The 144,179-nt window shown below is 38.0% G+C and overlaps 12 protein-coding genes across 12 annotated transcripts; all 12 read left to right on the forward strand.

Annotated features, from left to right (window-relative positions):
* Window positions 1–1,774: 1,774 nt before the first annotated feature.
* On the forward strand, window positions 1,775–2,642 carry LOC306984542 (hydroxycarboxylic acid receptor 2-like; the record flags this gene model as incomplete). Its single annotated transcript, XM_079586016.1, has 2 exons — window positions 1,775–2,443; window positions 2,547–2,642. The coding sequence occupies 2 exons, from the start codon at window positions 1,775–1,777 to the stop codon at window positions 2,640–2,642; spliced, it is 765 nt and encodes a 254-aa protein (XP_079442142.1).
* Window positions 2,643–3,830: 1,188 nt separating this feature from the next.
* On the forward strand, window positions 3,831–5,387 carry LOC306984647 (chemokine XC receptor 1-like). Its single transcript, XM_079586149.1, has 2 exons — window positions 3,831–3,850; window positions 4,296–5,387. The coding sequence occupies exon 2, from the start codon at window positions 4,329–4,331 to the stop codon at window positions 5,154–5,156; it is 828 nt and encodes a 275-aa protein (XP_079442275.1). The 5' UTR covers window positions 3,831–3,850; window positions 4,296–4,328; the 3' UTR covers window positions 5,157–5,387.
* An 11,315-nt stretch (window positions 5,388–16,702) lies between these two features.
* LOC306984543 (C-C chemokine receptor type 8-like) lies at window positions 16,703–17,545 on the forward strand (the record flags this gene model as incomplete). Its single annotated transcript, XM_079586017.1, has 1 exon — window positions 16,703–17,545. One exon carries the CDS (start codon window positions 16,703–16,705, stop codon window positions 17,543–17,545), a length of 843 nt encoding a protein of 280 aa, XP_079442143.1.
* A 3,548-nt stretch (window positions 17,546–21,093) lies between these two features.
* On the forward strand, window positions 21,094–21,936 carry LOC306984544 (chemokine XC receptor 1-like; the record flags this gene model as incomplete). The annotated part of the gene is made up of 1 exon (XM_079586018.1): window positions 21,094–21,936. One exon carries the CDS (start codon window positions 21,094–21,096, stop codon window positions 21,934–21,936), a length of 843 nt encoding a protein of 280 aa, XP_079442144.1.
* A 2,672-nt stretch (window positions 21,937–24,608) lies between these two features.
* On the forward strand, window positions 24,609–25,451 carry LOC306984545 (uracil nucleotide/cysteinyl leukotriene receptor-like; the record flags this gene model as incomplete). Its single annotated transcript, XM_079586019.1, has 1 exon — window positions 24,609–25,451. One exon carries the CDS (start codon window positions 24,609–24,611, stop codon window positions 25,449–25,451), a length of 843 nt encoding a protein of 280 aa, XP_079442145.1.
* A 3,148-nt stretch (window positions 25,452–28,599) lies between these two features.
* Window positions 28,600–35,822, forward strand: LOC306984546 (uncharacterized protein; the record flags this gene model as incomplete). Its single annotated transcript, XM_079586020.1, has 3 exons — window positions 28,600–29,234; window positions 33,891–34,193; window positions 35,786–35,822. 3 exons carry the CDS (start codon window positions 28,600–28,602, stop codon window positions 35,820–35,822), a joined length of 975 nt encoding a protein of 324 aa, XP_079442146.1.
* Window positions 35,823–38,130: 2,308 nt separating this feature from the next.
* LOC306984547 (hydroxycarboxylic acid receptor 2-like) lies at window positions 38,131–38,994 on the forward strand (the record flags this gene model as incomplete). Its single annotated transcript, XM_079586021.1, has 1 exon — window positions 38,131–38,994. The coding sequence occupies one exon, from the start codon at window positions 38,131–38,133 to the stop codon at window positions 38,992–38,994; it is 864 nt and encodes a 287-aa protein (XP_079442147.1).
* A 1,211-nt stretch (window positions 38,995–40,205) lies between these two features.
* LOC306984548 (uncharacterized protein) lies at window positions 40,206–41,054 on the forward strand (the record flags this gene model as incomplete). The annotated part of the gene is made up of 1 exon (XM_079586022.1): window positions 40,206–41,054. The coding sequence occupies one exon, from the start codon at window positions 40,206–40,208 to the stop codon at window positions 41,052–41,054; it is 849 nt and encodes a 282-aa protein (XP_079442148.1).
* Window positions 41,055–45,784: 4,730 nt separating this feature from the next.
* Window positions 45,785–88,575, forward strand: LOC306984549 (chemokine XC receptor 1-like; the record flags this gene model as incomplete). The annotated part of the gene is made up of 2 exons (XM_079586023.1): window positions 45,785–46,453; window positions 88,420–88,575. The coding sequence occupies 2 exons, from the start codon at window positions 45,785–45,787 to the stop codon at window positions 88,573–88,575; spliced, it is 825 nt and encodes a 274-aa protein (XP_079442149.1).
* A 2,269-nt stretch (window positions 88,576–90,844) lies between these two features.
* On the forward strand, window positions 90,845–91,682 carry LOC306984550 (chemokine XC receptor 1-like; the record flags this gene model as incomplete). The annotated part of the gene is made up of 2 exons (XM_079586024.1): window positions 90,845–91,572; window positions 91,670–91,682. The coding sequence occupies 2 exons, from the start codon at window positions 90,845–90,847 to the stop codon at window positions 91,680–91,682; spliced, it is 741 nt and encodes a 246-aa protein (XP_079442150.1).
* Window positions 91,683–92,414: 732 nt separating this feature from the next.
* On the forward strand, window positions 92,415–93,257 carry LOC306984551 (chemokine XC receptor 1-like; the record flags this gene model as incomplete). The annotated part of the gene is made up of 1 exon (XM_079586025.1): window positions 92,415–93,257. The coding sequence occupies one exon, from the start codon at window positions 92,415–92,417 to the stop codon at window positions 93,255–93,257; it is 843 nt and encodes a 280-aa protein (XP_079442151.1).
* A 1,880-nt stretch (window positions 93,258–95,137) lies between these two features.
* LOC306984552 (uncharacterized protein) lies at window positions 95,138–95,992 on the forward strand (the record flags this gene model as incomplete). Its single annotated transcript, XM_079586026.1, has 1 exon — window positions 95,138–95,992. The coding sequence occupies one exon, from the start codon at window positions 95,138–95,140 to the stop codon at window positions 95,990–95,992; it is 855 nt and encodes a 284-aa protein (XP_079442152.1).
* Between the last annotated feature and the right edge of the window lie 48,187 nt (window positions 95,993–144,179).

A 144,179-nucleotide genomic window follows, 5' to 3' on the forward strand; every position in this document is an offset into this window, starting at 1 on the left:
CACAGTTGATTTCTCGCATCAAATGTTCTCAAAAGTGAATTTAGTGATGAAATAGTGAACGAAATTGTAGAAAAACGACTTTCTACTGTATTGACCATGCCTCTCTTTCCTCGAATGACGAAATGAATGCTGGGATATTTCTGCCGTCAAGTTCACACAAGTTACCAACCGATGCATCCTTGGTAAAATGGGCGTGTTAAGAACACTTTCGGGATTTTTAACCGTTCTTGCCCAAATGCAAACTTGTGTATTGGGACAGTAGGCTATTGGGCCACAAAAGATGATGTTTCACAAGAACACAAGTACAGACAAGAACACAGACTGAGAAAGGCCCAGTAGTTTGTTTTTCGTTCTTAATCAGTGTTTTGAACAATCAGTTGAGTGAATGATTCACTCATAAATAGTTACTTGTCGCCACCTACTGGCTCAACGATATCATTTGAGCAGGGTGATCAGTGCCCACTTATAATACACAGATTGACAGCCTGTCTGGAGCCTCATTTTAAAGTTCACAGTCAATTCATAACCGTTGAATAAAATGTGGCTTCTTGGTGCACAATTTCAAAGTGTCACGTTTTGTGAAATTAAAACATATAGTCTTATATATAAGACTACAAATTAAAAGCAGTGCCAATATCACTATATGCTACTAGGCCTCTAAAAGGTTGCTGTCTTCTCCCTAAAAGTTTTATTTGTGTGCATCATACCAGATAGATTAACCTTTTAATTATATTTATTTATACATAGGCCAACATATAAAAATCCCAAACATTTAAACAAACATGTTCCAATATACATATTCCATCTTTCCTTTGGGTTATAAATGGACCTCTCTAAACATTTGCATATGTTGACACATGACATGTACCAGTTGAAGTCATACACATATTATAAGCTATTCTTTTGACAGCTGTGAAGTCAGAAGTACAGAGAGACTGGACATTCACTCTTCAGGTGATAAACTCATCTTTTAAATTACTGTAGATACATTTTCTTTTATATGCTGAACCATTTGTCACTGTGGTTATGAGTCATATTAAAGGGTTTATGGTCATGCTAGATGGCTTAGTTGCCAACTCAAAATAACATAATAAACATGATTAATTATTATAAAACTTTTCAGTTTAACCTTTTTTAACCTTTAACCAGTTTTTAACCTTATTCTATACGCTTTAAACCCTATACTGTCCTGCATACTGTATACATAAGTCCTGCATATATTGTGTATTCTGTGTATTCTGCTGCTGATACTTTATCTATATTTGACTTTTTTCCCCTCAATGGCGTGGGAGAATTCAATTTCAATCAATTTCAAATGAGCTGACTTATGCATAATGCACTCAAAAATTTGTAGGCTACAATAAAGGTCTACATAACGAAGTGACAATTTCCTCATTCGACGACCATCAAGGATCAGAAGGAAACGGCAAATGATAAAATGGCCAAAATACTTGCAACAACATTTTTACATATTTCCAGGCATACGGTGGTGGGCCTGTTGTCCAGAACCATGAATTACCCAAAAGTTATAGGATTATTTATTTATTATTTAATTAGTTATAGGATAATGATTATTTGTAGAGCAACCTTATGATTTGAAATTATTTTTTCTTCTGAACGAAGAATCACATATTACATAATTTAGTGTACTTTCTTATCATGCTAATGTTGAATTGCAGTCTAAATAAAACGGTACATTTATACTTCTCTCCTCTATTAACACTATCAGATGTGTTTTGTAGGCTCCTGTGCTGCTCAGACAAACAAGACGGAAATGAACTCCACCACAAGAGCTTCCACCAACTCTACAATGGGATCTGGAACAGAAGCAATCTGGGAAGCGGACCAAATAGAAATTTGGATTTTCTCCATCAGTCTATTGTTTGGTCCTCCTACACACTCCTATATTCTATGGCTCATCATCACAGGATCGGGACGTGGAGTTTCATCAGAGTTCTTCAACCTCAATCTCTCTTGTTGTGAGATTTGTATCAGTGTGGATTTTCTTTTCTATATATTGTCAAAATATATTTCAATTCTCTTGCCATTAGCACTTTTATTACAAGGAGTTGGGATGACTGGTCGTCCTCTGTTTCAGAGTCTGATGTGTGTTGAGCGTTACCTGGCAGTGGTTCATCCTGTAACCTTTCTGAAGTACAAACCTCTCAGATATAGACTGATCTGCTGCACTGCGGCCTGGATCATCACTCTTGGCTCTTGTTTGGTCTGCCTGATAATATATTTGTTATTTACCTTTACTGTACATACATGGTTCTTCTCGATGCAGTTCCTCCTCTTCCTCTCCATCCAGTTGTTTTGTCTTGTGGCTGTTCTCAGAGCTCTGAAGCAGTCAGGACCAGGAGAGAGAGGGAGAGAGAGGGAGGAGGAAAACCACATGAAGAAAAGAGCATTTCATCTCATTCTAATAACTACTGTGACCATGGTTATCACATATTTGCCAATTACTTTCTATGGATTCATAACCATTCTGACACAGAATTACAGTGTGTCACTTTGGTCTCCTTCTATGCTTTGTTATATTCTAGGTAGTTTTGTTCAGCCTCTTCATTATCTGCACCAGGCTGGAAAAATCTCCTGTCTTTGTTCTCCATAAAACCTGTAGAACATGTAACTACACCTAGTTTGTTTTTGTTGATAACTTTTATTTATGAATGGGATCATTGTCTTTCTTTCAGCTGAATTGTCTATGTCCTCTAAATCACTTGTTATTATGGTTTTTACACTGCTGAATCACACACTCACAGTGTGTGCAAATGTCAAACACTTGCAGATCCAGGCATTGTTCCTTAAAAGTGCTCAATATATAATCCTGATATCTTTTAAATGCAACTTTATTTCCCAAAGGATGGTAAAAAGCTGTGCACCCTGACTTCTAAAATATGAATAGCAGGCAGCCGATGAGATTTCAACTTTAATTTCAGGGAGTTTTGAAAGTTTTGGGTTTAATATAGATCAGAAATTGATTGTGTGCATGAAGAAATATTTTTTTTAAGTTTAAATTTAAGTTTTTTCTGTGTTTATCTGATATAGTTATTATAAATGGCTGTTTGCATGTTTTCCAATAAATCTTAATTGATGATTCAGTGTAATTTTCTCTTCCATTCATTCTAAATATATAATAAAGTTTGCATACCATGGTGTTCAGTGATTGGGAGCTGCATAATTTGGTCTTTACTGATTTTGTGGACCATTTCTCTTTTTTTTTTTGCTGTTTTAAAAAACAGCCATACATGAGCAAGAGTATATGAGATCATGTCTCTGATGAATCACAGCCGTGCTGATCTATTCAGCAGCATCACAAATGCAATTGTCATATTGCTTTAATACAACAGTTCAGTGAACAAGACCCAACAACTTTTTTGGGAATAAAATTGAAGTATCAGATAATACTATTTTTACTGAACAGGGACCCGGAGACAGAAGAGCAGGTGAAAGAGTTTATTAGCAGCAGTGGGTCGACAAACAGGTAAATGGTAAACACAAGGTAGAGGAAAGCACAGGACACAGACGCTAGAGAGGATCACGGGAGAGCACACGGGAGGAATGGGTCCAAACATTACACACACACAAAACGAGACTGGACGATGAGGGAACACAAGGTGAGTGGTTTTATGGTGAAGTTAATGAGGGAGATCGCTGACAGGTGCAAGTGTGGGCCAAGGAGTCTTTTTGATCTTTTCACTTTTAATATTTGCATATCTGATGTTTTATGTGACGTGTAGCAGATGAAGTCATGCACATATATTCTTGTGACAGCTGTGAAGTCAGTCTATAAAACACAGCACAGAGATTTATACACATCCAGAGAGACTGGACATTCACTCTTCAGGTGATTAACTTCTCTTTTAAATTGAATTATTGTTCTGTTTACTGCTGAATGATATGACAATGTTGCTATCAGTCAAAATAAAAGGGTTATGGGAATGTTAGATGGATCACTTGAGTAAAACAGAACTGATCTCTATTTGTTTCATGAAAGTAAATTAGCAATTTACTTGACATTAGGGTACACTCTTAAAAATAAAGGTTCTTTATTGGCATCTGTGATTTCTTCAGATTTTTAGTGTTCTTCAAAAAGGGTTCACTGAAGAAAGAGTTTTTTTGAGAAAATGGTTCTTCAATGGAATCTCTGTTTATTTTTAAGAGTGCATTATGTAGACTTATTGTAATGTATTAAATGATCAGTAATTTTTTAAAATATTATTTCTTTATCTTACTTATATTGAACTGCCGTCTGAGTACCCTAATACGTTTATAATTCTCTCTTTTTATAGCAATACTATTTATGTTTTGTGAAACTTGAGGAAATGAACTCCACCACACCAGGAGCTTCCACCAACTCCACAACCCCTTCCATATCGCTAGTGGGGTATCTGGAAATATATGTGTTCAGCATCACTTTTCTGTTTGGTCTTCCTACACACTCCTATGTTATATGGCTCATCATCACAGGAGCAGGAAGTGGAGTCGCATCAGAGTTCTTCATCCTCAATCTCTCTGTTTGTGAGATTGGAAACTGTCTGGATATGTTGTTTTTTGTACTGCTTAATTGGATTTCAGTTCTTGCGCCATTAGCACTGTTTTTGCAAGCACTTTCCATCGCTGGTCGTCCTCTGTTTCAGTGTCTGATGTGTGTCGAGCGTTACCTGGCAGTGGTTCATCCTGTAACCTTTCTGAAGTTCAAACCTCTCAGATATAGAGTGATCTGCTGCACTGCGGCCTGGATAATTATTCTCGGATCCTGTTGCTGCATGATCACATTACTGTTACATTATATTAATGCAGAAATATGGTTCTTCTTGTCGACGTTCCTCCTCTTCCTCCCCATCCAGTTGTTTTGTCTTGTGGCTGTTCTCAGAGCTCTGAAGCAGTCAGGACCAGGAGAGAGAGGGAGAGAGAGAGAGGAGGAAAACCACATGAAGAGACGGGCTTTTTATATAATTCTAATAACTACTGTGAACACAGTTTTCGCATATGTGCCAATTATTATCGCAGGAGTATTTATAATTCTGATAAACCAGTATAATTTGACATTTTGGGGACCTGGTTTGGTTTGTTATGTTCTAGCTAGTTTTGTTCAGCCTGTTCTTTATCTTCACCGCACTGGGAAACTCTCCTTCCTCTGTCCCTCATAAACTGACAAAAATAACTACACATTGTTTTACTTTTTACATTTTGTTTAGAAGTGGATGGGCCATTTTTATTTATTATCATCTGGAGTGTCTCTTTCATCTTGGTGTTGCTCTGGTCTTTAAAGTAAGTTATAATTTCCCTGTTTATTTACACATCTAGCTTATTCTGAGTGTGTTAATTAAATATGGTTGTATGATATAAGTGTGTTTATCCAATAAAACATTTAAACAGTGATCCAGTGTCTCCTTTTTCCATACCCCCCCCCCCCCATATTTATTATTTATTTATCTACAGTATCTCTGTCTCATTGTTTCTTGCTCTCTTAAATACGTAGTCTAAAAATTAATAAGTTGCACCTGCATGTGCTGTCTAGTATAAATGTACAAAGATTGAATATTCAGTCGGCAAAAAAAATATATCCGGGTGATTAATTTGAATATTCTACTGTCTTGAATAGGATCAATTATAACAACATTATTTGGCACAGAATACTTTATTCTGACTGGTCAATCACAAGCTTCCAGATTAACATTTTGCATATAAAAGTGAATTTCTGATAATAAATTTACTCAGATGCTCTGTTTAAAAAAGTTTTTTACTTGAAATATTTGCATGGTTTATGTGGCATGCAACAGATGAAGTCATGCATTGATATAATTGTGACGACTGTGAAGTCAGTCTATAAACACAGAACATATATTTACATCCGAGAGGGGACATTCGATTTTCAGGTGACAAACATTTTTTTTAAAATATCCTTAGTGTTAGAAAATGTCACAGTGTTTATCTGAAAAAGTCCAAAGCGAGTTCTGAGGAAAGTTTACAAGATTTAACTTTTTTTTTTCTTTTTTTTTCTTGAACAGAAGTAACAATTTAATAAGCAAAATATTATATAAATGTTATTTTGGGTATGAATAAAGAACGAATGAACTTTTTTAAAATATCAGATAAAGAGTATATGTTTTTTATGATCTTTTTAAACCTTCGTTTTACTTTAATATTTGCATATCTGATGTTTTATGTGACGTGTAGCAGATGAAGTCATATGCACATATATTCTTGTGACAGCTGTGAAGTCAGTCTATAAAACACAGCACAGAGATTTATACACATCCAGAGAGACTGGACATTCACTCTTCAGGTGATAAACTTCTCTTTTAAATTGAATTATTTTTTCTTTTTACTGCTGAATGATATATGACAATTTTGCTGTGGTTATCAGTCATAGTAAAGGGGTTATGGGAATGTTAGATGGATCACTTGAGTAAAACAGAACTGATCTCATCAAAGTGAATTAGCAATTTATTTGACATTACACTCTTAAAAATAAAGGTTGTTATTGGCATCTGTGATTTCATGAAGAATCTTTAACATGGAACCTTCCAAGTGCACAAAAGGTTCTTGAGATTTTTTAACGTTTTATTTTAGGAACTTTTCACTAAGAGTTTTTTTGGAGAACTAGAATGGTTATTCTATGGAATCGCTGTTTATTTTTTAAGAGTGCATTATGTAGACGTACTGCGATGTATTAAATTATCTGTATAAAAAATTACCAATTTTTTAACTGTAAACTGTGTTGAATTGCTGGTGTGGACTGAACATGTGGCTTCAGTCTATTTTTTTTTAAATACATTTTTTATTATCTTGCTTACGTTGAACTGTTGTCTGAGTAACCCCATACGTTTATAATTCTCTCTTCTTATAGCAATACTATTTATTTTTTGTGAAATGAGGAGGAAATGAACTCCACAAACACCAGAAGCTTCCACCAACTCCACAACCCCTTCCATATTGCTAGTGGGGAATCTTGAAATGTGTGTGTTTAGCATCAATTTTCTGTTTGGTCTTCCTACACACTCCTATATAGTTTGGCTCATCATCACAGGAGCAGGAAGTGGAGTCGCATCAGAGTTCTTCATCCTCAATCTCTCTGTTTGTGAGCTTGGCAACTGTCTGGATTTGTTGTTTTTCTACTGCTTAATTGGATTTCAGTTCTTGCGCAATTAGCACTGTTTTTGCAAGGACTTTCATCGCTGGTCGTCCTCTGTTCCAGTGTCTGATCTGTGTTGAGCGTTACCTGGCAGTGGTTCATCCTGTAACCTTTCTGAAGTACAAACCTCTCAGATATAGAGTGATCTGCTGCACTGCGGCCTGGATATTTATTATTGTATCCTGTTTGTGCAGCACGATCACATTAATGTTAAAAATAAATAATGCACATACATGGTTCTTCTCACTGCAGTTCCTCCTCTTCCTCTCCATCCAGTTGTTTTGTCTTGTGGCTGTTCTCAGAGCTCTGAAGCGGTCAGGACCAGGAGAGAGAGGGAGAGAGAGAGAGGAGGAAAACCACGTGAAGAGAAGAGCGTTTCATCTCATTCTAATAACTACTGTGAACATGGTTTTCGCATATGTGCCAATTATTATCGCAGGAGTATTTATAATTCTGCTAAACAAGTATAATTTGACATTTTGGGGACCTGGTTTGGTTTGTTTCGTTCTAGCTAGTTTTGTTCAGCCTGTTCTTTATCTTTACCGCACTGGGAAACTCTCCTTCCTCTGTTCCTCATAAACGGACAAAAAATGACTTCACTTTCTTTTGCTTTTTAAACAATTTTATTAGAGGATGGGCTATTTTTGTATTATCAGCTGAATTGTCTCTTTCCTCTTGGTGTTTGCTCTGGTCTTTAAATAAAGTTATATTTAAATTTATTTTTTAGTTTGATTGTCAGTTCATGTTAGAATAAAAATATTTTATTTCCCTGTATTACACATACTAGATCTGTGAGTTAATTAAATATGGTTGTTTGATATCAGTGTGTTTGTTTATCCAATAAAACATTTAATCAGTCACTTTCGCATCCCTCCCCCCATATTTATTATTTATGTTCTCTCTCTCTCTCTCTCTCTCTCTCTCTCTCTCTCTCTCTCTCTCTCTCTCTCTCTCTCTCTCTCTCTCTCTCTCTCTCTCTCTCTCTCTCTCTCTCTCTCTCTCTCTCTCTCTCTCTCTCTCTCTCTCTCTCTCTCTCTCTCTCTCTCTCTCTCTCTCTCCCTCTCTCTCTCTCTCTCTCTCTCTCTATTCTATCTTGCTCTCTTAAATACTCAGTCTAAAACGAATGAGTTGCACCTGTGCTGTCAAGTTTAGATGTACAAAGATTGAAAATTCAGTCATTCAATAGTATTCGGGTGATTTCTACTTTCTTGTATAGAAGCAATAACAATATTTTGCGGCACACTGCTGTAATACTTTATTCTGACTGGTCAATCACAAGCTTCCCGATGAACATTTTCCATATTAAAGTGAATTTATGTTAATATGTTTTTTTTTAAAGTTTGAAATATTTGCATGTTGTATGCTGCATGCAACAGATGAAGTCACGCATTGACATCCTTGTGACGACTGTGAAGTCAGTCTACACACACAGAACATATATTTACATCCGAGAGGGGACATTCACTTTTCAGGTGACAAACCAATTTTGTTTTTGTTTTTATCCTTAATACGGTATTGGAAAATGTCACAGTATTTATATGAAAAAGTCCAAAGTGAGTTCTGAGGAAAGTTTACTATTGAATATAATGAAATTGAGCTATTTTTGTTTAATTGAACAGAAGTAACAATTGAATAAGCAAAATATGATATAATTGTTATTTTGGGTATATGAATGAATGAATAGAGATATATATGCTCTGGTTTGTTGGGATTTTAACAGTTTCTGTTATGGAGGTATTTAGAAGCATTCATGTTGCTATAAGTAAAAAAAAAAGTAATTCAGATTGTTTAATCCTAAGAGTTATTTTTGTGAAAATGCCAACACAATGACCAAGTGCAACATTTTATGTGTGTATAGCACAAACACATAATAAAAAACACATTACAGCCAATTACAAATGTTTTCATGAAAGTGTAATGTATTCATTGTAATATACCGCTAAATATAAAGCAAATGCATTGTAAAGCCAGGGTTCTTTATTAGTCTGTACTTGTTTTATGTCTACTCGACGATTACTAGATCTTCCTCCATCTCCATTATACACACGTTTGCCATTAATGGAACTGACCCGAGATCAGTTAAATCATATAACACACTAGTTCATGGATTCACTTTATCAGCGGCGAACCAATGCCATTTTGAAATAGAATGACAAAATGAAGATTTGCTTGCTGATATCAATTATACAGAATGTAATATAAATGCAGGCTATACTGTATTTATGTACACCTCTCTCTTTCCATAGATAAGTCTTACATTATTATATTTTGTGCTCTGTAGAGAAGAAAAACACAGAGAAGATGAACACCTGTGTGAACTTCACCACAACTGAAATATCTACAAACTCCACAACTCAATTCTTTAGGCCACTGCAGATTTTAGAAATGTGTCTGCACAGCATCAGTTTCCTGGTTGGTCTTCCTACTCACTCCTATGTTATATGGCTCATCGTCACAGGAACAGGAAGTGGAGTTGCGTCAGAGTTCTTCATCCTCAATTTCTCTGTTTCTGAGATTGGGAACTGTCTGAATGGTTTGATCAGTCTACTGGCATTTTGGTATTCAGACTTTTCAACATTAAAACAGTTTTTAACAGGACTAACTATCACCGGTCATCCTCTGTTTCAGTTTCTGATCTGTGTCGAGCGTTACCTGGCAGTGGTTCATCCTGTAACCTTTCTGAAGTACAAACCTCTCAGATATAGAGTGATCTGCTGCACTGCGGCCTGGATAATTATTCTTGGATCCTGCTTGTTTTGCATGTTTACCATAGATTCACACCAGTTTGTATATATGTGGTTCTTCATGCTGCAGTTTCTACTCTTCCTCTCCATCCAGTTGTTTTGTCTTGTGGTTGTTCTCAGAGCTCTGAAGCAGTCAGGACCAGGAGAGAGAGGGAGAGAGAGAAAGGAGGAAAACCACATGAAGAGAAGAGTGATTTATCTCATTTTAATAACAACTGCGACCATGGTTATCACATATCTGCCGCTTACTCTCACAACGTTGTTTACCATTCTGACAAAACTGATCATTCAGGAAGTTTGGTCTCCGGGTGTGACTTGTTACGTTCTGGCTGGTTTTGTTCAGCCTGTTCTTTATCTGCACCGGACTGGAAAACTCTCTTGCCTCTTTTCTCCATAAAACCAACAACAAATCTAGGGATTGGTTTGTACTCAAATATACTTATATCAAACTTGATACCTTTCAAACACAACTTCACTTCTCAGAGGACTGAAAAAAACATGACTTCTAGAAAACGCCTTACAGAAGTTCTGTGATATTTGAACTTATTTAAGGTCGTTCAGATAGTCATAGCATGAGTGCATGAAACCTCATATCCTATTAACAAAATGAGTGGTTGCTATTAGTTTGTTTTTCCAATAAATCACTTCATCAATTGCCAAGCCTACATTTTCCATCTCATTATTTATAAAGATTGTTTGGGAAGCCTGAAAACTCACCATTGTATTTTGTATCATATGAAAATTATATTTTGAAGTTCAGGGTCACTCGATAAATGTGTAAAAAATGGCTTCAATTTTGTTAATTTTTTTACTCTATTTGCGTATATGATGTTTAATGTGATGCGTAGCAGATGCAGTCATGCACATATATTCTTTTGGCAACTGTGAACTTAAAACACAGCACAGAGGTTTATACACATCCAGAGAGACTGGACATTCATCTTCAGGTGATACACTTCTCTTTTTGATTCTTCTTGTTTATACCATTAATAATATTCAACAGTGCCACTGTGTTTATCAGATAATGTCCAAATATTTGGGATGGAGTTAACACTTTATCCACTGAGTAAAATGGGACTGAGCTTTGTTTCATTGAAGAGAACTAACAGTTTAAATGAATTAATTCATGATTAAATTCATTCACTCATTAAATTCATATGATAAAAAACGAGATTTTGCAGGTGATTGTAGCTTGCGAATATTACTTTGTTAAACAATCTATTTTTCATCATTTAATGATGTTGCTCTATTCAGATTTAAACTGGGAACATTTACCGACTGAAATGTATAATCTGGATCTATTGAAATGTTTTAGTTTTTTTTACAGATCTGGTTCAATAACACGTATTTCTTTGTGTAGATAACAAAATAAGTTTTTATGAACCATTTAAAGCAAAAGACAAACCTAGAGATGAATAACTCAGTGAACATCACCACACCCGAAGCATCCACAAACTCCACAACTCAATCCATTGGGCTACTGACAAGTCTGGACATCTCTGTGTACAGCATCAATTTCCTGCTTGGTCTTCCTACACACACCTATATTATATGGCTCATCATCACAGGAGCTGGAAGTGGAGTTGCATCAGAGTTCTTCATCCTCAATTTCTCCATTTGTGAGATTGGAAACTGTTTGAATTGTTTGTTCCTTGTACTTTCAGTTTGGTTTTCAAGTCTCTTGATACTAAACGTGTTCATAACAGGACTAGCTGTCACTGGTCGTCCTCTGTTTCAGTGTCTGATGTGTGTTGAGCGTTACCTGGCAGTGGTTCATCCTGTAACCTTTCTGAAGTTCAAACCTCTCAGATATAGAGTGATCTGCTGCACTGCGGCCTGGATAATCACTATAGGTTCTTGTTTGTGCTCCATGTTCATTTTCGCTTCACTCAACATTAATGCACAATCATGGTTCATCTCACTGCAGTTCCTCCTCTTCCTCCCCATCCAGTTGTTCTGCTGTGTGGCTGTTCTCAGAGCTCTGAAGCAGTCAGGACCAGGAGAGAGAGGAAGAGAGAGAAAGGAGGAAAACTGCATGAAGAGACGAGCGTTTTATCTCATTCTAATAACAACAGTGAACATGGCCATCATATATGTGCCGATTACTTTTTCAGGATTATTTACCAATCTGACAAAACGCTATATTCAGGTAGTTTGGACACCTTCAGTGATTTGTTTTGGCCTGGCTGGTTTTGTGCAGCCTGTTCTTTATTTGCAACGTACGGGAAAACTGTCCTGCCTCTGTTTGCCATAATATTTGCAACTGTGACATTTTAGATCAGATTATGATGGTGACCTTTACTTATCTGTAATGTTTATTGCTTTGTGAAAATTCTAAATAACACTAATTTCTCTAAATTAAGATCTTTGACACCTCAATCATCATTACTCTGGCAGATTAAAGCAGCCCAATGTCACTTCCAAATTCTGGTTGTGACCCATTGTGGTATCTGTCAGGAGCTATAACGCCAAGCACACAATACAGCAGTAGCGAACTTCAACTATCTCCTCTTCCGTTCTCACACCTTATGTCATTACACAACAGTTCAGGCTTCCTTTTCAAAAGAATAGTCTACTACAACACAATTTAACTTATGAACACAACATCGAACCCCTTTCACACAGAGCATTGATCCTAGAAAATTGCATAGAATTGCTAGAGTGCCACCTGTGTGAACGCAAACACGTCCTGGGATTGATCCTTTTTACAATCCTTTTTACTAGATTTAATATAGCAACATTTTGTCATAGATGTAACACGCAAGTTGCATTGTGATTCCTCTATAAATGCACTTCAAGAGTCTGTGTAAATGTGTCTTTAACGCCGCTTCTGTGTATTTGAGATGTAAAGTGGTAAAGTGTTCACTGTTTATTACAAACTGATTTACTGATGTACTCTTTGTAGATTGTTTATCCAATTAAACACATCATGGCCCAGTGTCACCTTTTCCCTATATGGTTGCCACAGAGATTATAGCAATAAACTTGACTTCCTGTCGACACAAATTTCTAGAGTATTTTATTCCCTTTCTATTTTTCAAATGCTCAGGTAATTCATTTTCGCATTAAAAGCTCCGTCTAAATGTACTGTACCTTGTTGTAATGTTTATATGACCTTTGTTGTGTGAAGTGGCACAAAACATGTTCTATGACTGTCATTCAGTTTTTATTTTGAGAGATGCAGCACGACAAACTGACTTTTAGTTGTGCTTTATTCTATTTATTTATACAAAGGTTTAGTTAATTCTACTTGTCCGATATAGTCGATATAAATGGTTGCTACCAGTCTGTCATTTATTTTCCACTTAGAATGTTGTATTAAACTTGACATCCTATTATTACACAGATGATTGAAGAGTTTTTTTCTCTCTCCCTTTTAAATGCTTGGTATAAAAATTTGCATATTTTGTGTTGATGGAGTGGCAGGTGTGCTGGCAGTTTCAGAAATATAGGCTATAGAAAAGTTCTTCAACCAAGCTGTCAGCAAATGATTTAAACTCAATTTGTTATTTTGCATAATTTGGGCTTTAACTAATGCTCAAGTAGTTACTTTGCGTAATTTGGGCTAATGATTTGCACTAAAAAGCCATTGGGGGATTCTTATTTGAAATCATGGATAAACAACAATGAACAAAGGTAAACAAAGGCCTACCTGATCACCACTAACAATGCATGATCAGACTGTTATTTGAGTATGCCAAGCAATCACCCACCAAAACTTCATGTCTTCAGCAAAGTATGTTTTATTTAACATTTGCTTATCTCAGCAAGTCTATCATTATGAACAAAAAAGCAAAGAACCTATGTGCAAAAAATAATAATAATAATAAAATAAAATAACAACAACATATTTACATGAATAAAAATAAGTAAGTGTACGGAGTATGAGAAATTCCGTCTAGTGCAGCCAAACATGTGGTATTTACAATCGATTTTTATGATCACTATGGTTATCGCTCGTCCGCTCCTACAGGCACGATTGAGGTAGCTACCAGCTCCTCATAGGACCCCGGCGTCACTCAGGAGTCGTAGCACACACACAGAGAGAGAGAGAGTGTAAACGTCGGTGGCATTGTGTGTTTATTGACAACAGAACAGCATGTAGTGAGAACGTGGGTACAAAGTAATGGTGACCGGTGTAGATTATTATTGTGTCAGCCTGCGTCTGCCCCGACCCGATTCTGAAGCGCAGCGGCGGGCTGTGACACTACTTTGGCTAATGTACATAGCGAAAACACGGGTTAATCCTCAGTTTTACCGATTTTTGTCGCCTTTCGTAGGGATAGTGAGGGCGGGTGACGGATCGGGTCACTATGAATCTGGGGGGGGAGTCATGTCCCCCCTTCCCTATAGTGCCATCTGCGCGCCTGATGGGGACATGAATTTACAATGGTAATGAATGGAGCTAAGACCATGGATATGCCAATTAATGCCAGGAAAGATGATAACATTCCCTCTCCTTTTTGTCCTGTAATTTCAGGACATGTAATCAGCAAAGTCTCCACCTTCCAATATCCAAGATTTGCATATCTGGTGTTTCATGTGACATGTAGCAGATGAAGACGTGTGCATATATAGTATATTCTTATATTGTGCAGCTGTGTGCACAGAGATTTATACACATCCAGAGAAACTGGACATTCACTCTTCAGGTGATAAACTCCTATTTTTGAATCAGCTCTTGTTTAGCCGTTTTAGCTCCAGTTATTTGAGTTTAAATTGGAATCGTTCTCCGTTAAAATTCTCCTGTTTGGTCTTCCTACACACTCATATTTTATTTGGCTCATCATCACAAGAACAGGAAGTGGAGTTGCATCAGAGTTCTTCATCCTCAATCTTGGTATGTCTGAATAGTTTGGTCTTTATTCCGTTAATGTGGTTTACAAGTCTCTCAAGATTTGAAATGTTCTTAGTAGGACTCTCCTCCACTGGTCATCCCAGACATCCAAGGGTGATATAGCAGGCCTGGTGGAGGTGGAGACGGGGGCTTGGCAGAACGGGCCGACACTCGAGAGAGTGAGGACCACAGTGGAACCGGTGGAAAGGAGAATCCCGGTGAAGCTGGAGGGGTGGAGGGTTGAGGTTTAGCTGGAGGCCCGGAAGTCCGCACCAAAACCGGACTGACAGGTTGAGGTGGAGAACAGGTGTAGCCGGCGGATCCACATCACAGAGCTGGCGATGATAAATGGCGAATGCAGAGTTGAGGAGCCATGAGAGACCAGTGGAGCATGTTTGTCTGGGGAATGATGGTGGAGACAATAGGGTGGGCAGGATATTGGGTGGGATCGGGTCATCCATGATAGAGAGTGTAGTTGGCTGGAGAGAGACGAGCTTTGTGGTGAAATTGATGAAGAAGCGCTCCTCAACTGGCTCATCTGAGAACTGTCTCACCGGATTCCTCGCTGGATCTGGTGATAGGCTCCAGGGTCGGGACAGTTGCGGCGACATACTATGGTTTTGGGGTGGACTCTGGGGCTGGCTCCAACTTCGGGCATGGAGTGGGCTCAAGCTCGTAGCCCGAGGAGAGCTACACTACACTACACTAGAAGAACACTGCTACACTAACCACTCTTCCCTTTCTCTCTGCTCCTCCAGGCATGATCCTGTTTAGTTTGTTCCTTTGTAGTTTTACTTAGTTTCCACTCAGTCATGTTCACACACACACAGATTCACGCATCCCTGCACTTTACATACAGCTTACATTATGACATTCTCACACCTCATTCCTTTTTCTTTGTTTAAAGTTAATAGTTTTTGGTTTACAATAAATAACTTTTTTGATTGGCCTATGCCTGTGTTGTTCCTGTCCCCTCATTTTTGCCACAGGCTATGAGCCGGCCTGTGACAGTATTATAAATGGCAGATTCTACGCTTACGAGAATACTTAATTAGTTGGTAGAAGTAATTCTACATCATTGAGCACAAATAATTTAGAAAGAACAAAGTGATTTTTGTTGTTGTTGCTAAGAACCAACTTAAAAAATTACACAGTCTAGCTTTAAATATTTGAGTAGGCCATAATGTATAAATTACCATCATCTAACAATGCTGAGAAAATACGTCAAAATTGCGAGATGGGCCTAAATGAATGAATGAATGAATACATAAATAAATACACACCCATCTTCAGTTTTCCCATGTGCTAAGCTCTTCACAGTCTGAAAGAAATGATGGATACTTGCTGTTGTCATCTTAACTGCAGATAAACAATATTTATTTCAATGTGGTGTATAAATTGTGCCTTGGTGAACAATTGGGTGAACACACCCAATAAGTTATATATTCTAACCTTTAATTTGTGTACTTTAAATATTTGCATATCTGGTGTTTTATGTGGCATATTGTTATTACAACTGTGAAGTCAGTTTATAAAACAGCAGACATAAATATACGAGCGATCAGAATTCCCGAGAGACCAGAAATTCACTCATCAGGTGATAAACTTCTCTTTTTGATTAGATTGTTTGCTTTTACAGTAAAACAGTTAACAAGAAGCATTGTCACTGCATGTTGATTTGGTTTTTAGGAAATTTTTAACAAGTAAATATAACCTGGGCTCTTTTTATTTTATTGAAAATAAGAAATTATTTCAGTAGAAATGCAATAAAGTAGAGATTTTAACAGATAACATAGGCTGATGAAGATATGAAATAATGTATAGAACCATATTTTAAAGTCCTTTAATGTTGGTTTGCTCTGGTTATTTCACTTTTAATTTAGTATGTATATCTGCATGTACACTTCTCTCTTCCTATTGCTCAATGCAGCTACATGATGTATTGTGAGCCGCGAGGAGAAGACAAACACAGAGGCGATGAATAACTCTACAGTGAACTTCACCACACCTGAAATATCTGCAAACACAACAACTCGTTCCACTGAGCTTGTGGATATTTTGAACATGTGTGTGCATAGTATCAGTTTCCTGGTTGGTCTTCCTACAAACTCCTATGTTATATGGCTCATCATAACAGGAGCTGGAAGTGGAGTCGCATCAGAGTTCTTCATCCTCAATCTCTCAATTTCTGAGGCTGGTTTCTACGTGCATAGTTTGACCTATGTACTGGGAGAGTGGTTTTCATTTATAATGCAGTTTAAACTATTTTTATCAGGACTAATCACTACTGGCCGTCCTCTGTTCCAGTGTCTGATCTGTGTTGAGCGTTACCTGGCAGTGGTTCATCCTGTAACCTTTCTGAAGTACAAACCTCTCAGATATAGAGTGATCTGCTGCACTGCGGCCTGGATACTTGTTCTTGGCTCCTGTTTGTGCTGCATGTATACTATAGTCCCACACTACAATGTACATATATGGTGGTTCCTACTGCAGTTCCTCGTCTTCTGCTTGATCCAGTTGTTTTGTCTTGTGGCTGTTCTCAGAGCTCTGAAGCAGTCAGGACCAGGAGAGAGAGGGAGAGAGAGAAAGGAGGAAAACCACATGAAGAGAAGAGCGTTTCATCTCATTCTAATAACTACTGTGACCATGGTTGTCACATATGTCCCATTTAGTATTGCAGGAGTTTTTTCCATTGCCAAAGAAAAGCTTAATTCTGCATATTGGGTCCCTGGTTTGATATGTTATGTACTGTCTGGTTTTGTTCAGCCTGTTCTTTATCTTCACCGCACTGGAAAACTCTCCTGCCCCTGTCTCTTATAAGACCTGCTATTTTAATATATTATAATACTAAGTTACTCAACTATGACCTAGAACTTTTATGATTGCTTAGGAAAATTGTAAATCACCTTTGTGTCCTTGTTGCTGAGACTTTCCCGTCTGAATTAAGCAGGGTTTTTGTCATTCAATTTTGTTTCCTATGTATTTACAGTTTTAGGACTCTCTGTCATTGATTGTTTATTCAGGGACTTATAGCTGTATTGTTGGTTGTTCTATTCAGATTTATTCTGTTTATTCTGCATGTGTTTAATTGTTTTACCAATAAAAAAATAAGAAAATAAATCAATGGCCCAGTGTCACCTTTTCCATAATGAGGATTGTCACAGAGATTACATCAAACTTATCGTCCTGCCATGACACCGATGTCAGGACTCTGGTTTGATCTTCAGCCTTTCTGCTGTTTGTCTTGTGTCTTGATTGTCAGTTCACCTCACTCTACCATCACAGCTGAATCCCATTCTAATTAGTGCTCTCACTCTCATTACTCACACACCTGTTTCCCATTTCTGCACTGATTTTCTCCACTACTTATGCTTCTCTCTTTCTTTGGTTCTCTGTCAGTGTGTCTTGGTTTCCGTCCGTTTCACCACTGTCCCCTTGCCTGAAAGTCTTGTTTTGGTTGCTGCTAAACCTTGTCTGATTATTTTCACCCTGTTTTGTTGTTTATTTGCCTAGTTCCTGTTCCCTGTCTTGACTCAGCTTGCTCTCCTGGTTTTTGACCCCCTGCCTGTCCTGGACTATTGCCTTGGATTTTCCTTAAAGTTTGGTTCGCTACTGTCTTTGACCCCAGCCTGTCCATTGGATTTCGACTCTGCCTCGCCCTCTTACTTGGTGGCTCGGCTACCAATTATTTTGTATTTTTTTGTACTTCAATCTTTTGGACAATAAATTCCATTCTCAATTGATCTGCTCTTGGGTCCCTGTTGTCTCTGCACCTCCCTAACAACCGATTGTATTGTTTTTCTTTGTCACAGTTTTTAAATGCTCACACCTGCTTGCCAGTGTCATGTGTATAAAGATTTAATCTTTGACTCTTCACTGATTTGATCTGTGCACAGCATCTTCAAAGATGGTTAATGAAGTTACACAATTTTCTGCATGGATGTAAATAATGTTTTGCACATTGTCAAGTTAACATTCTATGTAAAGCGCACTACAACTTTTTATTTTACTTTAAATATTTGCATATTCAAATGTATGCATGGCGAACAACATGGCGAGTACAAAAAATGATGGGTTAAAAACCCAAGTTGGGTTAAAAATGGACAAGCCCAGTGAATGGGTTGTTTTAACTCAGCGGTTGGGTTAAATGTTTGGCCAAGGTACTGGGCAGTTTTATTTAACCCAAATATATATATTTTTTAAATTACTACATGGCTGGCTTAAAATTAACATAAAATAGGTTGTAAATAAAAAATTAGACACATAATAATTAGAGGCAACAATAATAATCAAAAGATGAACATTTATCAATAAGTCATTTAATAAATGCTTATGGTTCATAAACCATAATCATAAATGTTAATTTTCAACATACTTCGGGTTCATTTTAAGCATGAAATACAGTCATCATTAAACAATAGCTGAGTTAAATAATACTACCCAGCAGGTTGGGCAAACATTTAACCCAACCGCTGATTTAAAACAACCCATTTGCTGAGTATGTCCATTTTCAACCAAACTTGGGTTGTTTTTAACCCTGCATTTTTTAGAGTGCTCAGATTACATTCATACTTCAACACATTCATACTATATAGAACATATTTTTTCAGCGGTTGTGAAGTAATTACTTGTTCAAAATAAGTACAAGAAAATATGCGATTTCAGACACAGCCTCTGTTTTCTTAACAAGTGTAAAGGGATCCACTGGAGGGAAGTGTAGATGAGAACCCAAGGGCAGTTTATTAATAAACATAACAAGATCAAACATGAAACAAAAACATGGCATGAAAAAATCAAGACATGAACGTAGACTTACTAACAGTGAACTGAAACAATACTTGACAAAGACACATGGCAAACATGAGGGCTTAAATACACAGACTAATGACAAGGGACACATTTGAACAATGATCAGACAATTAACCAATGACAAGACACATGGCAGGATCACTTGACAAACAGGGAATCACATGACAAGACAGAAACATGACAATGACATGACCAAAACAAGACCAAATCGTGACAACAAGCTTGTTCACACAGATTGCCTTATGTTCCTTAAAGTCGACATGAAATCAAAATTGACCCTATTTTTCTTTGTTAGCACATATTACTAGTCTTGTGGTGAACAATTAATCCGTGCAAGTTAATACAAATAAAAAAAAAATAGTTTGCCGTGGTAATCTTTAATCAAAGTCTGAAAAATGACTTCCGGTCTGGAATGGTCTTTTCTGATGACGTCGGTTTGACGGCTTGGGTTGAAAACGCTTAACCACTCCCCTCAAACCGTTACTCTGCTACGAGCGAGAGACGGAGAGGAGGAGCGCTAAAGTAAAACCCTCTGTTCAATATTCCGTTTCACTTGGAAATACGTCACACTGGAGAAAAGTTGTTTGCAAAGTATGTTTTACTTTAAGTTGTAAGTTGTCAATACCAAGACATACAAAAGAGTGTTGGGACAACAAATGTGTATTTATCAAACTGTAAATACTGTTAAATACTTTGTGTATCTAAAATTGAGCAGAAATAATAAAAAATTAAATAAAACCAAATACATCAACTTAACTAAGCTAATAGACATCATCACTGTAATACAGTTATACCTTTTAAAGTAACATGCAGCATATTGTCAATGATTCATGCTTCTCCTGGACTGAGAGACCCATGAAGCACATCCTATTTTATTAGGATCGGAGCTCTGCAGAAAAGTTGATCTCAAGGGCCAGAGTTGAGAACCAACCAAGGGACTATTATTTTATGGTTGTTTATAAATTGTGCCAAGGTGAACAATTTAAAACACAATGAGTAAATAATTTGTAATTAAATATTTGCATATCTGATGTTTTTTTTGTGACGTGTAGCAGATGAAGCATGCAAATATATGCTAGTAACAGCTGTGAAGTCAGTCTATAAAACACAGCACAGAGATTTATACACATCCAGAGAGACTGAACATTCACACAGGTGATTAACTCCTCTATTTGATTTAAATGATTGTTTTTCAGTTAATACGAAGAAGCATTGCCACTGTGTTGATTTGTTTTGTTAGGAAATTAGATTGAAGTAAACACAAACAGATCTTTTTATTTCATTGAAAAGAAGAAAGTTCAGTTTAAATACAATAGAAACAAACATTTTGCCTTTTAATGTAGGCTGATGAACATATGAAATCACCTTAAATACTGATAAAAACATATTTTGAAGTCATTTAATATAGTTTTTTTCTGGATATTTCTTTTAGTTTCATTTATTTAAATTTAGTGTATATTAATTACCCGGCTCATGTACACTTCTTTTTTTTCCATGGATTACAGCACATACTGTACTAATGTTTCGTGAGCTGAAAGGAGAAGACAAACACAGAGGAGATGAACAACAATACAATGAACTTCACCACACTTGAAATATCTACAAACACCTCAACTCGTTCCTTTGGGCTTGTGGAAATTCTGCAATTCTGTCTTTACAGCACCAGTTTCCTAGTTGGTCTTCCTACACACTCCTATATTATATGGCTCATCATCACAGGAGCTGGAAGTGGAGTCGCATCAGAGTTCTTCATCCTCAATCTCTCTTTTTCTGAGGCTGGTTTCTGTGTGAATTGTTTGAACTTTGTACTGTCAGAGTGGCTTTCATTTATTAAAAAGTTTAAACTATTTTTAGTAGGACTAATCACTACTGGCCGTCCTCTGTTCCAGTGTCTGATGTGTGTTGAGCGTTACCTGGCAGTGGTTCATCCTGTAACCTTTCTGAAGTACAAACCTCTCAGATATAGAGTGATCTGCTGCGCTGCGGCCTGGATACTTGTTCTTGGCTCCTGTTTGCGCTCCACGTTTGCTACAGACCCAGACAACACTGTAGGTATGTGGTTCATGTCGGTGCAGTTCCTCGTCTTCTTCTTCATCCAGTTGTTTTGTCTTGTGGCTGTTCTCAGAGCTCTGAAGCAGTCAGGACCAGGAGAGAGAGGGAGAGAGAGAGAGGAGGAAAACCACATGAAGAGAAGAGCGTTTCATCTCATTCTAATAACTACTGTGAACATGATTATCACATATGTCCCTGATAGTATTGCAGGGTTTTTTACCATTGCCAGAAAAAAGCTTAATCCTGCATGTTGGCTCCCTGGTTTGATATGTTATATACTGGCAGGTTTTGTTCAGCCTGTTCTTTATCTTCACCGCACTGGAAAACTCTCCTGCCCCTGTCTCTTATAAGACTTTTAATGTAATATATTATGGAATTAAGTTACTCAACTATATTTTACATAAAACTTTTATAATTGCTATTTTAATCACTTTTGTGTCCTTGCAGTTGATTTTCCCGCCTGAATAAAGGTTTTATTATGGTTTATATTATGTAACAGAGGTTCTAATAAAATGCCACATCAGAACCCCCATGAACTGTCATCATTCTTTCATATGCACTACATGATTTCACTGTGGAAATGCAACTTTTTATGGCATATATAATAACTTTATTTTTTAATAACTTTATTTTTATATAGCGCCTTTAAAGCAGCTTCTCAAGGCGCTTTACATAATAGAACAAACAAATAACAATAAAGATAAAGTAGAATAAAAAAGTCAAGTAAAAGCTCATCTAAAATATATACTACTTCAGATGTGGCTTTTTGTCATTCACTGTTCATCCAGTGACTTATGGCTGTATTTTTGATTGTTCTAGCATGTTTATTCTGCTTGTGTTTTAGAGATGTATGAGTGGTTACATTCGTTTTTCATAATGAGGATTACATCAAACTTGACATCCTGGCATAACACAGATTTATATTGTTTGTTTTTCTTTGTCATAGTCTGTGCTCACTAATACCAGGTGTTGAATGATTGTCACCTGCTGGCCAGTGTCTTATTGTAAAAAAAACTAAGGGCTGGTTTCAGTGACAGGGCTTTAATTAAGATTAGGCCATCTTCAATTAGGACATTTAAAGTGCCCCTATCATGCTATTTTAAAGATTCATAATGTTATGGTTAGGGTTAGATTAACTAACAAAGTTTAAAGGGATACTTCACCTCTATAAAGATGAATGTGTATTTAAAATGGGTCATTTATGTAGTAGAAATGTGAAATTATTTTAGAATTTGGAGCCTTCTAGACTGAGAAAAGCCAGAAAATGTATTTGTGGCTCATGTGGATGAAAGACAGCAACGGATGAGTCTCCGTGGCGAGGCTGCCCGGGATTTCGAACATTTCCAAAATGTTCGGGATTTGGCTTTTGCGTTCTACAGTTGCCATTCATTATGTTTACTGTAGCGAGCAGGACGAGACTGACGGCCGCGGGAGAACGGCGCAAGGCCGGTGGCGTGATTACTGATGAGCGGCACCTGTGAGACGGAGCGGGAATTTTCTTAGCAATGTTAAAATGCACATTAACCCATCACTTGTTTAGCGTTCATGTAAACACTGCATTCAGATTCACCAATCGGAATTAAATTCAGTTAGATTGAAACAAAAGGTGTGCATGTAAACAATGAATGGCGACCGCAGAAAGCAAAAGCCGAATCCCAGACATTTTGGACGATCTCGGCGGCCGGACATGTCCGGGAAAAAGAGGATGGTAACCCCTACTACTCAGCTTTCTCCACAGAACAAGAGTCTGTTAGCTTAGCTTCCAAAAAAATATGGCTGACACTATTTGTACATTCTGTGAGTGAGATCCCACCCTCTATGGGCAGGTTGAAAACATGAGGATCTAGCGCCTTCTACTGGTTGTAGTTTTTAGCCTCTGGCCAAAAAATCCTCAGATGACGCAAAATTACGATTTTTGCGTCATCGGAGGATTTATTACAGACAAAAAATACATAAATCTGTTGTCTCACGGGGATATGAGGGAGGAAAGCACGGTAATTTGAAAATACTACAGGTTTTCTACTGATACAAAGCTTAAAGCTAAATCCTGAAGTATCCCTTTAATAGCAAGTTTACTAAAACACAGGCGGACAAGCATTAGCAAACACCATGTGATCATGGTAACTAAAAGAGTGGCAGGAAAACAAACATAGGAATGCATGAACTGAAGATATACAAACAAACATCTATAGAACACTTCATCAACAGTGTCTCTTTTTCCATAAAGAGAGTTTCTACAGAGACTTTTGCATTAATCTTGACATCCTGAACTTTCACTTTTCACAAAAAGTTTTACTCTACACTTTACAGTAAAAATCATTGTACAGCTATACACTTTTCATATTTTACTGTTTTACCTGCCAGTGCCTGTCACTTCAGATGTTAATCAGATTATTTGCACATCTATCTGGTGTTTATGTGACGTAAAGCAGAAGTCATGTATTCTTGTGACAGCTGTAAAGTCAGTCTATAAAACAGCACAGCGATTTATACACATCCAGAGAGACTGAACATTCACTCTTCAGGTGATACACTCCAATTATGTATTCAATGACTTGTTTTTACCTTTGATATCAACAGTGCTACTGTGCTTATATGATAATGACCAAGATTTTTTGACAAGTTTCATGCTTTTGAGTAAATGAGACTGAGCTATTTGGGTCATTAAACCAAATTACCAATTTAAATTTAACTCATCAGAAAATTAGATTTTACATATGAATTGCAGACTGATTTATAGATGAAAATCTATTTAAATCTTATGTCTCCTTGATTCACTAATATAATGTGAATATAGAACCATAATTTGAAGTAATTTGTGTTCTTGTTTTTTGGATTTAATGCTGTAAAATATTGGATTATATATAGGCCTAATGAATTTATTCAAATTGTGCATATTCTGAACTTGGTTGTCTCAGTTTGAATGGGCTGGTTTATATACACTTCTTTCTGCCCAAAGATCACAGTTGCACTATTATACATGTTTTCTGAGCTGCTGAACTGAGAAGAAAACCAAGAGGAAATGAATAACCCTACAGTGACCTTCACCACAACAGAAACATCTACAAACTCCACAACTCAGTCCACTGGGCTAATGGACAGTCTGAACATTTGTGCGTTCAGCATCGGTTTCCTGCTTGGTCTTCCTACAAACGTCTATATTATATGGCTCATCATCACGGGAACAGGTAGTGGAGTTGCATCAGAGTTCTTCAACCTCAACCTCTCTGTTTGTGAGCTTGGCAACTCTCTGAATTGTTTGGTTTATACACTGTTGATTGGTTTTTCAATTACCTCAAAATTACCACTGTTTTCTGTAGGACTAGTTTTCACCGGTCGTCCTCTGTTCCAGTGTCTGATGTGTGTTGAGCGTTATCTGGCAGTGGTTCATCCTGTAACCTTTCTGAAGTACAAACCTCTCAGATATAGAGTGATCTGCTGCACTGCGGCCTGGATCATCACTTTTGGCTCCTGTTTCTCTTGCCTATTTATTGACTTTTTTAAAAACGGTGAAATACACACAGAGTTTTTATCACTGCAGTTCCTCTTCTTCTTCTGCATCCAGTTGTTTTGTCTTGTGGCTGTTCTCAGAGCTCTGAAGCAGTCAGGACCAGGAGAGAGAGGGAGAGAGAGAGAAGAAAACCACTTAAAGAGAAAAGCGTTTCTAATAATTTTAATAACTACTGTAAGCATGGCAATCATATATGTCCCATTTACAATCACAGGATTATTTACCATTCTAACAAACCAGTTTGTTCATTCACTTTGGGTCACTGGTTTGATCTGTTACATACTGGCTGGTTGTGTTCAGCCTGTTCTTTATCTGCATCGGACTGGAAAAATATCCTGCCTTTGTGCCCCATAAGACCTGCAATGGTGATATTTCAAATAAATTAAATGATTTTTACCATCCTCATATAATTATGAAATGTAATAATGATTCACAATGAATCAAATAATATTAAACAAAAGTGCTAAATAATTCTTTTTCTGAAATATTGCTTTTTCATGGTAATATGCTACTTCAGATGTGGTGTTCCGGCGCAAACGTTCCCTGACCCTAAAACCTAGTCTAAAGACAATGCTTGCTTGGCCATTATGTAGCGTGTGAACAACGCACACACACTTTGATTCTCTAATCTAAACGGACGCAGCAGTTTTCGTTTTTGCAAATCATACATAATTAAAAGGAAAAATATTAACACATGAGGAAAATCATTGTTGTTGAAGATGTAAAAAAATAGGCATAAATCTAGCTTACACATTTACCCTAATTATTATACGCCTGTTTAACCAAAGCTTATTTGGGTGGGTTTCTTCCATCCCCATACAATGTCACTTCTCTCTGTGTTTTACGGCCCTGACGAGAACGTCAGTCTCCTCGGCTGTGAACCGCTCCTGGCGTGCACCTGGCAAACCCGCCGTTATAATAGCAATCCGCGTTGGAACAAGCGTGCCTGCTCTTAAAGGGAATGTGAGAGGACACTCTGATTGGTTTATTTCACGTTACGCCCAAACCACACCTACGAATAATGAAGCTACTTCAGACCAACCCCTTTCAGATTTGCGCCAGGCGCAAGAGTCATTTATCCCACCGGGAAAATAGCAACAGCGCCCAGGATCCACCCACAAAGTTACTTGCGTTTGGCGTTTGATACTTGTGTTCTCTGAGGAGTCAGGAAGCTTAAGGTGTATCCTTCCTTTGCATCCTAAGGGGGTGGAGCTAAGATGGGAGGAAAGGAAACGAGGATGCACAAATAAGAAATGAGAAGCACCAGTTGAGTAGACTTGCTCCCTCAGTCAAAATTGAGGGGTTGTGGTTCGGTCCAAATAAACTTCCCTCGTCCACTTGACGAAGTTTAACGCACTTCTGGCGGTGGGGATTCACGAGTGTATGTGAAGTTAAACGTAGCCTGGGGGGAGAGCTGCAACAATGTCAAATACGTGAATTTTTTTGTGTGTCTTTTACATTCAAGCATGAAAACCTATTCTATTCTATCCTATTTATTTTTTATTTTGTTTGCCATGGGTAAATGAGTTTTCCTGTTCGGCGAGCTCTGTAGTCCCATTTAGTCACTTGTTAGCAACCGCCATTTTCAAGACAAGTAAAATCTTTAAAATGAATCACAAGGGGGTATTACTAATGTATTTTATGTTGTAGAATAAAACATCAAGCTTGTGTTAACCACAGACCTTATATGTAGGGGTTTTAACCAAAAATCCATTAAAAAAAAATCTATTGACTTCAGGAGTGCTAAAATGCTAAAATGCTAACTTGCTTTGGCTTATAAAAACACTGCACTACTCTTCATGCGTCTACTACTTTAATCCACATTGTAATGCACAATTACAACAAAATGAGATATATCTGCCTCTTTTCATTTTCCTGTAAAAAAATATTATATTCAGGCAACACATGCATATATCTACTCTGATTAAAGAGTGTCTGTGTGCATACCTTTTTTTTTTTTTCGCAGCGAAGCCATAAAACCATTTTTGGTTACCCAAAGAACCTTTCAATACAGAACCATTTTTATTTGTGTGAAGAACTGTAAAACATATCTAAAGATTATTTTTCCACTATATAAAGAATATTTTGTCTAATGAAAAGGTTCCATGGATGTTAAAGGTTCTTGGTGAACCATCAATTGCAATAAAGAACCTTTATGTTGCTGATTGTGCTGCCTTTTCAGTGTAAACTGGGCTCAGAACATGTTAGTGTGACTCTCTATCATTTACTTATTATTTAGAGAGATCTATCACCACATATAGTTGTACACTTGTTTGTTATAGTTATTTACACAATTTTATTCTGTTATGCGTTATTCAGATATGGTTGGCATGATGATTGCATCAAACTTGTCATTTTACCATAACGCATGATATACAGTGGGTTTTTTCTTTGTCAGTTTTTAAATGCTCAGTCTAACCATTTGAATATCAGGTGTTGAATGAGAGGCACCTGCATGCTGACCAGTGTCAAATACTGAATCTTTGAATCTTCACTGATTGTATCTGTGCAAATTATACTAGAAAGATGGTTACTGAAGGTAGACAATTTTCTGCATGAATGTAAATAATATTTCACAATATTTCACACTTTTTCCTCGTTGACATATTTCAAGTGCACTATGTCTTTTCTTTAAATGTTTAGTTTGTCATTTTGAACCACGTTTTTTATATGTTTGCTTATCAAAATTTGTGTTTTGATGGGATGCGAAGTGGATGAAGCCATGCTAATTAATCATTGTGACAACTTTTGATTTACAATTGTATTTATACTTAAATAACATCATTAGTCATTCTGCTGTTAGCATTAAACTTAAGGTCAGTCAGTTGTGGCTTTGTGAATAATGTTTAAGTAAAGTCCAAATAACCAGTCTGATAATTAAAACCAAGATGCAGTGAACGTAATGCTAAACTGCTAAATAAAACCATGATATGATGTTATCATTGACAATATATTCTTTGCCTCAGACACTTTAGTCTATACATTTTAATTTTAATTGACAATTTTTTTTTAAATAAACATTTTCCATATGTCTCTATTTCCTGTCAGAAAATACCCAAATCAATTTTGTGTTGCCATATCTGATGTTTTATGTGACGTGTAGCAGATGAAAACATATATTCTTATGACAGCTGTGAAGTCAATCTATAAAACACAGACCAGAGATTTATACACATCCAGAAAGACTGGACATTCACTCTTCAGGTGATGCACTTCTTAAATTTTTGATTAAATTTATTTTCTTTTTAATATTACATGTTAGATTTTGCACAATATTGTAGTCATTTAAGTCATTTAATAATGAAGTGCTCTGGTTATTTGAATGTAAACAGGGAATTTTACAAACTGAATTGTTCAAACTGGATGCATTAAAATATTTAAATCTTATATTGAGTTCATTCATTCATTCAGCCTGAATTCCCTGGTTCATTTAAGCTTCTCTTTTCCAGTATATCATAGTTGCAGTTTATATTGTCAGCAGCTGAAGACAAGCACAGAGGAGATGAACAACTTTACAGGGAACTTCACCACACCTGAAGCATCTACAAACTCCACAACTGATTCTTTTTGGTTACTTGAAAGTCTGGAAATGTTTATGTGCAGCATCAATCTCCTGTTTGGTTCTCCTGTTCACTCCTATGTTATATGGCTCATTGTCACAGGAACAGGAAGTGGAGTTGCATCAGAGTTCTTCATCCTCAATCTCTCTGTGTGTGAGATTGGTAACTGTCTGAATTGTTTGTTTAATATAATGTCAGTTTTCTTTCAGAGAATCTCAAAATTACCAATCTTTTTACTCGGACTATTCTACACTGGTCGTCCTCTGTTCCAGTGTCTGATGTGTGTCGAGCGTTACCTGGCAGTGGTTCATCCTGTAACCTTTCTGAAGTACAAACCTCTCAGATATAGAGTGATCTGCTGCGCTGCGGCCTGGATACTTGTTCTTGGATCCTGTTTCTGTTGCTTATTTATTGTCTACGCAAAACATGTACAAATACATTCACAGTTGTTCTCACTGCAGTTCCTACTGGCCCTCTCCATCCAGTTGTTTTGTCTTGTGGCTGTTCTCAGAGCTCTGAAGCGGTCAGGACCAGGAGAGAGAGGGAGAGAGGAGGAAAACCCCATGAAAAGAAGAGCGTTTCAAATTATTCTAATTACTACCGTGAGCATGACTATCATATATGTCCCATTTGCTGCAACAGGATTATTTACCATTCTAACAAACCAGTATATTCATAAACTTTGGATCACTGGTCTGATTTGTTATGTGCTGGCTGGTTTTGTTCAGCCTGTTCTTTATCTGCACCGCACTGCGAAATGTTCCTGCTTCAATGCAACATAAAATTATAATATTTTAATAAATGTTTTAATTATTACCCAATTGGGTAACACTTTATTTTACGGTGTCCGTGATACAGAGAAATTACTTAATTAAATAGTGGACGTTGTAATAACATGTAACAAAATGTAATTAACATGTAACTAAGTTATGGAACAGCTTGTACTTACAGATTGTAATTATGCACATGTAATAAGCAGCTACTGTCACACATATGTAAACCGTAAAATAAAGTGTTACCTCTAATGGTTATTTTATAACTTTATTTGGTGTTTTTTGTTATGTTATATTTTGTTTATCTGATAGTCAGTGATTTCATTAAAAAGTTGTGGGCGACAACATGCATCTGCATAAACACTTATTACGAATAACTTGGGTGTCTTATCTGCAAATAATATGCTGATTTTATTACATGTAACCAGTTATATTAATGACATGTGTCATCATATTTATTTAACAAATCTAAGTTGTTGTCATTATTCTGTTGCTTATCCAAATACATAAAAAACATTATAACTGATCCAGTGTCTCATTTTTATGCTATAACAGTTAAATCATAATGTGATTTCGATTTATAGAGAATATTTTGTTTTTTACATATAGCCTATATACACAATCACACATATAACCAGCACCTATCTTAAGCCTGATAAATTATGCATATGCACAGTAATATGTGCACACAGGCAGAAGATATCCATTTATTGAAACTCCATATCAACAATAGGCTAATAGGTCTATTCAATTTGATATGCCTATTAGATCAGACTCAACATATTTTGGTGGTACATTACTCACAGAATAAATCGGACATACCGGTAAATGCAAAAAAAAAAAAAAAAAAAAAAAAAAAAACGGTGTATCAGGATACACAAAATTAAATAGTTTTTTTTTCCTCCAAAACTTTGTAATTGTCTGGTCTATTTGCATATCAAGTGTTCTCTTCTCCTTTTTCGATAGATCTTTCTGATTTATATAGAAATGTGCCTTGGTGAAAAATATTTTTTTATTTGAACAATAGTTTTAATTTGAAATATTTGCATGTCTGGTTTTTTTATGTGACGTTTTGCAGATGAAATCATGGACATCTTTCTTTTCTTGTGACAGCTGTAAAGTCAACACAGCACAGAGATTTATACTCACTTAAAAATGTTGGGTTAAAAATAACCCAACGGATAACCCAACTATGGGTTAGTAGTATAACACATTCCCAACTGTGGGTTATTTTAACCCATTGCATTGGGTTAAACTCCAGTTGAGTTAAAAATAACCCAGCAGTTGAGTTATTGTCACGGGTATGGCGCGGATGAAGACAAAGGCAAAGGCACAAAGCTCCAATTCAAACTTTTACTATAATAAAGCTTACACAAAACGGAAACACTCACGATACACTGTAACATAATCAAACATTGACCGACCACTGAAGGGTGAAAGACAGGAACTTAAATACACAGATGACAACGAGTGACGACAGGTGAAGACAATGAAGGGTGATTAACTGATTAACTAGACAGGTGACGAAAATGAACTAATGAAAATGACGACAGAGATGATGAAAACACTGAAGATGGAAAACAAACTAAAAGTCCATGATAAACAACAGAAAACACATTAACAATGTGACAGAACCCCCCCCTCCCCCCAGGCGCGTCCTCGCGCCGTAAAACATCCGAAGGGGTGGGAGGGTGGGCGCCCTGGAGGCTGATGAACAGGTGGCCGATCTGGAGCAGGAAGCCTCCAGGGCGGAGCAGGACGTGCAGGTGGCCAGGGCGGAGCAGGATGAGGGCGTGGCCATGGCGGAGCAGACGGACCCTCAGGCGTCCCTGGCGGTGAGGACCCTTCGGGCGGCCATGGCGGTGAGGACCCTTCGGGCGGCCATGGCGGTGAGGACCCTTCGGGCGGCCATGGCGGTGAGGACCCTTCGGGCGGCCATGGCGGTGAGGACCCTTCGGGCGGCCATGGCGGTGAGGACCCTTCGGGCGGCCATGGCGGTGAGGACCCTTCGGGCGGCCATGGCGGTGAGGACCCTTCGGGCGGCCATGGCGGTGAGGACCCTTCGGGCGGCCATGGCGGTGAGGACCCTTCGGGCGGCCATGGCGGTGAGGACCCTTCGGGCGGCCATGGCGACCGTGTCGGCAGGGCCTCCACGATCCCCTCAGAGGACTTATTGCCCCCCCCCCAAAATTTTCTTGGGGAGGTCAGCACTGGACTGGACCAGCGGCGAAGAGGGCTCTGAGCTGACCGGGGCCAGCGGCGAAGGCGGTCCTGGGCTGGACGGGACCAGCGGCGAAGGCACTGGGCTGGACGGGACCGGCGGCGAAGGCTCTGGGCTGGACGGGACCAGCGGCGAAGGCTCTGGGCTGGACGGGACCAGCGGCGAAGGCTCTGGGCTGGACGGGACCAGCGGCGAAGGCTCTGGGCTGGACGGGACCAGCGGTGCAGGAAGCTCTGGGCTGGACGGGACCAGCGGTGCAGGAAGCTCTGGGCTGGACGGGACCAGCGGTGCAGGAAGCTCTGGGCTGGACGGGACCAGCGGTGCAGGAAGCTCTGGGCTGGACGGGACCAGCGGTGCAGGAAGCTCTGGGCTGGACGGGACCAGCGGTGCAGGAAGCTCTGGGCTGGACGGGACCAGCGGTGCAGGAAGCTCTGGGCTGGACGGGACCAGCGGTGCAGGAAGCTCTGGGCTGGACGGAACCAGCGGTGCAGGAAGCTCTGGGCTGGACGGGACCAGCGGTGCAGGAAGCTCTGGGCTGGTCGGGACCAGCGGTGCAGGAAGCTCTGGGCTGGACGGGACCAGCGGTGCAGGAAGCTCTGGGCTGGACGGGACCAGCGGTGCAGGAAGCTCTGGGCTGGACGGGACCAGCGGTGCAGGAAGCTCTGGGCTGGACGGGACCAGCGGTGCAGGAAGCTCTGGGCTGGACGGGACCAGCGGTGCAGGAAGCTCTGGGCTGGACGGGACCAGCGGTGCAGGAAGCTCTGGGCTGGACGGGACCAGCGGTGCAGGAAGCTCTGGGCTGGACGGGACCAGCGGTGCAGGAAGCTCTGGATCGGCTGGTGTTACCGTGAGGGAGGAACCACAAACCCAAAGAGCTCTGTCCATAAACTCAATAAAAGGTCTATCTAAGTCCCTGAGCAGCAATATCTGGGCTAGTGGATCATCAAGTCCTCTCCAGAACCGTTGCTTCAAAAACTCCTCCTCCCAGTAAACATCCTGCTGAAGATGTAGGTAAACTTCCACAAACTCCTCCAATGAACTCCCATTCTGATTGAACAGAAATGCCTCCATAGCGTTTTTGGTCGGTCAATCTGTCACGGGTATGGCGCGGATGAAGACAAAGGCAAAGGCACAAAGCTCCAATTCAAACTTTTACTATAATAAAGCTTACACAAAACGGAAACACTCACGATACACTGTAACATAATCAAACATTGACCGACCACTGAAGGGTGAAAGACAGGAACTTAAATACACAGATGACAACGAGTGACGACAGGTGAAGACAATGAAGGGTGATTAACTGATTAACTAGACAGGTGACGAAAATGAACTAATGAAAATGACGACAGAGATGATGAAAACACTGAAGATGGAAAACAAACTAAAAGTCCATGATAAACAACAGAAAACACATTAACAATGTGACAGTTATATGTTTATTTTTTATTTATGACCTTATTTTAATAAATCAAATATACATTGTTTTCAAATACAGATAGTTTATTTGTATAAAACAATACATATGTTTCAACAAATATATTTTTACATTACAAACTATATATTGGGGAGTCTAGCATTTAATGTAAATATACATAATTGTACATAAAACACACATAATTCAAAACCTATGCAAATATGTACAAACAGTACACATTCAAAACCTACACAAAAATGTACAATGAGTAAAAAAATTCAAAATTAACACAGTTTAAAACCTATATAAATATGGACAAAATACATAAATTAATAACGTACACATCCAGAGAGACTGAACATTCACTCTTCAGGTTATAACTTGTGATATACTGTATATATATATATATATATATATATATATATATATATATATATATACAGTCATGGCCAACATTTTTGGCACCCCTGACATTTTTCCAGAAAATGAAGTATTTCTCACAGAAAAGTATTGAAATTACACATGTTTTGCTATGCACATGTTTATTTCCTTTGTGTGTATTGGAATAACACAAAAAAAAACAGGAAAAAAGCAAATTTGACATAATTTCACACAAAACTCAAAAAAATGGGCCGGCCAAACTTATTGGCACCCTTTCACAATTGTGGATAAATAAGTTTGTTTCAAGCATGTGATGCTCCTTTAAACTCACCTGGGGCAAGTAACAGGTGTGGGCAATCTAAAAATCACACCTGAAAGCAGATAAAAAGGAGAGAAGTTGACTCAGTCTTTGCATTGTGTTTCTGTGTGTGCCACACTAAGCATGGAGAACAGAAAGAGGAAAAGAGAACTGTCTGAGGACTTGAGAACCAAAATTGTGGAAAAATATCAACAATCTCAAGGTTACAAGTCCATCTCCAGAGATCTAGATGTTCCTTTGTCCACAGTGCGCAACATGATCAAGAAGTTTGCAACCCATGGCATTGTAGCTAATCTCCCTGGACGTGGACGGAAGAGAAAAATTTATGAAAGGTTGCAACGCAGGATAGTCCGGATGGTGGATAAGCAGCCCCAAACAAGTCCCAAAGAAATTCAAGCTGTCCTGCAGGCTCAGGGTGCATCAGTGTCAGCGCGAACTATACGTCGACATTTGAATGAAATGAAACGCTATGGTAGGAGACCCAGGAGGACCCCACTGCTGACACAGAGACATAAAAAAGCAAGACTACAGTTTCCCAAAATGTACACGAGTAAGCCAAATTCCTTCTGGGAGAACGTCTTATGGACAGATGAGACCAAGATAGAGCTTTTTGGTAAAGCACATCGTTCTACTGTTTACTGAAAATGTAATGAAGCCTTCAAAGAAAAGAACACAGTACCTACAGTCAAATATGGTGGAGGTTCAAAGATGTTTTGGGGTTGTTTTGCTGCCTCTGGCACTGGGTGCCTTGACTGTGTGCAAGGCATCATGAAATCTGAGGATTACCAAAGGATTTTGGGTCGCAATGTAGGGCCCAGTGTCAGAAAGCTGGGTTTGCGTCCGAGATCATGGGTCTTCCAGCAGGACAATGACCCCAAACATACTTCAAAAAGCACCCAGAAATGGATGGCAACAAAGCGCTGGAGAGTTCTGAAGTGGCCAGCAATGAGTCCAGATCTTAATCCCATTGAACACCTGTGGAGAGATCTTAAAATTGCTGTTGGGAAAAGGCACCCATCCAATATGAGAGACCTGGAGCAGTTTGCAAAAGAAGAGTGGTCCAAAATTCCGGGTGAGAGGTGTAAGAAGCTTATTGATGGTTATAGGAAGCGACTGATTTCAGTTATTTTTTCCAAAGGGTGTGCAACCAAATATTAAGTTAAGGGTGCCAATAATTTTGTCCGGCCCATTTTTTGAGTTTTGTGTGAAATTATGTGAAATTTGCTTTTTTCCTGTTTTTTTTTGTTGTGTTATTCCAATACACACAAAGAAAATAAACATGTGCATAGCAAAACGTATGTAATTTCAATACTTTTCTGTGAGAAATACTTCATTTTCTGGAAAAATGTCAGGGGTGCCAACAATTTTGGCCATGACTGTATATATATATATACATAATCAAAATATTGGAGTGTTCTGAAGGAAAGGTTCAAGACATTAAAGGGTTCACTTCTTATATAGAACATTTTAGGGGTTCCTCATGGGATCATTTTATGAAATTAGTTTAATTTAGTGTTAATAATTTTTATTATTTTAATACATTTGATTAATTAAACGGCTTGTAAACATACTTTATCACAATAAATAAATCACACATGTAGGTATTATATAATTTAAGACATTTATCCTTTTATGAAAACTTTTTAAATTGAGTCAACATAACCAATCAAATCTTTAAAATTTAATTTTTGTTGTCATGGTTGGCTTTGCTTCACTCAATTTGAATTCTGCGTAAGATTTTTTATAATGATAAAACAGCAGATAAAACAGGTCAAGAGAAACCTGAGGATTGTTTTCTTTATAAATTGTAAAAATACATGAATTGTCTTTTAGTCAATCTTGAGAATTTTGTGTGAACCTGAGAGGATATCAAGTTGAGCAGTTTTATTTTGCATTCATTGCCAGCAGCCTACGTCATGATTCCCCTTATGTTTCAGTACTCTTACTTTAATGTTCTTTTGATTTGTTTGGCTGTGCCTGTGTTCTCATCTTGTGGTTTGTTCCTGGCTGTGTCCAGAATCACCCCCTATATCCTCAAACATGGCGCTATTTGAGGGGACAGCCGTTTGTAGTGGTGTCCGAAACAGTGGACGTTATTTAGTGCACTCATTCAATCCCACATTACACCGCAATAACGAGTGTACAACCGATGTATGCTTAACGGCTGTCCGAATTCGCTCACTCGTTTTAATTCTGGGGGCGCTTTTGGATTCAGCCCCTGTCTCCATAGTTTCCCTTGTTAGTTTCCATGACAACTAATCACTTTCACCTTTTCCTCCTTAGCCATTATGCGCCAATATTTTTCTGTACTCCAAAGCATTAATTGACTTTTCACAGCAGAAAAAAATATACTCCCATATTCTGCCAAAAACTTAATTCTGTCTTTGAAGTTTTTCTGAGACAGCAATTTAAGTAGAGTATTTGCTAATTTCTAGACAAATAATTTGTGGTTAAGACAATTAAAAGCTTAGTGTTTAACCTTTTTTTGTATAATGTATAATGTGTATAATGCATTGATTTATTAATTTAACCCTAAATATATATATTTTTTAATGATCCCCACGAGGTCCAATAATAAATAACTTAATAATTATGTCATGAAACTTCAACAATTTCAAATGACTCATTTCTCATTTAAATGAATCATCATCTGAATATCCAATTAATTAATCTAACATGAACATACCTTTCTTTTTTCAGTATTATTTATATGCTTTATGAGATGCTGGGCTGAGACGACAACTAAAGAGAAGATGAATAACTCTACAGTGAACTTTACCTCGCCTGAAGCTTCAACAAACTCCACAACTAATTTGATTGGGTTACTGGACAGTCTAGACATATGTTTGTACAGCATTAATTTCATTTTGTATCTTATTTTATTTTCATCTGACTTGACTGACATCGAGTAATTAAATTTAAATTATGCACCAAGACACATTTTTTTTCACAATATGAATCCACTGATCCTTAACTTTAAAACTGAGGCTAACACATTTGTTCATGCAGTAAATCTTCAATCTAGTAGAATAATCTTATTTTTTTTTATTTTTTATTTTTTTATTTTTTTTGAACAGTGTATATTCAGTCGTTTTCCTTTTACATTTGAAACTGGCCAGCAGGTGCCACTCATTAAACACCTGACATGCAAATTTTTTAGACAAGAGCATATTGTTTGTTTGTTTCTGTGAAAAAAATAAAATAATCACATCTGTGTTATGAATGTCAAGCGTATAATGCAATAATCTTTGTGGGCAATCCTCAATATACAAAAGGTGTATTTACTTTACATTTTCCAAAGATAAATAAAATGAATCATAAATCAAATGTCACAATCATAGGATTTAAGGAAAGCCAAGGCATGAGAGTATTCCAGCCCGTTGCAGATACAGAACAGGCTGAACAAAACCAGCCAGCACATTGGTTTTGCACAGTGTGTGGACCACGGACGCTGCCTGTCATTGACTAACATAGGCATCACTTCCGTGGGCCCATCACGGAATTTTTGCCGATTCTGTGAAACTGCCACAGATTTTGAATTAAGGGGCTTTGTGCTCATTTCACGGAATTCTGTGAGACCAGGTTGAAATATTTAGATAGATGGTTGATAAATGGTTACTAGTCTTCTATTTATCCAATAAAACTTCACCAGTGACCCAGTGATTTCCATACTGAAGATTGCAAAATAGTAATAATTGCTTTACACTTGACATCCTGTCATAACACATGTTTTATTTATTTGTCATAAACATTAAAAGTTCAGTCTATTTGCATATGTTGAGTTTTAGCAGATGAAATCAAGGTCATATATTATTCTTGTCTCTAAAACACAGCACAGAAATGTATACACTTCCAGAGAAACTGGACATTCACTCTTCAGGTGATACAACTTTTTGATTCAGTTGTTTTAACCTCAATAATATCAACCAACAATGTTTTTGGATGTGTTTAATATTTGAGCTATTGAGTAAAATGGGACTAAGATATGTTATACTAATTTATACTTTATACCATGATTATACTGAGTTATAACTCAAATGAAACGATTAAAGGAAATATATGAAAGTAAATTGACATGCTTATAAATTTAGGCTAAGCATGAATACTGAATATACAACTATATTGTGAAGTCATTTAATAATGGTGTGGTCTTTACGGGTTATAAATAGGAATTTTGTATTACAACGTAAGTGTATTGTGTATACTGAAAGTATGTATTTTTAATGTTATGTTTACCTTATGGAGTCTAATACTTACCTGAATTAACTGGTTTCATTTACAGGTCTCCACATAAAAAAAACACAGTTGCTATATTATATTTGGTGTGTGAGCTGCTGAAATAAGAAGATGAACACAGAGGCGATGAATAACTCTACAGTGAACTTCACCACACCTGAAATATCTACAAACTCCACTCAGTCCCTTGGGCTAATGGACTTGGTGGTAGCCTGTGTACACAGCATTAATTTCCTGTTTGGTCTTCCTACACACTCCTATGTTATATGGCTCATCATCACAGGAACAGGAAGTGGAGTCGCATCAGAGTTCTTCATCCTCAATCTCTCTATGTGTGAGATTGGTACCTGTCTGAATTGTTTCGTCTCTACACTGACTATTTTCTTTTCAAGTCTCTCACTTTTAATGGTGTTTCTACAAGGACTAATTCTCACTGGTCGTCCTCTGTTTCAGAGTCTGATCTGTGTTGAGCGTTACCTGGCAGTGGTTCATCCTCTAACCTTTCTGAAGTACAAACCTCTCAGATATAGAGTGATCTGCTGCACTGTTGTCTGGATCATTAATCTTGGCTCTTGTTTCTATAGTTTATTTATTGCAATCTCACAAAACATTCATGTACACATATGGTTATTCTCGCTGCAGTTCCTCCTCTCCTTCTCCGTCCAGTTGTTTTGTCTTGTGGCTGTTCTCAGAGCTCTGAAGCAGTCAGGACCAGGAGAGAGAGGGAGAGCGAGAGAGGAGGAAAACCACATGAAGAGAAGAGCGTTTAATCTCATTCTAATAACTACTGTGACCATGGCTTTTATATACGTCCCATTTGCTATCACAGGATTCTATATTGTTCGTACACAACAGAATAATCCTGAATATTGGCTCCCTGGTTTTGTATGTTATGTGCTGGCTGGTTTCGTTCAGCCTGTTCTTTATCTTCACCGCACTGGAAAACTGTCTCTGCTCATCATAAGACTTGCAATTGTATTTTTTCACTAAATCCAGTTTACTTTCTAAACGCTGTATTAGAAAACTTTAATTTAAAAATGTATTAAGTGTCTGTTTAATACAACATTTTGTCATTTTGGATCTTAGTATTTTTTAGTTGGTAATGTTCTTTTGATAATTTATTTGCAACAATTTTGTAATGTTTTTTTTCTTCTATTAAACTTCATCAGTGATTTAGTGTCTCATTTTTTCATATTGAGGGTTGCCAGAGATTGTAGTAAAGTGTTTGAGTCCTTTTTTTTTTAAAACACTCAACAATTAAAAAAAAATCTCTATCTAAACCACTGCATCCACATGATATTTTTTTGGACTGACCACTGAAAGGTCCAATGAAAGAGTTAATATTTGTTAAAAATAAAAAAATAAAAACCTTTTGTCAATGTATTCACTGACACACTAAACATTTACATAGCAAACATGTACTGTATATACAGCTAAATGTTCCATTTAAGTCTTTGGAGTTATGAAGATAGTTTTGGCAGATTGATTGTTTTGGGCTGTCAAAATAAAATGTTCTAACAACACTTTTTTCAGCCTCAAAATTAAAGTTGAGAGTCAGATGATAAATCTCATGGTCGCCTATGATGTTGACACGCTAGAAAGGCATTATTATCTGAGATATTACACTTTTTCTTATGCCTTCATATAAATCTATGAACTTTGAAAAAAAATATATTTACATGTTCAATAGTGCTGTGTCTTAAAAATAAACCAGTTGCCCAAACCAATAATTGCTGTATACTTGACAGCACACTTTTATTTTTTAATATAAAAGTTCAGTCTAAAAATTTGCATATCTTGTGTTTTACGTGACGTGTAGCAGATGAAATTCTTCTTGTCCAAAACACAGCACAGAAATCTATAAACATCCAGATAGACTGGACATTCTCTCTTCAGGTGATTAAAAACTTTTGATTCATTGTTTTAACATAGCTAGAATTGGTAAAATTGGACTGAGCTATTTTCTGAACAGAAGTAGGCTAAATAATTTTAAATGTACATATTAAAGAAAATGACATGTTTGAGTTTAAATTATGAATATTGCATTACTTAATCGTATTATGTTAGAAACTGGATGAATGTATTTAAATGTTATGTTTACCTTATTGACTTGGTTCATTATATTTCTCCTTAAAAAAGATAAGTAATATTATACAGTTTAGTTTGTGAGCTGCTGAACTGAGAAGACAAATACAGAGGAGATGAATAACCTTACAGTGGCCTTCACCACACCTGAAACATTAACAAACTCCACAACTAAGTCTATTGGGCCAATGGACTTTGTGGAAATCTGTATACTCAGCATGAATTTCCTGTTTGGTGCTCCTACAAACATCTACGTTATATGGCTCATCGTCACAGGAACAGGAGTTGCATCAGAGTTCTTCAACCTCAACCTCTCCACCTGTGAGATTGGTACCTGTCTGAATGGTTTGCTCACTATACTGCCAAAGTACTTTTCAAGTCTCTCATTGTTACCGATATTTCTACAAGGACTTATTCTCACTGGTCGTCCTCTGTTTCAGTGTCTGATGTGTGTTGAGCGTTACCTGGCAGTGGTTCATCCTGTAACCTTTCTGAAGTACAAACCTCTCAGATATAGAGTGATCTGCTGCACTGTTGTCTGGATCATTAATCTTTGCTCCTGTTTCTATGGTTTATTTATTGTAATCTCTCAAAACATGCATGTACACATATGGTTCTACTTAACAGAGCTCTTCCTCTTCTTCTCCGTCCAGTTGTTTTGTCTTGTGGCTGTTCTCAGAGCTCTGAAGCGGTCAGGACCAGGAGAGAGAGGGAGAGAGAGAGAGGAGGAAAACCACATTAAGAGAAGAGCATTTAATCTCATTTCAATAACTACTGTGAGCATGGCTTTTATGTATGTGCCATTTGCTATCACGGGATTATGTATCATTCTAACACAACAGAATAATCCTGATTATTGGATCCCTGGACTGATTTGTTATCTGCTGGCTGGTTTCGTTCAGCCTGTTCTTTATCTTCACCGCACTGGAAAACTGCCTCTGTTCCTCATAAGACTGCAATTGTGATATTTCACTGTTGCTTACTTTAGCTACTTTCTATACATTATATGATAACTTTAATACTTAAATCATGATGATTAATTTAATTTAATACTAAATTCTGTTATTTCATATATTTTGTAAAAACTTTTTTTTCTTTCGTTCGGAGTAAAATCAACATAGGGTCCTTTGCACCATGACCTCGAGCCAAACACCCCATCCAGGAGCCTTTTTTCCCCTGGTCGAACATTATTAAAGGTGAACTATGCAGTTTTTTTACCTTAACCGAACAGCTTCGGAATCATTGGAATGGTTATATTACTTTTTCGGGTTGAATGGTGGTCGTTTAGCACCCCCCTACACTCTAAAAAATGCTGGGTTGTTTTATCCAAATTTGGGTCAAATATGGACGAATCCAACCGTCGGGTTAACATTTTGAATTAAAAAATGTAGGGGGGTGCGAGACGACCACCATTCAACCCGAAAAAAGTAATATAACCATTCCAATGACTCCAAAGCTGTTCTGACCCTATGTTGAATTAACATTTTAAATAAAAAAAATGTAACCAAACTGCTGGGTTTGTCCATATTTGACCCAAATTTGGGTTAAAACAACCCAGCATTTTTTAGAGTGTATCGTCTGTGAGCGGAGAAAACACACTTGCAACTTTGAGCCGGCGAGCCGCCGGACGCGGCGTCAGGAAGTATCGCGTGATATCAGGTCTCGCGATGTAAAGAATTGCTTTACGGCAAAAAGAAATCTGCTAAAATTCTATCATTATTGCGCTCCCTCACGCTGTTCGAACCCAAATGAAGAAGACGTTTTAAAGAATGTCCCGTCTGCTTTGATGTCGTTGATCTACTAGCCTCTGGTATCTGAGAGTCGCCAACAAGTTTTCAGACAGTGTTGTCAAATATCTATTCCAAAGCTGTAGGGGGAGCTCTATAGAGAAACCGGCGAGCAAAAAGCGAGAATACAGCGAAGAAATTCCCGAACCTGCATAGCCCTGCTTTAAAGTTAGAGCTTATTTAGAGATATCAGCCGAATGGCTTAGTGCAGGCGCTAACTGATCCAAAAGTTGTATCTCGTAAATTATCCCACTAATAATGCCCGGAATGGTACCAAACTTCTACAGTAGTACAAATAGGTTCTGTACTCATAAAACGAGGCATTGGAAAGTTTGTAAGTACATCAGGAGTTTATTTAAATAACACTTACCTGATGGTCAATGCTGCTAACCTGACGATGACGTCACTGCAGTGATTTGGGAAAAAGCACTTACAATATTTTTTTAGGGAGGGAGGGAACTTCCATATTCTCTGGAAGTTCCCTCCCTCCTCATTCTTCGTTGTGCAATTAGAGAATTGAGATTTCCTTCAAGGTGGCTAACTAGGATCAGTAGGCTATTGCGAAGCACCCCCAACTTTTTCTACCTTATTAGAAATAAGATTGTTGTTGTCATCCTTAGTACTAGTAAGATAAGTGTCAGTTAGTTCAATGTTGAATAATTCGAGTCAGTTCAAACCTGTTCAGTTTAGTCAAATAGGTTTTTTTTTTAACCTTATATTTGTTTACTTTATATATTTGCATATATATAGTCATATATTCTTGTAACTGCTGTGAAGTCAGTCTACAAAACACAGCACATATATCTATACACATCCAGAGAGACTGGGCATTCACTCTTCAGGTGATAAGCATTTAACTCAGATTTTCTATATGAATGTGAAGGTTGTTGTTTTAATAGAATCTCAATATTTGTTTGTGTTGTATTTACTTGGACAGACATTGAAAACCTGCTTTCAAAATGTACTTTCGGTGACGTGTTTTTATTTTGATTGACTTCTAGTCTATATTACGTGAAGTTTTTTAGTTCTAAAATGTATAAGATTCAGTTGCTTTTTATGTTGAATTTGTCGTAAGCAGTCTTGACAGTTGTGCTTGAAAGAACTGTGGCCCATGTTATCTACTCTGTTCATTTAAAATGGGTCAGCAGCTAAAGAGCATTTTAATGCTTTGTGATCTTCAGCATTTTATGCAAGCCATTAAGAATTTCAGTTGTGACTACTTTTTACACTTTAATGCAGGGGAGCTGTAACGGGGGACACACGGGTCCAGCAAAATCAGTGACATTTTCCCGGATGATTTTGTCATTTAAAGGGATAGTTCACTTTAAAATGAACTCACCCTCAAGTTGTTTCAAACCTGTATGAATTTCTTTCTTCTGCTGAACACAAAGGAAGATATGATGTCAGCAACCAAACAGTTAACTGGTCCCATTGACTTCCATAGTAGGGAAATAATAATACTATGGAAGTCAATGGGACCAGTTAACTGGTTGGTTACCGACATTCTTCAAAATATATTCCTTTGTGTTCAGCAGAAACACAAGAAAGAAACTCATACAGGTTTGAAACAACTTGAGGGTGAGTATATGATGACATCATTTTCATTTTAAAGTGTACTATCCCTTTAAATCAGGTACGCAAAAATAAAAACTGCTCTTAGACTAGATGACAAACAGTCATCAGGGACGGATTATGACGTGGTCGTGCCCTGGGCATAGAACCCCTAATTATAATTTATTGGTATAAATGCTTAAACTTTCACACGCTAACATCATGGCGTCACCAGCTTTAATGAGAGTAGGATACACCATGTTTAGTGTGGGGCGGAGTTCAACTTTTTTTTAGACAATATAGACGTTGACTGAAACACATTTTGAGAATTTGACTTAAAATTATGATTAAATGAATGAAAACTTCACGTTTTTTGAGCAGTTCTGGACCGAACAGGTGAAATTGAAGCCTATTAAGTTGCATTGATCAGAAATAACTATTTTCATTTTGGCATCATGGAGATAGAGACATAAGGCCTGGAGTTTTTCCTCTTGTGTAAAATGTAAAAAAACATCTTTAAACTGCTTTTGGTTACTGTTTGGTTGAGACAAATTCTCAATGGAAGATCACACAAAAAGTCCAGTAGGTCTAATTTTCAAAACTGTCTCCCAGATCATGGCCCTGCATCCCCATATAATAAATAACACATATTCTCCTCAACTGGTTGGCCCTGAACCAAATGGTTCATTTTTTTATTTTTATTTTTTAACCCTTATTTAACCAGGGAAATCCTTTGAGAACAAGTCTCTTTTGCAAAGGAGCCCTGGCCAAGAAAGACGCAATAAAAGTTCCACATAAAATACAAAATATAACAAATACAATGAACATACAAGATATAATACATTAATAGTACACTGAATCAACCAAAAAAAAAAAAAAAAAAGACATCCCATTGTCACCATAGACTTATCCTAATTTGGGAAGTAGGGACAGGTGCCCATTGTGCCAGCTTCCCGGTACTTTACTAGCCTCTTAAATTGACCAAAGGAGACCAAGTTATCAAGTTTTAATTCATTCTGTAACAGGTTCCACGCTGATGGGGCAGAAATTCTAAATGCTTGCTTCCCTAACTCTGTGCGAGCCCTAGGCACAACCAGGTGGAGATTATCATTAGACCGCAGAGAGCGAGTGCTGGCCTTGAAGGACATGAGCCTACATAAATAAGGGGGCAATGTCCCAATGATGGATTTATATATAAACAATCGCCACCGGGTTAGCCTGCGCTGAACAAAGGAGGGCCACTGGACTAGATTGTACAGAGTGCAACAATGTGTAAAGGGTTTGCACCCTGTAATAAATCTCAGTGCACCATGATAAGCTGAATCCAGTTAGTGCAAATATTTGTTAGGGGCGTGCATATATAAAAAAATCACCATAGTCCATAAGAGACAGGAAAGTAGCCTCGACCAAGTTCTTCCTTGTTGCAAAAGAAAAGCAGGCCCTATTCCTAAAATAGAACCCTAGCTTTAACCTAAGTTTCCGGGCTAAATTTAGGATATGAGCCTTAAAAGTCAAATGGTCGTCGAGTAAAATTCCTAAGTACTTATACTCAGCCACACGCTCTATTAGATTTCCCTGCAGGGTAACAATGTTTGGAGAGATAGTTGTGGAGTTCCTGTTATTTGAGAACAGGACCATCTTAGTTTTATTTGCATTCAACACAAACTTCAAGTCAGATAGCCAAGATTGTACAGTGTCAAAGGCATCCTGCAGGTACTGAAAGGTCTGGTGAAGGGTTTCTCCACAAGTATAAATGATTGTGTCATCAGCATAAAAATGAAACGGAGCATTATGGACATGTGAACCGAGGTCATTTACATAAATGGTAAATAAAAGTGCCCAGCACTGATCCCTGAGGAACCCCTGATACAACTTGTAAAAAACCTGAAGAGATACCGTCAAAGGTGACACATTGAGTCCTATCTGAGAGATAATTTTCAAACCAACCCACTGCCTTCTCAGAAAGACCAATGTTGAGCAGTCTCTGTTTTAAAATACAATGGTTCACCGTATCAAAAGCTTTGGAAAGATCGATGAAAAGAGCTGCACACATCTTTTTGCTGTCCAGTGCCTCAATGATGTCATTCACAACCTTCAGTGAAGCAGAGATGGTACCATGTTCCTTTCGGAAACCCGACTGAAACTCTGAGATAATATTATTAACACTCAAATATTCTTTCAATTGTTCACTTACTAGTCATTCTAAGACCTTTGACAGCACAGACAAGTTGGAGATAGGCCTATAGTTGTTGTCATTTTACATGACACCCCCTTTCTTTTTGTCCCTATAGATCTTGATCTAGAAATTAAACCTTTTTTTGGTGATCTTCTGCGCAGAGAAGACAGACAGAGAGAAAATGAATAACTTCACGGTGATCTTCACATCTACTGTTTCTACAAACTCCATCCTCCAGCCCAGTGGGCTACTGGCCAGTGTGAGGCAAGTTCTACACGGCATCAATTTCCTGTTTGGTCTTCCTACACACTCATATGTTATATGGCTCATCATCACAGGAACAGGAAGTGGAGTCGCATCAGGATTCTTCAACCTCAATCTCTCTGTTTGCGAGATTGTTAGCTGTCTGAACTCTTTGTTCTCTGTACTTACTTACTTTCCTTGGCTTTCAAGTCTAAAAAACGTAACATTTTTTTTAATGGGGTTCGCCATCACTGGTCGTCCTCTGTTTCAGAGTCTGATGTGTGTTGAGCGTTACCTGGCAGTGGTTCATCCTGTAACCTTTCTGAAGTTCAAACCTCTCAGATATAGAGTGATCTGCTGCACTGTTGTCTGGATCATCACTCTTGGCTCCTGTTTGTGCTGCATGCTTACTTTACTCTTCTTTCACTTGTCTATTCATTTATGCATTAACTCGTTTGAGTTCCTCCTCTTCTTCTCCATCCAGTTGTTTTGTCTTGTGGCTGTTCTCAGAGCTCTGAAGCAGTCCGGACCAGGAGAGAGAGGGAGAGAGAGAGAGGAGGAAAACCCCATGAAGAGAAGAGCATTACATTTCATTCTAATAACTACCGTGAGCATGACTATTATATATATGCCATTTACTCTCTCAGGATTTTTGTACGTGCTGACACTACATGTCGAAGGACTTTTATCTTTCGGAATTATTTGTTTTATTCTGGGTGGTTTTGTGCAGCCTGTTCTTTATCTGAACCGGGCTGGAAAACTCTCCTGTCTCTGTTCCCCATAAAACCTGCAATTGTGATACATTACAAATGTATTTTTCTATTTGATCATTTTTATTAATGGATGGGCATTTGTAAGTTGCCATTTCTTTTAATCTCAAACTAAACATCTTATTTCTTTATATTAGTGTTTATGCCAGAACATGTTATGCAATGCGCTATGTATTTTGAGAGATTCAAAATATAGTTTTCCATTTTTTTTTTTACGGTCAGACTAAATTGGAAGAGTTTAAATACATTTTCATTGAACAAAGAACAATAAAGGAATGATATATATATAAGCTTTTTTTTTTTACATGGCAAACATTTACATATAGCAACATATTCCACCTGCAAGTTTTTGGATTTATAAAGATAGATTATGTTTTATCTTGTCAAAATAAAATATTGTAACAACAAATTTTTCAGCCTCAATTTTGAAGTTGAGAGTCAGATGTCATAAATATGCTGGAAATGTATTATTATCTGAGATATTTAAATTTTTCTTATGCATTCATATAAATCTATGAACTTGGGGTTGAAAACATATATTTGCTTACTGCTTTGTCTTATAAAAATAAAAACAGTTGTCATGTTTACCATGGTTATATAGTTTTAAATGATGACATGTTTGCACCAGTTGGGCCCATTTTCATTATCACAGGTCCTGTTTATTCGTGAACAACTGCTGTATCAAGATAAGTGAGCCAAAATAAATTAAAATGCAATGGCATATTGTGGTCAAACGTTTTTTTTTTCCGTTTTTTTTCTTGATTTTATTATATTTATTATATCACATAAATATCAATATGGTCATTTTTTCAATATTGAAAATAAAGTACAGGTTTCTTATATTTATTTTAATAATCTATTGTACATTTTTCTGTTTGTGTTTACACGGTTAACATTATCTGTCATTTGGAACCACTTTTTACTTTCATACCATTTATTTGCATACCATATGTTTTTTTTGTGACATGTGTGGACTGTGGAGTCATGTATATATTACCTTGTGGCAACTGTGAAGTCAGTCTCCAAAACACAGCAGAGATATTTATACACATCCAGAGAGACTGAACATTCACTCTTCAGGTGATAATGTTTTGATTGAACTATTGCTAGTTGTGTAACCTATTTTTGCTATTCTGTTCTGTTAAAGGGACATCAGCTAAATAGGCTTTTGATAAAATCAGATGCTTTGCAAATCTTAGCTTTTGTATGTAGACTATGAAGATACATATATTTTTAGCTGTAAACTCTGCATGCAAATTTAGGTTCATGTATATGTTAATACTTCTTGTTTTCCATAGAACATATATTTTCTGTGAGATTTAGTTGAGAGAAATAAGGATGAGATGAATAACTGCACATCGAACTTCACCACACCTGAAGCATCTACATTCTCCACAATTCAGTCCATTGAGCTAATAACAATTCTGGATATTTCTCTGCACTGCTTCAATTTCATGTTTGGTCTTCCTATACACTCCTATGTTATATGGCTCATCATCACAGGAACAGGAAGTGAAGTTGCATCAGAGTTCTTCATCCTCAATCTCTCTGTTTGTGAGATTCCCAACTGTCTGAACATTTTGGTCCATGTACTTGATCGTTGGTTTTCAAGTTTCAAGACATTGAAATATTTTACATTAGGACTATTCGTCACTGGTCGTCCTCTGTTTCAGTGTCTGATGTGTGTTGAGCGTTACCTGGCAGTGGTTCATCCTGTAACCTTTCTGAAGTACAAACCTCTCAGATATAAAGTGATCTGCTGCACTGTGATCTGGATAATCACTCTTGGATCCTGTTTGTGCTGCATGTTTATGGTCTCAAATAATTTGTATATTTTTGTATGCTTCTATTCGATTCAGTTCCTCCTCTTCCTCTCCACCAGTTGTTCTGCTGTGTGGCTGTTCTCAGAGCTCTGAAGCGGTCAGGACCAGGAGAGAGAGGGAGAGAGAGAGAGGAGGAAAACCACATGAAGAGAAGAGCGTATCATCTCATTCTAATAACTGTGAGCATGATTATAATCTATATGCCATTTGCTATCTCAGGATTCTCTTTCATTCTGACTAATCAGTACATCCAGGAACCTTTTACTATTGGTTTTTTTTTCTTTCTATTTGCTGGTTTTATTCAGCCTTTTCTTTATCTGAACCGGGTTGGAAAACTCTCCTGTAAACATTTAATTGTTTAGTTTTTAGTATTTAAACATGTTATTTGATGAAGCTTCACATGTGGCTTCTGTAATGTCTTGTAAAATGGTTCAGAACATGTCAGCGTGACTCTCTGTCATTCACTGTTTATTTAGAGAAATACAGCCACAAACTTGATTGTGTGTCCTGATTGTTCTTCAAGTTTATTCTGAATGTGATAATCAAATCTGGTCATTATAAGTGTTTGCTGTAGATTGTTTATCCAATAAAACTCTTCTCCAATGACACAGTGTCACTTTTCCTATTGAGGGTTTCCACTGTTCCACTGTTCCAATTGTTGCAATCCTAGAGATTTCAGGATTCAGAGAAGGGAGGACCCAGGTGCAGAATGAGCGGGGAGTGATATTTATTTAGAATAAATTCTAGAAAAAAAAGTAACAGAAACTTTCAAACAAAAATAAATAAAACAAGATTACATCCTTGCAGAAAAAAATTATTAAAAAGAAAAGATTACTTAGCAAAAAAACATAAAAAACATAAAGAGAACCAAAACACAAGGCTTGAGAGATCAGAATACAAATAAATAAAGACTAGAACTAGACTAACTAGTGATGGCAATTTCAAAACACTGCTTCACTACTTATTCCTTTTTTTCAAACCTTTTCAGGTAACAGGTAAGTATAACTCATTCAAAACAGAATTCATACATAATTCAAATCACAGCATTTAAATGTATGTCCACAATACATTTGACCATTTCTCTTCGATATTACACTTTTAAGCAACTTCAATAAACATCTATACAACTTTACATGTGTCTTGTCTTGTACCATCACATTGTGTTTTCACTCAACACTTTCAAGTTTCACTTTATCTATTTTATATATATTGAAGTTCTAAACAAAGAGAAATCAGAATAACTTCTATGAAACAATAGAAAAACTTTGATGGAATGACCAATTAATAATGATTCACGGTCTCCATTGATGTAGATGTTTTTTTTTAACACTTACTAGTGTATATTTTTAGAGAAAACAATTTTCAATTTCACTTTTCCACATAAACAAAATGGTGTGAGTAAACACAATATAACCCATTATACAGCTCAACCTGGAAAATCAAGATTACACAGGAAATATAGTTGTTGTATAATTGTTTCAAATCTCTTAACTTGCACATCACATTTTCTACAAGCATCATGAATTTGGACTGTTTACTCAGCTGGAGATTGCATCGACCACAATCAGTTCAACTGAACAAACAGAGTCTAAGCATTAATGAATGTCTCAAGTATCACAAATGATTGATATTGATCCATACAAAACATTTTACATACCTGTATAAAATGATGAGAAAACACAGATTAGTGTCTGCAGCGTTCTGGCGCTGCAGTCTTAATGCTGCAGTTTTTCTATTTGCCCTTTGACCAGAACGTCATTCCTCATCACTCTGCAATGCGCCACCTCCAGGCCTCTTTCAGAATACACCTAAATCCATGTAACATTAAAATAACTTTTTAGACTCTTTTAAATACTTGAACAGAAGAAAGAGAGAAAGAAAATCTATAATTTTGGGGTACCTATTATTACTCAATACCTTTATCTTTCACTGTAATATTTTTTTAGTCCGTCACATAGAGAGCCTAAGTCCCTCCCCTTCCGGTCGACCACCATGGGACCTTATTTCGGAAAAATATTGTATGGTAGTCAATGGCGAGAGACAACAAATATTTTGATCTCGTTTGAATTGTGCCCTGAATTACACATATGATGTTTGTCAATTTAAAAGATACATTTTAAAGTCAAGAAAGTCGCAGTTTGATGTAAAACGGTTGAGGTATAAGACTATGAAAATACGTAATTACAAAGACTACAAACCCAGAAGGCGCACATGCGACGTCATACCTTTTCTCTCAATGAATGAAGCTAACTTTACTGAAGCTAACGTCTGTCATTTTTTCTATAGTCTTACATTATAATCGTAACGTTACGCCGTCATGCCTGACTCGTGTTTTGAGCCAGAATACACACATACGAGCAACGGATCTTGTGACGTAGGCTACATAGTGCGAGACGAGAGATGTAGTTCATCGAGCGATTTTCACATACAACTAAACGTTACTCTTCTGTTTTATGACAAACTGCGACTTTCTTGACTTTCATATTTACCTTTTAAATTGACAAACATCATATGTGTAGTTCAGGGGACAGTTCAGACGGAATAAAAAGATAAGTTATCTCTCCCCATTGACTTCCATACATATTTTTTCCGAAATAAGGTCCCATGAGCCGGAAGCGGAGGGGCGGGACTTAGGCTCTCTATATCAAACTGCCAGAGTCACGTAACTTCAGTAAATGAGGCTTTACGTCATAACTGTTTTGAAAAATTTCAATGGTTCACCGCTTGGGATGATCTATGTCAACCCATGAATCATGAGGAGTCACTGTGAACCAATTAACAAGTGTCTGTTGGTTTTACCTGATCTCTGATCAGTTTCATACATTTGTAGACATTTTAATTAGACATTAGTAGGCTATAATTAAAATTAATAATGGTAGTTAGTCCATACTTGCCAACCTTGAGACCTCAGAATTAGGGAGATATTCCGCGGGCGGGGGGGGATTGAGCAATGTTAGTTGGCGGGGGGGGGGGGGGGGGGGGGGGGGGGTGTAAGCAATGTTAGTTGCTTACATTAACTAAATGAGCCTACAATAGCAGACATAAGCCCTTGAAATAAAAAAATGGCCATGTTTTATAAAAAGGTTGACAAAACTAAATAAAAACATAGAAATTGTGTAAGATAACGTTAATTTAGTTGTAGATTACATTCTCATATCCATTTTTTTTTTTTTTTTTTTTTATGTCACAAGGAATAATCTGTTTTACTGCTTTGCACGATTCTTTTGTAGTGTGGTTTTGGTGTAGCCTACTAAAGTGTACTAAAATAAACATTCACGAGTGTACCTGACTTCTTCTCACCGCTGATTCCTGATGGTTTAGAGGACAATTACACCGAGTCGCACCCTGTCTTTTTAAAGAATAGTAGCCTACACCGGCGAGCGCGAAGTATAAATGCCTCGTGGGGAGGCGCGCGCGCAGTCAGCAGAGGCGCGCGCAGCGGAGGCTACGCAAACCCATAGACGGCTCTGACCATAGACATGACAGCGCATAGACTTCATACTGTCTATGTTCTTTTTCCGTTCTGATTGCCGCGCTTGACTTCTAGGTGTGTAACCTTTATTATTGTTCGGTCTGAAACGGCGCCCAGTGACGGATGGTGTAGCAATATTGTTGTCCTGGTGGAAATCGGGAGAAATTCGGGAGAAAGGTCGGTCCGGGAGATTTTCGGGAGGGGCTTTGAAATTCGGGAGTCTCCCGGAAAAATCGGGAGGGTTGGCATGTATGAGTTAGTCTCTTATTGGACTTTTAGCTGAGCTAGCCTATTCATAGAACAAACAAAACAAACCCTGACAATTGATAAAATAACATATAGACTCTTGATAATCTTATTAGATGATTAGATAATTGCATTTGAAAGATTTTACTTAAAACAAAATTGCAATATATTTGTAAAAGGTGTTTTCATGCATGTTTGCCCTGGGTTTATTTGCATTTACTACTATTCTGACCACTCGGGGTCACCGTGAAGACAGGTGTCTGTTTGTTTCGAAGCCTCGACACAATGCTGCACATTTGCTTCAACTGTTTCAAGAAGCCTCGATCTACCCACCACTACTAAAATCACAGGAACAAAGAAAAACTAAAATTTAACAAAAATAAAAGAATCAAACAAGGAAACCTAAATCTAGCACAGACAAACAAGGTCTGTGAAAACCATAGACATCTTATAGATAGACGCCCTATCGACCGCTACTGCCTACTAGCGCGGTCGAGCCGTGGGGCCGCCATCTTAAACCGGTCACCCGCTCCACTCAGTGTAATCTGTATGGCAGGTGCAATGAGCTGTCAGCGCATTTAATTAATCATATCTCACTGAATACCCAACTGATTTTCACGCGGGGTTTTTTTTCTGCAAATGTCATTCATGTAGCTATGATACAGGACACATGGTTCGGCATATTTTAATATTCATAGTAGGCTATAAATTCAATTAAAAATTTAGCTTTTCTAATGCTAGTGTAGTGTGTGTGTGTGTGTGTGTGTGTGTGTGTGTGTGTGTGTCTATATATTTCTCTTTTCAAACCTTACATTTGTTTGCAGAATATATTTGCATATCTGATGTTGTATATGTGACGTGCAGCAGATTAAGTTATGTATATTCTTGTAACAGCTGTGAAGTCAGTCTATAAAACACATCACAGAGATTTACACATCCAGAGAGACTGGACATTCACTCTTCAGGTGACAAACTATTCAACTTTACATTTTCTGTATGAACTTAGGTTAGAGTAAACACTTGATTGTTATTTATAAGATCATTTTAAAATGGTAAAACAACCAATATATTGACACCTTTTTCTGAGACTAACTCTTTGCTAAAATTCAGCAGCACATAAACTTAATTCAACTCATTTTGAGTATTCTATGTGAACCTGAGACTATGTGCCTGAGGCAGAGATGATGCTGAGAAATGCAGTCTTGAAAGGTGTATTTGAAAGAACGTATTCATTTATAAATTAATGAATTTTGTTTTTATATTACTATTCATAACAAATAAGACTTCATGATTGAAAATATTCATTAAAATATAAAAATTGTAGGGCCCGAGCACCGATGGTGTGAGGACCCTATATTGGAATTGCTCTGTTTATTATTAAAAACTCAATTCTTAATGAAACTTGTGAATGTAAGGAAAATGCAACCAACCTTTTGTCTTAAAGCATATTAAAAACACAGCATAAACTTGATTTCCACCACAGGGGGTCTTTAACATTTTTGTGAGCTTTTGGACTGAGAGATAAACAAGATGATGATTAATTCTACAGTGAACTTCACATCTGAAGCATCAACAAAATTTAGTCTGGAAAATTGTGTGTACTTCATCAATGTCTTGTTTGGTCTTCCTACACACTCGTATGTTATATGGCTCATCATCACAGGAACAGGAAGTGGACTTGCATCAGAGTTCTTCATCCTCAATCTCTCTGTTTGTGAAATTGGCACCTGTCTGAACTCTTTGTTGGCTGTAATTTCTTTGTTTACCGAGCTTTCACATCCCACAATAGTAGGACGTTTTTTATTAGGACTATTCATCACTGGTCGTCCTCTGTTACAGTGTCTGATCTGTGTTGAGCGTTACCTGGCAGTGGTTTATCCTGTAACCTTTCTGAAGTACAAACCTCTCAGATATAGAGTGATCTGCTGCACTGCGGCCTGGATAATTATTCTTGGATCCTGTTTGGGCTGCATGTTTACAACAACAACCCAAGCTAATAATATTTACATATACTTCTACTCGATTCAGTTCCTCCTCTTCCTCTCCATCCAGTTGTTTTTCCTTGTGGCTGTTCTCAGAGCTCTGAAGCAGTCAGGACCAGGAGAAAGAGGGAGAGAGAGAGGGGAGGAAAACCCCATGAAGAGAAGAGCGTTTCATCTCATTCTAATAACTACTGTTACCATGTCCACTATATATATTCCATTCATTTTCGCAGGATTCATTTTGATTCTGACACAACTGTTAATTGTGCATCTTTTTTCTTTTGGTTTGTTATGTTTTTTTCTGGCAGGTTTTGTTCAGCCTGTTCTTTATCTGCACCGCACTGGAAAACTCTCCTGCCTTTTCCATAAAACATTTGGTTAATTTATTTGGTAACACTTAACTTGAAGGGGTGTGCATAAGACTGACATGACACCTTCATAATCATAACATAACACATGCATGCATGTTTAAGACAACGGCCATTAAGTGTCATTTGCTCAATTATGACATTTATAAATCAAATATTACATTGTTTGAGATGTCTTTGTTATGACAACTTGACATAAACCATATTTTCTTTTTTGAATAGCTTCATTTGGACATTACACTCTAATAAATGCTGGGTTGTTTCAACCCAAATTTTGGGTCAAATATGGACAAACCCGGCCATTGGGTTACATTTTTTTTTATTAAATTTTTAACCCAACGTTTGGGTTTGTCCATATTTGACCCACAATTGGGTTGTAACAACCCAGCATTTTTTAGAGTGTACTGTTGTTGTTGTTGTTGTTGTTTTACTTACAATACTGTAATTTACTGTATAATTTCAAATTAATTTTCAGAAACATGCTAATGTGAACCCATGTCATTTAATGGTTTATTTAATTCTTGACTGTCTCATTCTACATTCAGAATAACTCTACTTTTGTGTTTATTCGATAAAGTTTATATAAATGTTTACCAATTCAAGGATTGTCACAGATTATTTCATTTGACCTGAAATCCTAGCCCATCTTTCATTTTACAAATGTTAGATATATAAATTTGCATAGCACGTGTTGCACCTGCAGGCCAGTTTTTTGATTTTGATTTATGAAGGCTGTTTAAGAAGACTGATGTGAGCCTTAGGGCCCTATTTTAAAGAGCATGGTCTAAAGCAGTGGTTCTCAAACCTGTCCTGGAGGATCACCAACACTGCACGTTTTCTTTGTCTCCCTAATCAAACACACCTGATTCAGCTCATCAGCTCATTAACCCATGTGATAATGAGCTGATGAGCTGAATCAGGTTTGTTTGATTAGGGAGACAAAGAAAACGTGCAGTGTTGGGGGTCCGTCAGGAGCACACTGAAAAATAAATCCGTAAAATTTACGGTAAAATACCGGCAGCTGTGGTTACGGTAGCAACATTTTAGGTTTTACGGACTTAATTTTAAATTTACAGTAATAAACCATATTCCATTATCTGATATAATGTTAATTTACCGACCTATTGAAGTATTAATATCTGTTTTGTACCATACACTGACAACCAACAATCACAGCAGTGATGAGAGTCATATGGTCAATCAAAGCTCATCACAAACAGCTCTTCTACAAGAAAGTTACAGTAATGACATACAGAGCTTTAGCATTAACCCCCCCATATAGTCCAGGCGTTTTAGGAAAAAAGGGATTGCAACAGAATCAAACTCAACTGATTTTGTATCCTCCATATGCCCTGAGTAAGGAAAAAAAAGCCCCAAAGAATCCCATTAGTCAAGTCAAGTCACCTTTATTTATATAGCGCTTTTTACAATACAGATTGTATCAAAGCAGCTTCACAGTGATAACATGATACAAAAAACAATTTCATCATCGTCCACCTTTAAGGCAGATCTATAATATTGTTGAATATTAAATGTCCCCAACTAAGCAAGCCAGAAGGTAAGGCAAAGTTTTCAAAGCCCCATTAGGGGAAAGTTTTGAAAAAGACCCAAAAATATCCTATTCATACGCCTGTTCATTATTTTTCTCACATGAATAGGGTAATTGATGACTTATATCAAGACAAACAAAAAATGTTTTGCAAGTTTTTGAATTTTTTTTATTGTTTGTTAACATGGACAAAATCTAATTACAGATGTGCTAATTTGCATAAATACCACAACAGATCTAAACATTGGGTACAGCGTTTTTAAAACATTCAGAGATTCAGTCAGTCATTAATTCAAGGTCTACTCAACTGTCAACTCTCAACTGTCACTAAGCTGTCCCTCAGGTAAGAAAAATTTCCTTTTGTTTTTCCTACATGGATTATACATTAATAAAACATACCTGGTGATCAACTACAATGTATTGCATAAATTAACTTATCACATAAGTTGACTTCATAAATTGATTTTGATTTTCCTAAAATATTTTTAGGCACCATTATGGCGATTAGTAATCCCTTTGGTTGGGCACTTGGAACTTTATTTACTTTATTGTAGTTCTCTTCCAATTGATGCAGACAGTGATGCTACAAGACATCAGTTGTTTGGTGTCAAAAGAAGATAAGTAATACACATATATTATATATAACTAATATATTTGTGTATAAATGTATGATGTAACTATATCTCATGTCAATTAATTATCTTTTATTATTTAGTTGGTAACACTTAGGCCTATGTCCTAAAGACCTTGTGAAACTGTTCATTTGGTTTATATAATCCCTCTATATTTGTGATAATCTTGTAATTGATCATACTTGAGTCACACCAGACTTCAATATTCAGCAATGCAAAACACAACCATGGTAACAATTAAATTAAATTTACTGTAAGATAAATTATCAAGTACTCTCTACAGTTACTTTTTAGTTACTAGAACTCTTGTGTTAGTGAACTATACTAACTAAGCATGTGTCAGTACCACATACTATTCCTATTTCACTTTACTTGTTTTATTTTTAAGGCAATCGGTTTACTGATAATATGAACTCTAATGAGAAGTTACAGTAACACAACTAATGATTTTGATATTATAAACAGTATTTGCCTCTCGGCTCACGCCCATTTCACACTGCACGCGTTGCAGAGAAGCGTGTTTTTTTTCGGCGCCCATGTTAACAGATTAGATCATTCAAAGCGAGTAACAGATTTTTTTTGTTTTGTTAGTTTTTTGGCAGAGTATCGGAAGCACAAGCTGAACAGGCACATTACTATTCCAGATAGGGGGCGGGGGGCAGCAGTTCATTTGCATTTTAAGATACATGCGTGGAAACAGCATGTTTTTGCTTCTACTCAAAAATAGTATTTTGAGATGTGACTTCACACATACATTCTGGGTACACCTGAGACTTATATTACATATTGTAAAAAGGGCCATAATAGGGCCCCTGTAAGATTTGCCTATCTAATGTTTGGTGATTTGTTGCCTGGCTATGGAGTCACATATATATTCTTATGACAGCTGTGAAGTCAGTCTACAAAACACAGCACAGAGATTTATACACATCCAGAGAGACTGAACATTCATTCTTCAGGTGATGAACTTTGGATTAATTTTCTTGTTTTCAGCTAAATAATATACAACATTTTTGTAAGACGGTTTAATTATTAACTGGACTGGTACCTAAAATATTTAAAAAAGAATGTGAAAGAGTTATTTTCATGCAAACGGGCTATGTAAGGATTTAAAATAATAGCCATTTCATGTTCTGAAGTCAATTAATATTGAATTGAATTTCTCTTATGTTATGTGGGTGTATCAAAGTGATCTGCCTTAAAGGGCACCTATTATGACATTTAAAATCTTGCTAATGTTGTTTTGGGAGTCCCCAACAACAGTTTTACATGCATGCAATGACAAAAAACACTTTTGTTGTCGTATAATATGCATTTATTTTTACTTGATTTGCTCACCGACTCCCAAATGATTCGTTCAACGACTCATTTTTCCAAACCCCTCCTTTGCGCGACACTAATCTGCGCTGATTGGTCAGATGACCCAGCAGTGTTTACAGAGATAATACTTATTGTTTAACACGGAGTACAATGATGCTTTTATCAAATAAATTGTGTTATAATAATGATTATAGTCCACTGCTTTGTAGTTTGTAGTAAAAAACTAAAAATAAGATAAAGAATTTAATGTTATGTTAGCGAGCATAGCCCAGAGTTCATATTGTAAAAGCACAATCAGTCTTTGTTTGCATTAGCCCGATGCATAAACATAACGAAAAAAAAAAAAAAATGCAGTTACGTACTACGAGGTATTACTCTATTCTTTAAGACAACTCCGAAAACAACGACAAACACTTCACATATCTCAATACAATTGTCATTGAAGACCTAGAAGCTAAACGGTGCTTACACAACAAACAAAATAATTATTAAGCATGCTACATAAAACATAAAAGCAACAATTATTAATAACACTTACAGGTTGTGATATACGGAGGAGGAAGCTGATGCAAATACACCTGGAACTGAACCTTCCTTCAACATCAGCCGGCTCGCGAATCCAAGTTTGATTGCATTTAAGTTGGTAAAGCAATCGTCTTCAAAATGGCGCGAACAAGCACTCTTAGAAGAAAAGGTTCTATAGGCGCTATGTATTTGGAACCCCTAAAAGGTTCTACACTCTTAGAAAAAAAGGGTTCATTGGGATTCTATATAGAACCATAGGGTTCTTTACTCAACTCCAAAGAACCTTTTATGCTAAAAAGGTTCTATAATGACAAGAAAGAACCCTTTTGGTTCTTAAAAACCCTTAAAAAGGGTTCTGTATATAGAACCTTTTAGGGGTTCCAAATACGAAGCGCCTATATAACCTTTTAAGGTTCTATATAGAACCTTTTCTTCTAAGAGTGAAGCACAAGGCTCGGACTATACTTCTGTGGTATAGTTGTATATATGAATTGTAGCCACTTAGTCTTCAAATGCTCCTCCTTGGGCAGATGAAAAAAGTTGGCTTTTGAGTCGCACTTCAGAACACAGCGTCTCGTCGCCATAATGTTTTCAAGTTTGCCTTGGAGCGCAATAAGTGGGCGTATCGTATTCAAATAACTTGACAAGTTGACGTCATCTAGTCAGAGAAAAAGCTTCGGTCTTCTAACGATTCATAAAAATGACTCCGAGTCGACTCTTACTTTTGAAAGACAATAACTTTATATACGGTGCACTTTCATATTTCAAACTTTGCAGGATGTTTTTGTTCACTTAGATCTATGTTACACACTACATGAAAGGTACATTTCAAAATTCCATAATAGGTGCCCTTTAAAATGACCTGGCAGTAAATGTTAGACATTTAATGTTGAAATATGAATTGTAATTGTGTGGAATTACACACTGTTGAAAACCTTCTATTTGTATTGTTGAACACAACATTGTCTTGTTTTATACAGTCTGAATTACATTTTTCTCTTTTTCTATTGATCACAGCTGCTATATTTAGTTATATTTTTCTTGAGTTTTTGAGCTTAAAAGAACAGAAGAGATGAATAATTCTACAGTGAACTTCACCGCACATGAAACATCTACAAACTCCACAATCCAGTCCATTGATTTTGTGGGAAGTCTGATCGTTTGTATGGACAGCATAAATGTCCTGGTTGGACTTACACACACCTATGTTACATGGCTCATCATCACAGGATCAAGAGTTGCATCAGGATTATTTAACCTCAATCTCTCTGTTTGTGAGATTGGTAACTGTCTGATCTCTTTGATCAGTATATTTAATTATTGTACTGGGTTTTCACATCTAACAACATTAGTATATTTTTTGGTAGGACTAAGCATCACTGGTCGTCCTCTGTTTCAGTGTCTGATGTGTGTTGAGCGTTACCTGGCAGTGGTTCATCCTGTAACCTTTCTGAAGTACAAACCTCTCAGATATAGAGTGATCTGCTGCACTGCGGTCTGGATCATTATTCTTGGCTCCTGTTTGTGCTGCATGTATATTATGAGCTTGTTTTATATTTATACATGGTTCTTCTCACTGCAGTTCCTCCTCTTTCTCTCCATCCAGTTGTTTTGTCTTGTGGCTGTTCTCAGAGCTCTGAAGCAGTCAGGACCAGGAGAGAGAGGGAGAGAGAGAGAGGAGGAAAACCACATGAAAAGAAGAGCATTTTATCTCATACTAATAACTACTGTAGGCATGATTATTTTCTATGTGCCATTTACAATCTCAGGATTTTATTTCATTCTAACACATAAGTATATTATTGAACTTTTTAGTTTTAGTTTTATTTGTAATGTACTGGTTGGTTTTGTTCAGCCTGTTCTTTATCTGCACCGTATTGGAAAACTCTCTTTTCTCTCCATAAAACATTTTCAAATACATTTGACTGGAAAATGTGTAAGATACATTCATACATTTTTAAATAACTCGTCCTGTTCTTCCATGACCTCAACACATGTTAATGCACATGTCTTTTAGTATCAGAGAGATTCCCCATTAACTCTATATTGTTTTACATTTAGTTGTTTTAGCATAGTAGCCTATCTAGTATAGTCATTTTTCCAATAAACTACATTGATAAAGCAGCATTGCCCATCTTGCATTTAACTAAAAAATGTGTTGCAGTTGTTAAATGTGTTGCAGTTGTTAAATGTGTTGCAGTTGTTAAATGTGTTGCATCTGTTCAGGTCAGTTTTAGATTTATGAATACTGTTTGAGAAGACTGATTATGTGTTTAGTAAAATAAGATTATCAATGTTTGTTTGTGAGTGTGTGTGCGCGCGCGCACGTGTGTGTGTGTGTGTGTGTGTGTGTGTGTTAGCCTTTGTATTGATATCAAATGTCAGTTGATGAATGTTATTAAAATGTTGCTTGTCGATCTTGATGAAAATAAGCCAGTCATGTCTGATGGAATTACAAAACAAAACATGAAAACATGGTTATAGATTACAATTTCTTCAAATAAATGTATAATTCATTATAATCAAGTAATTATCCTTGTAAAAGTGATCATTTACTTCATGAATGTAAATAAAGTATATTTTCAACATGTACTCAGATAAGTTGTTTTGTTTTTTGTTTACTTTTAATGTTTGCATATCTGTTGTCTGTGACGTGGAGCAGAAGAAGTCATGCACACATATTCCTGTGGCAGCTGTGAAGTCAGTCTCCAAAACACAGCACAGATATTTATACACATCCAGAGAGACTGGACATTCACTCTTCAGGTGATACACTTTTTATTCATTTTGTTATTTTCAATTCAATAAGTCAACATTTTGCTGCAATTATAATATATTGTATAAGGATTATGTACACATAATATGGTTAAGATATTAAAAACAGGGCTGAGACTTGTCTTATGAGATAGATTTGAAAATAGATGTGTGAGCCATTATATGACTTATAGAACTGATCGGATTGCTCATGTAAACATAGGCTATGAAAGAACAAATACTTTCCTTGTTCAAGTGATGTAATATTGGATTTTGTTATGCTTATGTTAGTCGTAATGTATAGTGCTGAATGACCCACAGTGGTGACCTGCATTACCCAAATGCCAAATGTTAAAATTCAGGAATGTTTCGGTAACACTTTACAATAAGGGTGCACTAATAAGCATTAATTCATGCTTAACTAATGCACAGATAATACTGAATTAATGTATTACTAATGATTATCTAAGCTATTCATTAATGATTGCCAAATTAGCAACTAATGAAGAGTCTGTCTGGTTAATATATTAGTTCATATGAATTGTTATTAATTAAACATGTAGGCTAATTGTGGATTAATTCCATAATCACTTGTTTTATTAACTAATAGTGTTCATCAATTTGTTAATTACCACAATGAGCCTAATATGCATTAATACATTATTAATTACAGCATTAGTAGTGTGTCAATTACTACAATTACTAGATGATGAGTTAATAATGATGTGCCTCAACAAGTAAAGTCACAACATAATGATTGTTAGCTAATGATTAATTAATCGTTAATGACCATCACTAGAGTTTATAAAAGCTGTTTATTAAACACTGGTTTTCAAAAACATTGTAGTAATTGACACACTACTAATGCTGTAATTAATATGTAATAATGCATATTAGTTTTCCTGTATTATCTTGAAGTTGAAATATAGCCTAAGGCTTTGGCTCATTGTGGTAATTAACAAATTAATTAACACTATTAGTTAATAAAATAAGGTATTATAGAATTAATACACACTTACATATTTAATTAATAACAATTAATATATTAACTAATATATTAACCAGACAGACTCTTCATTAGTTGCTAATGAGGAAATCATTAAAGGACAAGTTCGGTATTTTACACTTAAAGCCCTGTTTACAGACCGTATCTGATGAAATAGAACGGTTAAGATTAAAATTTGGACACATGCTCCTGTCCCGAGAATTTTAGGTTTATTTTGCTCCCCCCCCCCACCCCCACCCCCACAATGGTTGTCTATGTGCACTGGAAGATTCCTTCCTAAAAACACATTAAACTTTCGTTTACAAAGACGTGAAACTCACCGAGTGGTCAGGGGTGTTCACTGATACGGTCCCAAAAAAACTCGCTGAAAAAGATGCATTCCAACAGGTTTTATCGTAGTTTTTGTCCAACTCCATTGACTTGTATTGAATGTGCTGTTTGAGGTACGGTATTACTCCGCCGCTTCTTCTTCTGCTTCTTCTGTGTATTCAATGAAATGCCAGCGGTTTGCTTGCAATTGGCAAAGATGCATTATCGCCACCAACTGGGCTGGATTGTCTATTATTCAAGCTCTCAATGGAAGAATCACGGGTGTGACGCGTCTGGCAAAATAGGTCCACAAAAGCGAAATAAACCTAAAATTCTCGGGACAGCAGCATGTGTCAAAATTTTAATCTTAACCGTTCTATTTCATCAGATACGATCTGTAAACAGGGCTTTTAGTGTAAAATACCAAACTTGTCCTTTAATGAATAGCTTAGATAATCATTAGTAATACATTAATTCAGTATTATCTGTGCATTAGTTAAGCATGAATTAATGCTTATTAGTGCACCCTTATTGTAAAGTGTTACCAATGTTTCTTTAGAATTACAGTACGTTGAATTACACACTATTTGGAAACCTTTACATTTCAGTTAACTCTCGAGTAGTCTGAAATACATGTATCCTTCTCTGTTCCTGTATGCCACAGTTGCAATATCATTTCAAAATAATAAGTGACTTCCTGAGCTGAGAGGATGAATATCTCTACAGGGAACTGCACCACACCTACAGCATCCACAAACTCCACAACTGATACTAGACTATTGACCAGTCTGGAAATGTGTGCATACAGCATCTGCTTCCTTTTTGGTCTTCCTACACACTCCTATATTGTATGGCTCATCGTCACAGGAACGGGAAGTGGAGTTGCGTCAGAGTTCTTCGACCTCAATCTCTCTGTTTGTGAGATTGGTAACAGTATCAATGCGGTGTTTGGTCTACTGTCATACTTTTCTTCACTTTTCAAAATATTAACAAATTTTGTGCAAGGACTAGGCATCACTGGCCGTCCTCTGTTTCAGTGTCTGATCTGTGTTGAGCGTTACCTGGCGGTGGTTCATCCTGTAACCTTTCTGAAGTACAAACCTCTCAGATATAGAGTGATCTGCTGCACTGCGGGCTGGATCGTCACTCTTGGTTCTTGTTTATTCTGCATCTTTATTGTAGAATCAGTCAACAGAGAGGCATATGTATGGTTTTTCTCAACAGTGTTCTCCCTCTTCTTTGCCATCCAATTGTTTTGTGTTGTGGCTATTCTCAGAGCTCTGAAGCAGTCAGAGAGAGGGGGGAAAAACCAAATGAAGAAAAGAGCATTTTTTCTTATTCTGATAACAACAGTGAATATGATTTTCCAAAATGTCCCATATACTATAACAGGATTATATATCATTCTAACTAAACAGGAAATTACTGACAATTGGTTTCCGGCTTTTATTTGTTATATGTTGACTGGTTTTTTGCAGCCTTGTCTTTATTTGCAACGAACTGGAAAGCTGCCTCTGTTCATCATAAAACATGGTGCTTTAGTATTAAGCATTAAAGGTAGGGTAGGCAATTTCTTTAAAAACACTTTTGGTTACACTGGTTGAAACTCTTTTCACATCCTGATAACAATCAATAATAGAAGTGGTCTAAACCATTGGCGAAGTTTTTAGGGGGGGTGGGGATTGCAAAATATTTTTTTGAGTATTTGATGAGGACAAAATATAGGCATACAAAAATGTTAAACATTTTGAGACGAAATTGTTCACTTGGTAACTTTAACTGACATCGTATTTGATTTTACAAATGCACTCAGACTGGGATGGGATTTGAACCTGGATTCAATATGGAGCCACTCAAAACAAAGGATCGATTGGTAGGATGCTACAATTAATCTTCTTGCTTTTTACAAATGACGATTATTTAAATGTCATGTTGAAATGAAGTGGAAAGTGTTTTGTTGTATCTGTATAGTATTGTATTGTACAGTGTCACTGACAGCCACAGTTGACAGTTGGAATGTTGGTTGATATTGAAAAGAATGCGGTTAAAGTTTTGAGCTGTGTTTTACATCAGTGTATGTGCCGTTTGTGAATTTTGGACCCTGTTAAGTTTTTAAACAGAATTGTTGTGATGTTAAATTTAACTTTGAAATATATAATGTATAATTGGTTGAATGGCAATAATTACAAGAAATGTCTATGATTTGTAAATATTATTATTTTTTTTTTAAGTTTTTGAATGGTTTAATGGTTGCAGAAATGCTGAGCTTAAGCAGATAGTCTTAATGATTGTCAACCAGCTGTTACAATGTCTGTATATTGTATGTAAATGAACAATATGTACAATATGTAGGTGTTACTTGCACCCAGATATTGCTGTTTATTTGTCAACAAAAGATGAAGCACAACGTGTTATTTTGTGTCATCCTGTGAACTTTTTTGAAAGTTTGTTAAAACTAAAGATTGAACTTCCGCATTTTTATATTCCCATGGACATTTTGATCGACAGAGTGGCACCACTAAAAAACGAATTTCTTAAGTTTTGGCAAAAAGGGAACCCATTTTCTCTGCATTGATTGACCAAAAGTGTTCATTGTGATATGCTGTACTCAAAATGTCCCAAACTGACACGGACACGTATAGCAGACGTACATCTCTGAGATGTAAATTTGATGTGTATGTTTTTATCTGCAAGATACAAAAGAGTGTTTGCACATTTGCAATACGTCTCCAAGACATTTCCTGTCAGATGTTAAATAGACATTTAGAAAATGTATTTAAGATGTTTAAGATTTATACTGTATGTAAAACTGACTTTTTAAAGATGTTTATCATATGTTTGTACACAGCAGATGCTTTCCAGATGAACTGCTCTTTAACAGACATCTTTGAGACGTACAGTATGTGTGCGATCTGAACTTAGCCTTTGAGAAGAGCAGCACGATTGTGGATAAAATGAGAATAAAATTTTGCTTAGAATAAATATGATTATCTCACGATTCTGATGAACTTTTTATTTACAAACCCTAAGCATTAGGTTACCAAACAAGATAGCATTAAACTAAGAGACAATACCCTTTGCTTCAGTCAAATTTAAACAAATGCAATACAAAAGGTTATATTTTAATAAATAAATACTAAAATTGCCATTAAACACTGACAGCATTCAAAGGTATTTTGCAAGACTAGAACTATTTAAAGATTCTTAGCAAGAAAAACTAGCCTATGCAGTGCAAATAAATTTGGCCAGTGCAAATACATTTGGATACAGTATTCCACCAGTTTAAGGGGGTCATCTTCACTGTCGTGTTGCTTGAGAACAGGTAAGGCTCCAGGTTGACAGCTTGTTCTTGCTGCGAGGTTGGATCTGGTGGCCCCTCATTTCTTTTTGCTGCTTTGAAGAAGCTATCTTTTGGGTCTTCTTTGCAGGGGTGATAGGGAGACTTTCCTGTGGAGGACAATCAGGTTTGCTAAACCACAATTTTCTCATGTTAAAACTAAATTGTTAAACAATTTAAACAATTATGTACGTTGTAATACACACTAGATATACATTTCGCGTTCCTTGTAGTTAATTTATTATCATGACATAAAATTTCGCGTTCAGACGTACAGGTAATACAAAAACTAATAAATGACCTCATCCGTGATCATGATTCATTAATTCCATACGTCTCTGGATGTTGAAAACGACATCTTCCATCGTTCCACTCTCCTTCATAGTGTCATCAAGCTTCGCCTTTGTTATTGTTGGAAACAGCGCCCTCTTGTGGTTGAAAATCTTACATACTGTAGCTTTAATACTGTTATGATTTACATCTTTGTAAAAAAAAAAAAAGATTCCATTCAAGTGTGCTTTGTTAAGTTATGTGTGTCACGGATACACCTAACGACACACCCCAACCAGCATCAACTGTACACCTGGTCACACTCATCATCCCCTGAATAAAAAATAAATAAATAATAAATCATCCCCTGGTTATTACTCACCACCTGCACGGCATCACGAACTCACCACGCTGCACACAGGATTTAAGCTTCAGTTTCTCCATTGTTCTCTGTCCGGTCTCATCAATCGACACGTGTGACTCACCCGGCTCCTCGAGCTTCCCGTGTGCTCGCAGCAAGTATACTCAACGCATTCTCATCCTAGGGCGTCATATAATGACACTTTTGACATTTCTTCCACGTTCAACGCACATGGCACCCTTTAGCGTCAATATGACACGCACAGAGCTTCGTTCGGTTATGGTTAGGTTTAGGTCTGGGGTAGGGTTAGGGTTAGACCGCTAGGAGGCGCCTTCTGGCCCATATCTATCTGCATCTCATATTGACGCTAAAGGGTGCCATGTGCATTGGATGTAGACGATATTTAAAAAGCGTCAGTATATGACGCCTTGGGATGAGATCTACTCTCCTGTGTGTATTTCTAAGCAGCCATAGTGTGCGGCGGATCCTCCAGTCTGTTTCCCCGAGTTCTTCTGTGCATCTACGGACCTTGTATCTCCTCTCTGCATTCAAGTTGGAAGTTTATTCAGGTTCGCTCTCAAGTTCATGTGTCTTCGGATCGGGATCTCTATTCAAGTGTCTATCGTGTCTGCCTTCAAGTCCTGTTAATCTTCAAGTCTACTTCTGAATTCATAATATTCAAGAGACTTTTTATGTTCCAGTTGTTCCCTATTTCCCATTTTCTGTTCTGTGTGAATCCCGAAGCCTTCTAGGAGATCAGATATTGCAACGGGTGTATAAATAAAATCTGTTAACTGCATTCCTTGTGTCTTCCTCCTTCTAGTAGTGTGACTGTGATGTTTTAAATGCTTAAAATTTTACATTTGAAACAATAGATATTCCAGTGCCTGTATTCTATCTGAATTTCAAGTATGCCAACCGATTCTAGAGGCATACTGGGATTTGTACGAAGCAGCTTTCTGGAACAACATTCCTGTATGCAAATGTAATCCTAACCCTACTCATAACTTATCCATAAAATCAGAGGGAAATGATAGGTGAATACAACTGATGTAGAAGCACGTGTAAGCCTAAACTTGACATGCACTGTAAACTTGTCCACCTCCTTTTTTCCCCCCGCCTTAGGAATCCCTTGGTTTTAGTCCAAGGAGAAGTGGTGTTCTGAGATCAACTTGCTTTTTTGTATAATAAACATATCCCTCTCAGAACACCTTTTTAAAACACTAGATTTAAATGTAGTTCAAATCGATTTTTAAGCTTTTTAAACTAGTGAGGCCTGGCTGTTCTACTTTCACTTTAGTAGTGAGGACTTTTTTGAATAGTGAGGATCATTTTTTGGACCTTGCAAGTGGCAATATGGGGACTTTCCATAGACATAAAACTCACTGTACAAAATATATATTGTATCCACTAACCCTAAACCTACCCATCACAGAAAACTTTCTGCATTTTTACATTTTGGATATTGCCATCTGTGGGGATCTATTGCCATCTTTGTCCCCATAATGTAGGGTTCACGAGAGAGAGAGAGAGAGAGAGAGAGAGAGAGAGAGAGAGAGAGAGAGAGAGAGAGAGAGAGAGAGAGAGAGAGAGAGAGAGAGAGAGAGAGAGAGAGAGAGAGAGAGAGAGAGAGAGAGAGAGAGAGAGAGAGAGAGAGAGAGAGAGAGAGAGAGAGAGAGAGAGAGAGAGAGAGAGAGAGAGAGAGAGAGAGAGAGAGAGAGAGAGAGAGAGAGAGAGAGAGAGAGAGAGAGAGAGAGGAGAGAGAGAGAGAGAGAGAGAGAGAGAGAGAGAGAGAGCAGTCATAAGTTTGTTCATCTCACCTGATTCCATCTGATTAACTGGTAGAAGTGAGAAATTAAATTGTGAGTTGTTCAAAACGTGTTGTGTTTAAAATGCTTTTGATCATTTTGACTTATTTCTTTTTATCTTTATTTGCCTATATATTGTTTATGTGAAATGGTGCATAGGAAGCTGTGCCATATTGGTGATACTTTGAAGTGAGACCACAAAAAACAGCACAGAGTATCATTTACATCAAAAGAGACCGGACATTCATTCTTCAGGTGACACATTTTAATATAAACATTTGTCTTGGTGCACTGGCAGATTTTTCACTTGCTTTAAGTATAAACAAGACAAACAAGTGTGAAAAAAAAAATCTGTCAGTAAGACAAAATGCTCTTAACTTAATCTATGTAAATGTGTCTTGTTTTAAGCTTTTTTTAGATATTTTAACTTGATATTCTAACTTTAATTAAAAATGGACGGGAAAAAATGTGCAACTGTCTTCACAACTTTTGATGGTTTCTTTAGAAAAACATGATTAGTTTTAGGCCATTTTCCATTTGTTGTAGGCTTGATCCAATTTCTGGATCTTGCTGTAGTAGGCATTCCCAATTTAAACCATTGCTTTGGTGTAATAATTATTCTAGGTACATTGGGAAATTGTGAAAGTGCAATAATGCTTCTTGATGTTATGTTGGCCACTTGTTAGACTAAAATGAACCGGAGCTGTACCCACTGTATAAATACATATGTTTGTAATTTCATAAGACTAGACAGAATGGGATTTTTTTTGCGCTTACTATTCAAATGATTTATAACAACATATGTAATTTTAAACCTCATGTTTTTTATTTGACTGCAATGTTTGCATGTATCATTATATGTGCAATGAAGCTGTGCAAATGACAACATTGAAGTGAGACTACAAAATCAGCACATAGTATTATTTACATCCAGAGAAACTGGACATTCTCTCTTCAGGTGACAAAATCTCCTTTTTTTATTAATTTGTTAGTTTTTCAATTTAGTAATATGTAAAATATCAGTGTGATTATCAGACATCATTTTAGGGTTAGATGATTTAGGTTCTGAGTGAAACCGGTTGAGGTGTATCCCTAAATGGTTTCCTTAACCAATTCAAGAAAGCGATTTTGTATATGACATCAGACAAATAAATCTAAGTAGTACATTGTGTAAAAGTGATAAATAGAATCATATCTAATTTTAAAGTAATTTAATGAAGGAATGTGATTGTCTTCTGTGTATAATTTTTTTATATATACACAGTATGTGTAGACATTTTAACTGTTTTTAATGAAGTCTTAATTACTTGCATTTACATTTCTCTCTTCAAATAGAATATATGGTAATTAATAATTTTGCGAGGTTCTGAGCTGAAAAGACGGGGGAGATGAATAACGCCACGGTTAACTTCACCACACCTGAAGCATCTACAAACTCCACAACTGATTCATATGAATTAATCACCAGAATGTGTGTGTCCAGCATCAGTTTTCTGTTTGGTCTTCCTACACACTCCTATGTTTTATGGCTCATTGTCACAGGAACAAGTGGAGTTGCATCAGAGTTCCTCAACCTCAATTTCTCACTTTGTGAGATTGGTGTTTGTCTGAAAAGTTTGTTTATTCTGCTGTCATTTCAGTTTTCATGTTTCAAAACATTGTCACTAATTTTGCAAGGACTCGCCACCACTGGTCGTCCTCTGTTTCAGTGTCTGATGTGTCTTGAGCGTTACCTGGCAGTGGTTCATCCTGTAACCTTTCTGAAGTACAAACCTCTCAGATATAGAGTGATCTGCTGCGCTGCGGTCTGGATAATAACTTGTGGCTCATGTTTATTCTCCTGGTTCACTTTGAAGTCACTTACCAGCTTCTATACATGGTTCTTCTCGCTGCAGTTCCTCCCCTTCCTCTCCATCCAGTTGTTTTGTCTTGTGGCTGTTCTCAGAGCTCTGAAACGGTCAGGACCAGGAGAGAGAGGGAGAGAGAAAGAGGAGAAAAACAGCATAAAGAGAAGAGCATTTTATCTCATTCTAATATCTACTGTCAGCTTGACTATTATATATGTTCCATTTATAATATCAGGATTCACTGCAATTTTTACACAACAGGATTTTCCGGCTCTTTGGTCTACTTCTGTCTTTTGTTATATTCTGGCTGGTTTTATTCAGCCGGTTCTTTTTTTGAATCACGTTGGAAAACTGACACTGTTTTCCATGAAACCTGTTAAAGATGTCCATTGTAACGTGAACAATGTAAAGTAACTAATCATTGTTTTTGTTCCAGCTGAATTTACGCTTTTATTAACACAGTTTTATGATTCCAGAACATTTTAGTCAGCCACTTTAGTTTAGCCATGCCATTTTAGCCATTCACGGTTTTACTTATTCTGGTATCTTTAAAACGACTGACTATTGCATAAAATCATTGTTTTTTTTATGTATATGCATAGTATGCCTTGTCTAGCTGTTATGGTTATTTGTATGTGGTTTGGTTTTTGAATAAAGTTCTTAATTAAGTTAAAGTATTTGTCGTAGAGATTCAATTGGACTTGAAATACTGTGCAGACAGAACAGCTACTGGATTGACGCAATGCATGCCGATTATAACTTTTTTTTCTGCTGCTGTTTTCTTTGTGTTCGTCATATCGGCTTGTGGTTTATGTGGTTACACAATTTAGGCTGCCTATAAACCTTATGTTTTGGCCTAAAATTATCTCCAACAATGAACTGTACAAGAAAACGGGAAGCCGGAGCATCACCAAGGAGATTACACACAGACGCCTGAGATGGCTAGGACATGTGTTGAGGATGGAGCAGGACAGCATCACAGAAATCGCCCTAAGATGGTAAATGGTAAATGGCCAAAACCACCTGGCGCAGAACTGTGACACATGCTGGAACACATGAACCTGTCATGGGGAGAGGCCCAACATGCTGCCAGGGACTGAACACAATGGAGAGTGCTCATTGAAGCCTTATGTCCTATAGGGGACGAAGAGTAGTATAAACCTTGTTAACTTCATGTAATGTAAGGTATGGGCACATTAAATATGCACTATGTAACTTTTTTTGTTCAAAATTAACAAAATTGAAATAATGAGTCAAACGTGTTTTTGTCCTGATTCACTGTGGTAGGCATGTTTTAAATGTTTATGGTTTAGACCAAGCGGGATGCTTTTAGCACAAAATTGCATTTGTACATCACTCACCCATGCGTGACTTGTCATATCCATAAATAGAGAAAAGTTGCTCTGGCTACTTGATGCATGTGGGAGTAACAGGTTAGTTGTCACAATGAGCGAGAAATGTTGACATGGAGCAGCTAAATCTCCAACCTCCAGGGGAAAAAACTGTAAAAAAAATAGCAAACCAAAGGAGCTTCTGCTTGCTAAAACAGAATGCAACAGAGATCTCAATAAAACAAGTATCAACATTGGCCTAGCTTCTTGGAGATGGTGAGAACTGAAGAATTTGAAATGTTGTAAAAGCGACTTGGAGATGTTTTTTTTTTATTATTACAAAACAGGTGAGTAAGGTATTTTATTGAACAGATAAATTGCCATATGGAGTTCTCTAACAGAGTTCATTGTAAAGCATTATTTCTATTTTGTAGGGTAATTTCATCATGGTAATTGTTAGCGCTAGATTTTTAAGGAAGTAATGTTTACAGTATTAATGGATATAGCTATTACATCTTCAGCTACTCACCTTGAGATAATTTCCATCTAAACAGGTTATATCTCCTAGTAGTGAATGTTGTATGAGCAGTATGATAACCATATTCAGCCAGACAGCAACGCAGAGCCGAAGCACAACCAAAACATGTTCTTCTGCAAAATGCCTGCAGTTTTGTTTTTTGACCGCTAAAGGGTCAAAAGTTACATAATGTACCGTGAAAAGGAAAGTGTGGACTTAATTCATTGTAAGACAGAATGGTTTGAATGTAGTTGATTCTCAAAGACAATATGCTTTAGATTAAAGGTACAATATGTAAGAATTTTGTAATAAAATATCCAAAAATCACTTGCAGAGTGATATATTTCCTGCAGTTGTGTACCGGGTACTTACAATATCCTAAAAGTTCCCAAATATTTTTTAATTTCAGAGAAATTCCAATTTTAAATAATGGCTCCTCCATGTTCACTTGTCGCCTGTCAATGTAATATCCGCGTTATCCCTGGTTTCCGCTCGTACTGCCATAGTAACGTCTCGGTTACGGATGTAACCCTCGTTCCCTGAGTAGGGAACGGAGACGTTACGTCGAAATGACGACGAATGGGGTTCGCTTAGAAGCCTATCCTCTTCGAATATTAATAAAACGAGCCAATGGCAAGCAAATGCCATGGGTCTGCTGAATTTGCATAGCGTAACTCCGCCCCACAGTGTGGGTATATAAGGAAGTGAGCCGGCAACATGCAGATATGTTTCTTCGCTGAAGGAGCCAAGCTGAACTCAGGCTGTTCCAGCGGTACAGCGGAAGTGGCAGGAAGACGTAACGTCTCCGTTCCCTACTCAGGGAACGAGGGTTACATCCGTAACCGAGACGTTCCCTTTCGTAGTCACTTCGAGTTACGTCGAAATGACGACGAATGGGGTTCCCAGTCCAATCACGCCACCTCGGCTGTCTTCCAGTGCCCTGCGTAAGTCTGAGCTCCCTGTCGTGAGACTAGCACGGACGAAGGACTCCTACTTAACACAGGAATACCAAGGTACACTGGGAAGCATATCACAGTGGAAATATGCAATCAGTGCCCGCCCGAAGGGGGGGGACTTAAGAAAACACATATGACCCGGAGGGGGGTGCATACGGATAACACTGGGGTGTCCAGCCCGTAGGGTGGAGTATTTCAACCCCAGGGGTGGCAGACTGGCTTGCCAAGGGAAAGACACATGCTCGAAGGAGGCTTACAGTGGAAATACACACGTGGGGGTCGCCCAGCGGGGGAACCATGCACATGGTGGCACCTAGCCAACGCGAAAGCTGCCGGAGGCATAACTCTGGCGTTGACGTCAACAGCGCTGGAGGAACTCAGGGCTTATCAGGCTCACCTGAGGAGAATATCGCACGTATCCAGTCCGTGGAGTGGAATGGCGAGCAAGCGAAGACACCTGAGCGGGTCCTAGCACCGGCTGGTTGAAGCGAGTACTCGGGAGGACACTGGCTCCACTCGGAGATTGTAGAATCTGGCGAATGTGTTGGGTGTCGCCCAGCCTGCAGCTCTGCAGATGTCTGTTAGCGAGGCGCCATGCGCTAGAGCCCAAGAGGAGGCCACACTCCGGGTGGAGTGGGCCGTCACACCAAGGGGGCACGGTCGACCTTGCTGCTGGTAAGCCAAAGCAATGGCGTCCACTATCCAGTGAGACAACCTTTGCTTGGAGAGAGCCCTTCCCTTCAGCTTCCCACCATAACAGACAAAGAGCTGGTCTGAGGTCCTGAAACATTGCGTTCTGTCTACGTAAGCACGGAGGGCGCGTACTGGACAGAGCAATGCCAAGGCTGGGTCTGCCTCCTCCAGGGGCAGCGCTTGCAGGTTCACCACCTGGTCCCGGAAGGGAGTGGTGGGAACCTTGGGCACATATCCAGGCCGGGGTCTCAGGATCACGTGAGAAAAGGCCGGCCCGAATTCCAGGCACGCTTCGTCTACAGAAAATGCGTGCAGGTCCCCTACCCTCTTGATGGAGGCCAGAGCAACCAGGAGCGCTGTCTTAATTGACAGGAACTTAAGCTCCACTGATTGCAGAGGCTCAAAGGGAGCACTCTGCAGGGCAGTTAGTACCACTGAGAGGTCCCAAGAGGGAATGAGAGGAGGGCGAGGAGGCTGTAGTCTCCTCGCTCCTCTCAGGAACCTGATGACCAGGTCGTGCTTTCCCACGGACTTACCATCAACTGCGTCGTGATGTGCGGCGATAGCGGCAACATATACTTTCAGGGTGGAGGGAGACAGCCTTCGCTCCAACCCATCCTGCAGGAAGGAAAGCACGACACTGATCGGGCATGATCTGGGGTCTTCTGAGTGAGAAGAGCACCAAGAGACGAAGAGGTTCCACTTCAACGCGTAGGCATGTCTAGTGGACGACGCTCTAGCGGAAGTGATGGTAGCCACCACCGCTGGTGGTAGGGTACTCAAACCTGCCTCGTCCCGTCCAGGAGCCACACGTGGAGGTTCCAGAGATCGGGACGAGGGTGCCAAAGGGTGCCCCGTCCCTGAGAAAGGAGGTCCTTCCTCAGAGGAATTGGCCAGGGAGGTGCTGTCGCGAGGAGTACAAGTTCGGAGAACCAGGTTCGGGTGGGCCAGTGCGGCGCAACCAATATGACCTGCTCCTCGTCCTCCCTGATCTTGCACAGGGTCTGTGCAAGAAGGCTCACTGGGGGAAACGCATATTTGCGGAGGCCCCGGGGCCAGCTGTGCGCCAGAGCGTCCGTGCCGAGCGTGCCCTCGGTCAGGGAGTAAAACTGGGCGCAGTGGGACGAGTCGTGGGAGGCAAACAGGTCTACCTGTGCGTCCCCGAACTGATCCCAAATCAGCTGGACCGCCTGGGGATGGAGTCTCCATTCTCCAGGAAGAGGCTGAAGCCGTGAGAGCTCGTCGGCTGCACAGTTCAGGTCTCCCGGAATATAAATGGCTCGAAGCGACCTCAGATGCTTCTGACTCCATAAGAGGAGGTGGCGGGCGAGTTGCGACATACGGCGGGAGCGTAGACCACCTTGTCGGTTGATGTACGCTACTGTCGCGGTATTGTCTGATCGGACTAGTACGTGCTGGTTCTTGAGCAGCGCCCGGAAGCGGTGCAGAGCGAGACGTACTGCCAGCAACTCGAGGCAATTGACATGCCATAGGCGGTGGGGTCCTGTCCAGGAGCCCGCGGCAGCATGTCCATTGCACATGGCACCCCAGCCCGTGGAGGAGGCATCCGTTGACACAACAACATGCCTGGAAACTCGTTCTAAGGGCACTCCGGCCCGTAGAAAGCTGAGGTTCGTCCACGGGGAGAAGGTCTGACGGCAGGTCGGAGTAACTGGTACTCGGAGCTTGCCCTGGTGCCATGCCCACCTCGGGACTCGATCGTGAAGCCAGTGCTGAAGCGGTCTCATATGAAGCAATCCGAGCGGCGTTACCGCGGCTGCAGATGCCATATGCCCCAGGAGCCTCTGAAAAAGTTTCAGTGGAACCGCACTCTTGCTCTGGATTTGTCTCAGGCAAGTCAGCAGTGACTGCGCGCGCTCGCTCGTAAGCTGCGCGCACATGGCGACCGAGTCGATTTCCATACCGAGAAAAGAGATCCTCTGCACGGGGCAAAGTTTGCTCTTCTCCCAGTTGACCCGAAGGCCCAGACGGACTAGGTGCCGGAGCACTAGGTCCCTGTGTTCGCAAACCTGGTCCCGAGAGTGAGCTAGGATTAGCCAGTCGTCGAGATAATTCAGGATGCGAACCCCGTGTTGCCGTAGCGGCACAAGGGCTGCCTCGACGACCTTCGTGAAGACGCGAGGAGACAGGGCCAGCCCGAATGGGAGGACCGCGTACTGGTATGCCTGCCCCTCGAAAGCAAACCGTAGAAACGGCCTGTGTCGAGGAAGAATGGAGACATGAAAGTAGGCGTCCTTCAGGTCGATCGCTGCAAACCAATCCTGTGGCTGCACACATTCGAAAATGCGCTTGGCCGTGAGCATCTTGAACGGAAGCCTGTGAAGGGAACGGTTCAAGACGCGCAGATCCAGGATTGGTCGTAACCCACCGGTTTTCTTGGGGACAATGAAGTAGGGGCTGTAGAAGCCGGACCTCATTGCGGCTGGAGGGACAGTCTCGATCGCACCCTTCGCCAGCAGGGTGGCGACCTCCGCTCTCATGACAGGGGCATTGCCACCGACCATAGTGAAGCGGACTCCCCTGAAGCGGGGAGGAGACCGCGCGAACTGAATCGCATAGCCGAGCCTGATGGTCCGCGCGAGCCAGCGGGACAGGTTGGGAAGCTCTAACCAGGCTCCCAAGGACTGTGCCAGCGGGGTCATGCGGACGACAGACGTCCCCGCGGGGGTGCAGCGAAGCGGAATGACCGGCCCGGACGTGGGTGGCATAGCGGCCCGGTGTGGGGGCACGGTCATTAGCCGCGTCCTGCCAGAGGGAGCCAGGGAAGGACCAGCGTTCCACGGGGGCGTGCTCTGGCAGGGGTCTGGCGACAGAAGGGGATGAGAGCGGCGGGGCCCGTGGGCGGCGCGCACTGTCATTCCCTTCTGGGGGCTCAGAGATGGGGATATCAGTTCTTTCTTTAACCACATTAGGGTGCTGCCCACCCGTGGGTGAGCAGCGGGGAGTGGAGAACAAAGGATTCTCCCCCGGCCCTCCACCGGGGGAAGGAGTGGTCCTGCTACCATCTCCTGAGAAGAACTGATGGCCATCTCTGAGCAGCCCGTCTCAGGAGCGCCGCTTGGCCTGGCGTTTAGCGGGGCGCGAGGCTGGAGAGGGCTGGGGCGCCTGCCTGCGGCGTCCTCCACGACGCGGCCCGGGTGAAGGCTGCTGCTGGGGCCGTGCGGGAGGGGCGGGAGCCGCGGGAGGGCGCCCTCGGCGGCGAGCAGGCTGAGGCGTCTGAACCGACGGCTGGGTGGAGGCAGCAGCGGGCCGTCGGGGCAGAATATGACGAATAGCCTCAGTCTGCTTCTGGGCGGTTGAAAACTGTTGGGCAAAATCTTCAACCGCTCCGCCGAAGAGGCCAGCCTGGGATATGGGGGCGTCAAGCAGACGAGTCCGCTCAGCGTCCCTCATATCGGCCAGGTTGAGCCAGAGGTGTCTCTCCTGGACCACACTAGTGGACATCACCTGGCCCAGGGAGCGTGCGGTCACTTTCGTCGCCCGGAGAGCGAGGTCAGTGGCGGCACGCAGCTCATTGAAGAGCCCTGGGTCAGTCCTCCCCTCGTGCATGTCCCTGAGCATCTGGGCCTGGTAGACCTGCAGAGTGGCCATGGCATGCAATGAGGCGGCTGCCTGCCCCGCAGCTCTATAGGTCTTCGCCACCAGGGTCGACGAAAACCTACAGGCCTTGGAGGGGTGCTTAGGATCACCACGGGAAGAAGCACTCTGTGGACACAGTTGCATCGCAACAGAGCGTTCAACCATAGGCACCCCAGTGTACCCGTAAACAGCCGCCTGATCGAGAGGAGGAAAGGCGGAGGAGGTCGCCGAGCGATCACGGGAAGACAAGGGTGTCTTCCAGGACCTCGAGACCTCCTCATGCACATCCGGGAAGAAAGGCATTGGGGTTGGACGCCGACGTGAATCGGCGGCCGCGCCCAAAAACCAATCGTCCAGACGCGAGCGCTCGGGGCAGGGTGGCGGATTGCACTCTAACCCGATGCTCGCGGCTGCCCGGGAAAGCATGGCCGTCAGCTCGGGATCAGGATCGGGCAATGCTGACGCGCCCGGAGGCGGCAGCACAGCCGACCCCTCATCTCCCGAGGACTCCTGCCCACCTTGTGATGCTGTGATCGACATAGCATCGTCATTAGGAGCGCCAGACGGCGCACTCGGTCCGCCGCCGACCGTTGGCCGGGACTGATCGAGCGCATCATCTGGTCGGCTCGCGGGTTGCGGCACTTGAGAGGGGGATGTGGCCCGAGGACGAATCGTCGGTTGTTGTTGCCACACCGTCACCCTCAGGTCACCCTGGCCACCAGCCGAAGTACCAGCTCTATTACTAGAGGGGGTAGATCGGGGTGTGGATGAGGGGACTCTCACTCTTTCGAGATCACTGAGTCTCGACCGTAGTGTCGCGATGGTCATGTTTCCGCAATGAAAACATGAGTCATCCACAAGCGCTGCTTTGGCGTGCTCTAAGCCCAAACACGCAAAACAGCGATTGTGCCCATCTAAATCAGACAGCCAGTGACCACAACCAGAAGGGCACGGGCGATGCATCTTTAAAAAGACGTGCCACGCGCTTTGCTCTTTTAGAGAGAAGGAGAAATCCCCGCAGATGCTGAAGCGACCAGGGAGAGAACACACACACACTGGCAGATCACTGCTCAGATCGCAGGGAATGTGCACTCGCTGGAACTCGCTGTCACACCAACACCTGGAGGGAAGCTCGTCTCGAAGAGGAATAGAGATGATACTCAGGATGGCTTGTGGAGTGAAGGATAAACTTGGCTCCGAAAGCGAAAACATATCTGCATGTTGCCGGCTCACTTCCTTATATACCCACACTGTGGGGCGGAGTTACGCTATGCAAATTCAGCAGACCCATGGCATTTGCTTGCCATTGGCTCGTTTTATTAATATTCGAAGAGGATAGGCTTCTAAGCGAACCCCATTCGTCGTCATTTCGACGTAACTCGAAGTGACTACGAAAGGGAACCATGGTGACAGACGTGGACAACTGCTTTACGTCTAGCGGCACTCTCACGCTGTTGTTGTTTCGTTCAAACACTATGGACCATGGGAAGCAGACTTTTGGACTAAAGGAGAACTAAAACGAGGATCAATATCAGCGTGGCGTATTCGAGATGCCGAGAGCACCATGTCCGCGACAAACTTCGACCTGCCGTTCTTGCATGTACTTTATTAGACAGGTGAGCAAATGTATAGTTAAACATGATGAAATGTTAGAATATGATCTGTATGTTATTCTTATTTTGATCTGGCTTACTGCTAGTCTCAAACAGCCAACAAACTAACACATAGAATAACATCATAACTTTCAACACACTCAAATGCAGTTTAGTGTGATAGTGTAGACCAAGTGAAACAGTGCTGCGTTACCTCACAAGTTTCATTCGTCTAATAAACTCACTCATCCATAAACATTATTATATCCAGCAGCTTGACGACAAGTTCCATAATTCCGCTGGATTTATGCGTCATCAACCTACGGCTTTGCAATTGTAAGAGTTTAGCAACCCCTAGCGGCGAAAAAAATTACATATTGTAGCTTTAATATACTTTTCAGTAAATCTGAATTGTTCACTTTCCTGTGATTATGTAGCTAGTATTGTTCTCATTGATATACACAAAGCAGACTTAATGTTTATGTGTATATAGCATTTGAGCGAAGTACATGGTCTGCTGTTATTCGGGATGTATTCGTGTTTATACAAATACACAATCTTATTTATTCATAGTTAATTTTATTTTGATCTTTTTGCAATCAGTATCTTACCATTTCTAGTGAAAAATGTCCACATAAAAGTGAGCTTTTTTTTCTATTCAAATGTTTAAGCTATTTGAATAGAATACCACGTATAATTTTGAACCTTATGCTTTCTTATATTAATTTGCATATGTGAAATGAATTGTTAATGTGCAGCCATTTATTTGTGTGGCAGCTTTAAAGTATAAGACTATGAAAACATAGTCCAGAGGGACTGGACATTCAGTCTTCAGGTGACAAACTCGTCTTTTTCAATTTAATTTTGTATTCAATAATATGCTGAAAATATCAATGTCATCATGATAAAGATAAGTTGTTAGATGATAATGAATGCAGCTATATTCAGAAAAGATTTAACATTGGAATACAACTGTGTAATTTAAGTGTTGTGCTGAATAACTGATTTTGTGTGATCATGTACACATGAAAGTTATTTAATATTGGTTGGCTTTGGCTCTTTGGATTTTAATTTTAGAACGACAGAACTAAAGATTGGAATCTGTTGGGGGGAAAAATAAGGAAGAAATGAACTCTACACTGAACTTCACTACAGACTCAACAACTCATTCCATTGGACTAATGAGCAGTCTGGCACTGTGTGTGTGCAGCATCAATTTCCTTTTTGGTCTCCCTATACATTTTTATGTTATATGGCTTATTGTCACAGAAACTGGAATTGCAACAGACTTATTCAACCTAAATATTTCTGTTTGTGAGATTGGCAACTGTGTGAAATGTTTAATTGATATACTGTCACTTTGGTTTTCAAATTTCAAGACATCGTCACAGTCTTTGCAAGGACTATGCATCACTGGCCGTCCTCTGTTTCAGTGTCTGATCTGTGTAGAGCGTTACCTGGCGGTGGTTCATCCTGTAACCTTTCTGAAGTACAAACCTCTCAGATATAGAGTGATCTGCTGCGCTGCGGCCTGGATAACCACTCTTGCCTCCTGTTTGTTTTGCATGTTTATTGTAATCTCGCTCAACACTAGTCCACATGCACGGCTGTTCACTGTGCAGTTTCTACTTTTTCCCTTTGTTCAGTTATTTTTCCTTGTAGCTGTCCTCATAGGTCTGAAACAGTCAGGACCAGGAGAGAATGACAAAGAAAAGGTAAACCAAATGAAAAGAAGAGCATTTAATCACATTCTAATAACTACTGTGGCTGTGGTTATCATATTTGTCCCATATAAAATTTCAGCATTCATTTTAACACAGCAGCATATTTCGGCTCTGCAGTTTATTGCTTCAATTGGTTATTTGCTAGATGGATTTGTGCAGCCTGTTCTTTTTCTGCGACGAACTGGAAAAATCACCTGCTCCTCATAATACCTGCTAATGTCACTAGTTACATTTTTTTTCTAAATTGACATTGTCATCTATAAGGATTCATGATTCCAAAACATGTTCACATGGTCACTCATTTATTCAGAGAGGTCAAACCGACTAGTGATTTAAATAGTTATTTGCATACACATTTTATTTGAGTGTTAATCAGATATGGCTGTAACACTTGTTTGTGGTTTGTTTGTTTTGAATAAATACATACTGCATCACCCAATTTTGCCATTTTCCAGATTGAGTGTTGGACTTGGATCACCCTGTCTGGGTTTTTTTTTTTTTTTTTTTTGCAACCGACTCAATGTTCGTTTTCCCTTACTTGAAATCCTTTCATAGTGCATATGAAATATTGTGTAGTAGTTATATTTTTTTATGTGTTTTGTTGTAATGCTTAACATTTGAAACAACCCAATACATTCATTAAATGTCGTACCTTTGGGTAATTTAAGATAAGTTTTTTGTGTGGATTTTTAAAAACATTCTTTTGACAAATTTAATTATAATTGTTACTTTCAATTATATTGTATAATATAATATTATATTGTTACTTATAAACTTTCTCTTTTTTCTTACGTTGAAAATAAGAAAATGGCAGTTAAGAACTATACCGTTATATCGTCTCTGTGTAAACTACAAAAACACGATTTTATGAAAACGGTGACGTCATGCTTATTATACGCTGAGTCATTAGCCTCTTTCACTACAGTCTTTACTGGTAAAATACCGGTAAGAGATCATGTGAACAGGACCTTTTCAGAAATACCAGTAAATTGGTTCCGGCAATTTACCAGTAGGCTAAGGGAATAATTGAATTATAGTAAGCTTTTTAATCGTTTTTTTTAAATGTAAATATGCGCAAGATGATCCTCTTTGACCGTTGTGCTACGTCTTTTTCAACGTGTTGCGCTCGAGACCCAGCCTTCTTTTCTATTCATCAGCATTGTGGCTCCACAGTCTGAGACTATTATTTGCTTCTCATGGTTTTAAGAGCAAAATCGCTTTGTTTGATAAACCCTTAGGCCTTTCACTCAGACGTCAAAAAATGTTGTAATGATGTAGTGAGTTAAATCACCTATGAAACCTCTAAAAGACTGCTCATTTGTTACTTGAAGCCATTAACAGCCCATAGTTTTCTCTTCCAGCCATTCCAAACATTTTTAAGTATAAAATGGTTTTCAATAACTTGCACTTTGAAACCCGTTTTCAAAAGCTTGCATTTACAGACGCTGTTGTCGTGTAAATGAACAGCCAAAATACATTAAAAGTTTAATTTAATTCAATGTGCTATTTGACATTTGTTTGATTTGTGAAATTTACTAGCAGTTTCGGAGAGAAAATAGTTTAAAAATAAATTCTACACTGATTTTTTCAGTGTGTGTTTTGTATTATTGTTTTTAAAAAAATAATACTTGGTTACTTTTTATTTCGATAGTCCGCTTAAGACATGCTACTACTTACTAAGTAACTTTGCAACTGCATGTTAATTAACTCATTAATTTGCTACTACATGTCAATAGCTACTAACTCATATTGGGCCCTATCTTGCACCCAGCGCAATAGACTTTGAACACCGACGCATGTATCATTCCTATTTTGCACCCACGCACAGCAGACTTTTCCCTCCACAGACGCACGTCGGTAAATTAGGGAATGAACTTGCGCACGCGGGGGCGGTTCAGCGCAAAGAGGAGGCGTGTTCCGCCGCAAAAGTTCCCCGGTGCTATTTTGGAGTTTAAAAAAACAATTCCGCCACTGACCAGGAAAAACCCAGTCTAAAGACAGTGGCGCGTTGCGCGATAGTCATATGCTATTTTAAGGGCGCGTGCTTGGCCATTATGTAGCATGTGAACAACGTGCATACACGTTGATTCTCTAATCTAAACGGACGCAGCAGTTTTCATTTTTGCAAATCATACATTATTACAAGGAAAAATATGAACACACGAGGGAAATCATTGTTGTGTCCATGAAGATGTGAAAAAATAGGCATAAATCTAGCTTACACATTTACCCAAATTATTATACGCCTGTTTAACCGAAGCTTATTTGGGTGGGTTTCTCCCATCATCCCCATACATTGTCACTTCTCTCTGTGTTTTACGGCCCTGACGAGAACGTCGGTCTCCTCGGCTGTGAACCGCTCCTGGCGTGCGCTGGCAAATCCGTCGGTATAATAGCAATCCGCCATGGAACAAGCACGCCTGCTCTTAAAGGGAATGTGATATGACGCTCTGATTGGTTTATTTCACGTTACGCCCAAACCACACCTATGAATAATGAAGCTACTTCAGACCAACCCATTTTAGATTTGCGTCGAGCGCAAGAGTCATTTATCCCGCCGGTATAATAGTAACAGCCCCGGGGATCCGCCCACAGTTACTTGCGTTTCGCGTTTGATACTTGGGTTTCAGATCGTAAAAATAGGGCCCATTATGTTGAAGTCTTCCTAACAGGTCTTAAACACTTAATCAATTTGACCAAGAACTGCCACATTTAATTTGTTTCTTCATAAGAAATCTTATTGAATGTAAAACAAGCTGTTTTTTCTTGGTGAGCACTGGTTTCTGCCTTGGTACTTTGTCATGAACACAGACCTTAGCTGAGACGAGAGAGACCTGAAGGTCTTTGAATGTCTATTTCTATAATTAAACTGTCCGCAGAAAACAAATGCACACAATTTATCCCTTCTATTTAAATGTTTTAAGCCATTTGAATCAAATACATTCAATCATTTTGTATCTTGTGCATGTGCTGCATATGTTTGCATATGTTTTGTTTTATGCGACATTTTAAATATGCACATATATTCTTGTGACAGTTGTGAAATGTGACAACACAGCACAGAGTGTCATTTACTCCCAGAAAGACTGGACATTCACTCTTCAGGTGACAAACTCTTCTTTTTGATTGATTTGTTTGTTTTTATTTTCAATAATATTCAAAAGCGTGATTATCAGATGTAGTTTACGTCTGTAAGTGTTTTCACCTTTGAAATATTAGAAAATGTTTAGTTTACAACTTTAGGCTAAGAAATGCACTACATTTGTTTTATAATATTATTGTTATCATACAATTTTGAAGTAATAGTTTGGGTAATGTAAAGAATTAGTTTAAACTATTGTGTAGAATTATGGCTTGTGATGTATTGGTTAACTAATTATGTCACATCAAATTCCCTAAGAAAGTAATTTAATATAGGAAATATGAGTGTGTTGAAGACTGGGATATTGAAGATTTAAATCTTGAGTCAACTTGTTTTTGCTTTTTTCTTAGTACATTTGCTCTTATCTATCCAATAGATCACTGTTGCAACTATTTATTAATTTTTTGAATGAGATTTTGAATACTCAAGGAGGAAATGAACAACTCTACAGTGAACTTCACCACCGAATCATCCACAACCGATTCCTTTGGGCCATTGGACTTTTTTGAAATGTATGCATGCAGTTTTAGTTTCCTGGTTGGCCTTCCTACTCACTCCTATGTTATATGGCTCATCATCACCACAGGAAGTGGAGTTGCTTCTGTGTTCTTTAAACTCAATCTGTCTGTTTGTGAGATTGGTATCTGTGTGGCTAGTTTGTTGTTTCTTCTGTCTTTTTGGTTTTCAAGTCTCACAACATTCATGTGTTTTTTAATGGGACTAGGCGTCACCGGTCGTCCTCTATTTCACTGTCTGATCTGTGTTGAGCGTTACCTGGCAGTGGTTCATCCTGTAACCTTTCTGAAGTACAAACCTCTCAGATATAAAGTGATCTGCTGCACTGCGGTCTGGATCATCACTCTTGGCTCCTGTATTTTCTCGATGTTCTTCTCGCCGAATACTATAGAACAAACATGGTTCTTCTCAATACAGTTCCTCTTCTTCCTCTCCACTCAGTTGTTTTGTCTTGTGGCTGTTCTCAGAGCTCTGAAGCAGTCCGGACCAGGAGAGAGAGGGGGAGAGAGAAAGGAGGAAAACCACATGAAGAGAAGAGCATTTAATGTCATTCTCATAACTACCGTCAACATGGTCATCATATATGTCCCATATACTATCACAGGACTCTTTATCATTGTGACAAAACAGAATGTCCGTGCACTTTGGTGCATGTGTATAGTTAGTTTTTTGCTGGCTGGTTTTGTTCAGCCTCTTCTTTATCTGTACCATGCTGAAAAACTATCCTGCCTCTGTTCTGTATGTAACTAATTCTTATTTATTATTTTTTATTTATCAACAACTTTTATAACAGCATATAAATGTTTTAATTATTATTGTTGTTCCAGTTGATACTGTAAATGTATCCTCCCAGAGAGAACTGATGTTTTTATTTTATTTTTATTATTAAGATATTTAATTATATGAAGTATGTAGTAAGTAATATCAGTGTACTAGTACTATACTTGTATGTGTACTTTTTCAATACTTCTTGGCAGTACGCTGGCTAACATGACATGAGCATGATCATTTAACAATGAGCATTTCAGCAGGAAAAAGTAACTAACAATGTGTAGTTTGTGTGTGGCCGCTGTTCCAAAATATTTTTTATTTTATTTTTTTGGTTTGTTTCTTTCAGTGTTCTTTTAATTTAAAAACATGGTTGGTACATTTAGTTATGTTTTAGAATAATAAAACCATGTGAGATTTAAATAAACACCGTTTGAGTTGTTAATACCACGTGTCTCTCTGTTATTGAAGTTATGTTATTTATTGTAATGGCCTTGCAAAAGTGCATTTAGCATTGTGTAAAAAAAAGTTGTTTTTGTACAAAGTATAGCTAAGTACCGTAAAATTTGTTTATTAATGTGCATTAGTTATTGAATACAAAGTGTGCAATTTGTAGAATTTGGATTAAGCCAAAGGTATTGAGGACACTTCAGATGTCAATTCAGAATACATTTCAGTACTGTATGTGTTTTCATAACATTATAAAGTAATTCATGTGTTGACTAGATTCTGCATTAGTGGAGAACATCAGTATGTTTGCCGTCGAGGCTGAGAGGACGCTAACATTATGTAGTGAGGTTTGTGGTACGTGTATAACGTCACAAGCAGTAAATGAGTGGCCAATGAGAAATTGCTCCGCTAAGCCTGTTGTTTATGCCTGTTTGGGTTTATCATGGTCGAAAGCCCATCCGTTCCTTTCATTGCTACGGACTATTGTGACTTATTATGATTAATTATGAAGATTTGGATCAGTTAATCTGATTAACTTGATATAGCTAACTGTAATATGGTTCCACTGGAGGCAAGTTTTAAGAGAACCCAAGTGCAGCTTTAATTAAACAAAACATAACAATAAACAAAAAACATGGCGTGGCATGAAAATATGACATGGACAAAGACTTACTAACAGTGGTTTACAGGAAACAATACTTGACCAAGACACAGGCAAACATGAGGGCTTAAATACATACAAGACTAACGACCAGACAAGGGACACCTGTGAACAATGATCAAACAATCAAACAATATACTCATGACAAGACACATGGCAGGATAACATGGCTACAAGGGATCACATGACAGACAAGGAAGCAGACATGACGTGAACAAAACCGTGACACTAACTTAATATTACAACCAATTAATCGGTTCGTCCTGCGAACACAGTATTGATTATTTATTAAAAAGGTATTTTTCTTGGCCACAGAAAAAAATATTATTTCTTATAGCATTTACAGCGCTAAGAGAGTGTAACAAGATCAGAAAATAATTTAAGTGACTGTTGCAGGTAGAGAGTCAGAACCAAATATGTATTGTGCACAAGTTTTATTAACTAAATCACAAACACAACTAATCTAAACAGGCAAAATCACACAATCACACATACATTGGTAAAATGTTAAGTGACAGAATGATAATCGATTCCTTTTGCCGTTGAATGAAGAAGACATGATGAACTTGCACGGTTAGTTCGACTCCACCATGGTCGAGGAAGTTGCTCATGGCTTGATGTGTTGGGCCGGCCACACCACGACCACATGGTCGACCGGGTTTCCGGTCACACACATGCACAGCAACCAGTAGAAGCGAGGGAGGAATATAGAGGAACTCTATGAAGCCTGAGAAAATTCTCACTTTTCAGTTTTGGCTTGACCAATTTCCAAGTGGGAAAGACGTACCCTTTCAAAAGCTTACACTTGATTCAGCGCTCTGAAAAGAAGAATACCCGCGCCGCCGCACTGTGTCGAATTAAGGATGTGAGAGCTCAAAGTGACATGAATATCCAAACTATAAAACCTTATGAATGCATACGACGCTTTACCACACGCCTTTGGCTAGTGTGGTGGATGTAGGTCTGAAGAGCACGGACTGGACATAGCCTGTAAAGTCTCTCCTGAGGACAGAAGGCCTCAAGAGTGACCGGGTGTACAGTTGAGAACGGTACCTCAGGCAGGTAGTCAGGATGAGGATGCAAGGTTGCTTTCACCATTCCAGGGGCAAAGTCTAGGCAGGATGGCGACAGAGCCTGCAAATCCCCAATTATTTTCAAAGTGATAGCCGTAAGAAAAAACCTTGTCGGGAAACCGACTCTAGAGGTTTAAAGGGGGGTCTCAAATGTGTAACGATTTACAAAGATTTGCGTTATGCATTTGGGGTAGCTCATGATTTTGGGGGCGTTGTGGAAACATCGAAAATGTTTAAAGTCAGATGGTCGTCCTATTCTTCATGCTGGCTTAGTGTCAAATTAGCTGTTTTTTTGTTTCTGAAGGAAATTGCAGAGCAGACGCAGCTGCAAAAACAGCTGCTGCACAACCAAAAGAGATTGAGTGTGTACTGTTATCTGAAAGTAACATAGATTGTTCTGACTCCTTATAGAGCATGCAGTCTTTTTCCTCAGAGGCAGAGAAGGCTGTTTTGGAGGAAATCTGGCTTCAGTTGTAAAACCGGCGTTTGGTTGAGTGTTGATGGCAAACCTTGTTTACCCCCCAAAACATTTAACCATTATGGTAAATTGATGGATGGGTTGGACTATGCATCAAAAGGGGGAATGGTGACACAATTAACAAAAGTCTGGTTTACAAAAGGGGTTCACAACATTTGCTGATTTTTTTGTAAACAATGTGTCATTTGTAACACACACAATGTGGCAAAAGGGCTAAAAATGCCCCAGGCATCTCATCCACCACCAGAGGGAGCATTTAGTCATCTAATGATTGATTTTATAGAACTGAGTCCCTGAGAAGGAAATAAATATTGCCTGGTTATGGTAGATATTTTAGTTATGGTAGTCTAAGTGGATTGAGATTTTCCCCACATCAACAGCAGCAGTAGCAAAATCGCTGTTGACTGAAATAGTGCCGAGATGGGGAATCCCGAGAAAAAATAGTTCAGACAACGGAACATACTTGCTGTGAGGAACTGGGCTCAATTGGGTAAAATCCCTACCAATAGCCCTGATGTCCATGAGGATGAGACAGAGGAAAATCTAAGCCCTAGTGAGATACTGTTTGGAAAGCCTCCATTTATGGGTATGGAAGGGGTTAAACAGCGAGTGCCATCAACCGAATTGTGTGAACATGACATGTTGAACTATTGTAAAGAAATGTCTTGTCTCCTACCAAACATTTATGTGCAGGTAAAAGCAGCTCAAGGAAAAGCAGCTGATATCCCACTCCATGACATTCAACCAGGAGACTTTGTGGTGATAAAGGATCTGAGAAGGAAGAGCTGGAAGGCAAGGAGGTCGCTGGGTCCGTTCCAAGTGCCTGCTAACAACGCACAAAGAGAGTAAAATCATGGAAAGTAGCAGAGAGGGCAACGTGGGTCCACGCCAGCCATTGCAGAAAGGTTCCACCAACAGACCCAGGAGAAGTATCGAAGGAGTAACAATAAACAACAGATGTGACAACCAACTGTTTCTGACGTCGACTACCGTTCTCTGTACGAGGGCAAGGCTAAGAGAAATAATTCTGAAGTAACCAGTGTGCAAGGACAGGCACGAGCAGAGGGGAAGCAGCATCTATTTATCAATGGAGAAAAGGAACTTTTAGGTACAGCTGGACAACAATTGTTGCTGTGCCTACCATGTGTAATTCAATGTATTTCAGCTTTGGTAACGAGACTGGTGACAAAAAACGATCTCACACCAAATGCTTTGAATGTCTAATGATGAGGACCAATTTAATGATGTATGTCCAAAACCAACTAAATTTGAAAATGACACAACCAGCGGAAGTTACAGTGAAATGTATTTTTCCTATTCTGAACATCTATACTATTTCTTGTTTATACTGAGGTGACTGCGGGTCTGATTTTTTGTCAGAAGTGCAATAACAGAGTTTATTCATTTAGCCCAATCTTTACTTGCTTGCTAAATACTTAAGGGACTATCCCCATAAAAAACTAATAAAAAAAAATAATAATCTTTCTTCTTTTAAATTTTAAGTTTAAGAGAGTGATCATTTATATGAAAATCAGAGATGAAGAGTATAAATGTGATGTAATGACTTAAATTTGCTTTATTATTATTTTAGTTAATTAATTAATTATTTTATTACTAGTAAAAAATGGGTGAATTGTGGTAGAAATTTAACATGTTCTATATGTTTGCATTTTCTTATATTCATAGAATCTTAGAAACATGATGGTAATTAGATTAAGGTAATAAAATGCACGAGGATTGCATGTGGAGTCCCATGATTCTCTGCTACATTGATAGAACAATGAACTGTTACTAAAACATTATGAATGTGTGTATGTATGTATATGACCTTTGTATACATGGCTGGACAATAAGAAATGTGTGACTAATGTATGACCGAGACAAAGGGCCTCCACTCAGTAGTATGATAAACAAATCTAACAATGTGTTAGTTATGGCTGGGACATGTTTCCATTTAGCCTAGAGAGATAACCTTGGGGGAGTCACAACTATAACTAAAGAAGGAAGGATGCCCTCTCATTGTCACACTCTGCAGCCACTTTGAATGACTGAACGACTGATAATACCTGCTGTTGTCTGTCAGTAATGTTAATCATAAAAAAGAGAAAATATCTCACTGCTCTTGCCTTAATAATTTTTGGTCTGTTTCAATTGTGTCTTTTTTTATTTTTTTATTTTTTTTATTGTAGTTGTGATGTCCTATTGCTTAAAATAAGAACAAAGAACTAATTACATCACGGACTTCTTGTCTTCTGTAAGCTTGAGAAGTTATATATTAGCATTCCACGGGCCGCAATCAATAACCTGATCAACTCTATGCAAAGGAGATGTGTTGCAATGCGTAAGGCAAACGGTGGTCACACCAAGGGGTCACAATTAAACAATCAGAAAACAAAAGCACAATTTCTTCATACTATTTAAATCTTTTAAGACATTTGAATGGAAGACCATTGATCATTTTGAATCTTGTGCATGTCTTGCATATGTTTGCATATGTTTTGTTTTAAGTGACATGTTTCATGTGAAGCTATGTACATATATTCTTGTGACAGCTGTAAAGTGAGACTAGAAAAACAGCACAGAGTGTCATTTACACCCAGAGAGACTAGACATTCACTCTTCAGGTGACAAACTCTCCTTTTTGATTGATTACTTTGTAAGTGTTATGGCTGAATTAGATAAATTAGCTGAATGGGTAAAATGCTGAAGTCTATTGTTTCATTTTAGAAATATAATTGAAAATGTTTGAGAAATACACTACATTTGTTTTATAATAATTAATAGAATCATACCATACCAAGTAATCTTTTTGGGTAATTTAAAGAATTAGTTTAAACAACTGTGTAGAATTACAGCTTGTGATGCATTTGTTAAATAATAATGTCACTTAAAATTCACTGGACATGAAGTTAATTTAAAATTCGAAAGATCTAGTAAAATGAATGTTTGGATTTAAATTATGAGTGTGTACAATTGGAGACTGGGATATTGAAGATTTTAATCTTGAGTAAATTTGTTTTGGCTTTTTTCTTAGTACATTTGCCCTTCTCTTTTTTTAATAGATCACTGTTTCAAGTTATTATTTTTTTGAAAAATATTTTGAGAACACAAGGAGGAAATGAACCACTCTACAGTGAACTTCACCACTGAATCATCCACAACCGATTCCTTTGGGCCATTGGACTTTTTTGAAATGTATGCATACAGTTTTAGTTTCCTGCTTGGCCTTCCTACTCACTCCTATGTTATATGGCTCATCATCACCACAGGAAGTGGAGTTGCTTCTGTGTTCTTTAAACTCAATCTGTCTGTTTGTGAGATTGGTATCTGTGTGACTAGTTTGATGTTTCTACTGTCTTTTTGGTTTTCAAGTCTCACAACATTGACGTATTTTTTAATGGGACTAGCCGTCACCGGCCGTCCTCTGTTCCAGTGTCTGATGTGTGTCGAGCGTTACCTGGCAGTGGTTCATCCTGTAACCTTTCTGAAGTACAAACCTCTCAGATATAGAGTGATCTGCTGCACTGCGGTCTGGATCATCACTCTCTGCTCCTGTATTTTCTCGATGGTTATCTCGCCGAATACTATAGAACAAACATGGTTCTTCTCAACACAGTTCCTCCTCTTCCTCTCCACTCAGTTGTATTGTCTTGTGGCTGTTCTCAGAGCTCTGAAGCAGTCCGGACCAGGAGAGAGAGGGGGAGAGAGAAAGGAGGAAAACCACATGAAGAGAAGAGCTTTTTATGTCATTCTTATAACTACCGTCAACATGGTCATCATATATGTCCCATATACTATCACAGGACTCTTTATCATTGTGACAAAACATAATATTCGTGCACTTTGGTGCATTTGTCTAGTTTGTTTTTTGCTGGCTGGTTTTGTTCAGCCTGTTCTTTATCTGTACCATGCTGAAAAACTATCCTGCCTCTGTTCCTCAAAGGTTATGTAACTAATCCGTATTTTTTTTTTTTTTTTTACTAATCAATAACTTCTATAACAGTATAGAAAAACTTATAGAAAAGCTGACAAGAAAATGTTCCAAAGATGAATAGATACAATACAGTCCTTGAATGCATTTGTCGCAATGTGTTTACTAAATGATTTTTGTTACAAAATATATTGTATTAATTAATTTATTATTATTTATTAATATTAAGATTGAATATGTATTCTTTATTTTCCATTGGAGTCCACAGAAGAAGAAGAAAATCACACACTTTCTCAGATATATTCAAATGTTTTAAAACATTATGAATGAACATCAATCATTTTTCAACCACATGCATTTGCGTATGTTTTGTTTTATGTGACATCCTTGATATATCATTGCAACAACTTTGAAGTGAGACTACAAAAACAGGACAGAGTATTTTTTACACCCAGAAAGATTGGACATTCACTCTTCAGGTGACAAACTCTCCTTTTTGACTCAATTTGTTTATTCCATTGAGTGATATGCAAAAATATCAACATGATGCGGACAACTTAGATGAACTAGCTGTTGAGTAAAACAGGGCGAGGTGTTTTGTTTTAATTGAGATTTTGAATATGACAATAGACTATGATATGCACAAGGATTTTTTTTGTGTGTGTGCAGGCTTATTTATCTAGTATACTTACTCTTTTATCTTCCTATAGATAACTTAATATTAATTCTGTGATATTTTCAAGACAACAAGAAGAAGATGAATGACTCTACAGTGAACTTCACCATTAACGTATCCTCAAACTCCACTGCTCATTCCATTGAACTAATAGAAAGTCTACAATTGTGTTTGTGCAGCATTAGTTTCCTGGTTGGTCTTCCTACACACTTATATGTTATATGGCTCATCATCACAGGAGCAGGAAGTGGAGTTGCGTCAGAGTTCCTCATCCTCAATCTCTCTGTTTGTGAGACTGGTAACTGTCTGTTATGTTTTTTTGATTCAATCGCAATTTGGTTTTCAAGTCTCAAGAGAGTATCACAGTTTCTACAAGGCCTAGGCGTCACCGGTCGTCCTCTGTTTCAGTGTCTGATCTGTGTCGAGCGTTACCTGGCAGTGGTTTATCCTGTAACCTTTCTGAAGTACAAACCTCTCAGATATAGAGTGATCTGCTGCACTGCGGCCTGGATAATCACTCTTAGCTCCTGTTTGTTCTCCATGTTTGTTTTAATACCATCGTACAATACTACACATGCATTGTTCTTCTCGCTGCAGTTCCTCCTCTTCCTCTCCGTCCAGTTGTTTTGTCTTGTGGCTGTTCTCAGAGCTCTGAAGCAGTCAGGACCAGGAGAGAGAGGGAGAGAGAGAGAGGATGAAAATCACATGAAGAGAAGAGCGTTTAATCTCATTCTAATAACTACTTTGACCATGGTCGTCACGTATGTCCCATTTACTATCTCAGGATTCTTTAATGTTGTGACACAGGAGAACAGTCAGGCACTTTGGTTCACTGGTTTGGTTTGTTATGCACTGTCTGGTTTTGTTGAGCCTGTTCTTTATCTCAATCGGACTGGGAAACTCTCCTGCTTCTTTTCCTCATAAGATATTCAATACCAAAAAAAGTGAATTCAAATGTGCCATTATACTTATTTTAAACTAAAAATAAGAGAGTATGCTTTTATGTATATTTGGCCTATGTTTGTACTTAACCTTTATATCAATATTGAATTAATAGTACTAAGATAGTATTGTAAGTATATTTGCAACCCGATCTCACCAAATGCGTCTATATAGCACGCAGTGTGTTTATCGTGTAATATATACGCGAAAATGAGTTTTTACGTGCATAGTATACGCATGGATAGCACATGGTTGGGTTTAGGGTGGGGTAGGGTGCGTGTGTATTATACGCTTGGGTAGGATTAGTGGTGTGGGGTGCGTGTGTATATCACGAAATTAAGTGCGTATCATATGCACGCGCAAAACTGCGTATCATATCCACGTAAAAACTCATTTTCGCGTATAAATTGCACGATAAACACACTGCGTGCTATAGAGACGCATTTGGGTGAGAACAGGCTGATATTTGGCTTGTATTGTGTTTATTCTTTTGATATAGGCTACTGTAGTGGTCTATTAAATACTTTTTTCCCCACATACATATTCAAGTTTACAGTAACATACTGTAAGTCAGCTTTGGGGTGAAATAGTTAATTTTTTGTTAAGAAAAATCTACAATTTTTTCCAAGTGTGTAGCAAGTTATATCAGTGTACTAGGCTATACTTGTATGTGTACTATTTCAATACTTATACAATATACCAACTTTTTGGCTTATTCAATTATAATTTTATGTGTAATGGTAAACTCTATAGATGTTTAAACTTTATTATTGCAGTCATTTTAAAGTTTAGGGTGTTGTGTTGTCATGGCAATGAACTAGTACAATTATTTATATTTAAACATTTAAATCACATTGTTTATGTCTTGTAGCTATTGAAACGTCCATTGCAAACATCTCACTGTAACCCATATTGTATGTACAGAAAAGTAGGGGAAATGCGGTCGATTTAACCTTTATGTAATATTTCTTTAAGATTTGTTTTCACTGAATTACTGAAATAGCCAAACTTGTTGATGATGTTAGATGAACACAGAGATGTTCACATTAAACCTGACATTTGTGTCTATGAAATATATTTGCAGAGTGCTTCATAATAATTATCTGTGGAAAACTAATTTGAACTCAGGATTTTAAATTGATTCATTTTGATTTTGAATAGTATAATTTTGCCTTCAACATACATTGCAAACAAAGAACATTCGGTAATACTAATAACAGTTTATTTTGTGTCAGTGGGTATTGTTTTTGGATTCAATCTTTTTCAAATTAGTTTTCCACTGAGAATACAATGTTTTTCCATTGACGTTTACACACGATTGTCTGTCTTTTTTAACCTCCTGATTTTCACTTTAAATATTTGCATAGCTGGTGTTCTAAGAGATGTTCAGACAATGAAATTGTATACACATGGGGGGTTGCCAGCTGTGAAGTGATATATAACAGCAGTGAGTTTTATGTCAATCCAGAGAGACAGAACATTCATTCTTCAGGTGACAAACTCTGTTCACTTTGATTCATTGTCTTTGTCTCTGCATGTTGTATGATATATAAAAAAAGGTACTGTGACACACAGGGCAAGCGTTATGATGAGCATGCTAGATGAACTAGTTGAGTAAAATGGGTTTGAACTTTGGAAAAAGTTGGATTTTAAATGATATTTAAAACTAGAATGCATTTATTTGTGTATAATTTAGGTATTATGTTGAATTATTACAATTGCTTACAATAATGCAGTGTTTTGCCTTTAGATTATCTGATTTTTCTATCTGATTTTTCTATTTTTTATTTTTCTATTTTTCTAGATCACAACTGCAGCATCATTCTTCATTGTTCTTCTGGTTCTGACTGAAGAAAGTAGACATGGAACTAATGGCAAACGTCACCCCACCTCACACACCTGCCAACATCACACTGTCATCATTTTGGCAAATAGACATATTAGAAATCTGTATGTTGACCTTCAACTTCATATCTCTTCTTCCTACAAACGCCTATGTTATATGGCTCATAACGATAGGAACAGGAAGTGGAGTTGCATCAGAGTTCTTCAACCTCAATCTCTCTGTTTGTGGGATCTTTTTCTCTGTGAACGCTTTGCTCATTCTAGTCTCAAAATGGTTTCCATTTCAAAGTCTTGTGGCATTAACACAGTTTTTTTTGGGATTTACTGTTACTGGTCATCCCCTGTTTCAGTGTCTGATCTGTGTCGAGCGTTACCTGGCAGTGGTTCATCCTGTAACCTTTCTGAAGTACAAACCTCTCAGATATAGAGTGATCTGCTGCACTGCGGCCTGGATATTTATTGTTGCCACTTGTTTGTTCTGTATGTTTAGTTTTCTCTCATTCACCATAAATATGTATATATGGTTCTACTCACTGCAGTTCCTCCTCTTCCTCTCCATCCAGTTGTTTTGTCTTGTGGCTGTTCTCAGAGCTCTGAAGCAGTCAGGGCCGGGAGAGAGAGGGAGAGAAAGAGAGGAAGAAAACCAAATGAAGAGAAGAGCGTTTTACATCATTCGAGGAACTACTGCTAGCTTGTTTATCACATATGTTCCATTTATTGCCACTGGATTGCACTCTCTTGCGACACATCAGTTCATTCAGATTCTTTGGTCAATTAGTTACATCTGTTTTATGCTGGCTGGTTTTGTTCACCTTGGACTTTATCTGCACCGGACTAGAAAACTCTTCTGCTTCTGTTCTCAAAAAAATTGACATTTTGTTGAGTTAATAATCATTTTATCGCCTGCTTTGCGCCAGACTCCTTATCACCCTGTTATGTTTTATTTTGTGTTATTGATAAGCTGAATATCACATGCCTACATAACAAATAAATAAATGCATAGGAAATATTAATCTGAGTTATTGTAACCTTGTTTAGAGACTGCAGAGGCATGGCACACAAATTGGACATTGTTAGTAATCTAGCTTCATCCCGGCTGTCATCATTTGGAAATATTTAACTGCTGAATGCTGCGATTGACCAATCGGTGTCACGGTCTCTAAAGTCTAAAGAGCCGTATAATACTATAAAAATTACGCTGGTTTTCTATTAGCATAGATATTTTAGGTTATTGGAAATTACCTAAATGTGAAACTTTGGTGAATCATTTTAGCTTAACAAATTGTACCTGAAATTTTGGATCGTTTGCTATAATTTTGTGTTTTTTTTCTAATGGCATTATGAATCATATATTCTATAGTTTATTGATAACAAGTTTAAGAATAATTTAACTTTATCATTGTGTGTAAGTTTATACATTAAAGTGCTCTTTGTTATATATGTAATGCATATTGCTTTTAATTTTCTCAGCTTTATAAATAAATAGTAACAACTTCTGAATGTTTTTTGTGTCAGAATGTCAAATTTTGTTGAAAGTTTACAATAAGGCCTCGTTCAAAATTTATTTATTTTGCTCAACACAAAAGAAGATATTTTTAGGAATGTCGACCTGATGGACCCCTTCGATTCCAGGGCAACAATCATGGAATCATGCAAATGTTGAGCCTAATGGTGCGTTCACACCGGACGCGAATAGCGCGTCAGGCGCGAGTGATTTCAATGTTAAGTCAATGCAAAGACGCGTTACGCGCGTAAAGCGTGTGAAACGCGTCTTTGCATTGACTTAACATTGTAATCACTCGCGCCTGACGCGCTATTCGCGTCCGGTGTGAACGCACCATAAGAGTTATAATTATATAAATATTAATCCTACCACAAACCTCATGACTGTATAGAGCAACAGAATAAACGTATGAAAACGTCAGTATTTTGTCAAACACAACATAGTTAAATGTGTTTCACATTGACCACGTTATGAAAAAAAAAAATGAAAAAAAAGAGAGACATTTCAAACACTAACCAGCACTTGTAGCAGTTTTGAATAATCAGTTGATGTGTCACAGATAAAATTCATTATCATTATTATCATACTGTGGCGAGCCGGACGAGGTCGAGGGACGTGAGAGAGCGGCGCGAGACCGGTGGCGTGATTAATGATGAACGACACGCCGGTCTCGTATCTCTCATGGAGGAGCGGAAACATGTTACATGATGTTTAATTTGTGTGTGTGTGTGTGTGTGTGTGTGTGTGTGTGTGTGTGTACTTCAGGTAGACCCTATGTTATGGGGACAAAATGTTCCCACAAATTAGATGACAATATCCGAAATCCTTGTCCTTGTGGGGACATGTTTTGGTCCCCATGAGGAAAACAGCTTATAAATCATACTAAGTGATGTTTGATGATTATTTTTATTTTTTATTTTTTATTTTTTTTAATGGCGAAAGTTTTCTGTGATGGGTAGGTTTAGGGGGTTAGTGTAATAGGATGGAAAATACAGTATAAAACAGTTAGTTCGAGTCCTTTGTCCCAGTCCCAGTCATTTGCGTCTTGTATCTCTGTGTTCACAAAAAGTTTCAGTCCTTTCAATATAAATGTCTTCTCTACTGACTGACTCACTCATAAAGACAGTCTTTGCTGCCATCTAATAATGGCGAAATAATGTAACTTCTGTTGCTGACAATTTTTTCAGTGGAAGGAAGGCTTTTAGTGCTTTTTCTTCATGAAATGTGCATTGATTCATTTTTTGGCTTTAATATTTGTATTTTGTGGTAACATTATAAAAATGCTTCACTTCGTGCCTAACAATGTCCTTCAGCCGTGTGTGTGTGTGTGTGTGTGTGCGTGCGTGCGTGCGTGCGTGTGTGTGTGTGTGTGTGTGTGTGAAGGAAATGGTCCGTACATTAAGCCATGCATGATAATTGATGTATTTTTCCATCTGTGGTGTGAATATGTTCCTTTTGGCTTCTGAAGTTGAGTACCATGGCCTTTAAAATGCATTATTTCCACTTTTTTTTTGCATAGCTGATGTACTGTGTGATGGTTAGAATGTAAAATCATGCAAGTATTTGTGTACAAGTACAATGACATCTGTAATCTCTGAGCATCGAGACTGAGCATTCACTCAGGTGACAAACTCTTCTTTTCAATTCGAATCATTTTTTTCTTCTATAGTGTTGAGCATAATGTAAAACAAAATACAATATAATATTGTTGTTATCAATCGTATTATAGGGGTTATGGAGAGGTTAGATAAATGTGGAGCTCTGTTTTTGTCATTGAAGGTGAAGTAAATTACTTGAAACTCAAGATATTGTTTTAATTACCATTTACTATACCTGTATTGAATTAATTTCACATTGAAATGCAATTCTATTTCTGTTTCAGTTTCAGTGCAAACTCATTTTACCCTCAGATTTTACCTTCAAAACTGGTTGTGACTAAATTGATGTATATGTAGTCTGACCACTAACCTTGACCCTGGTTTTTGCACTTCTCTCTAGATCAAAATTGCAATATTTCATTATTTACTTTTGGATCGAGAAGATGGAAGAGGAAGACATGCGTAACTCTGCAGTGAACTACATCATACATGAACCATCCACCAACCTTACAACATCTGTATTTGAAATGTACATTCCAGGAACGTGTCTTTTTAGCTTCAGTTTCTTGTTTGGTCTTCCTACACACTTCTATGTTATATGGCTCATCATCACAGGGACAGGAAGTGGAGTTGCATCAGAGTTCTTCAACCTCAACCTCTCTGTTTGTGGAATCTTTACCTCTGTGAACGCTTTGATCACTTTGTTCTCAATCTGGTTTCCGTTCCAAAGTCTAATGGTATTATCCCAGTTTCTTTTAGGACCTGCCATCACTGGTTCTCCTCTGTTTCAGTGTCTGATCTGTGTTGAGCGTTACCTGGCGGTGGTTCACCCTGTAACCTTTCTGAAGTTCAAACCTCTCAGATATAGAGTGATCTGCTGCACTGCGGCTTGGATAATCACTCTTGGATCCTGTTTGTGCTGCATGCTTGGTCTTCTACTTATGTTTACGTTTTATACGTTTATTTGGTTCCTCTCAATGCAATTCACACTCTACCTCTCCATCCAGCTGTTCTGCTGTGCGGCTGTTCTCAGAGCTCTGAAGCGGTCAGGACCAGGAGAGAGAGGGAGAGAGAGAGAGGAGGAAAACCACACGAAGAGAAGAGCGTTTTATCTCATTGTAATAACTACCGTGAACACAGTTATCACATATGTTCCATTTACTATAACTGGATTGGCATCTGCTGTGTCAGAGCAGCGTTTTCAGATAATCTGGGTACTTAGTTATGTTTGTTTTTTGGTGGCTGGTTTAGTTCCGCCAATTATTTATCTGCACCGAAATGGAAAACTCTCCTGCCTCAGCGTCTGTAACATGTAATTAGTTAATTAGATCTTGTATCATTATCCATGTCACATGTCCTGATCACCCTGTCAGGATCTCCTACATTTGATAAAAGTGTGATAAAAATGTGTCAAAAATGTGACTATGGGTGTCTTCACACTTAGCAGGTATGGTTGTATATATATATATATATACAATATACAATATATATACAAGTGTGAATGCTGTGTTATGTCCCAGGACGTGTATCATTGTTCATTTTCTGAATATGTGCGTGTGTGAGTATTATGTTTTCTTGCTGCCCAACAGCATGCTGGGAAGTATAGTTTTTTGTCTGTTCTCCTCTGGTCGTCCCTGTCCTCTTGCAAGAGTCTGTCCTAATCAGAGTCTGGAAAGAGGAGCTTCCATTTAAACAGCGGGAACTGGCTGTTCACCAGAGAGAGCATGGCCTTTCCACTTTCCCAGACTTTGTTGAATGCTGCGTGCGCTGAGCCGTAATGCTTCTTTTAGAAAGCCTGTTGTAGTGACAGAGAAAGCTTGGTGTGTTGTAGCCTCATTATTGTTGCCTACAGACGCAGTAGGGAGGTGGGTGCCACTTATGTTTGCCAACACTGGCTTTTTCCTGTTTATGGGTTAGTATGATAGTCAAGGAAGAAGATATATTTTTTTCATTTGACATTTCGTGGTGGGCAGATCGAGGCTACGTGGAACACTGAAACAGTTTAAGCAAATGTGCTGTATTGTTTCGAGTCTTCGAAACAATCCGATATCCATCTCCACGGTGACCCCTAGTGGTCAGAATAGTGTAAATGCATTATGCAACAAAAACCTGGGCCAAACATGCATAAAAACACCTTTAACAAATCTATTGCAGTTTTTTTTTTTTTTTTTATCTTTCAAATACAATTATCTAATAAGATTATCCAATAAGATTATCAAGTGTCTATATGTTATTTTATCAATTGTCAGGGTTTGTTTTGTTCGTTCTATGAATGGCTAACAGGCCAATAAGAGACTATTAACTATTATTCGTTTTAATTATATTAATGTCTAATAAAAATGTCTGCACATGTATAAAACTGATCACAGATGAGGTAAAACCCACAGACACTTGTGACCCTGGACCACAAAACCAGTCACAAGTCGCATAGGTATATTTGTGGCAATAGCCAACATTACATGGGTCAAAATTATAAATTTTTCTTTTATGCCAAAAATCCTTCAGATATTAGGTAAAGATCATGTTCCATTAATATATTTTGTAAAATTCCTACCGTAAATATATAAAAAAATACATTTTCGTGAGTGGATGCACCAAAATCGCGAACATAAATGGACCACTTTGAAAAAAAATCACAGTAATGTGATTAACCTTATTTTTAATTTCTGTAAAGATACTTTATTTTGTAAATAAAACCTTGAAGAGTTTTCCAGTGTGTGGTGATTGCTGAGAGAACCAACTCTCTCTTGTTTTGCCTGGTTATTCATAGGGATGCGTTTTCTTATCCTTTTAATATGCTAATCCTCTGCCTCCACTAGACTAAAAGGGGGACATAACAGCTGCCATCTGAACCCTGGTGCACACCAAACAAGCAGACAGAGACCCCCATTCCCCCCCCCCCCCCCCCTTTCAGAGGGTCTCGGTCCACTCCCAAATGAACTTTGGTGCAGTTAGACTAAAATGTGAATGCAAAACAGTCCATAATCATAAACAAACTAAAAAAAAGGATGTGATCAGGGCTTGACATTAACACTTGAGTTGAATTTTATATAATATATTTTTTTCAGTTGTAGTCTTTCAAAAAGGCATCTAATAAACTAAGTACAATGTAGTGATGTCAAAAATATAGATTTTTCGATTTATATCGATACTGAATTATCTGAAACTGCGCTTCCTTTCACTCACTCATTTCATTTGCTCCGGATGAATATTGTTGGTGTTACTAGGCTTGAATTCCAGACACATGGGGCCCTATTTTGACGATCTGAAACGCAAGTGTCAAAGTGCAAAGCGCAAGTAACTTTGTGGGCGGATCCCGGCGCTGTTGCTATTTTCCCAGCGCGATAAATGACTCTTGCGCCCGACGCAAATCTAAAAGGGGTTGGTCTGAAGTAGCTTCATTATTCATAGGTGTGGTTTGGGCGTAACGTGAAATAAACCAATCAGAGCGTCCTCTCACATTCCCTTTAAGAGCAGGCGCGCTTGTTCCGTGGCGGATCGCTATTATAACGGCGGATTTGCCGGCGCACGCCAGGAGCAGTTCACAGCCGAGGAGACCGACGTTCTCGTCAGGGCCGTAAAACACAGAGAAGTGACACTGGGGATGATGGGAGAAACCCACCCAAATTAGCTTCGGTTAAACAGGCGTATAATTTGGGTAGTAAATGTGTAGCCTAATCTAGATTTTTTTTTTTTTTTTTATCTAGATAGATCTTTTTCACAACTTCACGGACACAACAATGATTTCCCTCGTGTGTTAATATTTTTCCTTGTAATAATGTATGATTTGCAAAAATGAAAACTGCTGCATCTTTTTATATTAGAGAATCAAGTGGATGCGCGTTAACATTATGGCCATGCACGCGCCCTTAAAATACCATATCACTAACGCGCAACGCGCCACTGTCTTTAGACTGTTTTTTTCCTGGTCTGTGGCGCATTTGCTTTCTAAAACTGGAAAATAGCACCATGGAAGTTTTGCGCCGGAACACGCCTTCTCTTTGCGCTGAACCGCCCCCGCGAGCGCAAGTTCATTTCCTAATTTACCGACGTGCGTCTGTGGAGGGAAAAGTCCGCTGTGCGCGGGTGCAAAATAGGAATGATACATGCGTCGGTGTTCAAAGTCAATTGCGCTGGGTGCAAGATAGGGCCCATGGTCTTTTTAGGTAAACTGGGCCATACCTTATTTATGCTAAAATGATCCTGCATCTTAATTATACATTAGAAAAATCTCTAGTTTATTAACACATATTATAAATTAGTATTTAACAAACCCAATTGGGGATTCAGGAGCTGATCCAGCATCTCGGGCTGCAGATGTGGGAAACACCCAGGACAGATGGCCAATCTATCACAGTCATGTCAGTTTTGGTCATATATTTGAGTATACTAACACATTTTTTACATTTGTATTTTTTTTGCATTTTAATCCATGTTAAAGGGGGGGTACAATGGTGTTTCATATATTCAGAGTTGTTTACAGTGTTAAAGAGATGGATTCTCATGTTAATAATGGCCAAAGTTTGAAAAGTTATTTTGAACGAATAACAGAGAATTTCTGTGCTGAAAATCATACTTCCGGGTTGCAACACGTTTCGGCTGGTTTTTTTCTATCGTAGATCTAATGACGTAGACCAGAGTGGAACTCCTTATATGAGCATTGCTCTCGGAAAAGCGCGTTCACGCACACGTCGACCAGAGGAGAGAAAGACCGCGCTCATCGACGCGCTACTACCGGAAATCATCATCAGCAGCGCTAAATAGGAATGGTTGATGTCAAGAATGTCTCCAAAAAAGTGTGTTTTGGGATGTGAGGAAAAGTTTACCTTGTTCAGCTTCCCAAAGAACCCAGTGTTACTGGAACAGTGGATGCAGTTTGTATGTTGTGGATGCTCCCGCTTGACTCTATAGCTCCGCCCACGCCCAGAATCAAGGACCTCGGCTTTTTCTGGATAGAATCGGAAAGCTGTATTTTTATTTTATAAATATGATGAAACTAAAGACTTTTTGGAGATATGAAGGACGCACTATTACTCTATAGTTACTCAAGATTAACATGAGATTGACTGAAACTAAGTATTTTACCCCCCCTTTAATGACAGTAAGAAATAAAACAGGTACTATGCGTTTTTTTGTTGTTGTTGTTTTTTTACGTTTAGTGAACAAAGGGCTTACTACATTTCATTATGATGGAGTCCTTCTTTGAGGTGTGGCCACAATCATCAGAGTCATGTTCCATGAGCAAAAATAGTTTAATCTTTTAAAGAAACAGTGTTCCTTTAATTACATTTGCATGTGCTTTGCCAGAGCATAACACTTAGGCTCAGTTCAATCAAGCTTAAATGGACCATGCAATTTACTTGAATTCAGCCTACAATATGTATTGCAGTAAATCAAATGTGTCAAAACTAAATGAAAAGCCCATTTTTAGATTTAGACTAGCAAATATGCGTGGTATTCATAAAAATTAAAGCTCTAGCGTAAGTTCTGCCAGGAAAACTCAATTGTTACGTCACTTATTACCTTCACATAACCAATCGTGTTCTAATACTTGTGGTATAAAAGATCGGTACTTACACATGTCTGAGTTCGCAGATGCTGACGCCAACATTCACCTCCATCCTTCCCACCACCACCAGGATGGTCCCTTCGCCTCCCAGGGGGTCAGCTGCGCCCCTGCCTTCGCCTTCAGGAAATGCAGATTCGGTTGCCCTCTGATTGTGAGCTATCAGTATTTGGCCTATGCCAAAGAACCTCAAAACTTTATACTTGCTTGCTGGTCTGTTAATAAATTGATGCTTTGTTACGTAATTTTGCCTCCCAAGTCTTTCTGGTAGAACTTTGTATTCTAATAGACTAAAATTAAAACTGTAAAAAAAGAAAGTAATCATAAGAAGCCATTCAATTCATGGGTGACAACTACTGTATACATCATCAAATGATTGATAATGTTTTGCATTCATGTAAACACAGAGTTGATAAATAAATGTTCTGCTGTTCTGTTGTTTACTCAAGACTGTCTGTCTTTTGTAACCTCATGATTTTCACTTTGCATAGCCGGTGTCCTATGTGATAAAAATGTAATCATTGAAATCGTGACAGCTGTGAAGTGAATATATAAAACAGCAGTGAGCTTTATGTCAAGCCAGAGAGGCTGGACATTCACTCTTCGGGTGATTATTATTATCTGGGTATATGTTGTGTATTGTATTGAATTACGCACGGTATCATATTTAAATTACCTGCATTAATGTGTAATTTTACTTTACCTTCGGATCTTGTGCTTCAGGTCGACTGCTATTGATGTTTTTCTAAATCTATTGACTTCTTTCTTTTTTTTGGTACATTTACACTTCTTTCTTTCAACAGATCACAATTGCAACATCATTCCTTTTGCGCTTCTGGTTGGAGAAGAGAAACATGGAACCAATGACAAACTTCACCAAACCTCATTTATTTGCCAACCACACGCTAAATCCATTTTGGGAAATAGGAATATTAGAAATGTGTATGCTTACCTTCAGCTTCATGGCTGGTGTTTCGACACACTCCTATGTGATCTGTCACATCGTCTCTGGAACAGGAAGTGGAGTTGTATCAGAGTTCTTTAACTTCAGTATCTCTCTTTGTGGGATAATTTTCTCTCTAAATTCTTTGCTCATTCTGATCACAAATTGGTTTCCTTTTCCAGTTCTCACAGCAATAACACAGTTTTTGGCTGGACAAGGCATCACTGGCCGTCCTCTGTTTCAGTGTCTGATGTGTGTTGAGCGTTACCTGGCAGTGGTTTATCCTGTAACCTTTCTGAAGTACAAACCTCTCAGATATAGAGTGATCTGCTGCGCTGCGGTCTGGATAATCACTCTTGGCTCTTGTTTTTTCTACACGGTTGTTTTTTTATTGTGTCCCACTTATATTTATATATTGTCCTTCTCCACACAGTACCTCCTCTTCTTCTCCATCCAGTTGTATTGTCTTGTGGCTGTTCTCAGAGCTCTGAAGCAGTCAGGACCAGGAGAGAAAAGAAGAGACAGAGAGGAGGAAAACCACATGAAGAGAAGAGCGTTTCATCTCATTGTATTAACTACTGTTAGCTTGGCTATCACATATGTTCCTTTTTTTATGACTGGATTAGTCACTATTTTGACAGTTAAGAGTTTTCAAGTCCTCTGGTCAATTAGTTATATTTGTTTTTTGCTGGGTGATATAGTTCAGCCTGTTCATTATTTGCATCGGACTGGACAACTGTTTTGCTTCTGTGACCAAAAAAACAAACAAACAAACAAAAAACTGCATTTTACATTTTGTTGAGTTATTATTTAGTCTTATTTTGTTATAACGATCAGCTGACTATTAATGCAGTGAGACAGAACACAAGTTGAGCAGTCAATGATGCTGCTCTAGACAACAATCTCTGCTCTGAAATATTGCAATATACATTTTAGGTTGTGTGAAATTAAAGGAACCTTTTCTGAACAGATTGTTTGATTTCAGTGGAATGATTCTAGAACACCAACTTTTATTGTGCCATTGTGAACCGTTTTGTTTATCTGAACGAGTTTTATGTAGCCACTCATTTGGGGTTTATGTATAGTATACATTATTAAAGTGTGCTTTATGTTATTTACTCAATGTTTGTTGTATTTCATTTTCCTTGAAACATTATGAATACGTTGTATCGGCTCACTTCTGACTTGTTTCAGTGACAGTGTATCATATTGTATACATAATCGTTTATTTATTATTAGGTTTTACACAAAATCAATATTACATTTTTACACAATCAATCAGAATTAAAAAAATATGGTATTTAATAAAAAAGCTAATTAATAAAAAGCCTTGTTTAATTCCTAAATGTTTTTATTCCTTTTTATCATAACTTTTATGTACAAAGGTAATGTATGATTTATTTGTGTTTTTCAAAGATAAGTAAAAGTAGTTTTTTTTCTGTTCATATTTACTCATAATTTTCACATTCATGGTGTCCAGTATGGTGGCCGAGAGAGCTCAACGCGCTGCAACTGAAGAAAACACATGCAAATAGAAAAAAACACTCGCAAATTAAGAAAACATCTTCATCAGTTTCACAACACATGTGTGCTCCAAATACTCACAACACAACCAAATACAGAAACGTGCTGCAAAAGTTCACAACACAACCAAATACAGAAACGAGCTGCAAAAGTTCACAACACAACCAAATACAGAAACGAGCTGCAAAAGTTCACAACACAACCAAATACAGGAACGCGCTGCAAATAGAACAGAACACAACGGAAATGTTTCCGGGGAACCCAATAAGTGACGGACCCGGCTGGTACGTGCTTATTGCTCGTGAGCATCCCTATGCCCTATGCCCTTAGGAGGGCAGACGGTAGAGCCCTTGAAGTGGGGACTTTGGACTTGTTTGCCGTTATGTAGCCGTTATGTAGCCGCTTGGAACGGACTTGATGAAGGGAGCAACGAAAGACAACGTAATTTCCTCATTATTTTCACCTGGGGTGTTCCCATGACAACGCAGCGCGGTGTCCGTCAGCTGAATAGCTGTTCTTACCAGAAATATAGTTTTATTGCTGTTAACATAACTGTTGCAAATAAATATAGATTTTATACAACACCGTTTTTAAAATATGCGTTATATCTGTGTGTGAGTATCTCATATTTGGACCCTGCATTCTAACATTTCTTACGAAACTTATTTTAACGTAACATGACAAAATGTGTACAATGTAACTGATGTATAGATTAATATCTTTCCCTCATGTTCTTTTTCTCTATCTTTTTATTTATTTATTTATTTGAGTCTTCAGCTCATTGTTCTTATCTGATTAGTATTCTTATTACATTGAAGTATAGTTGCCGTTTAAACTGCTATGTTTCATCTGTCCCACCGCTCAGGCGGGACGATTGAAACAAAGCACAACTACCGTTCAAAGTCAATTTTTACTTAAATCATTCTATATTTGTACCGAATAACACATGATACTAAGAGAACACATATGTGAGTTATTGATCACACACACACAAAAAATCTATCTGTAACCTTATCGTAGAAAATGACGTTTATCTGAAAAGTGTTTCAACTGTCCCGCCTTTCCCCTACTGTGCGTTCGTTTTTTTGTGCTTCCTTGTCATTCGTTCATCATCTGCGCTTTATTTTTCGTGAAGCATTATTCTGTTGTGCTTCTGCTATGATAAACAAACATCCTCCCTTGGATTGCGTGCGTTACGGAGGCCAGTTAGTCAGAGTCGCCTTGCACTGTTAGTGCACTCGACTCGCTTGCAGGGGTATCGTCGGGGTTTGAGACCGACTCGGAGCAGGGCTGTTTGGATTGGAGTGTGAGTTTGTAGGCGGAACAATGAAGAAAGGGTGTGTTTGTTTGGGTTGATTTTAAATATCAACATTAGCCAACATTATATTTAAAAAACGACTTAATGCACCTTTTAATGCAGTGAATGGTTTCATGAACGATATACTGCAGTTATAAATTAATAACTTTTTTAAAAACAAAAATGAAACATCACCGATTTTACTTAAGCTAGACTGTGACGCTATTCCGGAAACAAACTTTTTTGCATTATTATCCTGTTATCTGTTTGAAACAATCTGTATTGTAAATAGCGCTATATAAATAAATGTGACTTGACTAGACAGCTCATACGGGTGTACGGGTATAGTTTTAGGACCAGTGACGGGTATAGTTTTAGGGGCTGGGTCAGGGGTAGGTCATTCATACGAATTAGGTAACACTTACAAATAATACGTCCTGCCTCCGTTCTCCAAAGAAATGATAACTGTGACCTTTCAAAGAGTCATTATATGCTAACACGCTTTTTCTTGAGAGCCAGTTAAGAGGAATACTGTAGGCTGTAGAAAGCCTCAACATTTATTTATTTTTTATTTTGAAAGGGAAATTATGTGTGCAAAGCTAATGCATTGACCTTTGTAGAGACAAATGTATGCACTCTAGATTAGCTCATCATTAAGTTATCCACAATTCATTGACTAGTTTTTGCATTGTCCTCATCATATCTGTCAAAAATGGAGTAAGGTGATGATCATTTGTTTTACACATGTTATTATTGGAGAGATCCTAATAGTCAACTAACACAACAAAATAAACCTTTATTTTCTTGTGCTTGAAAACTGCTGAAACTAATGGTGTACCTAGTCAAATGACTCGATTCCAGGGCAACGATCATGGAATCATGCAAATATTGAGCCTAATAGTTATAATAATATAAATATGAATCCTACCCCAAACCTCAAGCCTGGCCGCCTGCAAAGGAACAGAATAAATGTATGAAAATGTCAGTCTGTTGTTATCCATAACATGTAGGCTAGTTACAGTACATTTGTTTAACGCCAAGCAAATAGCATGCTAGTTATTTTGCTATCTATCTATCTATCTATCTATCTATCTATCTATCTATCTATCTATCTATCTATCTATCTATCTATCTATCTATCTATCTATCTATCTATCATTCCTCCAGCTCTTCCGGGGGGATATCGAGGTGCTCCCAGGCCAGCCGGGAGACATAATCCCTCCAGCGTGTCCCAGGTCTTCCCCGGGGTCTCTAAGAGCCCAGCCACCCTGCGGAGAAAGCTCATTTTGGCCACCTGTATCCAGGATCTTGTCTTTTCGGCCATGACCCACAGCTCATGACCCTAGGTGAGAGTAGGAATGTAGATTGACCTATACATCAAGAGCTTCACCTTGCAGCTCAGCTCCTTCTTCACCACGACAGACCGGTACATCAACCGCATTACTGCAGAAGCTGCACCGATCCATCTGTCAATCTCCCGTTCCATCCTTCCCTCACTCGTGAACAAGACCCCAAGATACTTGAACTAGTCCACTTGAGGCAGGAACTCTCAACCAACCTGAAGTGGGCAAGCCACCCTTTTCCGACTGAGTTGGCAGGAAAGCCACCCTTTCCGGACTAGTGTTGGGTGTGAAGGGATACAAGCGCAAATGTATACTGATGACACTATTTTTACACATGCAAGGACAGCAGAGTCAGCAGAGTTTTACCAATGTTCACACAAAACATGTAAAGAAAATGGTGAGGGCTAACTAGGCAAATTTTAGACAAATTAGACAATGTCTCTGTTGATGTAGCTAATACTTTCATGCATGCTACGATCCTTTCTCATATAAGCCATACTGTCTGACAATTTGGGGTCAAGCTGGTGTATTAAACCCTTAATACACTGTATCAACAGAATTGATCAGATCTCTGAACAATTAGTTTCTTGTTCACATCAGATTAAAATTTATTGTTGATTTAAGCAAATTGCAAGTGTTTTGGCACATGTGTGCAAAAGAGTATGCAAAATTGTCAAGAGTTGATTCTCAGTGAAACTGTCAATCTCTACACAACTACTAAACACTCTTTCACCGTGTAAGCCATCACATACAAAATGATCCATTAAATTATCAAAATCTTTCAGACATGCATGTATATTCCATAATCTGACATGGAATGTTTGCAATGTCTGCTAAGTTGGCAAATGACCTGTCATTGCAATACAATAGGAATAACAATCAACCAGTCAAGTATGGAAGAATATGGAGTTTTCCCACCGCACAATCACTACCATTTTTGAGAATGGAGGACTGTCACAACCCTGAACAGCAGCAACATGCTCGTGGAAGAGCAATAGGAAGACATGTAAGAATATGTGGTGGTGGTGTTAAGGTAAGACATAATAGAGACATTTTTATACACAACAATATTATGAGATTTTATAAGAAAATGCAAGTCTATTTGTACATTCTACATACTACCGGACAACAACCTCATGCTTGTGGCAGAGCAGCAGTATTTAGCCTTCAGCAAGAACAAGAAATTTGCAACATGGTCATAGCCAACAATTTCATCAGGCTAAGATAAGTCCAAAGTGCAATCATAAATGACAATGATGTCTTCGCAAAATATAACTTCTGTCAGCATTTCCACTAGATGGAGTTTTTAAAAGACATCAAATGACTATGAAACAACTCTACAAGGTGCTATTTGAGAGGAATAGTGAAAGAGTGAAGGAGCTGTGGTACCAGTATGTCCAGGTAAACCTTTGGTGTTCACATAGTATATTGTACAGGGAGTTTTACTGTACTTACAAGATGCCTGTATATATTTCTTGGAGTTTTAGATACTCATAAGAAGAGAAAACATTTACTATACTGTCTAGAATAAGCTATGTAAAATTAACTTTATTTTGTTTCTGTCTTACTTTATAGAGAATAATGGAGTTAGTAGGACATGGAACAACCCACATTCTTGTTTTTGTGGACGAGGCTGGGTTCAATCTGACCAAAGGCCGGAGATGTGACCGCAATTTGATTGGACACAGAGCCACAATTAACACACAAGGCCAACGTGGGGGCAATATTGTGCTGCCATCTCAGAGAATGGTGTGAGAGCACACATATTCCACACATTGGGTCCTATTGGGCACTGTGACGGCCCCTGTGTGATTGTTAATCATCTTTGTTCTGTTGAGGTGATTGCTGATTGGGTGCACCTGGAACCTGTGAGTGGTGCACCTGGAACCTGTGAGCCAGTGGAGATAAAGCTCCACTTGGTCCAACTACTGGCAGCTCCATCTCTGCAATCCAGATGTCAACCATGGCCTGATCACGCCGACTGCCATCTCTTGTTTTGGGTTTACTTATGTTCTAGGCTAGAGACTTACCATCTGCATTTAAGTAGTTACGTTTGGTGACTCTTTTGTTAAATCACTTTTGATTATTTATACTGCCTCGTTCCCTCTTTTTGTCATGAACCTTGAGTCAGGTTGTGACAGTACCTATTGGGCACCCAACTTCTTCTGGCCTTACTCAACACATTTGACCTAATACCAAAACAAGAGAGCGGTTTAGTTAGACCAGATTTGCAAATTTATGTTATTGTCTGGGATAACGTCAGCTTCCACCGAACCAACATTGTTATGGAATGGTTTGCTGCACATGAGTGGATAAAAATGGAGTTCCTTCCACCATACTCCCCATTCCTGAATCCGATAGAATAGTTTTTTTTCTCGCATGAAGCTGGAAAGTATACGAACCTCGACCAAAAGATCAGATGTCTCTGTTAGATGCCATGAATGCTGCTTGTGAGGACATCACAAGTGATCATTGCAGGGGACGGTTGCGGCACTCAAGAAGATATTTTCCCCCAGTGCATCGCAAGGGAAAACATCATATGAGATGCTCCAATTGAATCTGACTTCTGAACTATAATGCTGCCTGAATCATAAGCATACACTGTTCGTTCGTTGGCCAGAGGAGAACTGGCCCCTCGACTGAGCCTGGTTTCTCCCAAGGTTTCTTTCTCCATTCACCTTCATCCATTTATCCATCCCCAGAGTTTTGGTTCCTTGCCACTGTCGCCATTGGTTTTTGGCTTGCTTAGTTGGGGACATTGAATTTAATATTCAACAATATTATTGAACCTGCATTATTCTACCTGCATTGACACCATTATATGAGAATTGAGCTGGACGATGACATCACGGTTTTCTCCAGAGCGGCTATATATATATATATATATATATATAAATTAGTTAAATTTAATTACTTTTTTACAACAAAAAAAATACAAATCACTGAACTTTCTTAAGCTGGACTGTGATGCTATTTTCTTCTGGGAACAAACTTTGTTGCATTATTTTCCATTGCGACTTTGAAACAATCTGTATTGTAAAAAGCGCTTTGTAAATAAAGGTGACTTGACTTGACTTGATGTTGGTCTGGCCAAAGATTTTCATCAACAAGAGCGGATGACAATTTCCGTTCAGTATTTACGGTAACGTAAGAAATGTGAAATATAAAATAAAAAATATAGTATTGGACAACTAAAAGTTTTCACTTTATATGTAACACATTTGTACAAACAATAAATGTACTGTAAATACAAATGTTCATAGTATACGAACATATATGTGTACAGTATTGACCATTCCCAACAAACATGACATTTTTGTATAACAATAATTTCCACGAGTGTGGCTCACACGAGGACAAACGCACTTTTTGTTTTGCTGGCATTGGTCACTTACACAATAATTAGGTTTTGAAGCATGAATTAAATATTTTGAGTGGGCAACTACATTTAGCAGACATCCAATGTTCCAGCAAACTGTTTTTGACAATTGAACGTTCAGTTTTGAGAATGTTAAGACTGTTTCGAAAAAAGTGCCAAATCGATTGAGAAAAACTGTAAATAAAGATCTATTAATTTTATATTATTTAATATATATAATTAATATTATGAATGTTCTTAATAATGTGTGTGAAGTGCTGTGTACGAGTGAAATAAATGACGTATGGTGTTACGACGCTGTCTTTTTATTCTCTACCTGATGGTGGCAGTATAACATCCAACTGTGACATCACTGTTAATTAGATAATTCCCGGGTGGAGAGTATAAATGTTTGGACTGATCTACCCAACGTTACTTCCTCTGGTGGAATGTACTTCTCCAGAGAAGTTGTTTGCTCCAATCTGTTCACTTTTTTTTTTACCGATATTCATTACCCCATTGGACTATTATTTTCTCTTGTTTATTTAAATAGATATAACATGCCTAGACATGGTGTTATATTTATGTAATAGATATTTTTTTCTTAATAAATAACATTGCAATGCAAACCATTCGTTTATGTGTAATCCTCTTTATGTTACACCCGGGAATGAGCTGGCTGTAACAATGGGTAATTTAAGAAATAATAAATTATGTACCTTTGCATCTGTGGCTTGAATGTGTTCAGTTTGTCTTCTGAAGTTGAGTACCTTTCAAAATCACTGTTTCCACTTATTGTTTGCATAGCTAATGTACTGTGGAATTTTTAGAATATAAAATAATGCACAAGTACTTTTAACAGCTGTAAAGTGTGATTTTGAAACAGTTGTGAGATGTACTGTATGTCCTTCCAGAGAGACTGAGCATTCACTTATCAGGTGACAAACTCTTATTTTAATTGAAATACTTTATTTATTTATTTTTGCCATTGTTTATATCAGTCGTATTTTAAGGGTTATGGGTTAATTTGATGGATCGGTTATAAAATGAGGCAGAGCTCTCTTTTTTTCTCTTTTTTTTTTTCATTTTTTCATTTATATGAGTAGCAATTTTTGAAACCTAACTTATTTGAATTATTCAGTGAGCATATAATTTACCTTCAGATCTTATTTCAACCAGTTGTGATCTAATCAATGTCATGCAGTCTGACCACTAATCATAACCTTTGTACATGTACGTTTGTCACTTTAGATCACCATCACAATATTATTTCTTTTGGAGTACGAAGGTGAAAGAGGAGAACATGAATAACTCTGCAGTGAACTTTACCATACATGAAGCATCCACCAACCTCACTGCATTTGCATTTTCTGAAATAAGCATGCTAGAAATGTATGTGTCAAGCTTCCATTTTATGTTTAATCTTCTTACGCACTTATGTGTTATATTGTTCATTGTCACAGGAAGTGGAGTTGCATTAGAGATCTTAAATCTCAATCTATCTGTTTGTGAGATCATGTTCTCTCTGAGTTCTTTATTATGTCTATTTGTAAAGGACCTGACATTGACACCATTACCAAAGCTTTTATCAGGACTAGCCTTCACCGGTCGTCCTCTGTTTCAGTGTCTGATGTGTGTTGAGCGTTACCTGGCGGTGGTTCATCCTGTAACCTTTCTGAAGTACAAACCTCTCAGATATAGAGTGATCTGCTGCACTGCGGTCTGGATAATTGTTCTTGGATCCTGTTTGTCCTACATGTTCAGTTTAATGTCAAATGCTTTTTATATATATCCATGGTTTTTCTCTATGGAGTTGTTATTTTTCCTCTCCATCCAGTTGTTCTGCTGTGTGGCTGTTCTCAGAGCTCTGAAGCAGTCAGGACCTGGAGAGAGAGGGAGAGAGAGAGAAGAGGAAAACCCCATAAAGAAAAGAGCGTTTTATCTTATTCTGATAACTACGGTGAGCATGGTTATCATGCATGTGCCGTATACTATTAATGGAGTGTTGACTGCTCTGAACCAATATTTTCCAGCACTCTGGTTTATTAGTTTTATGCTTGCTGGTCTTGTGCAGCCTTTTCTTTATCTGCACCGAACTGGGAAACTTGTTTGCCTCAGTTCATAATAAAACCTGAAATTTTATTCTAATTCTTTCCCCCTCTTGCTATATTACTGTATGTGCTCTTGGAAATTAAGGAAAAATGTCAGAGAATTATGCAATTTCATGTTATAATTTTACAAGAAATAAACCTTTTTTAATGCTACAAGCTTCAAAAAGACTTAATGTTGTTAATTATTGCAACCCTATCAATAATGCATTATATTTAAATTAAACCGTTATTATGATTACAATATTATCATATGAAGAATATATCGGTATAGCTTGCATATGTGTGGGTTGGGGGCATGTTAAAGGAATGGCTTGTCAATAAACCATAAATTACGGTGCTTTGCATCTGCGGCTTAAATGTGTTTCACTTGGTGTCCAGTGTGCCATATGGTTTTAAAAACTCATTATTGCCCCTTGTTGTTTTGCATAGCTGGTGTCCTGTGCATATTTTTTTATCATACAAAATCATGCACATGTACTTATGACAGCTGTGAAGTTAGACTATAAAACATCGGTGAAGTTTGTTTCAATCCAGAGAGACTGGACATTCACTCATCAGGTGACTTACTCTTCTTTTCAGTTTTATTCATTCATTCGCAGTGATATATAACAATTCCAGTGTTGCTATCAGTCATTTGGGATTTTATGAAGGTTAGGTGGATTGGTTATTGCAGGGGTGTCCAATCTTGCTCCTGGAGTGCGACTGTCCTGCAGTTTAGCTCCAACCCCAATTAAACATACCTGACCCAGCACAGCAAGGTCTTACTAGGCATACTAGAAACGTCTAAGTGTTGAGGCAAATTGGAGCAAAACTCTGCAGGACAGTGGCCCTCCAGGACTGAGTTTGGAAAAGGGTCTGAGCTTTTATTATTATACAAGTATTATTGAATTGACATAGCAGTTTATTTGAAGCACATAACTAGAATTAATGTCATTTTTTTCTCTCTTTAGGTTTCAGTTGCAAAATTATACATAATATTTGAGTTTGTTGACTGAGAAGACCGACCAGGAGAAAATGAACAACTCTGCAGTGAACTTCACCACACCTGAAACATTCACTAACCTCACGTCATCATTTCATGAATTGGAAATGCTAGAATGTTTTACATCAGGCTTCAATTTCATGTTTGGCTTTCTTATACACTCCTATGTGTTGTGGCTCATCGTCAAAGGGACCGGAAGCAGCGTTGCATCAGATTTCTTCAACCTCAATCTCTCCGTTTGTGAGATCATGTTCTCTCTGAATTGTTTATTAAGTATAGTGGTAAATGTCATAAGATTTAAAGGATTCACAACGTTATCACCATTTTTACAAGGACTTGCATTCACTGGCCGTCCTCTGTTCCAGTGTCTGATCTGTGTTGAACGTTACCTGGCAGTGGTTCATCCTGTAACCTTTCTGAAGTACAAACCTCTCAGATATAGAGTGATCTGCTGCACTGCGGCCTGGATACTTATTCTTGGCTCTTGTTTGTTCTGCTTGTTTTCTTCCATCTCAAATACGTTTTATATATATTCCTGGTTTTTCTCCATTCAGTTGCTACTTTTCCTCTCCATTCAGTTGTTTTGCCTTTTGGTCATCCTTAAATCTCTGAAGCAGTCAGGACCAGGAGAGAGAAGAAGAGAGAGAGAGGAGGAAAACCACATGAAGAGACGAGCTTTTATTATTATTCTTATAACGACAGTGAGCATGATTATCATGCTTGTTCCATATACTATTACTGGACTTGTCACTGCTGTGAAACAATTTTATTCAGCTCTTTGGTTTATTAGTTTTATGTGTTTTATGCTGGCTGGTTTTGTTCAGCCTGTTCTTTACCTGCACCGGACTGGGAAACTATCCTGCCTCTTTTCCTTCATAAAAACTAAAATAGTGATAATTTGTTAAACGAGGCTATACTAAGTGCCAACGAAAGTGCTTTTGATCACTCTAAACTCTTACTCCTGGTTTCACAGACAAGGCTTAAGAGACTAAATGCATGTCTGAGCTTATTTAACTGAAAGAAACTTGCACTGATACATCTTAAAATATGTCAGTGTCATTGTTTTGCCTCAAGATGCACACCAGTATTTTCTTTTATGATGCAGGTTAAAAAAAGCTATGTAAATGTCCTAATTGAACTAAGGCCTTGTTCTAAGCCCTGTCTGTGAAACTAGGCCTTTATGTTAAACAATTTTTGATTTTTTGGCTCTGCATTTTCACATTCAAAGTGAAGTAGTATGTTGTGCGATCAGATTGACTGCCAGCCAGTTTGCTTCCCAGACCACATTATTTGTTGCACATTTCCTTGTTTTTCTCTTCTATACTTTTTCTGGGATAGTAGATATAAACCTATGTTGTGTAGGCTATAAAAATGCACAAGGAAATACATAAGAAATGCTTGATGATTTGGTTGATCGTCTTTATGATGTTAAAACACGTTTCAGTTTATTGAATTTGATATTTGTGCATCTGCTGAGAATTTTTTTTATTTTTTTTATTTTTTTTTATTGTGATATGGTGAGCTAGGCAATTACTGAATGACTTAATATGTCCAGTCCAGTTGCTAAATAAATAGATTTAACGTTTCAAAGCTATCTAAAATCTGCACTAAGGACATCTGCTGGTTAAGTCCTTGTACTGTAAATGCAACGAGAACACATGAACAAAAACAAAAGTCCTAGTGCAACTGAAAGTGCAATTTATAATATAAGTAAATACTGTCAAAGATAAAATTTATGTATGATGAACAAAGTATTTAATACATTTTTAGCACAATCTATAAACAAGTTTAAGAACTTTAGAAAATTATATAGTTTTTAAAATTCTGATAACTTATAAACTTAATCGGTTGCAATATTGGCTCATTTAATGCTGATTCTCCCGTGATCTAAATCACGGGGGCCTTTTCTCGTGATATTACCCTATTTAAAGTCGTAGAACATTATAACCCTTAAATTTCACTTCCTACAATTGGTTCATATCAAATCCTTAGTGTCCATTTCAAATGTTTCAAAGTAGTAAACAAGTAGCTAAAATTTAGTTTGGCACACGCCCCGAAGCACTCGAGGGTGCTGTCTGTGCAAACTGTGATCTGCTGCCCCTCAGAACGCTCCGCTCCTGCCTGGCCCTGTTCAATGAGACAGTTTGGGACCCGCAGCCTCCCGTTTTTCACTGATCTCCACACCGAGTTGACGAGATCATGGAACAAGCCGTTCTTGTCACGAATATCGAGCCCATATATTCGTCTATTCTGGGTTAGAAAGAGAATGGCTATGGGGTGATGCCACGGGTGGAAGAGACACTGGCATTGTATCTTTCACACGAGGCTGCGTCATCCCTTAAGGCTCCGTCGCTGCCCTCCAAGCCCTGCCGTACTGCATCAGCATTGGTGGGCAAAGCATATGGTATGGTGGCGAGTATGCCTGGATTCCAGGCCGACCTCCTGAAAAAAATGGATGACAGTGAGGAGGTTGCCCTCGAAGACGTTAAAGAACGCGGAAGACTTGTCTCTCCGTGCTACCATCGGCCTCTCCATGGCAGCATTGGTAGCCACGGAGAGACACCTGTGGCTGAACCTGTTGGGCATTGGAGAGAAGGACAGGGCCTTCCTCCTCGTTGCCCCGCTTTCACCTTTTGGCCTCTTCGGAAATGCAGTCAATACTGTCGAGAGATTTCAGGAGGTCGAAGCGACAGTCAGCAGCTTTTAAACAGCTGATCCCCCACCATCGTTCCAGATATAGCAGCCCCACCAGTCACTCCTCACTCCTGCAGCTGCAGAAGGAGAGTGTTGCCTCTCAAGCCCCCCCCCCCCCCCCCCGCTCAAAACCTGCACGTGTGGGGCCGACATCCTTCCCTGATAAAATGGATTGCACGTCTCCCAAAAAAGTAAAGGCCAAAAATAGAAGACCTGAAAACAGCAACAGCAAGGGGAAAATTTGAACAAAGAATCACTCACAAGAGTCACAACACTCCACCTGCGCTCACACACCACTCCGTCAACTCGCACACAGACAGAAAGTGAGAGTGAGAGAGAGATGCGATGCGATGCAATGGCCAATGTCTGACGCATGTAGGCTAGAAGAAGTTTTTATAGTAGCCTAATGTTTATAGTCATTTTTAAATGTAGGCTATTTGAGTTACAGAGCACAATTTAAATAGTGAAATTATATTAGCTACTGACACAGAATGACATGAGAACTAAATGGGACTGGTGAATTCCGTACCAGGCAGCACTCCCCTCCCCAACCCTCCCACATCGATTTACCATATGTCCTCCATTTATTAGACTAGCCAAACTTGCTCACATCTAGGCTGTCGTCATTTTGAACTCAGTCTGTAAAACAGCACATCCTGAGAGACTGGACATTCCCTCTTCAGGTGAAAATGTATTTATTTAAAATGTGTTTTCTTTTATTGTGCTGAGTAAATTATGTTATTGTAAATTATGTTACAAGAGTTTCCTATGTTTTTTTTTATTTTTAAATGGGCATACTAAGTAGCATGCTATTTGATCATTCTTAGGCCAATTATCATTGGAATGTAATTATTGTCTGTATTACACATAAGGGCTTTTCTCTGCACTTAAGCCCAGGATAGCATTGTTCTAAACCCCAGGTTAAACCCCGGCTGAAGGAACCAGGTTTGTTTTGCAGTTTATACCCAGGGTTAATTGTCAACCCTGGGTAAATTATGAGCAATGTGATGCAAGATAACGCATAATTAGAATGACCCTGGTTAGCTATTTCAAGTGTGAAAAGCCCTAAATGACCCATCTTTCTTTATCTTCACATATTCTCATATCAGCTGATTATAATGTAATTGACATCCAAGCCATATTTTAACCTATGAGGGTATATTTACACTTTTCTCTTTAGGCTAGAACAAATTTGCAACATATTCATATTTTCTTTGATAGACATGGACTCTGCTATGAACTCGACCACACCCGAAGCTTCCACAAACATCACAACATCTGTGTCTGCATTTAATCGGATAGGCATGTTAGAGATTTGTCTGTTGAGCAGCCATTTCATGTTTGGTCTTCCTACAAACTCCTATGTTATTTGGCTCATCATCACAGGAACAGGAAGTGGAGTTGCATCAGAGTTCTTCATCCTCAATCTCTCTCTTTGTGAGATCTTGTTCTCTCTGGATTCTTTGTTCAGTATATTTGGAATAACTACACAATTCCAATGCTTCATAAAATTAGCAGTTTTTTTCCAAGCACTAGGCATAACGGGCCACCCTCTGTTCCAGTGTCTGATGTGTGTCGAGCGTTACCTGGCAGTGGTTCATCCTGTAACCTTTCTGAAGTACAAACCTCTCAGATATAGAGTTATCTGCTGCGCTGCGGTCTGGATCATTATTCTAGGCTCCTGTTTATTATGCTTATTATGCAAGAATCAAGTCTTTAGATGGTTTAGCTCAATTCAGTTACTCATAGTTTTCTTCATTGAGTTGTTCTGCTGTGTGACTGTACTCAGAGCTCTGAAGCAGTCAGGACCAGGAGAGAGAGGGAGAGAGAGAGAGAAAGAAAACCACACAAAGAGAAGAGCGTTTTATCTCATACTTGTTACTACTATGAATATGGTTATCATGTATTTGCCATACTCTGTTGTTGGACTCATCACTGTTCTGTCGCAACAGTATATTCCTGTTCTCTGGTATATTAGTTTCATTTTTTTTACGCTGGCTGGTTATGTTCAGCCTGTTTTTTATCTGCATCGGACTGGGAAACTTGTCTTCTGCCTCAGTTCTAAAAAAAACAGCAATTGACTTATCATAATTTCCATTTAGTCATTTTTTATTTATTAAATTTTGTATTGGATGTGACAATTAAAAATGACAGTTTATGGTGCAAGTTTGGCCCTCAGTCATTGGCTGTTCTGTTTATTTTTAAAAGTCCATGTGAATTGACCTATTCTCTGTCTGTCTATCTCATATGGTAAAGGAAATTACTGATTCATTTGGGATTTTTTTTTTAAATATTGTTTATTTATTACGGTAATTAGTATAATTATTATTAAAATCAAACAGTTTGACTCATGATCACCCTTTTTAAAACATTATAGGATGATTTTACTGAACCTGAAATGCATACATGTAAGTGAGCAATTATGGAATCATGCATCAAATTTATGTTGATTGTTTAAGATTTAGTTGTCAGACAGACAAAATCCTTGACTAGGTTCTTGTCTACTCTTCTAGCTTTAGTCTTCCTCAATGGATATCAAAACGGAGTTAGCTTGTGAGCGCATATAATGTGCAAATCGTTCAGTGTGTTTGTCAAATAAAAGGAATTCATCTCTGACACAGTCACTTATTTCCATGTTCAATGCATTAGTGAAGCTTAAGTTATTATAAGAAACATGAACAAACATTCATTCATTTTTTTTAATGAATGGGAAATGTAAAATATTACCCTACTGGAAACAAACATTTTCTTCCTAACTTGCTATGTTTTTAATTGCATTTTTTATTATGTACATCTAGCTAAATATAAACTGCAGTTATATTTATCAGAGAGACCAAGCATTCACTCTTCAGGTGAAAAAACTCTTTAAATTTCATTAATTGTCTTCTATTGTACTGAGCGGTAACACTTTACAATAAGGTTTCATTAGTTAACTACTTTAGTTAACATGGTCTAAGAATGGACAATACTTCTACAGCATTTATTAATCTTAGTTCATGTTAATTTCAGCATTTACTAACATTATTAACCATTTATGGTATAAGGTTGCCATATGATAACAATTAATTTCCTTGTTATTCTGAAAAACAAAAACAAACAATATATTGCACAATGGGAATTAAAAGGGCAGGACTTAAGGTAGCCAATGATGTGCTGTTTTTAAATCACATGACATTTGTCCCTCTACAACTTTGTGTCCCACTGTCACCCTCACATGGAAGACACCTGTTGAAGTGCTCCGGAAAATACTCCATTCACCTCATTTCTAAACATCTCTTCTCAAGGGGGATTTTTTTTTTGCTGCATCTTTTGATAAGTAAATTAGATATTTTACTCACAAATCAACTTTGTCTAACATAGTAAATTCATAAAATATCAATGTTTTCATATGGCAACGCTGTACCACAGTGGATTTTCCCATTGGGATATTTTATAGATATAGTAGCATCAACAATATTTAATTGAAGTGTTTATTGTAGTATAGTTGTATTTGTGTACAAATAACAAATTGATTTTCTTTTTTTCAGAAAATGAATACCGCAATATTTTACTGAAAGGACAATAGGAAGAGTGCAGAGGCCGAAATTCGCGTCTGAAATTTTTGCACATTAAAAAATAAATACGACTTCATTTTATGTCAATCACGTTTATACAATGCCTCCGAAACTTTGGTCCGTCATAAATAAGTTGGGATCGGGTTAGATTTTCTGTGTTTTCCGCATCCGTAGCAAGCATTTTGAATGGTGTTTTGCCAATTCAGAGCCACCGAATGACGACTACGAATAAACACATATGAACATTTCTGACTCAGTGTGCAAAGACCTTTAGCCAAATTGTTGGGAATGACAGGGGTTAGGGTTAGGGTTAGGGTTAGGGTTAGGGTTAGGGATCTACTTATTTTTGGTTTGCATGAATTCCAAGTATATAAATCTATCAAATTCTTAAATAAATGTTAAATTAAATAGAAAAGAAAACCATAATTTTATAGAAAAACTACTTTTTTGACCATTTTCCATTGTGGTACAGCGTTGCCACAACGTTTCCCTAAGTAACCCATCACAAAAATATATATATTTACTTTTTTTCAAAAATATTTTTTGATTTGTATGATTGAAGCTATTTCAAAAAAACTTATTTCAAAAAAAATATTTCATTTTTAGATAATAATGAGGTTAAAATCAAAATGTGAAAGAATGCAATGTGAACATAAACAAACAATGAACAGTATATATTTTTTATTAACTAATGTTAACAAAGATTAATAAATACTTCAACAAATGTATTGTCCATTGTTAGTTAATATTAGTTAGAACATAACTAATGTTAACAGATGAGACATTATTGTAAAGTGTTAACTTTACTTTGTAATGTTTTTTACATGTTTTTACATTGTACTTATATTTTTTAAATACCTGCATGTAATTACAGCTGTAATTAATCTATGTAATTACATTTGTAATTACACTGTTACACCTTAACCCACCCTTAAACTTAACCATACCAGCACACCTGTCCCTAACCTTACCCGTATTACATCTCAATAGCAGCAAAAGTGTTTTACAATAAAACATGAACACAATAAGTAGGCCTACATTGTACTTATTTTTCGATGTACGTACATAGTACTTAAAGCCACTTAATATAAAGTGGGACCGACACTTTTTTCATAATTCACAATTACAAGTTTTTTCTTTTCTTTTTTTTTTTTTTGATAGGCATGGAATTAATGAATGGCTCCATAGTGAACGTCACCACACCTGAAGCGTCAACCAACCTCACGGAATCTGAACACAAATTGACCATAGTCATTTTTATGCTGAGCTTCCATTTCATGTTAGGTCTGTTTACAAACTCCTATGTTATATGGATCATCGTCAGAGGAACAGCAAGTGGACTTGCATCAGAGTTCTTCAACCTCAATCTCTCCGTCTTTGAGGATATTCTGTCTCTGAATTCTTTATTCGTGTTGTTGGCTATAAGATTTCCAAGCCTTACAATAATTTCACGTTTATTAGTGGGACTTGCCGTCACTGGCCGTCCTCTGTTCCAGTGTCTGATCTGTGTTGAGCGTTACCTGGCAGTGGTTCATCCTGTAACCTTTCTGAAGTACAAACCTCTCAGGTATAGAGTGATCTGCTGCACTGCGGTCTGGATAATCACTCTTGGATCCTGTTTGTTCTCCATGTTTATTTTAGTCTTGCTCAGTGAAATGGCATATACATGGTTCTATACTCTGCAGTGCCTCCTCTTCCTCTTCATTCAGATGTTTTTCCTTGTGGCTGTTCTTATAGCTCTGAAACAGTCAGGACCGGGAGAGAGAGAGGAGAAAAACCCCATAAAGAGAAGAGCATTTTATCTCATTCTGTTAACTACTGTTAGCTTGGCTATTATATATGCCCCAACCGCTACCGCAGGTTTCCACAAGATTCTGACTGGTGGGACAATACTAGGTCTCGATATCAGTAGTCAAATTTGTTTTATTCTGGCTGGTATTGTTCAGCCTGTTCTTTTTTTGCGCCGGAATGGAAAACTTCCCGTTATAACTTTAAAAAGACATTGCTGCCAAAAAAAAATCAGTAACATGACCTAAATACATATTGATTGGTCAGTTTTGGCATGTGCATTGAAATTGAATTGAGGTGAATACTTTTAGAAAAACATACAACTCTTTGTCTTTACTGACACTATTATAGATCATGTTGTATAGTTTTTACAGTGCATGCATGCTTCATCTGTGAAAGATTGGTCATCACAAATTGTCATCTTGTTCCATTTAGTTCAAATAAAGTGTAGGCTATTCAAATAAAAGTTTAAAACATATACAGTATGTAGCCTACACTGTAAAACTACATCTGTGAAATTTACAGTAAAAAAAGGCAGCTGCGGTAGCCAGAACCATAAAATATAGCAACAGTTTAGATATTATGGATTTAACTTAAATTTACAGTAAAAAAAAATATTTTTGAAGAAAACTAAAAAAGGCTAATCAGTTTATTAGACTACTTCAGACACTCTAACCTCAAACAACTTATTATGATGTGATGAACAGTGTTAGGCTTGTGACTCCAAAAAGTCAAAAATGTAATTTTTTACAATACTCGTTATTACACCCCACAAAATTTACCTTTGTCATGCTATGTAGCCTTCTATGAGAAAGACGCTTGCAGGTGTCCGTGCTGTTGCTCTAATAAAGTTCAAATAAGTTCAAAGCGTGTCTCGAAACCTTGCTCTTGTGTCCAACAGAAGAAAGAAACTCATGCAGGTTTAGAACAATTGACAACTTTGGTGAGTAGGCTAAATGAAAATAGAATTCAAATTTTTTGGTGAACTATCCCTTTAAATATATTTGGCAAAATAATCCCTTTCCAACTGGTGGCTGTAAATATATAGAGAGAATGATTAAACAAAACAAAAAAAACTAAACAAAATTTGATTAAACCAATTTCCTTATAGGCCTATGTCCAGAGCTGATCATGTGACACTAAACAATACCATTTTTTATTTTATTTCTTTATTTAAAAGGGACAAAGCACATTAATCAACATGCGTACAAAGTTCGACATGTAAATGTGCCAGATTTAGCCATACAGGCTCATTTTCATCTGCAGTCCCTAGCAGGTTGATGGTTAAAACAATAAAAACACTACAACAATACAATAAATACATATCAATAATAAAAAAAATATAATAATAATTAAAAAAAAACATAACACAAATATCATACACAGTAGACACAGGTAAAAGTGTATAGACACACATTAGAATGCATCAACAACACATAAGCACACACAGAAACACCACTAGCAATGAATATATACACATTATTCTGTATTATGGCAGGATATTTGATTTGTCAATAACCAGTGTTTTATGGATTTGGAAAATGATTTGATAGATGTGATGTTCCTTAGTGGGTATGGTGAGCTGCACGAAAAGATAAAGCTGACTGTCCACAACGACTTTTTCTACATGGTATTTTACAATCCCCTCTTATAGATGCTCTGGTGGATGAGTTTAGATTTTGTTGGATGAATTTATTGAGCGGAGGGGGAGCCATACCATGAAAAATTTTATATACAAGAAAGATATCTGAAAACTTAATCATGTTTTCCCAATTTAACAGATCATAATTAAGATTTTACAATGGTGATATGAATTTAACTTTTTATCCAACGTTTTCAAGGCCCGTTTATAAAGTGTTTCAACTGTTCGTAATGTGGTCCGACCTGTCTGTGTCCAACTGGTAAGACGGTCATTCATATGTGATAAAATCATAGCATGAATGTATAACTTTGAGGCCTCTATAGTTAAATTATTCCTAATGTGTCTGAAATTTGCCAAATTAAATTTGATTCTATTTATGACCTTTTTCACCTGTGTTTTAAATAAAAGATGTGAATCTATTATTATTCCCAGATATGTGAGCTCTTGGACCACTGGAAGACTTTTCCCTGCCACTATAACATCTGGGTCTAGATCTCAGCGGATTTCGCTAAAAACATGCATACTGTTTTATCCGTATTAAGGTGCAGACACGAGTTTGCTAGCCAATTGGAGATATTGATCATTATAGCTGGTAGCTCTTCTGCAGCTTGTCTCTTGTTTGTAGCATGTAGATATATGACAGTGTCATCAGCATACATCTGGCAGGTGACAGTAGGTGGACAGACCTCATGTAGATCGTTGATATAATGGTTTATATAATGGTTTACCGTGAATTTGCAGTAATCGATCAATATCATTTGCTCTGATATTGAGATGCACGTAAGCTGTTTATAGAAAAACATTATGTTTTCTATACAAATAATACTTAAAGAGGGCTATCTATCTTTTTTTTTTACTTTTTTGAAATATTTGCATATTTGGTTTATTAGGACGTGCGATAAACCTGTCCACACACAAAAAAAAAACTAGTGATAGCTGTGAAGGCAGTCTACAAAACACAGCACAGAGGTTTATACACACCCAGAGAGACTGGACATTCACTCTTCAGGTGATAATACACCTTTTTGAATCATTTCAGTTTAACTACTTAATAATATATTACAATAATGCATTGATGATGCATTCTGTAAGTACTATTGGCATTGCTAGATATTATGAAATTGTAATTATAAATATGGTTATGAAATTTAACAATGTGGATTAACTGAAAACGTCTAGTCTTGTAAAAATGTGAATGCACTGATTATTTAAATTGCAAAATGAAATAGATTTTCGTTTAAAAGTAGGCTACATTAATGTCTTTCTTGTTTTGACCATTTTAATCTTAGCCCTGTGAAATGCATATTATTTTACCCTATGCTAACAGATTTACACTTCTTCATTCCCATTGCAACCATTTTTTTTTCATCCTATGAACTAAGCAGACAAAGAACAAATGAACTCCACAGTTGAAGCATCCACAAACTCCACAGCCGTGCCACAAAACGTTTTCCCAGTGACCAATACAGATATGTGTGTGTACGCCATTGATTTCCTGTTTGGTGTACCTACACACTCTTATGTTATATGGCTCATCATCACAGGAACAGGGAATGGAGTTCCATCAGAGTTCTTCAACATTAATCTCTCTGTTTGTGAATTATGTTTTTCTATTAATTGTTTGTTAATAATGCTGTCATATGTTGGTCCCGATGTCAATTGGTTACAAACATTTTTACTTGGTATTACTATCACTGGTCGTCCTCTGTTTCAGTGTCTGATGTGTGTCGAGCGTTACCTGGCGGTGGTTCATCCTGTAACCTTTCTGAAGTACAAACCTCTCAGATATAGAGTGATCTGCTGCACTGTGATCTGGATAATAACTCTTGGCTCTTGTTTGTGCTCCATGTTTATTGTAGTCTCAAATAAATATAAGGATATTTTCATGTCCATATCGCTGCAGTTTCTCATCTTCCTCTCCGTCCAGTTGTTCTGCTGTGTGGCTGTTCTCAGAGCTCTGAAGCGGTCAGGACCAGGAGAGAGAGGGAGAGAGAGAGAGGAGGAAAACCACATGAAGAGAAGAGCGTTTCATCTCATTCTAATTATTACTGTAAGCATGGTTGTCATATCTGTCCCATTTATTTGTACAGGCGTCTTGACTATTTTCACACGACTGAATACCGAACCTTACAGAAGTTTTGGTTTGCTTTGTTTTATTCTGGGTGGTTTTGTGCACCCTGTTCTTTTTCTGCAACGGACTGGAAAACTTTCCTGTGTCTGTACCTCATAAAACCTGAAACAGTAACAACACATTGGTACTAAACAACATTTTAAAATATAAGTGAAAATTGGTGAATATATTTGAATTTAGATTATAAATCACATGTTTTTATAGTGCATCTGTTCGTCTGTCAAATGTGTGAATTGTGGTTTATGTAGTTTGTTTGCCTTTGTCGCCTTTGGGTTTTGGCTTGCTAATTTGGGGACACTTAATATTCAACAATATTTTTGATCTGCCTGCATTGACACCATTATATAAGAACTGAACTGAGCTGGACGATTACATCATGGTTTTCTCCAGAGCGTTTTTTTTTTTTTTGTACTTAAGCTGGACTATGACGCTATTTTCTTCTAGATCTGTTGTACAGCAGAAACAAATGTGTTGCATTATTTTCCTGTCATCACTGTAAAGCTGCTTTGAAACAATCTGTATTGTAAAAAGCGCTATATAAATACAAGTGACTTAACTTGGGCAAATAAAACAACTCAAGGTCACCCTTTTCCATGTCAGGTTAATTCAAAATAACAGTTTAGACTTACATATGAAATGTGACAGAAAAAGGAACACAAACATGAATATGTATGGGAAAACAAAAACAAAATGCTGGTTATGCTTGCAGGCAAATGGGGTTAATTGTCACGATGGCTGAATCTAAGTAAGTATTTGAGTCCAACAAGTCTAATCAAACAAATGTAATTTATTGGCTTCAAGCACTTTGTTTAAATTGCAATATCATCATGTGTTTGATACATTTTGGGGGTAAAAAGTGAAGACATTAAAACCACTGTGCATCTAGACATGAATGAACTTTAACTCAAAGGTTAAACTGTGTCCGGTGATCTGTCTCAGATTTGGTTCTCATTGTGGCAACTTACCCCATAAGTGTGACAACATATGTTAATGAAAACAATTGAGAGCAATATAAGTTTTCAAATTTAAATATTGCAAGTCACATTGTGTTTTATATAGATCACACAAAGGGGACTGCATGTTAAATATTTACATATTTGACATGCAGTCAAATATGCAAATTTGATATTTATAAGATAAGCAACATGTGAAGCTTTCCTTCCTAGATGCAGTGAAGTCAAAACACAGCACAGAGGTTTCTGTACAGAGGAACTGGACATTCACTCTTCAGGTGACAAACCTTTTTTGAGTCATTTCAGATTGTTTTTGTCTAAAGGGATAATGCAAATTCTGAGTAAGCCTATATTGCATAATTATAAAATAATTTCAACTCAAAATTGCTCTGCATTTTCACACCTGTCAGGGTTTTTGTGAAAAAATGACCAGCTCACTGTACATTGTAAAATGGCTGATTACCAAATAAATACGTAGCCTATTTAGGCCATTCATTAAATATTGATTTGAGTTGTAGGCCTAATTATTTTAACCGTATATTACTTTAAAGCTTCCACTAAAATGTATTCCAATATAATGTACAATATTACCGTAACGTTAAAGGTCGGGTAGGCAATTTTTTTCATAAACACTTTTCATTATTCTGGTTGAAACTCTCTTCACATCAATGACAGAAGGTCTAAATAATTATAATATTTGGTCTAATAATAAATAAATAAAAAAGACACCGTCTGTGGAAGTCTCAGGACCAAAAAATGTTTGTCCAATCATTGCGCAATGATACAATATCCTACCTGTCTGTCAGCGTACTGTTTGTATTTCCATACCTCCCTGCTCGCGCATACACACATCATCAGTGCGTTCAATGAGGCTATGCAGAGTTATAGACAGACGTCAGTCACCGAACGCCACAAACAACAGCCGCATTTTACAGTTCATCCTGAACCAAAACAACGAGCTTATGCCGCATTAATGCCATGTTGTAACCGTAATTTAGAGAATGCAACCCGTGATGTTACTCGCAGCTGTTCGCGTCCTCAGACTCGGATTTACACGTTTCTATGTCAAAACTATTAACACCGAAAATAATCTCCAGCAGTCAAGTGGTAAGAGCTCTGTACTCTCAGTTGTTGACGTTGATTATTATTGTAATGTTATGTGCTTTGAGACATTATAATTTAATGCTGCTTTGCTGAATCTGCTCTGGCTGTGCGCGACCTGTGGGTTTACTCTATGTGTTTTGGAGGAGACGTGTCTTTGGAGACACTCTGAAGGGGGGTGGAAACTAATGCTTTTAAAGCTATAGCTTGCTATTGCTAACCACTCCGAAATTGCCTACCCTATGTTTAATAGGCTACTGAAATCCTCTGAGGTCATTTTCACTACGTCCGTCAATGAGCGCCAATTGGATTTGTTTGAAACGGTTTCAGTTAAAGCAGGGCTATGCAGTTTCGGGAATTTATTCGCTCTATTCTCGCTTTTTGCTTGCCGGTTTCTCTATAAAGCGCCCCCTACAGCTTCGGAATAGATATTTGACAACACTGTCGAAAAACTCGTTGGCGACTCTCAGATACCAGAGGCTAGTAGATCAACGAGATGGGAAATTCTTTAAAACGTCTTCTTCATTCGGGTTTGAACAGCGTGAGGGAGCGCAATAATGACAGAATTTTAGCCGATTATTTTTGCCGTAAAGCAATTCGTTACATCGCGAGACCTGATATCACGTGATACTTCCTGACGCTGCCGCCGGCTCAAAGTTGCAAGACTGTTTTTTCCGCTCACAGGCGATAGGGGGGTGAGAGACGACCACCATTCAACCCAAAAAAATAAATAAATAATGACTCCGAAACTGTTCAGTTGAAGGGATACTCCACCGTTTTTTTCATATTAAACTATGTTATTCCCTTAACTAAGACGAGTTGATACATACCTCTCTCGTCTCAGTGTGTGCACTTAATCGCTCTGGCACGCGGTGACACTTTGATAACACCAAATAGAGATGAAGTTAGAAGCGACCAAACACCTCCACGTTTTCCCTATTTAAATACAGTTACACGAGTAGTTACACGATCAAGTATTCAATTTGACGATTGAATAATCAGAATATTATATTATCCCTCTGAATGGCAGTTATGAAAGTTAAGAAAACCCTGTCATATTTTCAAGTTATATTGAAATTTAGAACTGTGTAGAGTTATACAAATTCGTTCACATCTTATTTTGTCTAGTTTTAATGCAGTCTAAAGTTGTGCTAACACATTACTTCTTTTTTTTATTAAAGGTTTTTCTTTCAACGCATGACATGAGAAAATAGAAATAGAAGAAATGAACTCCTCCACACCTAAAGCACCCACAAACTCCACTGCCATTGAATATTACCTTTGGCCAATAGCCCATGTAGACAAGTGGGCATATGGTATCAGTTTCATGTTTGGTCTTCCAACACACTCCTATATTCTATGGCTCATCATCACAGGAACAGGAAGTGGAGTTGCATCCGAGTTCTTCAACCTCAATCTCTCTGTTTGTGAAATATGTTTTTCTTTTAATTGTTTGCTATCTGCACTGTCACATGTTATTCCACTTCAGAGTTTTGCAGCTTTACTCATTTTTTTAATTGGAATACCCGCCACTGGTCGTCCTCTGTCCCAGTGTCTGATGTGTGTTGAGCGTTACCTGGCGGTGGTTCATCCTGTAACCTTTCTGAAGTACAAACCTCTCAGATATAGAGTGATCTGCTGCACTGCCGTCTGGATAATCATATTTGGCATCTGTTTAGTCTGCATGTTTACTTCACTCTTATATAACTTGAAAAGGTTTATGTGGTTCTTCTTGATTCAGTTCCTCCTCTTCCTCTCCATCCAGTTGTTTTTCCTGGTAGCTGTTCTCAGAGCTCTGAAGCAGTCAGGACCAGGAGAGAGAGGGGGAGAGAGAAAGGAGGAAAACCACATGAAGCGAAGAGCATTTCATCTCATTCTAATAACTACTGTAAGCATGTTTGTCATATTTGTACCAACCATTTTCGCAAGCTTCTTAACTATTTTCACACGACTCAATACTGATCCTCTCATAAGTTTTGGGTTTGCTTGTTTTATGCTGGGTGGTTTTGTGCACCCTGTTCTTTTTCTGCAACGGAATGGTAAACTCTTCTGTTTTTGTTCCTCATAAAACCTGCAAAAATACAAAAATAACACCGACCAACCATATATTATCTGTTAGTACATTGTTTTTTGTAATAATATAAACATTCTGGGTTACTTGTGTGAATTGAACTTAGTGAATAATTCATTGAAATTATTGTAATCATGTATTTTTTTTTATTTTATTTTTATAGTGCGCCCTTCATTTGTTAAAAATGGGTGGTGAGCATTTTTTTGTGTGTTTGTCAAGTAAAAGCAATTGACCTGAAAACGTGTCTGTCTGTTCCTCATAAAACCTTCAACTGTAACAAAACAATTTTATATTATACTCTATATTGCAATATAAACATTGAGGTTGTGTGTTTGAATTGTCTTTACTAATTTCCTTGGAGATCAGATTCCTTGTTGTTTTGACAGTGCATCCATGCATCACCTGGCAAAGATGGGATAGACAAGCACGTGTTGTAGTTTGTTTAAGTGTTTGCTTGTCAAATTAAACCAATTCATCTCTGACAAAGGGTCACCTGTTTCCATGTCAGGTGTTAGATCAAAAGAATAGTTTAAAAATGTGCATAAAATCAGCTAAAACAAACCTACAAACACATGGATCTTCAGACACGAGGATAAATAATCCATCATAAGGCAGTGCAGAGATATATCGCCACATCTAATCTAAGTGGCGTAAATATGTTATCTGCTACACAGTTTATATCTCTGAACTCTTTAAAAATATGGCAAATGGAAGATGAGGTCAGGTAGGCGGCTTTCGGCAATTATTGTGACCGAGTTAGCGAGTTTGAGCGAGTTAGCAATGCGTTTCAAAGTGCAGGGGAATAGAAATGCGGTAAGTTTCAATGTTTTATGCTGAATGTTTTCAAGCGTTTGCTTGATCATGAGGTTATGGGTGGTGTTTCAAAGACTCTGTTCATTTGCAGAAGTATATTCAGTATACCTACTGAGGGACTGGACATTCACTGCAAGCGAAAAACCTTTTTGATTAATGTCTGCGTTTTTTTAACATTAATATGAGTTCCCCTAGCCTGTATATGGTCCCCAAGTTTCTAGAAATTTCAATCGGTGTAAATCGAGCTTTTGCTATCTTTCTCTGCCTTTGAGAAAGTGGAAGCTCAATCGGGCTGATCTTGAATCTCCTCTTTATGACGTCATAAGGAGAAATGTTACCTCCCCTTTCTCTGCTTTGCCCGCCCAGAGAATATTTCCTGTCAATGAGAAAATGAGCTAGGAAGTAGGAACGCGTGCGCGCGTTTTTTTTAGTTTGTCCACGAGAGATATCATGGCTTTTGAGCGAGCGAAGCATAATAATTGCTCAATAATTGGATGTACAAATGAACACCGAAGCCTTTTTTTAGTTCCTTCATCCAAGCCCCAGAAGAACCAGTGGTTAATTTCATTGTCTCTGGAAATGCGCCGACACAACTCCCCAAAGTTTTGCATGTCTGCGGCAAACATTTCACCGACGACCGTTTCCTCAACTTGGGCCAATACAGAGCTGGCCTCGATGAACGTCTGAAAATACATAAATCGAGCTACCAAGTTGTTGTTCAAGTTCAGACAGGTAATCTTTCTCTCAAAATCGTTCAATACTACTGTTTATGCATCAGTAAGTCAAGCCAGTGACTAAAATATCAACTTCACATTGTTTCTTTTAGTAGGATGAAAATAATCTTATTTAAATTGTGAATAAATTATATACAGAAAGCGATCAAAGAACAATCTTTCCACACAGCGCAAGTTTATCTGGATACTTGCCAAACTCGTTATGAAATCAATGATGCACGTTACACTGCTCAATGAAGCTCTTACTGTATTTACATCATCGTGTTTGCATTGGTGAAAGCATTTGAGAGAGTGCAGAAACTGCGTTGCAATGATAAGATCTTCATTCTCGCAATCAACAACAGACTGTCATCTGCTCAATGCTCACCACGGCAACATTTTATGTGATGGGAATAGATCTAAATACTTAAAAAACTTCTGACAATTTGTTAATCTCGATAGCTGTAATAGTAAAAACGTATAATAGCGGTGGTAAAAGTATTCGAGAGAGTTTCACATGTAATACGTAGCTATTTCATATGCAAGCTTGTCAGCCAATCACAGCAGTGGCCGGTTACACTGAATCTCACACAGACACGCCCCTTCAAACAGAGCGTTCAAATCAGAGGCTAAAATCAGGCTAGGAAAAATGCCTTTTATTTCTAAATTATGACAATTTTTTATCTAAAAAACATACTAACATTATAAGGACAACCCAGGAAACATGATAAAATAATAAAATAACCCCATGTCATGGGACCTTTAAATGTCAACCCGTTCTCACTCGTTTGATAGCCTACTTGCTGCATGTCCAAGAGAAAGAGAGTGACTACAAATGCCAAAAGCGGCCCAAACTCATTGATTTCAATGATAAATCTGTGGTGTAGAACTAACGTAAAGTACAATGGAATTTTATCATTGTTAAATTATATTTTTGTAGACTATTTTGGGGTATGCCTTTCATCCACATTTGAATACACTAAAATTGAAGTTACATTACACTATTTTAGTTAAGGCCTTCGGAGGCTGTATTCACTTCATGTCTCCTGGGATACCTTCATCTAATCGATTTTTTAAGGCAGCAGTATCCTTCACTGTCTTTTATATCCCACAATCCTGTGCATTCCATTCTGAGACAGTTGAGCTTCAAAATCCTGATATCATTTGCATAATGGATATTCATCCACCTGATAACATGTTTAAGGGTACAAAACATTAGGAAAATATGAGATACGGATGTGCCGTCACATTACATTGCTAAAAACCATTTAGTAGCCTGTCCTTGCTTTGTTTTTAAATAAATGTATCAAATAGTATAAAATACATTTCAGAAAAAAGTTTTTCTCAATCTTCTCAAATTTTTTTTTTTAATGGAAACAGATAGCCCTTATTGTGCATTATTGATTATTATTTGCACAAACACATTCTCTCAGTCCATGAGTCCTGCTATTATCATGCGTTAAGCAATCCTCGCTGTAGTTAAAACATTAAAACACAGCATGTCACAGGAAAAGTGTAAACAAAACAAATTTGTTTAGTTTTATTTTATATCTAAGTTTCTAAAAAATATATATTTTCATACCATTAGGCTGTTGTATTTCATCTGATTTGTTATTTGCCTCTAAACTAGTGTTTATGTTTCCAGAGTTGTCTGTCCTCTCTTCTAAGGATAATGTAATATTACTATTGATGCCAACTCTGATTTTTGTTTTTTTGCTGAACATTTCAAATATGTTCAAGAGAAAAAAATGTATTTGAAAGATTTTTTTTATATCAATTACTGTATATATTGTATATTGTACTAAACTTTAATACTGTTCATTCTACCTACACACCCAAGAAGTTGATGTGGAATTACAACAGAGTTTTTCATATTTAATTTCTTTTGTCTGCCCTCATTAGTCCGTCTAATTTTACACTGAACCACAATTCCATGCCCCACACTGTATACCGTGGTAAATATTTTCAAAAACGTACCACTCATTAAAGCATCAGATCACAAACATTTTGTCAGCACTGATATAATTTGAGTGCATTATATCCCATAAGATTTGCATCGCTGTGAAAGCTTTCAAATGTAAATTTTCCACATTTAAAAATAAATAAATTCAAAAGTTCTAATGTTACTCATCTTTTTAACATGTTTTCCACATTAAATATTTAAATACTTGGTAGTTTATGTAATGTGCGGTATTCAGTCAAGCACATAAATACTTGTTGTGACTGCGTGTCAAGTCGGTCTACAGATTTATGATGATTCATTGATTCAAGACATTCAAGATTCAGGTGATAAAGGACTCTTCTGCTTTTTGATTATTTTCTGTTTTGCTTGAATGATACATTAATAACATCTCTGTGATTCTGTTGCTGTCGGCAGGTCCTGAGGTTTGGGATAAATTCTGAAAACTACAGTAAACTGGAGACATGAGTATGATTGTATGACAAAATGTTATAAGATTTTCCATTAATCTAGGCTATAGACTTAACATGTTATATTTTAATAATTAGAATGATTTTACAGTGTACTTTTATCATATAGTGTACTTTTTGGTATCACTTTTACAGTATAAATGTCAGGCACACTTTATTTAAATTCCACAAGTACATCAATGCATTTTTATATGTGCAATTGTGAACAGATGAATGACTCCACTGGGAATGTCTCTTCACCTGAAGCGCATCCTTCTACCAACATCACAACACATGGACTTTCATCAATGGATGGTCTCCGGATTGTTGTCCTATGCTTTAATCTACTGTCTGGTGTTCCCACATACTCCTATGTTATGTGGCTTATTATCAGGGGAAGAAATGGAGTTTCATCAGAGTTCTTTAACTTTAATCTCAATGTTTGTGAGATTGTTTTCTCTGTGTCTGCTTTGGCCTTTCTACTGTCACAGATGTTTCCAAGTTTTGTGCCATTGCAGAAATTTTCACTCGGACTGGCCATCACCGTTCGTCCTCTGTTCCAGTGTCTGATCTGTGTCGAGCGTTACCTGGCAGTTGTTCATCCTATAACCTTTCTGAAGTACAAACCTCTCAGATATAGAGTGATCTGCGCTGTTTTCGTGTGGCCAATGGGCCTTGGCTCCAGTTTGTTCTGTATGATTAGCTTTCTCTCACATAATATTTATGCATTTACATGCTTCTTCCTACTGCAGTTCCTCCTCTTCCTCTCCGTCCAGTTGTTCTGCTGTGTGGCTGTTCTCAGAGCTCTGAAGCAGTCAGGACCAGGAGAGAGAGGGAGAGAGAAAGAGGAGGAAAACCACATGAAGAGAAGAGCGTTTTATCTCATTTTGATAACTACCGTGACAATGGTAATCATATATGCCCCTTTTATTGTCACAGGAATTCTCTATATTCTAACACAACAAGAGGTTTCAGTTATCTATCCAATTAGTTTTATTTGTTTTATTCTGGGTGGTTTTGTTCAGCCTTTTCTGTATCTGCACCGTGCTGGAAAACTTTCTTGTTTCTGTTCTTTTTAAAAAGTTAAATATGCTTGAAATGAATCCTTAGTTTCAAATCAGTGGTTCGGAGCTTGTTTTTAAACTCACCAAGGCACGTGATTTCAGAAAAAAATGCTTTATTGCGTCATACTGTTTCGAATCTTGGTTTCAAAATGCTGGTGGTTCGCTGCTTAGATGTTGTTGATCTAGTGAATGAGTGTATGATGGTTTTAACTGATCTTGGGTCAGTTTTATAAGGTTAATTTTGAATTTCTTTTATGAAATTTAACTTATGACTGTACAATGTAAAAAAAAAAGGATGATGGGAGGATAGTTAATTGTTCCTAATTTGACTAGTTTGCCAAGCCCTGCCTAGTAATACACAAAACAAGCACAACAAATTAATAAAAAGAATACAAATTTTAAAACTTGTTTTTGTCTTACCCTTATTCACTATGGTAAGGCAATTTTAAGTGTTTATATTTTAGACCTGACAAGATGTTTTTTGTGGGAAAATTCATACATACTTTACTCGCCCATGCGCGTCTCGTCATTTAAATAGTATGATGTAATGTATGGTGTGGGAGTGACGTAGGATAGTTGTTGATAGAGGATAGAGAGAAAGGTTGATATGGAGCACACTAAATCTCCAACCTATCACCAGTTTAATTTAAAACAAAAACACCAAAAAGAGGAGCGTCTGCTGGCAAAAAGAGAATGTGACAGAGCTTGTGACAAAATGAGAATCAACATTGGCTTGGCTTTTCAGAGATGGCGAGAACTGAGGGATTTGAAATGTTGTAAAAGTGACGCAGAGGTGGTGTTTTTAATACTCAATGGGTGAGTAAGGTATTTTATTGAACAGATAAATTGCCATAGCTCTCTAACAGAGTTCATTGTATTATCTCTTATAAAGGGTTATTTCATTATGGTTTTTGTATCAGTGCTGGGATTTATTTTCAAGGAAGTACCTTGTCTATTATTGGGTAGAGTTACCTAGTTCTGGCATGAAACTCTAGATGACGCAGGATAATTATAACTCATTTGGTAGCATCACGTCATTATCTACATTGCACAGCTGATTGGTTGTTGTTGCATCAACATCCAATGAACATCCAGCTCTTTACAAGTTTTAAACTATCTTTGTGTTAGATATGTTCTAAACTAGCGTCATGTTAACAGTTGCACAAGTTAACATGCACAAGTTAAAGTTAACAAACTTTATACACTGTTCACTCATTGGCCAGAGGAGAACTGGCCCCCGACTGAGCCTGGGTTCTCCCAAGGTTTTTTTCTCCCTTCTGTCACCTGATGGAGTTTTGGTTCCTTGCCGCTGTTGCCTTACCTTCTGGCTTGCTTAGTTGGGGACATTTAATATTCAATTATTTTCAATTATTTTTTTTGTATTTTCATGTTATAACTGTGAAGCTGCTTTGATACAATCTGTATTGTAAAAAGCGCTATATAAATAAAGATGACTTGACTTGACTTGACAAGTGAATCACTGAAGCATAAGCAGCAATACTGCATGCAGCAGCAGCGGTCTATCATATGTCATAGCTGATTCATATGCTGTTAGCATGGATATGAAAATGGTTAAAGTGATAAGCGTTTGTGCTTTAAATGGTGTTCACCATATTTAACGGTATAGGTTAATGACTACCGTTATTAATATAGCTATACTGCACCTAGACTATACCCATTCATTTATTTCCTAATTAATGTTTTCATCAGCTATGCTAAATGTGTGTGGTTGATTCAGAATCACGCTAAAGAACAATCAATACAGTTAAACTAAGCGTCATGTTTATAGTATTGTGGAGTGATTTACTAAGCATAAGCTGGAACATTATTCAGTTGTCTTCTGTATACAACAGCAAATTGTTTAATTTTTGTATCTCTGTGAGTATACACTGTCTAAGATATGGATGAGAAGTTTAAGTAAATAGGCATTCACGTTCAATGGGATAACATGTTAGCTAAAAAATTTTTTTAAATAAATAAATAAAAAGACATCTTTTAGTTCAAGGGTAATGTTTTTATGAGCTATGCTTTACATGTTGATGCAGAGTCAGAGCACGCTTCTGTCACTCATTATCGCTCTTAATGACTTTTCATTTGTAATGATTTTACTTCCGTCCATCCAAGGACACTGAGTAGTGTGAGTAGTGCCTTGGCTGACGTTGTGATTTTTGGATCAATCGTCACTTAAGGTGTGCTTATGAGTACATCAGATGACCACTTTCCCCCTCTCTTAGTTTGGGGCACCAGTCAAGGTCTTTTACCTTGGCAGTATGAGAACAATCCCTACAATCATTTAGAATTAATGTAAAGTTGGGCTGATTTATCTGAAAGATTGGTGAGATTCCTAACTTGTAGAGCCTCTTCTGTACTTATCAGCACAAGGAAGACACAAGGAAGACACAATACATTTTATTAACAAAAGATAAAAGAGAATAAATTATACAACTACTAATTGAATACCATGGATAATAAAGTTTTTTTTGTGCATAAGATGCATAAAATGCAATTGATTAAATTGAGTGTGGCAATGGAAGTTTTACGTTATCTTATGGAAAGATTAACTTTTGTTTATCTTCTCTGAAACTGATAAGGTAAAGAGCCTTATTATGCATCAAACAAATACACATAAGATTATATCACATAAGACAAGTTATGAATTAGAAAATCATTTACTGATAATATACAACAATGCCAAGGTCTCTGGAAATTATGTTTCATAAACAAAGTTCGGGAGGAGCACGTTCAAATAATCAATCCAATCAACTTGTCATCAAACAATTACCATGTCTACCCTATTCCTTGACAGTTTTCAGCATCCCTCCACCACCCCCGACTCCTCACTCTTGGCTTATTCTTTCACAGCCAGGAATTCGGGGGGAGTACTCTGGGTCCGGGCCGAATACCGAGCCCAGATCCCTCTCCTCGGATAGCATGACAAATGTGCATTTATTCTATCTGACTTATTTGTAAGTGGAACAGTAAGTGCAGAATGTCCTTAATCTGAAACACGCAGAAGAAGGTACCTTGAAGTGAAGGTTTGCTCTCCTGAGCGTAACCTTGTTGCAAATGTCTCTGTGTGTCTTTTGCCCCACTAGACCAGACACTCAGAACTTGGTCAATCCGCTTTTATCTCTCTGGCATGGAGACTTGGGACATGCTGTAGTCGTTAATGTCTCGCTGGACTAAAACTCTGAACGTAGTGTTTGGATATCTCTCCTTCATCCCAGACTGGAGGCTCAGAACGTGATCATATCTGTTGATGTCTCTCCCCTTACAGGACTGAGACCCAGAAAGGTATATCTGTTATGTCTCAACTTTGCATGCCGGGACTCATGTCATCCTTGGAGGACAGACTCAGAACTAATGTGTCTGTTAATGTCTGACTGAACCGGAGACCCAGAACAAGGAGTGTCTGTTGAAAGGGTACCTTTATCCCTTTCCGATAAAGAGGAGATTGAAATTTGATGCTTCTCTTTTCCAGTCCTGATTGTCTGCTGGCACCAGAGGGGAGACACACAGTGTAGCCCACCCTTCGTTCCCCTGTGGAACTAATTTGAATGGGGAATGGGGGACGTTTTAAACCTGCTTTTAGCCTCTTAACATCTGTGATGTGTCATTACAAGTGCCCAGCCATGTTAGATGATTCCTTCAGAGTGAACACGAGTGAATCTGACTACAGTAGATGTGAAAGATATGAATAAAAATGATGTTATTTCAGCCAGCGCAAATACCTGTATTTACTTTCTGTTTTCGGTCGAAGTCCAAAGTAGTCGATTGTCGAGTTCAATCGACAATCAGTAGCAGCATTCTTTTTTTTTTTTACATCACTACACAATCACAGAACACCGTCTGTCTTTGGAAGGAAATATGATCACTCAGTGTATTTGCATTTCATTTTTCACTACTTGAATGGACACATCCCTGATGAAGAGGTGCGAGTTTAATCTTCTTAACACATTCACTTGGAAGGCAGACAGTCTAGCTATAAGTGACTATAGATATGACCCTGTCTGCATTTATTTTCTTTCATTTCAATTTCTAAATTAAATCATTCTATCGTTGTGGACAACAGCACAGGACTGAGGTAAAATAACCAATAATTAAAACAGAACTGTTCTTTGTTAATGTGCGTTTTTAAAGTATTTTTTGATCAGGTTCACACATACAGTCCCATAATGTTCTGTTGGACTAACACTTGTATCTTTCATCCATAGATCACAGCTGTGTTTCTGACCGCACACAGTGAAGCGATGAACATCTCCAGTGAGATCTTCCCCACTGATGGATCAAACTCTTCTGATCACTTCATTTTCAATGGCACTGAGGTTGAAATAGGATTTAATACATTCTCAATTGTAAATTTGATCATCGTTCTGTTGGGTGTCCCTATTAACTCATATGTGATATGGCTTATAGTAAGAGGAACTGGCAATGGACTTGCAGCAGAGTTCTTCAGTCTGAACATCGCGGTTTGTGATATTTTATTATGCATGGAATGTTTTTTTATTATTGTCAGCTATACATGTAATATTATTTTGATGGTTGTGTATTTTTTAGATGGACTAGTCATGACTGGTCGTCCTCTGTTTCAGTGTCTGATCTGTGTTGAGCGTTACCTGGCAGTGGTTCATCCTGTAACCTTTCTGAAGTACAAACCTCTCAGATATAGAGTGATCTGCTCTGTTTTTGTTTGGTTAATGGGTCTTGGCTCCGGTTTGTTTTTTATGAATAGCTTTTTCTCATATACATTTACATGGTTCTTCAAGTTCCTACTCTTCCACTCCATTCAGTTGTTCTGCTGTGTGGCTGTCCTCAGAGCTCTGAAGCAGTCAGGACCAGGAGAGAATAGGAGAGAGAGAGAGGAGCAAAACCACATGAAGAGAAGAGCATTTCATCTTATTTTGATAACTACCGTGACAATGGTAATCATATATGCCCCTTTTATTGTCACAGGAATTCTCTATATTCTATCACAACAAACGGCTTCAGTTGTCAATGCAATTAGTTTTATTAGTTTTATTCTGGGTGGTTTTGTCCAGCCTGTTCTGTATCTGCACCGTGCTGGAAAACTTTCTAGTTTCTGTTCTTTTTGAAATCTGCTACTTGTAACTATAATGACAATTATTGCAACTATTGCTTGCTTTTGTTGTAAATTTGAAAAATGATTAGTCTATACAAAAAAATAAAAATTCTACCAAAATAAAAGTTAATTTAATTTGTTCATATATATATATGAACAGAGTGTTATTTTGTAATCTGGTTGTTAATTGTTAGTTATTTATTTCTAATTGGCTTAGTTTGCTAAGCTCTGCCAAGCAATAACACACACTGATTACGCAATGATTACAAATTAATAAAAAATAACCCACATTTTACAGAACCCTCATATATATTTTTTAATTAATTTGTAGATTACATTTACACTTTTATGAAAACATTTGCAATTGGTTTGCAAAAGGTGTTTGGGCGGATTTTTTTTTCTTCTACATTTACATTTACACTTACACCATTTTGAACAGCCGGTGCCACCAGCCTGTGATGTTTCATGCCCCGTTTACATGAAGGGAAGACACAGATATTTCCCTGTGGTTTGGCCTCTCATTTATACGAAAACCCTGTTTTTATCACAGAAAACGATTATTTCTAAAATCTCCGGCCAAAGTGGAGATTTATGTGTTGACGTGTCAACTGGGAGAAACTGGGTTTTAGGTTTTATTTGTTTTAGGATATTTGTTTCTCTAAATACCCGGCTATGTGTAAATGTGGCCTCAATTTTTGTAAAGCAACTGATTAAATGTTTTAAAATGCTTTGTTTCTCCCATTATTAACTTGTAGCAATATTATGCATTTAGTATTAAAGGGGTCATGACATGGTTTTTTTATTTTATTATTATGTTCCCTTAGGTGCAATTATAGTATTACTATAGTTTTTTTTTACAAAAAACTTTTAAAATGTAGTGATTTATGACCTTTTCCCACCCTGTTTCTCATCCTCTGATTCAAACAGTCTGTTTTGGGGGTGTTTCCCCTTTATGAGTTCAGTGTTAACGCCCACTGTTATGATTGGCTAACGTCAGTGCCTATGCATCAATTATTAACGCCCCCAGCCAGAATATTTGCGGATTCAGCGTATTTAAAAAGTAGTTTAAAGTTTTAAATACATAACTTACAGTTTGCGTCGTCGTTGTTGAGCCCAGAATAGTCGGCACGGACTTATCTTTGAGCAACAGTTTTCTGGCAAAGCCAGCATCATTTTGGGATTTGTTCTCAAAACAGTCATCCTTCAAATGTAGAACAAACGCTTAAACTAACACTGCCGTGACTGAGACGTCCGCAAAAAATAAAGTGCATCCATTTTTCCCTGACGACTGGATCTTTCGCAGCGTATTCAAAGATGTTGTTTGTCCACAGCCAGGAACAGCACATCTGCGTGGCATCGTAATTTCCCTGTACACAGACCCACTCGCTCTCCGTCGACTGAACACTTGTGAGGCGCGCAGCGCGCGGGCGCGACAGTGATACGAAATGAGCGTAGTTGCCTTGCGCTTTAAGCTTAGCTTCTTGTGCTGGAGGCGGTCTATATGCAAACGCTGGTACGTCACTTCGTACCGTGACGTCACTTCTTACTTTGGATCCAGAACGAGCTGTATTTAGAGCTTGATTAAATAAATGATTCGTTTATAATGGGGAGGACGTCTCAAGCTATGAAACTTGCAGGACGTTTTAATGGTACAAAGACCTCTTATATACCAAAAGATCAAGGCAAATTTGGTTTCTCATGTCATGACCCCTTTAATATTATGCATTTAGAAGTCTGTTGGACGTCCAATGAGTGATCTCAAATACTTTAGCATCACAATCAGGGCGCCCCTCTGCTGGTGAATGCTTTGTTTGCTTCTGCTTCTTAAAGAATGTGTATAAACAGACCAAAGGTGTGGCAGAACGTCATCCCACTCTGTGTTACGTCATAACCTGGAAGCTCAATAAATAGTGTGAAGACCAAACAATGTCAGTTTCTGTGTCTTCACAATCACTCTGTGTTCAAACTGTTTCTTATTTGGTGTTGTATTATCACATGCATATATATGTATATTATAATGGTGAGCAAACAAGGCTTTAAATTTGCACACGTGCCCCCGGGCGGTGATAGCTGGATACAAGCTGGATGTGGAGATCATTTTCATCCCGTGTTTTCAGTTATAAGTTACAAACTATGCAAATATTAGGGGTGTGACGAGCCACTTATCTCACGAGACAAGACACAAGATGAGATGAGATTTTTTGCACAATATTTGATAGAAATCCTCAATGACAAAATTCATGACTGGAAAAATAGTCTGCTTGTCATGTATTTGTCTCTTGTTTTGTGTGCAAACACATGGCTGGTTGTTTTGACTATGTGTTTGCATTGTCTTCTGTTTTACCTCGTTTCCATGTTAGTTAATGTTGTATTAGTGTCACCTGTTTTTGTGATCATGTGTTCTTACCACGTTCCCTCGTTAGTATTGATGTTCATCAGTGTCACCTGTACCTTTGTAATTATGTGTTCTATGTAGGCTCCCGGTGTTTGTTCCCTTAGTGCTGGTTCGTCTTGTTAACATTCGGTTCTGTGGTCTGTCTGTGAATGTTCCAGTTCCGTTTTATTGTCAAGTGTAGTTATTGTTTGTTTGCCCCATCGTGGGTCTTTGTTTCCGGTTGTAAATAAACCGTGTTTTGTGAAAGTTACTGTCTGCGCTTGGGTTCATTTAGCGTAACGTGACACTGCTGGTGCATTTTGAAATGTTTTAACTAATAATCTTTAACTAATTTATCTTCATCTTTATAATAATCTTTCTACTTCATGAGGTTGAATTATCAAATGCATTGAAAGACAACAATATACAAGCACTGTAAAAGGTTT

Source organism: Phoxinus phoxinus (genome assembly GCF_949152265.1).
Source record: "Phoxinus phoxinus genome assembly, chromosome: 17".
Classification (NCBI taxonomy): Eukaryota; Metazoa; Chordata; class Actinopteri; order Cypriniformes; family Leuciscidae; genus Phoxinus; species Phoxinus phoxinus.

Bases quoted from the DNA above. Each gene is read 5' to 3' on its own strand.
- LOC306984647 (XM_079586149.1), top strand. From the start codon at position 4,329: ATGAACTCCACCACACCAGGAGCTTCCACCAACTCCACAACCCCTTCC.